Source organism: Argiope bruennichi, chromosome 10 (genome assembly GCF_947563725.1).
Source record: "Argiope bruennichi chromosome 10, qqArgBrue1.1, whole genome shotgun sequence".
Lineage (NCBI taxonomy): Eukaryota > Metazoa > Arthropoda > Arachnida > Araneae > Araneidae > Argiope > Argiope bruennichi.
Genome location: NC_079160.1, coordinates 108,529,477 through 108,652,013, shown reverse-complemented (window position 1 = coordinate 108,652,013; position 122,537 = coordinate 108,529,477). Strand labels below are relative to the sequence as shown.

The 122,537-nt window shown below is 27.4% G+C and overlaps 6 protein-coding genes across 9 annotated transcripts in view; 3 read left to right on the top strand and 3 right to left on the bottom strand.

The window, feature by feature from the left end:
- Nucleotides 1–8,179: 8,179 nt before the first annotated feature.
- On the bottom strand, nt 8,180–16,459 carry LOC129989233 (oocyte zinc finger protein XlCOF19-like). Its single transcript, XM_056097620.1, has 3 exons — nt 16,295–16,459; nt 15,451–15,560; nt 8,180–9,647 (listed from the first exon to the last, which is right to left on the bottom strand). Exon 3 carries the CDS (start codon nt 9,476–9,478, stop codon nt 8,525–8,527), a length of 954 nt encoding a protein of 317 aa, XP_055953595.1. The 5' UTR covers nt 9,479–9,647; nt 15,451–15,560; nt 16,295–16,459; the 3' UTR covers nt 8,180–8,524.
- An 8,335-nt stretch (nt 16,460–24,794) lies between these two features.
- LOC129989232 (gastrula zinc finger protein xLCGF3.1-like) lies at nt 24,795–29,908 on the bottom strand. 2 transcript variants are annotated; one of them, XM_056097619.1, is made up of 2 exons: nt 28,628–29,908; nt 24,795–25,440 (listed from the first exon to the last, which is right to left on the bottom strand). In XM_056097619.1, exon 1 carries the CDS (start codon nt 29,743–29,745, stop codon nt 28,789–28,791), a length of 957 nt encoding a protein of 318 aa, XP_055953594.1. In that variant the 5' UTR covers nt 29,746–29,908; the 3' UTR covers nt 24,795–25,440; nt 28,628–28,788. The 2 variants fall into 2 exon arrangements, with proteins under 2 accessions (XP_055953594.1, XP_055953593.1); XM_056097618.1 differs by lacking the exon at nt 24,795–25,440 and adding an exon at nt 26,388–27,052.
- Nucleotides 29,909–36,751: 6,843 nt separating this feature from the next.
- Nucleotides 36,752–82,913, top strand: LOC129989231 (serine/threonine-protein kinase 3-like). Of its 2 annotated transcripts, XM_056097615.1 has the most exons (12): nt 36,752–36,893; nt 45,359–45,397; nt 56,357–56,440; nt 71,254–71,334; nt 71,486–71,666; nt 73,658–73,720; nt 74,691–74,855; nt 75,704–75,870; nt 76,408–76,663; nt 77,582–77,786; nt 79,226–79,548; nt 81,084–82,913. In XM_056097615.1, the coding sequence occupies exons 3-12, from the start codon at nt 56,436–56,438 to the stop codon at nt 81,240–81,242; spliced, it is 1,605 nt and encodes a 534-aa protein (XP_055953590.1). In that variant the 5' UTR covers nt 36,752–36,893; nt 45,359–45,397; nt 56,357–56,435; the 3' UTR covers nt 81,243–82,913. The 2 variants fall into 2 exon arrangements, with proteins under 2 accessions (XP_055953590.1, XP_055953589.1); XM_056097614.1 differs by lacking the exons at nt 36,752–36,893; nt 45,359–45,397; nt 56,357–56,440 and adding an exon at nt 68,856–69,133.
- Nucleotides 82,914–85,330: 2,417 nt separating this feature from the next.
- Nucleotides 85,331–92,413, bottom strand: LOC129989230 (gastrula zinc finger protein XlCGF7.1-like). Its single transcript, XM_056097613.1, has 2 exons — nt 92,138–92,413; nt 85,331–87,761 (listed from the first exon to the last, which is right to left on the bottom strand). Exon 2 carries the CDS (start codon nt 87,623–87,625, stop codon nt 86,654–86,656), a length of 972 nt encoding a protein of 323 aa, XP_055953588.1. The 5' UTR covers nt 87,626–87,761; nt 92,138–92,413; the 3' UTR covers nt 85,331–86,653.
- A 12,394-nt stretch (nt 92,414–104,807) lies between these two features.
- LOC129987965 (gastrula zinc finger protein XlCGF7.1-like) lies at nt 104,808–116,950 on the top strand. 2 transcript variants are annotated; one of them, XM_056095990.1, is made up of 2 exons: nt 104,808–104,868; nt 115,799–116,950. In XM_056095990.1, exon 2 carries the CDS (start codon nt 115,961–115,963, stop codon nt 116,651–116,653), a length of 693 nt encoding a protein of 230 aa, XP_055951965.1. In that variant the 5' UTR covers nt 104,808–104,868; nt 115,799–115,960; the 3' UTR covers nt 116,654–116,950. The 2 variants fall into 2 exon arrangements, with proteins under 2 accessions (XP_055951965.1, XP_055951964.1); XM_056095989.1 differs by having other exon boundaries at nt 104,824–104,987.
- A 5,142-nt stretch (nt 116,951–122,092) lies between these two features.
- LOC129987964 (zinc finger protein OZF-like) overlaps nt 122,093–122,537 on the top strand; it is an 8,636-nt gene continuing 8,191 nt past the window's right edge. Inside the window, exon 1 of the mRNA XM_056095988.1 lies at nt 122,093–122,250. The gene's annotated coding sequence lies outside the window, so the exon portion shown is untranslated. The remainder of the gene's footprint in view (nt 122,251–122,537) is intronic.

Here is a 122,537-nt window from a genome sequence, read left to right as displayed (position 1 = left end):
TCAAAGAATGGAAAACTATTTTCGCAACAAAAATATTGAAAATTCAAACTTGTTTTTATTTCATTATTATTAATAAAATAATTTAAATTTATTTATTTATTAAAGTAAAATTGACCATGCTTTTATTTGATTTCCAACTTAACAATAATATTTTTACAAACTTTGTAAATATAGTGCAATATTAAATAAGGGATTGGTGGCTCGAAAAACTGAAAGGAATCTAATGAAAAGGTTAAAAAAAGATGTATCGTATTTTTTAGATACCGCATTATTTAAAAAATATAAAATAAAATTATAAAATTTAAAATATCTTTAATAACCAAATATCAGCAGTAATATAAAAAGCAGTTTCTTAAAATTTCCTCTTCCTTTCTGCATTGTATATTTAATTTCCTGGAAAACTTATTCAGTAAAAATGATTGTGCGAGTATCTTAATACAATTCTGTCTTCTTTTGCTTGTTCGAAAAAAGAAAAAAAAAAAAAAAAAAGAAAGAAAGAAAATGTATTTTCATATTAGTAATTCAAGTACATAATTAGAGAGAGGGTGGAGAGTGCTCTGGCGATATTTCACAGAAAAAAATTATCGCTCTCCATTTCTCAAATGATTATTTTATTTACTCTCATAAAAAAATTCTACTACAGAATCTTATAGAATTTTTACAGCAATTCAAACTAGTCACCAAATTAAAATTAACATTCTCTATTTAATTTTATAATTAAAACATAATAAATTTTATTCCAAACAGCAAGATTTTTGTATTTGTATAAAACTGAGTTTTTGACAAATAAGGTAATAAATATGTTAAGGTTATTTGTACGTTTCTCACGCACATAAACACTTATTAATTGGTTCATCATCTTTCATTTATTTTCACAGAAGAACCTTCAAAATTGAAACTGAATGCATCAAACTTTACTTTTTTTGTAAATTTTATACAGCAATTTGCTTTAATTAGCAGTCATCATATTTTTCTAAAATGTATTAATTGTAAAAATGTGAGGAAAGAAACAGTAAGTGACGACATTTCTATTTTATATCTAATTCGGGTTTTTTGGTAATGCTATAAATTTCGAAAAATCGATTTGTAATTAAATAAAGTATCAGAAAAAAAAAACCCATTAGAAAACAGATTTCGAAAAAATATTTGAATAATCAGTGTCAATAAAAATAAGTAAAGAGGAAGGCAATAAATTTTTTAATTGGTAAACATATTAAAAAATCTTAATATGCATAAAAAAAACTGAGAAACTTATGGCAATCGTAATAAAAAGTTTTAAAAAATCCAATCATTGAATTTAGTTCTTTTTAACTGAAAAATAATGTTTCATCCCCTTAGTTACTATCGGACGTGTTCTTTTCTTCCGCAGGCATAGCATACTTGAAAAACCGCTCATCAATCAACGTCAAGGTTAGCGGACCCCCATAGTGAGCATATGGTGCGCTCGTCTCGAAATACATTTGACCCCTTAAATTCACGAATCCGCCTCAAATCGGCTGAGGCAGACACCCTGTTGGATGGGTCAATCTCGGGTGGGTTAGGGGGTCATGAGATTAAACAGAGATATGAATTTTAAGCATAATAATTATTTTTATTATTTCGTAATGTTCATAAAGAAATACAAAATGAATCTGAAATGAAGAAAAAAATTAAATTTCTTTTATACAACAATGCACGGAAAAAAGATCGCATTAGGTTTTGCATAGTAATTAATAAGCAATTTGAGAGATTAAAAACAAAACAATGACTTTGAAATTCCTTTATGATAAGATAGATTCATAAGATATTTGGAAATTATTTTGTGCAAATGGAATGCTTTGAAATGTTATATTCTAAACTTATAGCTGATAAAAATGTCTTAAAAATATTTCATAACGAAAATAAAATGTATAATGTAATGATTTAAAAAAAAAAAAAAACTGTATACCTGAAACATAATTACTGAGCCAAATATTAAATTTTCTGATTTAAATATGACAGGCCTTTTGTTTGTGCACGCATGTATGTGTGTGTAATTCTTAGTTTTCTTATGTGTACAAACATCTCCACATTAAATTATTGTTTGCACAGGAAATTGTTTTGGAGAAGAACTGAAATTAATTTTTAAATTAAATGAATTTCATTTTTGGAGAATTGATGCCTTCTTAAATAATATGGGGAAAAAAAAAAAAACTTTTTTAAATCAATTTTCTTCAAAACATGCCAATTTTTCTATAAAAATTCAGATTTAAAACGTGAAACCATTAGAAAAGTATTATTTCAAGTGAAATTTCCAACAGATACTTTCCTCACTGTTTTCCGAAGTGTGTTAAATTCGAAACAACGCGTTCAAAATGCTTACTGATTGAAATCGGCGCGTGGTTAAAAGGCTTGCGGATCATCATCAGATGTTTTGTACTTGGGAGGCCCGTCCTTTATTCACCCTTTTCCTGAGTTTACTCTGCCTTTTACCAACTTTTATGACTTGCGTTCTGGAAAGAAACACTATGTGAAAATGAGGATTAATATCTTAGATAGGCAATTTCTAAACACGTGTGGAGACTTGAATATGTTTTTTCTTCGCCACTCTTTCTGATATTTGCAGTTTTATTTTGTTTTCGGCTTTTTACATCTTTTTAAGTTTTTGTTTTTAATAAAAAAAAATTAATCAGAAAAAATTTATTTTATTATTCCCCAGTTTTTAAATTGATAATTATTTAAGAATCTCTTTCGAAAACTGCTGGCGAACATATTTGATTCACTAATCTTGATTGTGATTATTGTAGATTTAAATTTAAAATGTTTTTAAAATATAATTTAGCTGACTTAATGTAAAAAAAAATAAAATAAAGATGGAATGCAAGATCGCTGGAGATTATACAAATTTATTAAAAAAAAAAGTTAATAAACCATTCTTTAAAAAAAAAAATAAAATGTGCTTAAATGACATTTGGATGGACACAAGTGATTTTTTTATTTGCTTGAAAATTTCATTCCAAGGAGTAATATAAATAATATTATTAAATTTGTTGCCTATTGTATGATACCATTTGTTATAATTTGAATTTTAATGCAGTTGCACATCATATAAGATTCTTAGTTATTATTTAGTTTACTTATTATTATTTAGTTTTAAGAAAACAAAAAGCCTATAAAAGGAATATAAAATTAGTTATGCTTAGAATAATCCATTCATCTAATGATTCTTTCTAATTGTATAGAAGAAATGAATGGTTTCTTTTACAAGGATCTATGAAATCACATCCACAAAAGTATGTATTTTGTACGAGAAATATTTACACGATATCATTTTTTAACTTATTTCCAAAATGTATTTAACAAAAGACCTCTTTGTCGTGATAAATAATCAACTTAAAAAAAATTCTTTTCATTTTAATATTATAAAATTGATCATTCTCTGGTTAATGTACCATAAAACCTCATGATAAGCACTAGACAATGCTCCGTTATCAAAAACAGCAGAAATGTGATAGAAATATCAAAAACTGCAATTTAAAGTAAAATGAATCCCTAGTTTCCTCATTATTGATATTTTTAGTTCGGGCAATTTTTGAAAAATAAAAATATTCTATGCATAATGCTTAAAATTTAATATACGATCGATCATTCTTATGGGAATGTACCAAAAAGACATCGAAGGAATCAGTCGATTTCAATTTTATGTGCAATCTTAAAGTCTGCAATAGGCAAATATGTTGTAAGTGGAAAAGGAATAAAAAGAGTCGTGGACTTCCTTCAACTTAAAACCGCAAAGGAACAACTATACTCTGTTTCACCCTAACTTGGCAGTAGTGTATATTCTAGGCTAGCCGAATCGCAGTCGTTGTCAGGGGAACTGGGTTACTTTAAAGTACAAAGTTACTAGAAATGCAGATCGCTGGCGAAACTTTATCTCGCAAATTTTTCGCCAAAAAGTAAACATTTGTTTACTTTATTATATTATCACTTTTTCGGAGAATTAATTGTTTCCTTATTTTCTCAATATTATTGATACATTATTTTAATAAACCATTAATGTTATTTCATTTCGTTTCATCGTTTCTCAAAAAAAAAAAAAAAAAAAAAACCTAAATCTTTTAATATTCTGTAAAGCGCAGTTCGGCTAATGCTTTTCGAAAAGATATCTGTATCATCGTTCACATCTTTTAAAACTTTACCTAATGTTAGGATCTCATTTCTACGAAAAAATGCATGGATTTTTCGTCAAATATAGGATAATGTAAAATCATCATATTTTACAAGACCTGAATGTTTACCTACTGAGCCAGGTCGCTTCTTTCCAAGGGTACTTAAAGGACTGGATGCCTTTATTTATTTATTTTTTTCAAAAAGAAAACTGTTCATTGCGAAACAACTGTAAGGTGCGAAACTTTATCGACGATTTGATTGATAGAATCTTGAGGGTTTTCTCGGAGTCGAGAATAAACATTTAATATGTTTCTGCATGCTTCACTTTTTGTTGGTTTCACTCGCCTTGAAGGTGTGCACAGCTTAGTCGGTGATAACACTTTCTATTTTTCAGATATTTTAGAAGTGAATAAAAATGACGAATCGAATAAATATTCAACAATCAAAACTAATAACTACTAATGTGATTAATAGTATCAAAAATATCAGCTGGTAAAAAAGCGAGAATAAAGAAGTACGAAAGATAACGGTTGCGAACTGAATGAAGCTGAGTTGGCGGAAACGTAAAAGAAAAGCGCGCCAAATATTTGACCTTGAAGACCGGTTCCAGCCAAAGTGGAATTCTTTATGTCAATCTTTTAATTTTATTCGTTCGCTTTATTTACAAAATACTTAACAGATAAACACTTCTAACTTGAGAATAATTTGAAATACATACTGATAAAAAAAAAAGGATTTCTGTAATTTATGATATTATTTGATAAATTTCTGAGCATTTTAACCATTTTAAAGTCGGAATTGATGGGGAACTCTTTCCCTACGCGGAGCGTCACATTTTCTACCTTTTACAATACTGCCAAGTTAGGGTGAAACAGAGTATACCCATATTGACATTACGCGGCGTCAGCTGACACCTCTAGAAGAAAAGAAGGGGTCTTGGCTGATCCTCGCCCTCCCGGGGGAGGAGAGGAAACACCAGAAACACAAAGCATTCTTCTTTTGTATCCTCAGGAAATGGCTCATCCCCTTAACTAAAGTCCTAAAGAGAAAAGCAAAAATCTGTGAATGGGTTGAAAAGTGAACGGACCGGTTATTCTTAGAATTATTGTATCATTCAATCGCATATCACTGAACGTGGAGCTATCAGAGGAAAATGTTCATAATTGTGAAGTCACCGCTCCGCTTAATGATAACAGCCCCGTTTGACTTTCCGATATTCACATTTGACAATGCGTTATCCCATGAAGATCATTTCTAATTAATTGCCTGTGACATGACTCTCTAATGGCATACATTCTGTTCACTCTGCAGGCGCCATCTACTGGCAGAATATAGAACTAAAGTGAACATTTTAAAGAAATTATTTCTTTTTTAAATTCAACGTCAGAAAATGGTTTACTCCAATAAATAAATTAAATTAATAGTTTTGAAAGATATTAAAATTAAAAATTAAGCTGAAATAGATAAATTAATTCAATCACACGTTACTTAAAATAGTAAACTAAGTATTAATTACAATAAATTTTATATTTAGTAATAATTAATAATATGATTGAAATAACTTATTTGGAACGAATATTTAAAAATAACAATAGCAAAATTATTTGTTATTAAAAAAAAATCGTGGATTATGCATCTCTAGACATCGTCAACTCTTTTCAACCTGCTTGAAAGTGTTGACGATAGTGACGGAAAGATCATTTGCAAACGAAATTCAACCAATCGTGTATGGCTTTGATAGTGACGTAGTTGCCAAGAATGGTGTGATTGACGACAAAATGAAACTAATTTGTAAACATATATCCGCATCACTCCTTCTCTGTAAAAAGACAGCAAAAAAAGTTGTATGGTCGTGTGATAAAATAATCAGTTTTGATTGACTATATTCATGAAAAACTGGCTTTTTGGAATGCACTGAATATTCATTATTAAAAAAAATGTTATATGAAGAAATTTGTACAAAAATTATCAGAAGATGAAGAGATACTAACACCAGTCAGTAGTCATCAAAACCACGAAAAATTATTTTCCGAATTAAAAATTTATTAATGTTTATGTTAACTGTCTTTTTTTTTGTGAAATATATTTGATCAGATTGAATCTTTAATTTTTAAAAATAATAATAGAAGTTTTGATTATATACCATAAATTTCTAAAATATGTAATTAACATCTTCCATACAATTAAAAAAATATTTAACTACTATGCTGATGTGAAAGTTAGTGAGGATCAGTTCATTTTCTAACCATTGAATTGAAATAGAATTCAGTAAATTATATAGTCACATTTGAGGGAATTGTAAAATTTGAATGATTCTGCTGCTATTTAATGCTTTGATGAAAAAAATAATAGGGAAGCTTTTATTTTTGAAGTTAATTGCTCACCTATCCACAAAATCTCTTTTTTAGCGTATTTCTGTGTTAAATTCGATATTCACAATTTAATCTATAAAATACCGACATATTATGCAGTTATTAGATTTTTTTTTTTATGTAAACCTGTCATTATTACTGAAAAATGAACAAAATTGATGGGACAACAATATATCCCAGGATTAATAACAAAAACAAAACTGTTACTAAAAATAAGTACAGAAAGTGAAAAAAAATAGCATTAAAAATCCATTATAAACAGAAATATACGGATTGTATAACTGGAATCCCTTTAACGAAATGAGTAAACTACAGATATTCACAAAACAAGAAGAGCGATAAATTAACCGTAAAGTACATTTACGTTTTTGGATTTACCGTACAGCAAATGCCCACGTGATGTCACTACTCACATTTTTCCGAGCGCGTTTGTCCACGAAAGTAAAGACAGTATTTACCCGTCTGATAAGGCCTTCAGGAAGGCGTTCTACTGTGGTCGGTGATGGTCCTCAGGACTCAAATAGAACTCAAGGATATTTGGGGATGAAACTTGAAACGTAGTCAGATGACAGGATAGTACCTTGTGAACTGGATACATTGAATAAAGATAACAAAAGGTATACCAAAATATAATGATCTGAAATTTCACAAATAAGTGTAAAATATTTTTTTGCAAAGCATAAGAAAAGATGTCTCGGTAGATTCTCTCTAATCTAACTTTCCCACTAGTCCAGCTCCCCTATTGGGACATGGTGAAGGGTAATGGGCCCTTCTTTTAAGTTAAAACTCAAAATTTTACTCTTTCAACGCATGATTTATCTGTTTAATGTGTTCTATTCAACTTAACATAACTACTTATCATATTTTTCTCTTTATGTTGTTAGTTTCTTCCCTACATGTAAAAAGGTATCATTGTGTAATTCAGTGATATGTATATGATACTCTATAGACCCAATATTCTCTATAATCTGACAGCTGCCCCATATGTGTCAGATTAATGAGAATCTATTGCATTATTATTTTGTGGTTAATCAGAGAATTTTTTTTAAAAGTCTGCATTTCTGTGTATTTCCTTTTTACCTTTGGCTCATAAAATATTTATAAATTATGAAAATCGAAAAGGTTTACTTTAACTATTACAATGGTAAAATTTTAATCAGGGTGAAAAAATTTGTATGCTTGACATTAGAAAAGAAATCTATTTTATAAATAAATACATTTTATCTCTCCAAGAAAAAGTGCACATGATAGTATATTTCAAATTTTCAAGTAGGCAAAAAAAAAAAAATTAATTTAAAAATTAAATAAAATTTTAATTCAAATTACTATATTACTTTTATATAAAAAGAGAAATCGAAGAATATTTTTTCAATGTTTTAGGCTCTGTAAGTTATCTGGTTAAGACAGATATCTTTATACACAAAACTCGAATTTTTTAACATCAGAAACAATTCTTAAAGTTTTTTTTTCAAAATAAATGACAAAATATTCTTAAGGTAATATAAAAGATACATTACCCAGACATAAAAAAATTTATTGATTGCATTGATAAAATATAAGTTTTTACAAGCCATATAATAAATTGTAGAAAAATAAAATACATCTTTGAAATGTTTACATTTCATTATACAACAATGGTAAATACAGTGAATTGCTATAAATTCTTTGACCATTTTTTTAATGAACAAATTATGACAGTAAATCTGTTAACTATATGTTTTATTATGAGATTATGATAATAATTCAAGCATGTAACTTGCTTCAAAACTCATTTGCCATCCAACATTTTATTATTTATATTTACATTGCAATGCATATTCAGATTACTTTTTAAAGGAAAGTTTTAAAAACAGATATTTCAATAAAAAAAACTTTTATTTAAATAGAAGCTAATTCATTTGAAAGGCCATTATAAGAAAAAAATAACAAGAAATTATTACCTCATAACATGCAGTTCTTCCCCCCCCCCATAAATGCAATAATACAAAATTAAATAATGCTCCAAAGAGAATTCCTCACAAGAATTACGATTTCTCATTTGTATGAATACGAACATGTTTATTTAAATAATTTTTTTGAGAAAATTGCTTACTGCATATATCACAAGAGTAAATTTTTTCATTTTTATGAATAAGATAATGTGCTTTTAAATAACGCTTTCGAGAAAATTGTTTATTACATATATCACAAACATGAGATTTTTCATTTGAATGAGTTCGATAATGTTCAGTTAAAGTATATTTATAAGAAAATCCTCTGCTGCAAATGTCACAAGAATAGGGTTTTTCATTTGTATGAGTACGATAATGTGTATTTAAATAACGTTTTTGAGAAAATCTTTTTGAACATACATCACAAGAATAAGGTTTCTCATTTGTATGAGAACGGAAATGTTGATTTAATTGGGTTTTTCGAGAATACTTTTTGCTGCAAACATCACAAGAATAAGGTTTTTCATTGGTGTGAGTCAAAAAATGTTTATTTAAGTAATCTTTCTTAAAAAATTCTTTACCACATATATCACAAGAATAAGGTTTTCCATTTGTATGGATGCGCTTATGTTGACTTAAACTGCTTTTCCAATAAAATTTCTTACCACAAACATTACAAGAATGGGGTTTTTCCTTTGGAAGAGAACACACATGTTCGTCTAAATGAGATTTTTGTGAAAATGACTTACTACAGATTTCACATGGGAAAGGTCTTTCATTAGAATGAGTAATTAAATGGTGTTTTAAATAGCCTTTCTGAGAAAATGCCTTGCCACAGATATCACATACAAAAGGTTTCTCTTTTTCATGAATAAGAAGATGATTCTTTAAAGTCACTTTATGAGAAAATGTCTCGCCACAGACAGTGCATATGTGATATTCCTTATCCCAGTTTGGCTGATTTCGAACATTTATGTCAGTATCAGTTGCTTCAATACACAAATCATTAATCAATTTTACTTCATTTGCCTTGATAGTAGCATCCATCCTTTACATTCTAAGTTCACTTTTTTCTCAAAAAAAAAAAAGTTGAGGTAACGTAGTTTTAGTACTATTTTTCAATTAAAAAATATTTTTCATGGATTAATGTAATATTTTGTTTCAATTGGAAGAAAAAATTTTATGCACAGTTGTCCATCCATAGAAATCAAATCATCTAAGAAAGGAGAAAAAAAAAAAAAAAAAAATGCATTTTTAGAATTATTTTCAATTTTCATATGCATTTTCATTTTTATGAAATGCTTACAATTTTTCATTTAATATTTAGAGATCATCAACAATATAATACAATTTTTTTAACATTTGTATAAAGAATTTGTAAAACTAATGCATTTTTAAATGAAGAAGCTATAAAAATATCGTATTTCTATATTGATCAATTAAATCTGGAATATTGCATAGTTACTTAAGATCTATAGTATACTAATGTGGAAAAAAGAACAACAAAGTAATTTTTCATCAAACAGTAAACAGTTAAGCAAGAAAGTAATTTTTTCACCAGACAGTAACGGAATTGAAGAAAGGGGCTGTTTGTGAAAATTACAAAGAAAAATTAACTCAACATAAAAGTAAAGGAATATGCAAATATCCAGACCATAATGTTACAGGTGATGCAAGAACACGCAAAGTCAGCATGCACCATAAAGGACAACTTAAGAAGATGGAAAATTTTCCCTTTTCCAGATATTCATTGCATAGATATGTGATATTGTATGTCTTAAAAGGTTACCAGCAACTATGAGGATGTCCCTTTACATGAAATAAATTGACCAAGAAAAAGGAGAACATAGTTTGATGAGTGTTGTCAAAGATATTGGAATTGACAAGAATGTAGTTTCACATGCTTGGAAAACGTTCCAAAGTACTATAAGAAAAGTTTTGGAAGGACAGCCAAGAAAAACAACAATAACAAATTATTGATACATCATTATGTTAGTAAAAAAATTAAAATCAGACAGCAGGCAACATTTGTAACCAGTCAACAAATGCTCTGATTTAATGTGGTTAGGCGACTGCATAAAATTGGTCTACTACTGACAACAGGCTAACAGTGGAACTATTTACAAAGGCATAACAGTTACAAAAACTGAAAACTTCTTCAATGAAGTCATGTCCACTGTATGCATGAAAAATTGTTTCAGTCTCACAAACAATACTCATTGTCCTTAGATATGGTGAAAAATAAGGACACAATTTCATTTCCTTAGCATCAAGGAAAGAGACTGCTGAGATGGTCCTATTGTTTGAGAAAAAAAGGCATATTGATGAACAGACCTCCACATTTTCAATAGAGGTTCAGTGATCAATAGATCAGCACTATGATGAAGTTATTTTCTAACACACATGCTTAATGGTTCCAAGATACCATTTGTCAATGGATGATGCACATTGAATGGGACTACACAGGCCCCAAATAATTAAGGAGATTTTAGAAAGTGAAGGTAACCATCAAATGATTGGCCAGCACTTCTCCTGATTTAAATCTCGTTGAACATGTTTTGAATGCTTTGGGGAGATATTTGGTGACACGACCATAACCTCCAGAGATCAACAAAAAACCGACATAGATGCTCATGCTTCAACAGTTGGAGATAATATTACATAGAATATATAGACATTGCTATGTAACCATTGCAATTAATAGAAATCATATCTCTTATTAAGAATTATCTGTTAGTTGTCCTTCTCATTCAGACTTTTTTGTACTATCACAATTCTGTCAGTTAAGCATTTTTCAACTTTCATACTTAATGTAAGCACCCTATTCCTTTTCCTATTAATGTTTATTTGTCCTGTAACTACATTGTGTCTCTGTAGGATACAATGTTGAAATATAATAATGCCATCCCGCTTAACTTTTGCAGAATTACAGCAAAACCAGAAAAGTTCCTTTACACATTACTATATAAATATAGTTACAGAAATCTTGTGCATATGTAAAATAAATTCTTGTATTGCTTGTTTTACAAGATTACTCACATTTTTTTCTCAGCATATATTTTTTTACTTAAATGTGTAAAAACCACTCATATAGATCCCAAAACCTAAAGAAACATTCACTGTATGCTATTAATCTATAAAATTATTAATAATATGATTGATAGCCAGGAAATAAATTGTATTCATATTGCCATGTAGGTTAAAACTTTGAATGACAATATTTATTTCTTTATTACAAATGCCCAGAAGATTGGCTGCAACACCATTTGAATGACAATTTAAGAATATCTTTATTAAATTAAATGAGATTAAAAAATTTTCAGCATAAAAATTTTATAAATTTTTTTATAAATATTCTCAAGATCTTAGGGTTTTCCATATATCTTTTAATGTTTTTACAGGTTAAAAGGTTTTCAGTGTATTAAACTAATGAACATTTTTACTGTTTTTCTTTTAAATTTGATATATTTATTTGATGTTTGACTGGTAGTTCTTTTTACTTCCTCATAAACAAAGAGAATGTATTATAATTATCAAAAGTTAAGATTCAAGATTCTGACAAATTTTCACATTTCAGAGTCCTTTAGTCTGGAAAAACATATTTTTCAAATTGTGTCTGGCTGGTTATCACTCTGTCTAAAAGCAAACACAATACCTCAAAACTTTGAGCACTTTGAGCTAGATGGATGACATCGGGTATTTGAACATTACACCAAATTTGTAGGTTTCAAACAAATTTTGAACGGAATTCCTTCCAAGAAAGTCTGTCTGAACTACAAATGATTATGATAATTACATAGCATTAAGAATAAGACAGATAAAATTTGGTACTCAGATTTAGTATCTAAAATTTAGATTTGCATCAAGTTTTGAAAAAAATTTCTCAAATTCTTGATTGTCTGTCAATTGGCATTTCTGCATACATGTAAATGCAATAATTCAAATATAAAATGGTTTATTTAAATGAATTTATACAATTTAGCATAAAAAGTATAGATTCTTACCAAATTTTGAATCAAATCTGTCAAAGAGCTGATTATCTATAGATTTTTACATTTGCATTCAGGTAAATAGTAAAATGAAAAAATACCATGATTTATATAAATGAAATTTGATATGGCACTTTGAGATTACAATTGTAGTTTCATGTCAAATTTTGGTTTCAATTGGTCAGGGGGAAAAAAAAAAGATGTCCAAATACACATATAATTTTTTTGGTACTTGCACATAAAGTTCATAATAGCAATTAATCACTGAAAAAAAAAAGAAGAAGAAAGGAGAGTGCACTAGGTTCATACCAAAGATCATACTTCTTAACAGCTGTTCATCAATGTTATACAATTAATATATGTGTACCAGGTTTTGTTGCTATATTACTAAGCACACAATTCTTATGTGTAGGATTCCGAAAATAAAAATCAACACACTCTAAGTATTCATAGCTTGCTCGACAAAGATTCACGATTTTATGTGGGAATAGAAAATTGTACAGATAGTAGTTCTCTTGGTTATTTAAATGCTTTGAATTATGTTCCTTTATTTTAGATACTATCATGAGAAAAATAATTTAGTTTTTATGCATTTTATTTTCTGAGATTCAATCTGCATTATTCTTTTACTGATAAATATTCTATATTTTACTACTTATAAATATTATCTGTTATGTGGTACAATAACTGAATTTTTTCTATAATGCATATTCTCAAACAAATAAATATTTTGGAGACAGAAAAACTAAAGAGGAATTGAATTCAGTTCTGTTATGTGAAATGAAATTAATTTAGGTATGATAATTCAAATTCCTTTACACAATTTTTGTTTTGTCATAATTGATCCTTTCAAAAAGTAGAAAATATAAAATCCCAATTGGTTTTTTTTCTTTGATTTTTTTATTTTAAATAAAAGACACGTCACAAAATTCCTATGTAAAAAGTTTCTGGAAATCTTGTTTTAGCTAACTCATGTACAACTTATGTATTAAAAACTTGATATTAAGATTATCTATCATATATAATAATGCTCAGATATTATAGAGAAATAAAGAGAAGCAGGAAAATTTGTTAATTTAAAAAAACAGTGAGTAACATTTCACAATGCTTCACTATTATTGAAAATGTAATAACCTGGTAAAATTGGTATAATTAGAAAAAAATATCAGATATTCTTTTCAAACATTTTAATAAGTAACATTTCTTGAGATTAAGTTTGAAGTAAAAAGAAAGTAACAGAGAGAATTACTTCAATTTTTGAAAAAAAAAAGAAAAAAAAAAAAATCAGAAATAATTTTGAATAAGAATCAATATTTATGTTGCTTTCAGTAACATTATGTTATCTTTAGAAAAGCAATTCTCTTTAAACAAAATGTATAATATTTTCTATGAATACAATTTTTTTTCGCATTATTAAAGATGATCTAAAATCACGTCCAATAAATTTATTTCTATTAAATACACACACACAAAAAAGAAATCCGTTATTTTTTATGTGCAACAAAGGTAAGGATTCTACAGCTGGGATTACTTGCACTTAAAAATGCACACAAATTCATTACTGCAAATTAAATTACACGTTCAAATTCATTTCAAAACTATATAAAGTAAAATTAAAGAATTTATGTGTTTTCAATCACCTGTCACAATGTATAAAAGGCAACTTCTATTTAACATGCAAGTGTTATTTATTATTTAGCATATCTGTGGCCCTATTTAAACAGCAAAAGTATCAATTGAAATGCACTTTAAAAAATGTAACACAAACTTACTATTCACTTAACTTAATATTAAACAATATATTTTCATAATTCAAAATAAATTTGCTCTTTATCGTTACATGATGCATCATATTTAATTTAAATTACATAAGCATGTTGAAATAGTAAAATATGAGAAAAAATTTATTCATTACAAAATTAATAAGCTCATGCCATAAATATATGGACTGCATCTATTCTGGGTTTTACGTATACTGCTATATAATAATCTTGTAAAATATTAAATAGGTTAGAAAAATATCTCCAAAACAAAAATGTTATTCCTATTTCTTTTTTTTAAGGCTCTGTAATTAGAAACATACACAAAATAGAGTTGATCATAAACTTGTCTTTACTAGTATGGTCGAAATAGCATCGATTAATTCGTATTACACTGAATTCTGTGCATTTTCATTCTGTCTTTTATTATATATGGGCTTTTATAATTCAGTAGATATAATAAAGAAGAGAATTTAATTAATTTTTAGCTGCCATATCTCAAACATGCGATTTGGACATTATCTAATTAGATTCCCCATTTTTGTTATATCTTAAAAGGTGTAGAAGAGGAATATAATTAGAAAGTAAGTAAGAATTATAGGTAATTCATGTGTTAAATATTATAAGCTACAAGAAAAATTTCACTTAAAAACAGTAAGATGTTATTTTTTAACTAATCAAACATATTAAGGGAACAAAAGTAAAAACATAATTAATGGCATCAATTTTTGAAATATATTTTTAACAGCTCTCAGAAGATCTTAGAATTTACTTATGCTAGTAAGAAATTTTCAATCAGATAATTTAAAACAAGGTTGCTATAAAGTAAGCTGTGATATAAAATAAAAATAGTGAAAAAAGAAGAAAAATAAAGTATATCTAGATTTCCATGACAACTGTTATTAAAACAACACCAAGAATAATGGCCAGCTACAATTACTCACATTTAGTTTGTGAAACCTAAAGTGAAAGTGTGCATGATTGTTCCTAATTTGGCCACTTTTAGCTTTTTTTTTTTTTTTTTTTTTTTTGACATTTACATTGGCAATTTACTCGAGGCAATCAAGTTGTACCAAAAACTAAAGAAGCCATTTCTACTTGTAGATATCATAGATTATTTATTAACAATAATTATTGGATTTGTTATAATTTCCTAAATACATGAATATTTTTTCAAAATATGAAAAAATTAATTAATGGTTGTATCAAAAGGAAACATCAGTTTGATGAATAAAATCAAAAGAAATGAATGTATTTGAGAATATGTTACCTTCTAAGAATTCCAACATTTTCTTTAATAATACTGAAGATTTTCAGAATAGTGAACCATTTTTTCTCTCTGTACTGAAGATTAAAAGATTATAACAGATCTCTGTTTTTCTACAAAGAAAATTTTAATAATACATTGCTAGAAAATCAGTTTTATAAACTACATTATTTTGATAACTAACAGTAAAGGAATATTTAATATTATTGAATATAAAGTAATTTTACTCAAAGAAAAATAACTAATAGATAAAAATATAATCAAAAACTTATTAAAAGAATGGAATCAATGATTCATGGATCATATCTGACAAGTAATTCACATCAATGCAAGTAATGCAGAGCCATCTTAGAGTTTGTCACAAGGTAATTTATTGTAATATTGCATCAAATTCTTTTTGTACACTATGAACGAATATTGTATCTACATGTTGAAAGATCTTATTTACCTAGAAAAATTATTAAAACGATTTTTTTTTAGCTTTAAAGCTCGATTAAACCAGCCATGAAAACATTATTTCCCAAATAATTTATATAGAGAATGTTTCTGAAATAGCATTCTCTGGGAAATTAAAAGCGATACACTTTCTCACTCATGATATTTCAACATAAAAACAAAAGATAAGACGAATTACCTATCTCGTTAAAACATCAGTATTTTTTTGGTGTAAAATGGGAAAACTATTTTTACTTCCACATAATTGATTCCATAATTGACTCTCTATTAATAATTTTGTAATTATTTTATCGCATTCTGTGCCATTCCATATTTTTCTTAACTTTATAGCAGCACTCATAAGTTTTCTGGTAATGAGCCTGCATGCATACAGCTGAAATAAGTTGCTTACTTGGAAGGAAAACGAAAAATATATTCAAATCCGGGAAATGAATGATTAATATAGATAAATATCATTTGGTCCAGCGATCCAATATGAGGATCTAAATTATTTGATTAGAGACATATGTATAATAAAATAATTATATATTTAACCAAGTTTGTATTCGCAAGGCAAAAATGAACGAAGAGCGAGGGAATCGAGAATGCATTCATGAACTGTAAAGTGTCAGTCGGTAACATAGCATCTCAATCAACTTTGGAGCATGCGCAGTTTTGCCTTTAGCAAATTATTACGCCAGAGAGCCATGCGAAGATTATCTGTAAGCAAGTTTGTAAACAAATTGACAGTATCTAGGAATTCGGATAATTCTTCATAATATTTGAAATATACTTTAAATAGATGTAAGTTTAAAATGGGAATTCATACCTTGATTTAATTTGTACGAAAGTAATTTATAAATATGAAAATGTTTTATTCTATTATTAGTAATTCTGTTAGCAGTCTGTTTATAAATTTTTATTGAATGCAAATGCACTTATAAATTGTGATGCTTTTAACTTCTTTAAATTCAAACTTATCATGTTTGGAAAAATTGTTTATTTTTCTGCCTTTCCAAAAAGTGTATTAAAAACTGTTGCTGCATTCAACTTTTTTGTTCATCTTGTATGATAATAAAAAATTACCGTTATTTAATTTGCCTCATTGACTAAATAATGATGATTGACTCATAATTCCCTTAGCACATAAGTAAAATGTTCACCATGCCTGATTCTGCTATTCATTGACAATAAAAGATTTCCCAGATGAATCTAGCATGTTCCACACAATGCAACACAGTTACCATCAATTCCAAAAATATTAAATATGCTTTTTTAGACAAAGGCTGTCTGAAGTTGCTTGAATTATAAAATATAGTCTTTCTTAAAATTAAAATCACGTAACCTTTTTCCCTTTGTTACTAATGGTTTATTTTCCCCACCCATCTATCTTGTAATTTTTCTGTAATCTAAGCTCAAGCAAAATTTGAGATATTGTGTCCTAATTTTAGAAATACTTTTTCAGTGCACAGTTTTAGGTTATAACTGATCACATTCTTAAACTGCTATACAGTACAAATAATATCTTACTGAAATTTACTTTTTTACTGTACCATCCTCAGAAGATGTTTGAATTATTCTTTTTAATCTCAAAAATTTATTTTGGCTATTTTTTAAAAGTAGTTTTCACTTCATTCAGAAGTTTAATAACTATTTTTTCCTCTTATTTGTTGTTTCCTTCTGGCTTGATATTTTTAATTTAGTAGTTAATGAATATGCATCTGCTAATGGGAATTTTTAATGATGCATACCTTCTGAAAACTTTATATATATATATTTTATCTGTTATAAATTGATTTGAAAAATTAATATCTTTGCTCAAAATTACTTGAAAATTTTTATTTTAAATCATCAATTATTTTTTTGATCTAATTTTTATGTTCTCCAATACATTGTATAGAGAAAGTATAGTAATCATCAAGAAATTCCAATTCGAGATTTTGATGAATCTCCACATTTTAAACCTCCCCGAGTTCAAAAAATATATTTTTGGAAAATGTTTCGTCTGTCTCTCTGTGACAAAAGTAACCCAAAAACAGTTTGAGATGGTTGAAATTTAATATATGCCTTTTACACCAAATTGAGAAAAAAACCCAGTGGGTTGAAGTTCTGTTGGTCTGTACATTGAGAAACATGTTAGTGGGATAATTCAAATACACATTGATTTAAATATATTCAATTGGGTATGGGATTTTGTAACTAGAAGTGCAGTTTTGTGTCAAATCTTTGTTTTAACTGATTGAAAAAAAGTTGTTTAACTTATCACTTAGGATGGCATGATAGATTAAGTAAAAATGCTAAATTCATGTTAAAAGTTAATATATCATAACAATTGTATGCCAATGCCATGCAAGGCATTCTCTGGCATGTCAAGTTTATTAGAATGTATGCGAGAAAGTTTTGGGGAGATTACTTCCTCTGGTTAGATTTTTACTTTCATTGAATTAGGTAAAACAATAGGAATGGTGGTGGAGATGTGTTATATTCTTTACTTCAGAATGGCTCAAATTTTAACTTTAATAAGCTCAATATTTGTGTAGAAACTTGTCTGAGATCTATGTTTGATGCAATTTATAGAGAATAAAGGTGTAAAAAATTACCTGTCATCAAACAGCTTAATTAAACTGATAACATAATTAGTACTAAAAGACTTAAAAGTGTGTATGACAACTAATAGCGCATTAAGTTCTGGAATCATTGATAATGTTCATTTATTTACGAATTCAGTGAAATATTAGACCATTTAAATTTCTAAAAACTTCTATTTTTCCTCTCTTGTCTCAATTAAGACATAGTAGATACTAAATTTTAAAAAATAGATTTCATAAATTCTTTGTTAGCAGAGAAATTATTTCTTTTTGAAGGGAATAAATTCTAATGAAGTTACAAAATAATATATATAAATATTTGTTACATTCAGCCATATTATTCGTTAATGAACCTAAAAATATTATTAGTAATCTTTTATAATTATTTTGTTATATATATTAAAATAAAAACTTATGTAAATCCATCATGGGAAATCAAATCACCATGTTCAAATATTATAAACAAGCCTATTTATATTTTAAGAAGCTTTTAGAATACTTGTATTGCAATAATGAATAACGTTGAAGGGGGGGGCAATAAAAACTGATGTAAATAATGCAGAAATTTACCATATGAAATATTAATTGATATTTGTTGTTTACATTGTAAGGCAATTGGCAGTTTCTAAGCAATGGTCAACTTCATTCAGCAATATTTTATGATTTGAATTTGTCAGAGACAGAATGTTCCACCAGTTTATTTACTTACTAGGCTTATTGTGCAGTATAAAACCAATGAATATAATTTTGTATGAGTCCAAGCATTTAAAAAAATGAATAAATAATACATTCATGGAATTTTTGAAAATAAGTTCTAATTTTGCATAGAGGGAATAATTGGAAAACATATACTGTCATTGAAATTTTTTTGTGTGCCTTCAACTTTTCTTTTCATTAATGTTACCAGTTTCATTAGCATTCATTCCAGTTTTGTTTAGGTTCCCCCTCCCCTGAAAAATATTTAGGCTCTTTAATTTTAAGGCCATTTTACAACTTTCGATTGCTGTGAAATATTTTGATAAGTGATTTATTGCAGTTTCCAATGCCACAGCTGATAGTAGTCCTGTGTCTATGAAAAAATCAGAGCAGTCTGCAATAATTAAATTCAAGAAATTTAATTAACCTTAACATTTTGGTGTTATATTATATATTTAAAAAATTTGAAACTGAGAAATATGCCTTTAAAGTTTTTTTCAATAATAATCTATATTCATTAATAGCCTATATAAAGTTTAGTAAAAAAAATTATTTAATGACAAATATTTATAAAAATTTCTGAGTATATGTTGTATTTATGTATAAGTTTTAGTTCCATTGTTAAAATTTCACAACAGCAAAAAAATTAATGTATGGAAAGATAAAATTATATTTATATTTTTAAAGTATTTTTACATGCACTAAATTTTGGCAACTTTTCTTAATAAAGGCAAGATAGAGGCATCTTTTTTGATTAAATCTAACATATTGAAAAGTTTAAAAAAAAGTTTCTTTATATTTGAAAGATGATTAGCTGTGTGCTAGTTTTTTATTTGTTTATCTAAGATGCTCTTAGACTTCAAAAGCTCTTGGGAGATTCTGTATGAATTCAGTTTTCTGAGTATAATATTTAATATCCTAGAAATCACTGATATCTAATATCACAAATATTACCTTAGGTTTAATTTATTAATTTCACTTTAGAGTGCCATGTTAAAGGTACTATATACTGTTTAAAGGAGTTTGTAAATTGCTGTATGATTATTTTAAATACAGTAATACTATTTGTAAGTGAATATAACTTTCAGAATTATTTTGATGCAGCTCAGTTAAATTGATATCAATGAATCATTTGTATAAAAGTTAATTTGATTTTGATTGAAATATTTAAAATATATAAAAAATAAGTGGGAGGAGGTGTGGTGGAAAAGAAAGGTAAAACAGAAATTGTTGAAGGCAAAATTTTATAATTGTATATCTAGGTTTAAAAAGTTTTTTTTTTCCCTTAATAAAATATTTAATTTAAGTGTTTGTTAAATAATGTGTTGATGTAGATTCAAGAGGAGATAGTCCTGATTTTTTTCAATTTCTTGCATAGATATATCATGTTTGACTTGTACTTTAAATTAACAGCATTTATTATTTTTAAATCTTATGTAATTAAAGTAGCAATTAATTTAAAAGATAAAAATGGCTTGGATATGTTTAAAAACATCGATTGTCTTTTTTGTCTTTACCTGAATGGAATTAAAAATGATCTAATTAAATTGTGACATCTAATTAGGAGTGTCAATGAATTTTCATTTCTTGTAGTTAATTGATAACCATTCACATATTAAATGCTTTAAATAACTAAAATGGCATTCTTTTTACTAGGTAACTGCTGATGAAGAAAAGATGTGGAAAGAGATATGTTCTTTTGATAGAGCAAAACAGTAAACTGATTTTGTGTCTAGTAGACAGTTATATTTAATAAATTTCAGTTTATTTTTGAAGAGGGGGAGAAAAAATGGGTGCACAACATGTTGGATAAAGATACCTGAAAGGCATTTGATTAGAAATCTTACTGTGAATGCAAATACAAATGTCAAAATGGAAATTTCTATGACTGATAAATCCACAGATCATATCTACAGTGAAAAAATTTCTGAAACAGGCCAGTTAAAACAAAATTCCGAGATTTATATGCAAGAAAAATCGCATCCTTGTAACATATGTGGTAAAAAATATGCTGATAAAAGAAATTTAAGTCAACATTATCAAAGTCATACAAATGAAAAACCTTATTCTTGTGGCATATGTGGGAAAGTGTTTTCCCTGAAAGTTAATTTATTTCAGCATTGTCGCTTTCATACTAAAGAAAAACTTTTCTCTTGTGAAATGTGTGACAAACAGTTTTCCATGCGAAGCCATTTAAATCAACATTATCGAATTCATACTAGGGAAAAACCCTATTCTTGTGATATTTGCAATAAAAAATTTGCCAAGAAATCAACTTTAGATAATCATTATCGAACCCATACAAATGAAAAACCATTTTCATGTGATGTATGTGGCAAAAGATTTTCTCAGAAGGGCAATTTAGCTACACATTATCGCATTCATAACTGTGAAAAATTATATTCATGTGATGTATGTTATAAAGAATTTTCTCTGAAAAGTTATTTAGATTTGCATTATCGGACACATTCAAATGAAAAACCTTACGCCTGTGATGTGTGTGGTAAAGAGTTTTCTCAGAAACGTTATTTGAAAAATCACCGAGAAACTCATACAAATGAAAAACTTTATTCTTGTGATGTGTGTGGTAAAGAATTTTCTCAAAAACGTTATTTAAATCAACATTTTCGTGTTCATACCAATAAAGAAATTTAATTTAGTTATGTGTGCTAAAGGTATATTATGATAAAGATTGCTTAAATGAGCATTTTCATATTCATAGAAAATGAAAAATGTAATTATAAAGATGTTATATTTGTAAAAACTATAAATATATTTTTCTCATGATTTATGCTGACTTTTTTTGAATAAAACGATTACACATGCGGGTTCCCCGCCCCTCCCCCTACGACCTCATTGTTTTTTAAATTTCCTCTGCGTATTAGATATCTATGTGCACCGAATTCGCCAATATAAGCCATAAGTATAATGATGTGTTAATACATTATAAATTATGCTTATTATGATATAAGTATATTACATACAATTTCAAAAAAGTATCCAGAGACTTCTTGTTATTCTGAAAAGAATTATTGCATAATAAATCTGTAAATGTATGTCGCTGTTGAAACATGTTTTCTATAAGTGTATGAAATATTTTTTCAAACATGGATTTATCTACATACTTAGACTTACATAAACTCAATTTTTTTTTCTTTCAAATTGCAAAATTTGATTTCGAACACACATAAAAAATCACAACTAAAATAATTTGAATATATATAACATTTTGTAAATTTGAATGAACAGTTGATAAGTTACAAACAATCGAAATTTTGAAACCCTAATGTTCAACAAAAATTTCCTTTTTTTTTTTTTTTTTTTTTCAATTTATATATTTCAAGACATAATGAATCTTTCATTGTAACGTTCTATAAACAAGACAAAAATTGTGCATTTTAAAAAATATGGAAGTATATTTTAAATTATTTACTAAGTTTTATAAAAGAAAAAATTTCAAATCAATCGAAGGCCAGTCTTGTTATGGTTATTCACAGTACCTACGTGACTTGTAAAATTCTATATATATTTTTTTTTAATTTAAATATTATACTTCTCTTCAGTTGCGCTGTTTGAAATAAAGGAGTTATAAATTATACTTGTTTTTAAATCATAATCTACGAATCGAATGATTAGTTGCAAACTAACTCTGATTTAAGCTTAGTTAACTAGGGTTAAAAAAAAATTCTATCATCAATTCAGTAATAGCATTCGAACAATTTGACGATTATGTCCATCGAATCTGAAATCAGCCGGAATTTAGAATTAGATAAAATGATAAAAAATTTTGCAATGAAAAAAAGAGCAAGAAAAATTGTTTCCTAATAATAAAAGATAATGATGATCAGTTTATGTTATGACCTTTAAATTTTATATTATTTTTATAAGCTTAAAAATTATTTATTTCTTACAATATTTTTATAGTTCAGTTTATTGTTTGAAAAAAAAAACACACACACACACAATTTTCTAAAATTTTTGTTAAATTTCTGAAATAAATAATATATATATATATACTTTGTAATGATCATATAACATTTTATTTTTATTTGTAGATAGACTTGCTAATGTGCAATGATATATTAAAATTTCAAAGCGTATTTTTGGCTACTTAATCAGTTTGAAAAATACATTTCGATTATTTTCCAATCTAATGCTGAGTTATTTATATCCGTGACACACGTTTTTTTTTTAATTTGATTTATTTCAGGTTTGTAAAAATAAAATTTTGTAATGGAATGTTCTTTTACTTCCTCTACGATAGTTTTGAAACTGTACAGATTATGGCACTTGACATGGACAAGCCCCGCTGATCGAAGTCAGCGATTTTAAGTCGAAAGAGAGCGTCTCTTGTTTTTTAGTAGCGCCAACTAGGGCTAAGTACGATTTTGCTACTTACGTATCGCATTCGCTTGCACAGCCCTTTCTACAGGGGGGCACATTCACACATCTCACAGATAAAACAGATGAAGAGCAACCATACCCGAACCCAGGACGCCCGGATAACGGGAAAGACGCGCTACCCCTATGCCAGGACGCCGGCTCGTTTGTATTTTCTATTACTATATAGAATTTTAATTTTCTTTTCAGAATTTACTTATGAATTGATGCATCAATTTATTTAAATTTGAACTCTATTTAAGTGGTACAACCAGGTAATGAATTTGAGAAAAAATATATAATAATAATTGTCTAAAAAAATCAAATGAAATAAAAAAGTTGTATTTTTAATTCACTAATAAACTTGCTTTTTAAAATGTGTTTTTTATTAAATTTATATTACATTCTTCGAAAAAGTTGGCTGGGGAACAAGTACTGCCAAAAATTGTTTCAAATTGGGTCCCGCGTTTCCCAAGACGTGCCTTGCTTATCTGGGAAGTTACTTCAGCAAGATTTAAATGTTATAACGCCTGAATATCAGTTAGTGAAAATAGATAAAAAGAATGCTTTTCGAGAATATTTCCTGACAATATTTCGACGAAATATTGTCAGGACATTAATTCAATTCAGAACTAATTTCATTCTACTTTGACTGTCGAAAAAATGGAAAATACGTAAAGAAATTGTAAGTGGTCAGTACAGCTAAACAAGAACACATATTGTTGATTAAAGAACAAGATTCAATACATTTTGAACATGTAACTCCAGAAAACGACTCTAGAATTATGTAATATCATCAATGCTAAAATTTAAGGAAGAAAATTGTACTAATGAGAAAAATATTACAGCTCTTTGCTTCACAGTACTGTAGTAAATACTGGAACCGGTAATAAATCACTTTCATTAGTCGAAAATGATTTAAAAGTCTCAAATAAAAAAAATAGAAGTTCGTTTCCTTCATTAAAACGAATTTCTTCTACGGAATGTTATGAAGTCCTTGATGTTCTAATTTCTGGATTTACTTCTTTAAGTGGTGTAATAAAATGTTATAAAAACTTATCAAGATTTTTAGTTTTTAAGTATAATAAAATAGATCGTATCACAGTAACAAATAAATGACACAGACCAAAAAAAAAATCTCACTATGTTACATAATACTAAAAGACGAATGCCCTACGAGTTGATAAGCAACATCTCCCATGCAAGATGGCTGACAATGGCAAACTAACTTTATGCTTAAACATTGCACGGCCAATGCCATGTAAGGCGTTCTCTGGCACGACAAGTTTATTAGAGAGAATGCGAAAAAGTTTTGGGTAGACCACACACGCTGGTTTATTTGAACATTTACAATCACCATTAGCACAAAATGCTTAACAGAATTATTGCGATATCTTCCCGATCAAAATGTCGAACAACATCGAGAAGATGCAAAATATATTATGCTAATAGGGATGTCTCAAATACTTAGAAAATGAACTTAGGGCTATTATTCAATCAATTGGACAGAGAAAAGTTTTTATCGTTCATGCAAAACTATTAATTATCTGGAAAGCAAAAGGACAATACATTCAACTAATAGTAAAGATGGCCTGCCAACCATTAGATAATTTTGATGTAAAGAACTACATGGATTTTAATAATTGGCAGTTTACAACAGTAAGAAAACAATCTCTCATAAATAACTAAAGTAAACAAGAGCTAGAACTAATCATTAAAAGAATTATTAGCAATAGGAAAATTCTTTCAAAAGAAGTAGGAATAATTGTAAAATAGATTTAAAAAAGCGTCCATGTACATTTCTGATTTCAAATAACGGGATGGATTTTTAGATCAAGATTGCTGGTAAAACATATCCATCCAAAGATTGAAATGAAACGTCATTGTTTCAAATCTGCCAAAAAAAGAAAAAAAAAAAAATCAGACTAGGAATTAGCATGAAAACATTTTATTTTCTACGAAAATACAAAATAACAACCGTAATATTTTTTTTAGTAAAATTATTTTTAATTTTATTTTGTTTCTTTTATTTTGAAACTAGTCCTAATTTCATAAAATAAATTAAAAAATAAATAAATAAGATGTCTATAATAAATACATTTAAACTGTGAAATATTTTTATTTGTATGGTTTTATTTCTTTTACATTGAAAATAGGCTCAATTTCGTCGTAAAATAAGATGAAAGTAGAGAACGCACTTCACTTTTGAAATAGTATTTATTTGTATTGTTACAAAAAATTTGTAGAAAAATAAGTAGACTAGATACAAATATAACTGTCCACAATAATTTTCTTCCATTAATTAACATGCTAAACTTTACAATTTTGTTCTTGAAAATTTGCTTTTTATTAGCAATTTTTAAAACATTTTCGATTTAAAAAAAATCGAAAATTTAAGCTTTAGACAAAACAAATAAATGAAAAGATTTATTCCAGGCAATCTACATACTTTTGGATTTGGATACATTTTTTTTTTTTTTTTTGTAAATAACAGATTTATGTGATCACAGTAAAACCTTTTATCAAATAAAATTTTAAATGTAAAATGTTTTTGTTTTTTTTGTGATTCTACCTAGTGAAATTAAGAATCAAGTGTAATGAAAAAGGAAGAAAATTTCATAATAATAATAAAACTTCACTAAAAATTTTTAAAAATAAAGACTTTAAAGAAAATTCTTATCACCTTTATGAAATTAAGCATTCTTGAGTTTGGAAAGATATCCCAAAAATAAAAATGATATATAAAATCTAATTGGTTTAGATAAACAAAAGCCAACTATCTTTATTGGTGTTAATAAAAACTAAACACCTCATTATAGCTATTCAAACAATTGTGCTAACTGATATAGTAATTTCAAATTTTCATTAAAAATTGATTTAAACAGCAAAGAATTTTTCTGACTTTTGAAGAGAGTGTATTCAGAATATTGTAGAGAAAAAACTTATTGGTCCATTAGATAATATACTTTTATACAAAGTATTAACCTATAATTTTAAATATAAAAGAAAATAAATGAATAAAAACTTTTTCAAAACTGAGTTGTATGACAAGGCAGGTAGATAATTTACAATATAAGCAAATTTCAGCAACAATTATTGTAAGCAAGTAGTTACAATAAATCACAGCATGTAGAAAATATGAGTTATCTTGTGTCCAGAATAGATGGTGTGCAAAATATGAGTAAATTTAAAATCGATTCACTCTTCATTAATACAGAATAGTTAATAACATCACAGGAATTTCAAATTAAATAATGCACATAAGCTAAAAAGAGTCTTAAGGCTTTTATCAAAAGTTGTTTTTCTTTTTAACACATTGTTTTCTTCTTATGTATTGCTTATTTTCTTCTTTTGCATTTATGTTTATCATAGATCATTTTCTTCATCTGTATTATTTTGTAATCCATTTTTATCAAGATTTGATATTCTCATTATCAATGATTTTTTAATCTACAATGCTTTTAAAAGGGAGATTTTAATTTTATTCACTGTGCATATAATCTAAGCTGAAAAGAAATTGTATTAAAAATAAATATTTATTTTGAAAACAAATGACAAAATAAAACTGAGCAAATAAATAAATAAAATATAAAAAATAAACACTATTTTTCTTTAATAACAAGTTGCTTTTAGATGTCAAAGATTAAATGTGTTTTCATTTAGTAGATGATAATCAATTAAAATATTAGATAATAAATAGAATGTAGGAAGTTTTTGTTAAAAATTATATGCAGCAAAAAGAAAACCCAATAAGGATATTTTTTTTAAAAAAGGAAGACACAATAAGCAATTTTTGTTTTGTTTTAAAGTAGTTAAAAATTAAATTATTTAATTAATAAGTAATTAAAGTTAAATTATGTGCTTATACTTATTTGGCAAAACGCAAATGTAACACAATTATTTCATTAAAAGAATATAACTTTTACAATAATAAAATTTTTATTTAAAATTGACATTTTAAAAAAATCAGATTAAGTATTTTTAGGAAAAAAAAAAGAAAAAAAAAAAAAAAAGTAACAATCAAGTCTATGACCATTTGGGAATGATAAGGGCAATCAAATTAGTTGTGCATTTTTTCGTCAATTTTGATAACTTCTTAAATATATTTTTGTATAATTTCCAGCAATTTACATTGAAGGAATAAAATTCAAATATTTAATTACATGATTTTCTTCCATAATTGAAAGGCAAAGCTTTTAATTATATGAGGAATAAAAATTGAAATTACAAAATTTTTTAAAGTAATGCAAAATTAGTAGATTACCTAGAAAATTAAGTTTTAATGGCACTATGAAGTTACAGGATTTGATTCCAATAGGAAGTTTCAGACACACATAATAAACAGAGAAAGTGTAAACTATTAAATTAAAATGGCTTTATTGTCTTTGACAATTGATTGCATTAAAGAAATCGTAAACTTCAATTATGATCATTTCAATGAATAGCTATTTTACTAGAAATACTGATTTTTATTAAAATTAAACACAACAAATATTCCTGGCAAACTACTCATCAAATGTGGCTGATAATAAATTATTATGAACAGAAAACTTTCATTGAAATCTGAAGAATTGCTTTGAAGTTTCATTTACAGCAATAAATTAATTTAGAGGGATAGGTCATACATAAAACTCCTACTATAATAAAAACTTCTTTTTGATCAATATCTTTAATATCAAATTATACAGATTTTTAATTTCATGAATACAATTGTGTGTGTGTGTGTGTTTTTAAGCAGCCCTATATGAAAATGCATCCCCACATACACTGCACTTGAATGGTTTCTCCTTTGTATGAATATGATAATGTGTATAAAAATTATTTTTTCTAATGAATGCTTTTGCACACATATCACACTCCAAAGGATTTATATGAATATGAAGGTGGCAATGAAATACTTTTTTCTAGCAAGTGCCTTTCTATATATATCACACTTGAAAAGTTTGTTTTTTATATGGGTTAGCAAATGTTCTTTTAAATGCCCTTGTAAAAAAATACTCGATCACATTAGATATACAGTTTTTCAATTATGTGAGTAAGATGATCATTACATAAGTAATTCTAAAAATAAAATTTTTTACCACAAATTTTACAGATGAAAGGTTTTCCCACTAGTACGAAGATGAATATGCTCAGTTAACTTTTCTTTTTGAGATGTTTTATGACAGTTATCACAGGTATAAGGCCTCTCCCCTATATGAATAAGACAGTGTTTTATCAAGATGTATTTTTGAGAAAATGTTTATCCACATTCACCAAGTTTCTCCTTCACATGAGTATGGTGATGTTTTTTTAAACTTGATTTCCAAGAAAATGACTTATCACACTCATCACAAGAGAAAGGCTTTTCTTTTGTATGTATACGATAATGCATGATTAAATTGCTGTTTGTAGAAAATGTCTTGCTACAAATATCACAAGCAAATGGCTTTTCTCCTGTATGAACACGTTGATGTCGATCAAGAGTTCTTTGAGCAGAAAATGACTTCCCACACACATCACACCCAAAACGTTTCTCATCTGAATGCATATGGAGATGGAAATTTAAATTTGATTTCCGAGAGAATGCCTTCTTGCAAACAATACAAGTGAAAGGTTGTTCTTTTGTGTGAGTACGATAATGTAAAATTAAATAGCTGTTTCTAGAAAATGTCTTGCTACAAATATCACATTCAAAAGGCTTTTCTCCTGTATGAATGCGATAGTGCTCTGTTAAGGTATTTTTTCCAGCAAATACTTTATTACAAACCTCACAGACAAAAGTTCTTCCATTAGAGTGCTTGCGATAATGCTGATTTAAATGGCTTTTCAGCAAATATGCCTTGCCACAGATATCACAGACATAACTTTTTTCATTTGTATGGATAAGACAATGTGCATTCAAGTGATGTTTTTCAACAAATTTCTTATTGCAGATATCACAAGTAAATTTTGGTTTTCCATGGATGCGAGAATGTTTCTTGAAATTCCTCCTATTAGAAAACATTTTTTTGCACACATCACATACAAAGATGGTTCCACTAGAGTGGTTAGAATAATGTTGATTAAATTCATCTTCATTGGAAAATGCTTCTTCACATATATCACACAAGAAAGATTTCTGATTTATAACAGTAGATCCAAGTTCACTTGAATGATTTTCTGGGGGAAATGATTCAAGTTTCAAATGTGTTTCATTTGAGTTAAAAAGATTCGTCATTTTAAAAAAAACTTCATCTTAAAAAAAATCTCAGATCAAGAAGTTGACGATGATTTAGACAAAGTAATTGTTTGTAGTATAGAATTCACAGAAAAGTCAATCTTTTGATCTTGTGAAGAAATACATTTTTTTTAAATATGAAATAACCTCATTAAAAAGCCATATGGATATCTGAAAGAAAAAAAAATTCTTAGTGAACATCTTTTTACAACATTTATTTTCTAAAGTAAAATAACTGAATTACCAATGAATATAAAAAAGATATACTAATATAAAAAATAAAATACCAAGAAAAAAACTAAAATTGAGAGCACAAAAATTTTATATAAAGTAATCAATAGGGTTATTTTGATATATATATATATATGCATAAAAGGTAGAAGAGGCCTTTACACTTAGGCTCACACTTCCCATCATAAAATCTCATTAAAGTAGAAAGTTGTACTAAAGCACTTTGGCTGATTTAAGGAGGTTGATAATAAAAAGTTTAAAAAAATTAAATTTTTATGCATTCACCATAGAGTAAAAGTGGCATTAAATAAAATGATTATCTTACATTCATTTATGCTCACATACTTTGTAACTACAAAACTTGCAGAAATATGCTTGTTTTTATATTTTATGAGACTAATAAATTTTGATAGACAAATTCATTCGATGCAGAAAAACTGTCATTTGCAAATATTTGTGCAAAATTATATAATCTAATTATCATGACCTGAAAGATATTAGCTAATTAAGCAGAAAGTTGTTCATTTCAATTGATTTCAGTTGCAACTTTGCCTTTAAATTAAGATATGCCAGAAAAATACTGAGCTGCTAAAAAAGAAAAAAATATTTGCTAACAATTGTTTAAAACAATAAAATATATTAGCAATAAAGAATGTTTGGAAATGCTAATGATCTATGCTGTATATAATTGTAATATTGGCCCAATTATAGAAGAATACAAATGTAGCTTTTTGAATTCTAAGCATCCTTTTCAGAAATTTGTTTACAATATAGTTAAGCATTAAAAAAACTATATGATCCTTACTAGGCCCTAGGAGGAATGAATAAGTTGAGGTGTTACATAAATGGTATGGAAATTGAGATTTTGGCTTATTTTTAAAGTTATCTTCAAGCTAAGGTACGAATAGTCAATTCAGAATAGAGCATCTCAAAAATGGCAGTGTATATAATATTTCAATAACTGGTGTCCAAAAAGCATTTATGGTATTATATTATAGATTGTTATAATCATTACATGGAAAATTATAAAATCAACATCAAGAATTGTCCAATTGGGCCTTACTTCCGGCAAAATCAAATTCTTCTTTTCTCATAAATGTAATTTGGACAAATGAATGTTTCTTTAAAGCAGAGAGAAGTATTAATCCTCAAAATGATCACTTTTAAAATGTTAAAACTGTATTCTTCATACAAGTAATTCATAAGTGACAATTTTCTATAAATGCGTGATGTTGAATTTTTATTGTTTAGTTCATTTTATAGAAAAGTATATTGAATGGCTACCGATATATTCAATAAACTTTGATTGATATTATATTTCAGTTAAGGGAATGAATTGTCTTTGGTAGTACACATTCATTCTATAAATTAAATAAAGCCTGCCTTTATGCCAAAAATGAGGAACTGGATTAGATAAAAAAAAAAAAAAAAATGTTAAAATATTGTTACTTTGAATAAATGTCAAAAAATACACTATTATTTCCTGATTTTTCTTTTTTAATAATCTTTTGTTAAATGTACATATTATCCCTGAAAATTTAATCGAAAAATTTCTTCAACACTAGTCGGAGATATATGAAAAAATGGTCTAAATCAACAAATTTGCCATTAAATGTCTTAAAAAATTTTAAAGACAGAAATATTAACCTTTCCTTCCTTACAGATCAGTACAAGAAAAACATTGACATATACTATAAATACAAATGTTGTATAAAAAAAAAATCTCTTAAAAGGAATTACAAGTAATATGAAATGCAGTATAATTAATTAGTGTCAAAATGAATAATAAACTGAAAGATGAAATAAAAAAACTGATAATCACTGCCACTGAGTACCAACTCATAACAATTAAGGCATAGCCTAAAATAAATTCATGTGTGTATTCCAGGAAACATATGTATAAAGACAAAGGGGGAAAAAAATTGTCAAGATCATTAGCAGTCATGATATTTTTTTTATTTCAATTATAATTAATTACCTCACTATTTAGTTACATTTACATATAATTTTTTTTAAGAATTGAAAATAAATATTTTTCTATTTTTTTAAAGCATAATGGTACTAAATATAATTAGATACTAATGTGAATTAAAAAATATTTACCACAATTATTTTGGATATATTATTGAAATTTCACCAAAGACATGCAATCTATTAAATATAATTGAACAAATTGCAACCAACTGAATAACTAATTACTTGCAATGCAATAATTAATTTCAGAAATTATTCTTAATGTTTTGCCAAAGTAGCTACTTTTTAAAACTTAATATTGGTTCATTATTGCAGTCACATCTAACAAGTAAATACTTGCTATAAATCAAATTTAAATTAAGAAGAAAGCAGATCTAAATGGCAATTTTTTCCATTTAGAAAGAAAAATAATAAAATTTAATATCTTAGTGTGTTAAGTCATTCTATTAAAATTAATTTTAAAAAATTGGAATTTTATTCAAGAAGTGAAAAAAAGAAGTATTTCTATTCCCTCACCTCTAATATTTTTCACGAAAAACTGCTTATGAAGATGAAAATGAAACAAGGATAAGAAATTAAATAAGCATATAAAAATTATTGCTTCATTACATATACTTACAGATGCTATGTAAATAGCATACAATTTACTGTCAAGGAAAACATCTAAACCAATTGTTTTATGATTTTTACTTCTTTGAGTGCATCCATTAAAACTATACTATACATACTAATGTTTCACCAATATATTGAATCTTTATTGGAATATGGTTACTTGATCAGTTTCCCTATATTTAGCATTTATATATATGATATGTTATTTTACAAGATTACACAAAACCAATAAAATTTTTATTCCCCATAATTGAAACAAAAATCTTCAAATTAAGTCAAATATTTTTGCACACATAAATAATACACATCATTATGAAATTACATGATACATAAGTTCAGCAGACTTCTATATAAAATTTTTAAAAAATGAATAAAGATAAAATAATTATATTATAAAGATAATTATATTTTAATATAAATCTATTTGTCAAAAAACAGTCTTGTACATTTAAAGATAATTCTCTTAAAAAATCCTAAAAATAAGTTCCCATGTCCTTAGTAATGAATGTAAAACATGAATTATAAAGCATTAATGACATCTAATTAAAGAAAACATTGCAGAGAAAAGAGACACAGCTTTGAAAATAATGATCTTCATCACTAGTTGTTTGTTTTTTTTAAATGTTTTGATATAATAATGAAATAAAAAATTTCCATATGAAATTTAGCATTCTTAACCTTGAAAAGGTTTGCCAAAATAGCAATAAGATGTAAAATATAAACTATTTTGGGTAAATACAGACTAATTTGATTCATAGGTTCCTATTAAAAATATAAAAAGCTCTGTTAATAGCTTTTCAAACAATAATGCTAGTTAATTTTTATATTTTGTATTTTTATTGATAGTCAATTTAAACAACAAAGAATTTTTCTAACTTCTAAAATTTGAAAATAATAATTAAAAAAAAATTCACATTAACTTCTATATCACTACTCAACTAGATCTACTACCATATCGAAATCTATTTTGAGAAATTAAGGCTGGACTCACTTTAATCAATATTCTTTATTGAATAACATAAAAAAGGTACATATATTAAGATATAAATTTGAATGTCTTAATTTTTAAACATTGATGAGATTTAGAATGCTATTAATTTAAACTTCAAAAACAGTAAACAATGCTTTATAAGAGTCTTGAAAATATTGAGTGTGTTCATAATCATAAAAGTTAAATATCAGGATTTTAAAATTAAACAGTGCATATTTTAAGCACTGTAGAGGGAAAATTATTGATCACATGATACCATTATATCATACAGTTTAAAATATCATACAATATTAAACTATATAATTCAGTGATATACATTTTACATAAGGAGAAATGAATGGCATTAAAAAGTTTTAAAAATTGAAATGTAGAAGATAGGTAAGTAATTTATAATATAAACAAAATTCAACAACAATTATTGTAACAAAGTAGTTACTATAAATATAATACTGTAACCAAGTAGTTACAATAAATCAAAGCATGCAGAAAACATGAACAACAAACCACTTGTAACAGATGGTGTACAAAATATAATCAATTACATTGCATTAATATTAATAATTGTCCAACCTCAAAGTCAAATTAAATAATACATATATGATAAAGAGTTTTATGAGATTTTTTTAAATACATATTTTTGCATGTTAGTAATTTAGTGTCAAGATTTGGGGACAGTTCTAGGGACGGGTACCATTTGGCGATTTGCCGCCAAATTTTTCTCGCCAAAGCCAGCGGACGCAGTAATCTTCAGAATTGTGTTTCTCAATATTATGACTATTTTCAAGAGATTTTTTTCTGAAGATTACAGCGTCCATGGGGTTATGGCAGAAGAAAAATTTGGCATGAAGTATACAAAAAGAACTATTTATAAAAATTAAAAATAATTAGTATAAAAAGTATAATAAAAATTAAAAATAAAAGTTTCTCAATACTATTTACAAAAATTAAAAATAATTAAAAATTGCACAATTTGAACAGTGTTAAATTTTAAAAAATGCACGAAAATAAAAATACAATTTTTTTCAACTCACCCATTGTAACCATGTGATTACAACGTTGTCATTACCAATAATTTCTTTTAAATTTACAATATTCATAAAAGAAGTTACTTTAATTTTAATTATCATGCATAAAAGATAATTTTTTTAATTAATTAATTTCTCATGATTGTTTTACAAATAAATATTTTGAAAAAAAAATTTAAATGTAAAACCGACAAAGAAACAGAACCTTTGTTTCAAGTTATTAAATGATTGATTATATCGAAATATTTTGTCTATATCTATTTGACTGTGTTTATGTATATGTTTTGTAATTATCAGAATCATTTCTTTAAAATAATGTAGTTATTACCCAATAAATTTTTATTTTAAAACTTGATGGGGTATATATAAATATATATAATATTGTAAAATCTAATTTAAACTTTATTAATTTTCTAATTTTTAACTTAATTTAGTCCTATTAAATTCATTCTAAAATATTCTCTTTTTTCCTGATCTAATTTCATCCTCTTTATTTAATTAATTCAACAGAACCACTGCAAAAATGCTTAAATCAGCAGTTCACACGCTTCGAGCGAATTCTCTTTAAAAGATCTCTACAATTTCCTTACCAAAATTGACAAATCCCTATCAAAATCTCATAGTATATAGACACTGGCAAAAATACTTTCTGCCCCTTTTAAGCTTTTTCTGTTTTCGCTCTTGTGTCGTTCTGGGACATGATGTGCCTTGTAACTCCTGCTTGTACATAAATGCCTTTTGGGATGGAATAAAAGTGAACTTTAAAGTGTCTTTTCTCTCTTTAGCCTCTGCTTGAAAAATTGGTTTAAAATGTTTTGTAAATTCAGCCCATGGCTATTTTGGAATATTAATTCCAATACTTATTATATCATTAGTGAATGTAAAATCACAAAAAGAATGCATAGAACAAATTATTTAAATAATTAAATTACTAATTTGTTTAAAATTTCCCTAAATTTAATTATATCAAAGGAAAGGAATATAAAACACCATACTTTTCAATAAAAAGCAGCAAAGAATATGGGTTTACACAATAATTATATAATTAAATTGAATTGTTTGATTGAATTATTTACAGAATAATTATATAATTATTATACACTGAAATGTTCTACGAAATATTAAAAAATACAATATTATAATAGCCCCAATAATGAATTCAATTTTGAATACAATTAGAAAACAAAAACCATTTTATGATTACCGAAAATATTTCACTTGTGAAAAAAATATTTCTGTTACAGAAAAAAAAAAAAAGTTTAGTAGGATGTTTAGAAGGATGCTGAAGAAAGATTTCTTATATATTTATATATTTTCTATAATAGCACATTAAAGAGTAGTCAAGAGAATAACAAGATATTTGCAAAATTTAAAATAAACATGTCCATTATTATTAATATGGATAAATTGGGATTTTTAGCCGCAACGAATGTCATCCTCTAATACCTAACATGTACATAAAATGCACTATTAGCATCACAAGAGATTACTTATGCGCCCAAGAAATACGATCCACGATTAGAGAGCAAAGGATTTAAACCATGTCGTTTGATTTATTGTTTTTTTTTCCCCCCTATAAATATTTTTGTTTTCGATTTCCAGCGACAAGTTCAACTTTGTTTTGCCTCTTAGCATTGAATATTTTATCCTTTTCATTACAGTTCTTTATGTTATGTTAATTTGTTTAAAAGATAAAAACAACAACAACAATGATAACCGATTAGATTCGGTATTAAAGAAGTATACTAAATAACACTTAGTTCATGTTAATACGGGATTAGTTATAACAATTTTGATGAGCATGCACAAAACAGCAAAGTTATGACGTATTTGAATAAATATTTACGGTTATAACAATGAAAATGTCAAATTTTGTAAGTAGAGAAAAGACTTGCCTAATAATGTTTCAAACTAGAATGCGTCCTTCTTAAGTTAACAGGAAGTTCATATGACAATCCGAATATTTGTGTATACAATAGTTTATTCTATACTTGTTATTAAATTATTGCTTTATTGTTAATAACTTTAAAAATGTTAGAATAAAAATTTTAAAAGTTTGATAACAGGTCATCCATTAGATTTTCGACTCCAAATCTGATCTAGTAAAGAGCTGGATTCGTTTCATTTAATTGTGAATACTACATTGGATTATCTTGATTGCGTAACTCTTCTGATCTCTTATTGGATAAGAGATTGTACTGCCTTTAATGTTAGCTCTGTTTTTAAATAAACTGTCAATAAAAGCGTCCGGTGTGCCAAAGGTGAATATAGTCGTTTTGAACTAATATGTTAAAAGGCTATATTTGTATTGATATGTAAGTTTTTCACTTTCTCTATGTTTATTTTTATGAATTTAAGCTGCTGATTTAATTTATAGTAGAGCGCTGTAGTTGAATAAATACTGTTTCTTTATCTACATTTTCAGGTATCTAAGGGTTTCATTGAACTTGTAAACTTTGAAATATATAATATTATGATAGATATTTAATCTTATGCTTATTAAATACTGTGTGGGAACACGTCAATTTCATTATTAAACTTGTTGATGTTTTGTTTCGAACTTTCTTGTTTAGGAATCCAACACCAAGACATTAAGTTTGAATTTTCTTTCACGCTCTTATTTAAATCTCTTCAAAACGAAATCTATTTTTATAAAAGAGGTAAAAAAAAAAAAAATAATTTTAAAAAGTCAAGTTTAGTCGCATGGAAAGGTGTGTGATTTTTTGGAAAAGAAGGAAATAGATTTAGATTAGAAATCTTCTCAAAATCAATGATGTATGAGCACATTATGTATAAAGTAACACACATAGTTTTTTACTGCACTAATTTTTCAGATATTAATGATTTTTTTTCATAAATCTGGATAATTAATTCAAATATATTGTCACTTTTGAAATGAGGAATAAAAAATAAACAATACATTGATTACTGACTTTATTTAAATTTATTCTGTGCTATCTCTATTTCCTGAATTATACTTTATGGTGAAATAATAGTCATTTGAAAATGTGTATCATTAAATGGAATCAGACAGATTGAAGTATAAAGGATAGAGTTGGATTTATATTTATTGCTTTATGCATTCTACTATCAAAATAAATATGAGCTCATGAAATGTATTTTAATGGCTAAAGTATTTTGTCTTTCAGTTTTAAAAACAGATTTTAATATTATATTCATATAGTATGATATTTAAGGAATTTATATGATATTTAAAATTGAATTAATATTATGTAGATAAAAATAAAATAATATTATTCAAAATTTTCTGGGAAATGATTCGTGGAATCTCTTGTATTTTTTCAATTTCAAAAAGTGACTCTTCTATGAAAAATTGCTACTCTTGCTTAATTATGCAAAATTAAATTTTTTCATGTTACTAAAGAGCTATGTTATTAAAAGGAGTCATAAGGTAAGAAGTTAATACTTATTAAAGTTGTAACTTCTTATTACTTTGATTTAAATAGAAAAATAAAAATTACTTTTTTTTTTCAATCAAAGTTATGTTTTGTCCCCCTCAACAAAATCTTCTAAAGGCACTCTCAATATGAAATTTTAATTTTAAAAGAAGATTTATATTTTGTTTAGTTTTCACAGTCATTTCATGGTTTAATTTTTTTAATGTTTGCCTTGAACTCTTTAGCAAGAAAGATAGTGCTCGAATATTTTTCAGTAGAGAGTTGAGCTGGAATCGAAAGATTTTTTTTTCTTTTTGAAGAATTTTAATTTTAATAAATTTTGCACATCATATTTAGATGAAGGTAAATGCTTTTCATGATAAATTTTCAATCTGAATCACATTAAAAATTGTTTTGATGAAGAATCTTATTCTACCAAGTAATTTTTCTTTTTTAATTTCTAAATATATTTAATTGTCTCTTTTATTTGTAAAATTAATATGCTCATATTATATACATATACTATAATGTTTAAAAATATTTTGTCATTATTTGTCAGTTCATGGGGCATTTCATTTGAAGATACTAAAAATTACTTTATAATGCAAAAAAAGGATTTAAAATTAAGTGATATTAGCATCATAAAAAAAATTGATAGTTTAAAATAATGATGAGAAAATTATATAACATGCTTCGTATTTTTATTAAAACTTTTAATATAATGGAAAATGTTTGCTTTCCTCATAATTATTAATATTTTGAGAATATTTTCAATTGTACATCTTGTTAAAGAAATTTGAGATAGGTGAGATTAAAATGAAATTCTAAAGTTCTTGTTATGATCAGATTCCATTATATTCGTATTTTGATTTTCATTATGCTGATTATCCAATATATCTCTTTACAATTTCTAAATTTTATTTAGAAAACCAATAAATAGATGAATATGTGATAATTTATACAAAATAAAAATCAACGGAAAGAAAATTAAATGGCATTTTGTCTTATTTAATAACAGCTGCCTTTGGCAGGGAGTTGATTTATCAGCTTTAGTAATTACAGGAGTGACCTCTGATTACTGTGTTAATGATGCTTCAGAATTAGAGTTGCTAAAATGTTCATTTAATAATATAAAAATAGTTTATATAATTTTCTCTTATGGCTTCCTCATTGAAGTATTTTTTAATTCTGAATAATGATAGCCATGTAATTTACTGTCTTTTTGAAGTCTTGCATCATTTTTCTACATATCTTCCTGATTTTCTTTATCTCCTTTTAAATTGAAGCATAAAGGATTAAACTTCAACTAATACAATAACTTTCTTGTTTATACTAAACATAATTATTAAAAATATAAGAATATTTGGGTAAAATAATTTAGTATAGAAATTTTGTGTTTACTACAGAATATGTTCCATGTTTAGTATTGTATCCCCAAGGATTATTTAATGGAAATTTCTCTGATTTAACAAAAATTCACTGTATTACTTTAAAAAGTTTTTAATAAGCTATAAAAATGGTAATATTATCTTATACATCCAATTATATTACAGGCAAGAGTAACAGTGTTTAGCAATGGCCACACTTTAAAAAAATCTTTCATCATTGTTTAATTGTAAAGTTAAATCTGTATTATAAGTACAATAAAAATTTTTAAAAAGTTATAAAAAAGCATACCTTATGCTGAAACCTACACAGCTTAGAAAAAAAATACTATTTCTATTTTAATAAATACTTAAGTGACATATTTTAAACTTTTATGATGAATAATGGAAGAGAATCCAGGATGTAATATTTAAAATAAAAATGAAAATAATTTACGTTTTACGGCATCAATAAAATATATTATTGTAAAATATTTTTAAAAATTAATTAAACATAGACAAGAAATTGTATGGTACCAAATTGGTATAATTGAAAATAATTTTAATGATTTTTATTAGATTTAAGATGACGTAACATTCATGTTTGTGCTGTAATATTTCTGTCCACTAAGTTAGGAAAACATCAAAATTTTCTTAATTTTTAATTAAAATTTTAACAAAAAATATTACTTTGAAGGGAACATTTCCACATTCCAATTTATGTTTATCACAAATTTTGCAATTCTGGCTTTAGTGATCTGTCCTGTAGAACATAAAAGCAGAGATATACATTTTCTTTTATTGTTTATAGATAACCGTTTTATAGGCACCATTAATTATTCTACAATTATGGATCAGTTCTCGATTTCGGGCCATCTCTGTTGCAAAGCATCATTAATGATGATATTGATAATTATGGCTTCAAGGCATTAACACATAAAGCGTAATAGCAAGAAGATCTGGGTAAAAATATAGTGGTTTAATCGTGACAATATAGGGCATTAATGGATGCCTCACATTAAATTTTCTCAGATAACAATATAACTTCACTAGGTGCCTATTTACAGTGTCAAATAGATAATGTCTTCCTGCCTATTTTACAATTCTGTGGTATATTTTTTTCATTGGAAGGGCCGCCTTCATTTAATCTAAGTTCCAATTCATCAGATAATTAAAATCATTAAACTCTCTTGCAATATGATTCTCATAAAAATCAATTTTTATAACATTTTTTGTAATTGTATTTGTTTACATTAGTTGTCCACTTTAATAAACTCCGAACTATGTGTTTTGTCCCAGTGTCTTTATAAGCCTAAACTTAGAGCTTCAGTTTTGTTCGAGGTGTTTGTTATATCAGGGAAAGGTGCGGAATGATGCAAGACACCCAATCGTGCCCCAGTTTGAGTGTATATTTTGATGTTTATAATATATCATTGAATATATAATATGTCATGTATGGTGTATTATCCTTTATTTTACTGAACCAAATTGTATATAAAGGTAGTTCAGCATTAATATGATGTCTTACAATTTAATTAATATATATAATACAGGGTGTTTCTGAATTCATGGGTCAAACTTTAAGGTAGGTAAAATAAGTATAAAGAAGCATTTTTTAAATAGCAATGTGGTATCGGAAATGAAAAGTTTTGATGGGGAAAAAAACAAAAATGCTGAGAAAAAAAAAGCTCTATATTTACTTGACCCCATATTGCTACACAAAAAAATACTTCTTTATGTATTTTACCTACCCTTAAAGTTTGGCACATGAATTCAAGAATATCCTGTATATACACCTTAAATATTATATACACTATTTAATTTTAATGTCATTGTAGAAGAAAATCTTGAAAAAATGTCAATTTTTTGAAAAAAATTTATTTATTATCCATGTTTGGTGTTTTAATACACTGTATCACTACTGAAACATAATATCAATAATTTAACAAATTATAACTTCTATGAAAAGTTCATCCTACTTTCACAATATACATTATGCTTTTTCTTGAATATTTTTAGTCTATTATGTATAATTTAGAGCTTTATTCAATATCAAGTTCTTAATCAATGTTTGCACTTGAGATACACATTGCTATATGATCATAAATTATGAGAATTACTGAGTAGATAGGTAAAATTTGATCTATATATATCTTAAATTACTTCATTTGCAATTTAATGAAACTATATCGAGATTTTATGGTCACTTTGCATATTAGTATGAAATATTCACATTCTTTTTTTATATTATTCATATTAAACCTTTTTTAATAACTTTTTTTTTTTATTTCACAATATTCATGTTAATAATTCTTGCTAGAATATATGAAACTTTTCTATGATCTATTATATAAAATAATTTTAGTTTCGTATATAATTTGTTTGATTGAATTTTTTTGTTGTTGTTATATTACAAATATAAGCAGTAAATAGTTTATATAATAATAGTTATTCTATTAACATTTATTTTTTTATGTATATAATTTTTTTTATCTGCTATACTTAGCCATCATCAGGGCCATTGCAAGGGTTTTCAAGACTCCTGGGGGGGGGGGGAATTCAAGCACCCATTATTAGCTTGGTACTTGCATATTGAAATGCATAATACATTATAAAATTTGATTTTCTCAGTAGAAAAACAATATACAATTTAGATTAAATAGGTATGGGGAAGGAAGAGGTTAATGTAAATTTTTTTCAATAATTTACATTTCAAACAGCAATGAATTATTAAGAAACATAATAATACATTTAATGTTTAGTATTTATTGCTATAACTTAATTTTATGAGGAATTATCATTCTTTTGCTTCAGTAAATGTTTAAATATATTGATATCAATACAGTTGTAATTTCTTTGGCAATTGATGTTATTGTCAGACCATTCAATCTATTCTGAGACACAACTGATCGAATATAAACTTAAAATTTTTAAAAATTCTTTTAATTTTGGCCACTGATTCCGGTAATATTGCAAATATGTGTAAACATAATAAATAAATTTGTAAAGGTGTGTCTAAAATATATAGAAAGAAAGTTCCATTGAGCAATTAAAGAACACAAAATGTAATGGGATAAAGCATTTTTTTATCAATGAAATACATGTCTTGTACTATAATATACTATAAACATAATTGTCATCAATGTTGTGATATTTTCCACAACATGGTTCCATCTTTTGTTTTTCTATATCAAAGAATGTTAAGGTATGTGATAATAATGAGATGGTGACAACTCATTTCACAGTATTATCTTTTTGAGACCTCTTTTCAGGAAGGAAGGACTTAAAATTGCAACAACATATGAGAATTGTAGGGAGTGAAATGTGGACTTCAAGGAAGGATAATTTGCTGATGTTATTAATTATTATGTAGAAATGTAGTAAAATAATCTTTCTCTCAAGTATGATGTGGATCATACATTCAGAGATTTTTTTTAATTATGAGTTAATTCAGTTATTGTGCCAGTAAACTATTAGAATTTTACTTCCTTGTTGAATATACACTACATGCAACTAGCTTATTATTATATTCAATTGTCCTATAAAATCATCCTTTGTGTGATGAATAGATCGAATAAAAATAGTAATTCCATAATTGTTTAAAAAAGCTACACATCTTCTCTTCCAATTATTTAAGAAGAAAAGAAAATATTCGTCTGTTTCTTAATCAAAATTAGCATTTTTTTTTTTAATTCTAGCTTATTTAGCCAGATTATTTCTTTTATTCTTTTTTTTTTAATCTCGTCAAACTTTTAATATTGAATGCATTCCTTTCAGAATTTCTGCTACTTATATGATTAGATTAGATAAGAAATGTGAATTTAATTGAATCAGGCTACTACAAATTACTAAATGTTCAAATAAAAATAATAATAATAAAAAAAAGTGCAGTCTATGAAATAAAAGTAGAAGTGAAAATCCTACTTTAGAGTCAATATACAAGCAAAGCAATTTCTTTAAAAATTTAATTGTAACATTGGCAAAAACGCATATTTAAATGAACTTGAATTTCTTAATTGTAAAAACATTAGTACAGATAGTATACCAAATTAAATTTTAAAAAATTCATAAAAATAAAGGAAGATTATATAAAAATTAAATTGATATCATTAAAATGGAAATTTATTAAGTTTTAAAATAATGCAAAATAATTTTGTGCGATAATAGTTAGAACAACAATTTCAGAAGCAAGTCAGCGACGGTTAAGCCTATTTTCGCTTTCTATTAAACTGTTTGACGTCTCTTTGTATCATCATTTTTTAAAACATTTTCTTTCCTCTGACTGAACGAAAGTTTCGATGACATAGTGAATCTTCCTTTTAGCATTTCTAATTTGCATGTCAGTTAGCTAAACGAAACGGTAAATTCATGATAGCTGTAAAAACATTTAATGAAGCAATAGGAAACGTTCATACGGTGTGTGTGTGTGTCTGTTTGTTTGTGTTTGTCTGTCTGTCTGTTTGTTTGTTAATAATCAAATGACATAAAATTAAGAGTTTCGTTTTTATAAACATATATATATATTATTAGGAACTCATTCACCGCATTTCATTATGTTCATTACATTTCCATTTTTTTTTTTTTTTTTTTTTTTTGTGAGTTACCCTTAGAAAAAAATTAAGTTATTTTCGCATAATTTTGAAATTGAAGTTTCCTAACTGAAAATATCCGTATAAAAATGTGCTGTGGAAAAAAAATATTTATATGTCATTTTAATGACACAATATAAACAAGATAATTAATAGATTTTATAGTTTAATTTTGTGTCTTCATGGACAATTCTTTTCTTATTTAAAAAGTTATTCAAGCGTATATTGATAACATAATTGACGGGAGACAGGTTGAAGGTGCTTGTCATTAGTTATTTATTGCTATTAAAATTGCTGCACGACTAATTTAAATTATACCTACTCTTCTAATATAAGTACCTACATTCTTTATGGTTATTTAACGTTACTGCTATTTCGATGCTAACTTATGATTAATCGATTTCATCTCCGAGATTAAACCATTTAGAAATGCTAGCATATTTTATTTATACAGAAGTTATACCTGAATAATTTTTGTCTTTAAAATACTTTATAATGTACTTTTTTTTTTTTTTTGGAAAGTTGCAAGAGTTTATTTAAAAAAGCCCATAGCATTAATTTGAAAAAGCAGAGCCCAAGCATTAGCTTGGAACAAATATGGAACGAATTTTTTTCTCCTCATAGTGTCAGTAAGTAGCGCTGATTGATCTAGTGTATATTATTAAAGTTCAGGTGAGTAATAGGAATTGGAATGTCGAAAAGCGTTGAAAATTGATTCTTCGTTGAAATACAAAGCTAAGAATGTTTTTGATTATCATATCCATTCGCCGTCAAATTGTTGAAACTTATAGTGAACGTGCAATGAGTAGAAATTTCGCGAAATTGTGTCATCCTTTTGAATTGCAAGAAGAGGCAGTGGTGTCAAGTTTCATACCAAATATCAAACTCTGGATTCCAAATGAACTTCAAGTAGAAAGTATGAGAATGTATGAAAATGAATTTTTATAGAAGCATTAGTTTTTACATTATTTAAAAGTGAAATCAAGTCATCATTCGGGTCTTCTTACAGACTTATTTATAGATGACAGCATTACTATAATGGTCATTTTTGGCAAATCCGTCTGAAACCTTTTTTTGATAAGATTGTTATACTTTGTCTGAGAAATCAGTGCGATTGCAAGTATTTTTTATCACTCTGAATAAAATATAATTTTAAAAACTTAATTGTGTGCGAGCGTAATTTTAAAAGCCTTTTCCTTCTATGATAATATATTTTGAGCTTTGAGAATATTACAAAGTTTTTTTTAGATATTTTATTGCATAATTTAAATCATTATTATGCACTTTCGTGTAAATCCTTTCACTGAGTAAAATAATCTTTTAAGCTGCTATTTTGTGAAATTTGACAAATACATTTGTCCAAAAATTTTACATTGATTCCTTTTTTCTTTTTCAAGTGTTCTTAATTTGTTTTTTTGTTTTTTTTCAGGTAGGATTTTAATGTTCCTAGACATCTGAAAATGAGCTTGTAAGTATTGAAAATTTTCTATATTTTAAAATTGTAGTAATATCATCTGCTTCATAGTTGTTGAAATATAAATAAGCTGTGTTTGCGAGAGTCATCTATAGCGTAGTTTTGATCAGCTGGCGGTTGACCTTCGACCTCAAACAGACGAGTGCATTTGGCGAGAAGGAGAAAAATGGGATGTATTCAGCTCGTTCTCGGATTCGAAAACCTTCCACGCTTTTGCGCATGCGTCAGGATGCGTTTATTTAATCAAACTAGGGGTGAGAGGAAAGATGAAAGGAGGAGATGGACTTATCCGTATGGTGAAATTGGATTATACGAGAATAAAGGAGGCTTTAAAATTGCGAATAACTCGTAATATTGTCGGAAAAGGATTCTGATTCGCAATAAAATACTTTAGAGCATTTTTTATTCACATTAAGGGGCATAAATATTAAATTATGATGAATAAACGGAGTTAATAAACTGTTGAAAGGTGAATAAACTGTTCTTAAAATTTGATAATACATTTTTTTTCAATATATATATATATTTATTTAATGTTAGAGCATTTTTATTGGATTATTTTAAATAACGTTTTAAGATTAACAACGGAAGATAATTTCGATCACATTTAATGATATTATGTAAAATTTCTTTTTTGCCCCTTCAACTAGCCATATGAGAAATCAGTATGCAAGTTTGAGTTAAAATAAAATAGTACGATCAGATACGATACGCACATACATGGGGGGGGGGGTATGATCTGAAAAGTATCTTATAGGGCAGAAATCAAAGTCAAAGAATGATGAAGAATTCCGGAAATATGCCCTTTCCATCGCATCTCACTCCTTAGCGAAGTAGAATCACCGAAAAATGGTAGTCTCGTGGTACTGAAACGGATTGTGGAGTATTTCGCGAAGAAGTAGCAGGGTTGTAGTAAATATCTTATACTAGACTCATTTTTGATATATCTTAAATCGCTTGCCATGAAAGAATGTAAAGCATATTTTATATAATCATATTCACTAATAGGCAAACATAATTCCAAAATTATGTTTTTCGAACTGGGTATAAAAGCTAAAGATTCGAAAAAATCTCAGTTACGAATTTTTTAGTGATTACAATATTTTTTTTATACAGTACACACCCGAGTAACCGCTTTGCGACTATCTGGCTTTCGTACTATCCGGCCTAGTTTTCTTTTATCGTAATTAAATGAAGGTGGCAAGATGTTGCATTGTAACATTGCCAGGACATTGGAAGTGGACGTCTGTTACGATCCTCCTACGTACCATGTGCAAAATACAAGGTATAACAAGAAAAGAGCAGCGTTCTGCTCGTTGTTCGTTGTTTCATCAGTGTGTATCGGGAATTAATTGTTGCCGCTGTTCCTGATTATAACTGTACAGTATTCGTAAATTGTTCTTGGAATATGCTTGCATTTTTTTTTTTAATTAAATGTACCACAGTGAAGATTTCAAAATAGGTGATAAACGAAAAAAAAGTTGTTGTAACCATGGAGGTGAGAAATTACTCGGTATACAGCGACTAGACTGGTGTAGCAGCAAAATATATTGCTTTGGAGTTAGGAATTGGGAAAAGTACAGTTGGGGACTGGGAAAAAAAATCGAGCAAAAATTGAAAAGAGATTTGCTGCACAAGCTACCGGAAGTGGAATAAAAGTAAGAAAAACCATGTTGAAAGGTAAGCATAAAGAAATTGAGGAATCTTTCTTTTTGTGGCATAAGCACCTAAGAGGAAGTGAGAAAATACTTATTATATTGAGTTTTCGTATAAAAACCTTGTCTTCTGGTATTGGTGGGCAAAGGAATGAAGTTCATAGAACTCCGGCCTACCGACTTTTTTGTTATCCGGCCAGTCCTTTCGCCACATTAGGCCGGATACTCGGGTGTGTACTGTACTTCGTATACGAGAAATTAAAAGTACGTTTGCGCACCCTTTGGAGGGCGGAGCAAATGAAGGAGAGAAGTTATAAAGCAACCTCATTTTTATTTATTTATTTATTTTCAGATAAGAATAAATCCGAATTGGGTACTCCTGCGCTCTTTTTGTTTGTTTTCTTTTTGTGAGCAAACGCTGGTGCGGAAGCTTCTGTCTGTGTAACTACTAGAGCGAATGCAGCAGCATCCGCACTTGTGGGGAAGACGCGATAAGAGTTAGAATTGATATTAATAACTTGCAATTCTTTAGTAGAACAAATGAATAGGGATACGCAGCGATCTGTAGAAGTTTGCGCTTTGGATTCATTTTTTTAACTTATACGAAGTATAGAGAAAAATGCTACGGAGTCCAAGCGTAGCTCGGCTTTTTTTTTTTTTTTTTTTTGGAGAAAATATTTAGATACGAATCACATACTGATTACATATGAATTTCTTTCAGTCTTATCTACATATGAATTGGTCGTTTAAACAATTAGAAAAACCATGAATGCGCTTATTTTAATATGTTATTCGAAACAATCTGCTATATACAGTATTCATTTTAAAGTTTATCTATCATTACATATATTCTTGAACTTACACTCAGTTTTACCATGGTTAAGTCGGGTCCAAGATGGCCCTATATGGGTATTGTCAGCACGAGAACAGATTGGAAAAGGCTCTAATAGTTAGTTAGTAAAAGAAATGTCTTTTTTGTCTTAGTTATTAAAGAAATGTATTTTTTTGTGTATAAAATCACGTTTTTTCAAGACGCTTATATAGATAAACTTAAAAAACAAAACTCTTAAATATAAATACATAATTGAAAAATATAGCAAAAAGCGCGACTCGAACCGGGAATGCAACACACGCATCAGCCATGTTGCTCTGTTCTAACCACTTCGAAGCGGGAGTTGAATGAACTTATCTAAAAGTTAGTTATTAATTGTGTGCGTGCGTTTGTGCGAAATCGTTAGAGCCGTTTCCGAGATACAGGAAATAAACATATACATATATAAGAATTGCTTGTTTAAAGATATAAGATATTGCAGCCATAAAAAAAAAAAAAAAAAAAAAAAAAAAATGTGAATTTGAGATTTTGGTCTAATCTTCACATTTTAGACCTCCTGAGTGCTATAAATAACTTTTTGGAAAATATCTTTCCATTTGTCCGTGACAAATATTATTTCAAAACGCTTTGAAATTGGATAAAATTTGGCATATGGGCTTTACATCAAATTTGTACACTACTATCAAATTTTGAGCGAAATCTGTTCGAATGTAAGTTAACGCGATAATTACAAAACGAAGAGAGCTAGATAGATAAAATTCGGCACACAGATTTAATATCTGTAGTGTCGACACCTTACAAATTTTGGGAACACGTAATTTGTACTTTTCGAAACATGTAAACGCGAAAACGTAGTAATTCAAAATTCGAAACGTAGTAATTCATGTAATTCAAAAACGTAGTGACTTAAATATATGGTATTGGATTTTGTGACTGAAAGTGCAGTTTTGTGTAAAATGTTTGTTCCAATCGGTTGAGAAAAACGCGTCTAAAGCACAAATTTAATTTTGGTTACTATTAACACATGCTAGAGATTCATCACCAAACTACTCGCCAAGGATGACATGACAGATTCAGTAAAAATACTAAATTCGCGCTGAAAGTTAATACTTCGTAACTATTGTATCTCAGTGCCATGTAAGGCGTTTTTTGTCGTGGCAAGTTTATTGGGCAGTGTGTGGGAAAGGTTTAGGAAGACTACTCCCGCTGGTTTTGTTAAAAATTGTACATCATTCTTCTACAGCTTATGGGAACTGCAATTTTGAGCGAAAACCATTTATAGATAAGTCTATTCAGCTGTCTGAATATAAATTAATATAATAACTACGAAGCGAATAAGGCTATTTAGATAATATTGGTACACTGATTCAACATTTATTGTGTAGACATTTATCAAATTTTGAAGCAAATCTAACAAGGAGTTGGCCGTTTGTCGGTCTATCCTTTCAGAAAAATATAAACGCGATAATTCAAAAGCGCAATATATAAAATATGGTAAGGAATTTCGAGACTATAAGTACAATTTTGTGTTTTAATCGGTTAGGAAAGCACAAATTCGATTTTCGGAGATTATTATGCCAGGGATAAATCGCCAAGAATCGCACGATAGATTCGATGTAAATTCTGAATTCATAAAAACGGTTAACATTTCGTAGCTATAGTACACCAATGCCATGTAAAGTGTTCTTTTGGTCAACACTTTTATTAGTAAGCATGGGAGAAAGTTTTAGGAAGACCACTCTCGCTGGTTTTTCTAGATTCTAAAAATATAGTTGTTACGATTAATGGGATTAATCGGTTGTTTGTATCTCTACTACTACTTACTCTACTTTGTATCTCTACTAATAAAGATGAATGTATGTATACGTGTGTTGCGTTGCTCTACAAGCCAAACCATTTGACCTAAAGCTACCAAACTTGGCACACATACATATTTTGGAAGGTGAGATCATGCACTTCAGAATGATTTTTTAAATTTTTTTTATTAAACTATTAATTAAAAATTAAGCTGAATTTTGAGGTTTTTCCACGATAACTTCCGCAAATACTGTTACGCAAAAATAATTTTTACGCCGCCACAAAAATTTTAAAATAAAATTAATATTACGTTAATAATTGTGCAAAATTTTATTGAATTTTGTCATTTTCTTTAAAGTTTTTTTAGCCTAATTTCATTCAGAATGCAATTTCGAGCTGAAATTGAAACGGTTTCCATTCTTTCATGAAATATTTAATCGAAGGATTATCTCTCATTGTTGGAAATTAAAAAAAAAAAAAAAAATCTTTTTCGTGTCATCATAGTTTACCAGACGTTTTAAAAAGTAGAGTTACGATATCACGAAAATTAGATGTACGATAGATGAACCGCACATTTACGTTTTTAATGGTGCATCCTTCAAAACTATTTATGTATACAACATTGAACAAAACACATATCAATGTCTGGCAATTTGACGGTATAATGAATATGAAGTTAGAAACAATTTAACTGATATAAATATAACCGATTTTCCGTGCTAAAAAGCTGGCGATTAGTTAATAATAACCGTTAAAAATGATTAATCACTAAATATTAGATACGAGACGTTGAGTGTCAACTTCTTTACCAAAATTAATAATTTTTGTTCAGTTTCATTTGAATATTTTATGCACAGTTTGATATTTATTATTTCCTTAATAAAATAAATGAATTGTTAGATATTTTTACAGCGTATTTTTTAAGTAACCTAACACCTTTTATTTGATACAGGGTCATCGCTAATGGGGACAGAATAACATTAAAATGTCCGTACACATTTTTTTTAACAACGTGCTAGTTTAATTAAAACATGCCAATTAAAAGAATTTTTTTAAAAAGAACATAATACTTACTGGATATATTTTCTAATATATCCGATATTATTCTCACTATCTTAGAGGAACTTTGTTTATGGGTTTATAGAAAAACTGCAAGAAATAAAAACAGAGATTGTTTCTATGGCGTCAAAATTTTCAGCAACTAATTCTAAGTTCACTCATGTCATTCTAAATCTGTGCCGTGGTTCAGTGGTTTTAATTATTTATGATCTAGCATCTAAAATCTATTTTCTAATTCTCCGTAATCAAATATATCATTAAGCACAGAATAGCATTTATCGACGCACATAAAAGCACACACGAACACAGATATTTGCTGTTAGGCATTACAAAATCTGAATAGTTAATTTAGCCCATAGTAAGTTCATTCTAAAACATTCTCTTATTTCTTGATCCAATTCCACTGTCTCTACTTAATTAATTCAAGAGAAGCTATGTAAAATTGCTGAATCGGCTAAAAGCCTAATTTTCCCACACTGTGCGTGAAGAGACAAAATACCGCTGATGAGACAAATTCTTTTTTAAAATCTCCCTGTGGTTCCCCTACCTCACCGACGCGTGTAGCAAAAATCCCTATTGAAATCTTAATAATATATTAGCACTGTAAAGAAATATTTTCCCTATCAATTTTTCTGGTTGTATAAGCCCAGGGATAAAATGTTCAATTGTTTTTTCCATCAGTCCTCTCTGTGTCTTTCTGTGTGCTCATCGCTTATACATATGCCTGCTTCTTCAAAATGAAATAAAACGACGTCACGAAATCAAAAGTATCTTCACTGTCTTCAAAACTGCATCCTGCTTCTAATAAAATAATGCTTACATATATATATATATAATATATAAAACCATGCGCATGCTCCGGTTTCCGTAGCGACCACAGGTTGAAAGGGATAAAAAGCGTCCCTGAGACTGTACAAAAATATTAAATGCATTTGGAATATAATCCTAGTTTTCACGATTAATTTTATTAAATATTTGTATTAAACAATGAAAACGGTTGAAATTTCAACAACGAAGCGTATTGTTGTAAATTATGCTTGAAAATATACTGATAAGGGTGAATGGCAATTGAATTAATTAATGAACTAATAAATTAATTTAATAAAGCGATCAAATTTTAAGTTTTTAAAAGTTGCAAAAGATTTCTGTATGATAATTTCTCAGGAAATTATAATAAAAAGCACATTTTTGCTTATTTTTTTAATTTAAAATTCTAATAAAAATTTCAGAAACAACAATTTTAAAAAAGCCACATCATTTTTAGGTGCAAATTCTACTTTCCGCTGTATATTTGTATGAAATTTTGTAACGATAGTTCTAAATGTCTGTAATATAAATTGCTAATGGACACACAGACGCTTAATTATTAATAGAGATTTCCTTAAGGACCAGTATTCTTGTTATTTCTGCTCAATTTATTACTCTATACTATTACTATTATTCTCTACTCTATATTGAAAAAATTGTATAAATAATCGCATTTTATTTGCTGGAGAAATATGAAACCATTTTAATTCGATGCTGAAATATAAGAGTTTTAGTAGAATTCAAAGAAGCCTGTTATAAAATCAGTGAAATATCTTATAATTGCCACTTTTGGCGACCAGCTTATTTACTGAGATTGATGGTTGCTACAATTTTCAACGAAATGTTTTGTATTTTTATTTTTAATTATTTGTATGATTATATTATTAGTAATTTGCTCTTAATGGCTCTTTAACAAAGTATTAAATTTAACAGCTACGAAAATCAATATATTAGGCGAATAAGTTAAGCATCTGAAGCTACTACTTGAATATATGAAATAAACTGAATAACAGTGTGCTAATTAATTATAAAAACTAATATTCTGCAAAGTTAACAGTTAAAAATTAAAAAAAAAAACGAGAATTATATAATAAAATATATGGTTTTAATAAAGCCGTTTTTGCATAATAATTAATAAGTGCTGGAAAATAATTAATATGTAAAAAATGAAATACGCCTTGGTTTGCAGATTCGTTGAAGGACGTATGTAAACAATTACATTTACCTTCTTCTGTGAATTGCAGATCCCTTTGTAGTTCCTGATAAACCGACAGGATTTGGATAGCTGTCGACTATTCGTCCGGCTCTAGAAACTTTATTTTGCATACGGTTCAGCTCACAAGCTTATTATCGCCTTTAAATCAAAGTACGGGATTTTTTTTAGCTGTGCTTGTTTTGCTGTATGTATGGAAAATTATATCTTAAAACACAACGGTCAAAATAGATGATGGCTTTTGCACCAAAATTATTCATCTGTATCTAAATTTTTATATGATTCTTGGACGGAAAGAATTTTCCTATTATTTTATTACACAAGATATCCATTACTGGTGATTAAACTTTATTTTATTGCAGTGGCGTAGCTTGGGCCAGTAATACCTGGGGCACAATATTTTTTCGGCCATCATTGATTCTTTCTCTTATTTTTCTTTAAAAAATAACGTTAAAGCTTTATCCCTTTGGCGCTCCTTAAGGTATCTAATTAAGTTCGAGATGACTTTTTTAAAAAAGCGTTAGAAAATGGTTATATATATATATTTTTTAATATTTGTATTAAAAAGATTAAAAAAACATCTATGAAGCTAAACTATACCAGTTAAGGTGGTAAAAGTTTTTTTTTTTTAATTGAAAAATAAAAAAACCCTTTTTTGGCTAAAAATAGATTTTAAAAAAATATTCTAGTTTAAAGGTATATCATATGATTTGCTTAAAATTTTGCAGAACTTAACAAATATATCATCTAGTTCTTGAACTGTATTTCTATTCATTCTTTAAATATTCGGGTTCTACGGATAAATGACATGATTTTTTTTTTTTTCCTCCACATTGTGAGCCTCTAAAACAACTAAAAAATATTTCTAAATGAATAGATTACTTATTCTCTACTTCAAGAATTGTAGAACATATTGAGAAATTATTACACCAAATCTGAACTAATATATATATATATATATATATATATATATATATATATATATATATATATATATATATATATATATATATATATATATATATATATATATATATATATATATATATATATATATATATATATATATACATACACACACATTGGATTTTAATTTACGAGTTTTTTTTTTTTTTTTTTTTTTTTTTTTTTAAGAATTCTATCAAAGATTAGAATTCAAGAAAATTGCATCTAAACATGTAAAATAGCATTAAAAGACATATAAATGCTAATATAAAAATCAGTGCTACTTCCCAATAAATAGACTTAGAAATAAAATTCTAACGATGTTTTTTAAAAAGAAACTTGTTCAAACATTAAGAGTATTAAATAAAAAAAAAAAATATTATAATTTCGCTTTTAAAAAAATCAACTTTTCAACGTAGTCATCTATCTACCTTAAGGCCGGCATTTGGGGCATCTAAATCTCCTTTACTTTCCCATCATTCTTTTATTGAAATACATCAGTTATTTTAAATGTTTTTAAAAATAACTTATTTGATTTGAATGTTCGCTAAAAATATGGATAAAAAAATCCCATTGTAAGGAAACAAAGCTTCTATTATTACATATTTACATCTACAATGTATTGTAAATAATATATACAAATATTTTAATTTCTTGAGCACTTTGCCAACATTCATGAGAATTTCTTCTCCAACAATCGTTAATAAATATGTGGCAGTCGTATCTAAGGTATTGTAAACAAGATAAAAACCCCGTCAAACGGGTATATCTTCTAGTAATTTTAGAAAGATTATTTCTTCTTCTAGATTATTTCTTTCCTTCGAACGAGAGACGGATTTTGAAATAGAAGATTCATGTAATAAATTATTTTCAGTTTTCTTTAATGATTTTATTATTTGATTGAGATCATTCATAACACCATATTGTAATCAAATAGAAATAATGATTGAGTTAGTTTAAATGAAATAGAAATAATTGATTACACTGCGTAAAAAAAGTAGAAGGACAGTGTCTTTTTGCAGATTAATATCTCTTATTTTCTCCTAACTATCAGATATTTATGCAGATTTAATTTAATGACCCTTGTTTCCATTTTAGGCAAAAATTAAACATCTACCACTAATATTATTAAGAAAATTAGTATATATAATTTCCGATGCGTAAAAAAAGTAGAAGGACACTTGCTAATATATTTAATTTAGTGAGTTGTTCTTTATTTAAATAGTGATTTTGTACTTTGTTTATCCTTTTCTGTCAAAAAAATCTAATTTGTTTAAAAGTTACGTTGTTTCTCCGTTCTCAGAAATGCCTAAAGGAATACCTTTGAACAATTTGCAAAAAGGGCAAATTTCCGCATATCAAAATGATGGTAAAGGTGTCAGAGAGATTGCTCGATTATTGCAGGTGAGCCCCCGGAGCTTCCATTCACACTGCGACTGGAGTCAAAAATTGGTTGCTAACAAATAATGTGGATGTTTTACCATGGCCAGCCAAAAGTCCTGACCTTAATATAGTGGAAAACATCTGGGCAATGCTAGTTCGTCGAGTTTATGCTGATGGAAGGCAATTTGATTCGCAAACTCAGCTTCGAGAAGCATTGAATGACTCGTAGGACAATTTTTGTCAAACTGAAATTCAAACTCTATACAATTCACTTCCAAACAGAATATTTGAAGTTATAAAGGCCAATGGGAAGACCATTTCTTATTAAAGTCACTATTTTTTCATTCATTATAATGCTGTCCTTCTACTTTTTTTTACAAAGTTTCAAAAAAGAGAAACTATTTTTGTTGCCATTAATATTTTATGTTTGAACATCATAATTCTGATGTTAAAATTGTATTTTTGAAATATTTTGTCAAATGTTTCTAATAAAAAATTTTAGTAAAAATAAAATATTTTTCGGTTATTGTTACAAAATCAAGTGTCCTTCTACTTTTTTTACGCTGTGTATATACATAAACGAGGCATCAGTTCCAATTTTGGTTCTGTAGCTAATTCCTAAATCATTAAAAATAGGCAACAAAAAAAAAGCATGCCTAAATTTTTATGCAGTACTCGATCTTATTAATCATATTAATAAAATATTCTTGATGCACTGAAGTTTTAAACAATAAAAAAGCCCCTTTGTTCAATCGACCCAAATAATTGAATTATGATGCTTAGAATATCAATATTTTAGATGACTTAATCATCTTTCTCTAAAAACATTCGCCAATCAAATGCGATGTTTCTTCGAGGTAGCTGTTGATTGACTTAAAATAATGAAGTTACTAATCAAGAAATTATAATACTTATATAATTGTATTACTATACTTATTTAGATAATAGTTATAGTATAGCATAGGATAGATCCGTTTTTTCTAATTTTGAAATAGATTATGGGATTAAAAATAAAATCACATAATCAGGTTATGAGTTGTAGTCTTGAGATAATAACAGTACATTTGAATAGGAAATTTGCATGAACGTATAATGATGATGTATAATAACTATTTTGATAAATAACTTCATAACCAAATCCATAAAAGCTAGTATAACTGTATAGTCAAATTCTTATAAACTGATATTATTGCTTGAGATATTTTTTTTAAATTTTTACTGTGTTTGTGTTAATGTGAACATTTTTTCCCTTTCTTTTTCAGGAGAGCAACATCGTCGATTATTTATCCTATTAGACTTCAGCACCCAGAATGCAAGATTGTCTTCTTACACTAGTTCAGAATGGGGTATGCAGTTTTGTTATTTAATTTCATTCATTTATTTTTGGCATAGACAACATGCAACAACAAACATTGCATAACAAATAACAGTATCTGTGTAAAATCTTATTTAAACAAACAAAAATTTACTTTATCCTTGCTTTAAGAATTGTGCTTTTATTTATGTTTTAAGCAGATTTTCTAACTTTTATTTGAATACCGCGATAAAGCAGGAGTGAATTTCGTTTCAAGAGCAAAAAAAAAAAAAAAAAAAAATATGGATCTTTAAATATTTGTATTAAGAATGTGTTGCCAGTTTAGAAGTCAAATTAACAAGATTGAAAGTTTTTGTATTTCCTCCCCAAATTTGGTATCAAATCCAGGGTATTAGATTTTGGAATCATAGCAGTTGGGAAGTTACTTTATCTCTAAAAGTTCATAGAAAGAGTTCATACAAAAGTTCATTCAAACATACCCTTTGTACATTTGTTATAAACCGATTGTAATCTGAGAAGCCGGAAGCTGAGGATTTCTGTAATAATACTTTATTTATTGAAAATTTTGTGAATATTTATTCTATTTTATTACGATTATTATTGCGATTATTCTTTGCAATTTGTAAATATTTTTTACTTTCTCGTTTACGTAGCATAGAGAAAGTGCAATAATCGTCAAAAGAAAGCTTGAAATTTTGACGAATCCCTAGGTTTTAGATCTCTCTGAGCTTGAAAAACACATTTTTAGCATTGTATGTATTCCTCTGTCTATCTGTGACAAAGGTACTCAAAGGTGCTTTGAGTTAGTCGGATGAAATTTGGTATACAGTCTTTACAACAAATTTGCAGATTTATATCAAATTTTGAGCGAAATTCTGTCAATCTATCAAATTCTGTCCGGCTGTTCGAATGTAAGTTAACACGATAATTACAAAACGAAGAGAGCTAGATAGATAAATTTCGGCGCACAGATTCAACATCTGTAATGTAGACTCTTTTCAAATTTTGGGCCAAATCCAGTTATGGGTTGGCTATCTCTCTGTCTTTACTTTTAGAAAAATGTAAACACGATAATTCAAAAACGCAATGACTTAGTATATAAAATTTGGTATGGAATTTTGCGACAAATGCGATTTTGTATCAAATTTTTGTTTTAATCGGTTGATAAAAACGTGTCTAAAACACAAATGCCATTTTTGGGTACTTTTAACGCTTGCTAGGGATTAATCGCCGAACAACTCGCCAAGGATGGCGCGATACATTTAATAAATATGCTAAATTCACGCCAAAATTTATATTGTCATTGCTATTGTAAAGCAAAGCCATAGCTATTGTACCTCCAGTGCCTTCCTTGTAAGGCGTTCTCTCGTATGACTGTATGCAAGAAAATTTTGGCAGATCACTCCCGCTGGTTTCATTAAAAGTTGTTCATCATCTTCTGCAGCTTGTGGAAGCTTTGATTTTTTTTTTTCTTTTAGTATAATGTTTCCCGTTTTATTTGACTTTCTGTTTTGGTTTATTATGTAATTCTATAGGTCTCTCAGTTAAATTTCAGAACAATTATTCCATTTTTTAAAAAAATGAATAGAAATTCCTGTATGGAAAAGAGAAAGCGGTGTTTAAAATTTATCAGATTCACTTTCTAGTTTGCAGCTAGTTATATACATTAACAGTGCTGAATCAAGTAATGAAGATAACATTTAGACTATGCACTGTGTCCAAGATTTTTGTACCTCATGAATGCTCAGCCATTTGATTCACGGTTGCAAATTTAACAAACGATAGTAGAAATTTTAAATAGTTAAAAAATTTCGTTCAATCAGCGGGAGTGGGCTCAACAAAACTTTCTCCCATGCTCCCTAATAAAGGTGTTGTCCCAGAGAGTAGTTATGAAATATTAATCTTTTGCTTGAATTTAGCATTCTTATTGAATCTGCCGTGTCATCTTTGGCGATTTTAACGCTGCCATGCGGTTAATAGGATCCGGAAACCATATGTGTTTAGACGCCGTTTTCCTAACCGATTGAAACAGAATTTTGATTCAAATTTACACTTGTAGTCACAAAATCCCATATTAAACTCGATGTATTTAATCACTGCGCTTTTGAATTACCGCTTTTGTATGTTTCTGAAAGTACACACAGACGGACAACCCTTTGTCGGATTTGGTTAAAATCTGATTGGCATCTATTCTATAGATTTTAAATATGTGCGCTCCGAATTTTATCTAACTCTCTTCGTTTTGTAGTTATCGTAATAACTTATATTCGTGCAGCCGGGTAGACAGACAACCTTTGAATGAATTTTGCTGAAAATTTGATTTAAAAAAATCTATACATTTGGTGTAAAGACCGTACATGAAATTTCATCTGCGTAGTTCAACGCTTTTTTGAATTATCTTTGTCCCAGGCTGACAAACAGTTTCCAAAAAGATATTTTTCAAACTTAGGTAAGTCTGTAACGTCGAGATTCGTCAAAATCTCGAGTTCGATTTTTTTTTGTCGATTATACGTATACGAGGAAGTAAAAACAAAGTTAACGCGAAACTCTTATTTCCGTAATTGTGCAATACTTGTAATTAATGAACTTCAGTTTCAGGCCCTTTAGATTAGTGAGATTTAAAAAAAAGCGGATTGGCGTCTGAAATATATTGATGAATTTAATTTTGATAGAATGCGAAAGACTTAATTCAAAAAACAGAAATAAATTTTTAAAAAAAACATACTTAATATTTTTAAGGAATATTTGAAACCGTGGTCCGAAACAGAATTGCATGATAATGTTCAACAGAGCTGATACGTCTTTCTTTATATAATTTTTAAAAATTCATTCTTTATTACAGTGAGATAGCATGTCCATAAAATGTATTTAATATCGCCGTACCGCATGTATACCGTACCGAACGAAGTAGGTAAAACAATGAAAATAATATAAAATCTAAGTTCAGCAAGAATTTTCTTTCAGACACTCTAGAGGAAGACAAATAACATTTTCCCGCTTTTATGAGTGTTATTTTCTAATATTTATTTACTTAAAATTGCAGCCGTGTTTTTTTTTTTTTTTTTTTTAAGAGTGAAATTCTAACCTTTCCAAATGTTATTATTCATTCACTAAATCGTTCGTGTGCAACCCAAGTTGCAAAGTTATATATTTCTAGGATCTGTAGAATGAAACAATATGAGTCAAATTCAGTTTTCATTTTTGGCCCTATTACTGATAGGCAAGAAATGCTCTCAATGGCTCATTACAATTTTTATTGTGGATAAGTGGATAGATTTTATTGCAACAAAAGCCTATAATTTTCATGGAAGTGATATTAAATCTAGGAATGCGGCAGCACTACGTCAGTAATGCTCGTTACTTCAAGTCAATTAACAACTGATATTTTTAAAGAATTTATACTATTTCACATATTACTTTACACCACTCAGAGTAAGTGGCGCCCGGATTATAATATATTTTTTGCTCCATGGTGTCATTAGTTGTATAATTTGTGTGAATGACATCTAGACTTCATATTAGTTTTCTACTTTTTTTTTATTACATTTGACTTTCAAAGGCTGTAATATTTTATCTTCATGGAGGCTACTGAGACGGATGCTTGGCACATCCCTCTCTTGCCCCCCCCTTTGGCTATGCCATTATCTTTGATGAATGGAATTTTATCAACAACGGTTTAATGCTGTTTGTCTTCAAGATGGTAGAAAACACGGAAACTGATAGCATGGAATAATTCATGATAATTTTCAGTAAGAAATGGACGTTGCAGAGATGGTGGAAATAACTTCAGGATCATCATTCGTAGTTGCTTTTTCAACAAATATACTTATTTCGTTTGATTGTGTTGAAGGTTCCAGAACGTAGACTAGTCTGAGGGATTAGTTGAGTTGTTGGTGACTGACAGGTTTTAGAAGCACTAGTTTGACTAAATCAAAATTTCTTTTGGTAATTAAGGGTAACTTGCGATTTCCGAGAATTATATAAAACGCATACTATCAAATTCTATCATTTAAGTTTTTAGATATTGCCAGAATGCGCAAATGTCAGAGAAAAATGAATTATTGGAAGTGTCTATTCTACTACCAAATTGAATACTAATCCTTAGTATAAAGTAAGTAGTAAGAAAAGTCTTTTAGATATTTTCTTCTCGTTTTCCCTTTTCATTGTCCTTATAATTGACACTTTTATTCCATGAAATAAAATGTTTCGATTGAAGAACGGTAAAAAAGCAGTACTTTGCAGTTGTTGGAAAATAAATAAATTAATGGAAAATATTAATGCCAGTAAAATAAATTCTGAAGCATTTAGCTTTATTTCAAATATATATACCGTCGTACCAAATATATATTCAAATAATAAGTCCGTTACTGCGATCAGAAATTAAAATAGGTATTCCCCAATTATTTCATAGTCTCCGGTTTTGGGAAACTTACCTGAGTAATTACGCTGCAATTGAGACTGATTAATTTATAAATAATTCAGTAAATATATATATATATATATATATATATATATATATATATATATATATATATATATATATATATATATATATATATATATATATAATATATATATATATATTGTTTAGCTAGTCATTCAGAAAATGATATGCACTCACATGTATTATAGGCCTATTTTCCAACTTACAGGATGGTTTTAAATTGGAAGAAATGGCAAGTATGGAAAATTCTTTCCCAATTACCACAACTGACCCTACATAAAAATTAAAGAGTAAAGAAATAAAAAAATAAAGAAAAATTGTTCGGGGATAAAATTAAAGTAACTGAAAAAAACATTTTTTTTTTTTTTGGGGGGGGGGGTTAATTGGTATAAAAATGAAGTATATTTTCCTATTATATAATTTGATATAGATAATATGATTCGAAGTTATTGAGAAAAAAACATTAACATTTAAATTATCAGTTACAAATATAATTAAAATTTAACGAAAAGAACATTTCTTAATGATCATCTATTACATATGAAGTAACTAGTTGCGAAATTTGATAGCTCATGGTCTAAAGATCTGCTTTGTAAAATGTTTTAAATTATTCTTTTCTTATGCATCTATAATCAGTTTTCTTATAATCTATAATCAGTTCAATCTATAATCGCCATTTTTAACAAAACAATGTTAGTTTAATTCATCCGATTATGTGGCGAAAATTTAAAGCATTAAGAGGTCTCCATCAGCATAGTTATGCTTTTCTAGTAGAGATAGGGTTGCCGTGCCACCGGAAAACCTTAAAACCTTGGAAAACACAGGAAATTTAAAAATCGATTTAAAAAAAAGGGAAAATGCAGGGAAATTTGAAAAATTTCTTAGAAACTGGAAAATACGGGGAATTTTAAGTTTCTTTATTATTTTTTCCCCATCTAAAAACTGCCGATCTGTAAAGATTGCAAGAATGAAAGATCTCAGGCATCGTTTCCAAAGACGAAATAATACCATTAACGATTGTGATATGTGGAAACGTAGATCTTTTCTACTGTCTTCCCCTTTTTTCTGTATAAATCGGTCCAGTTTCGAATTGTGAGACAATTGTTCGTTCCCATAAGATTCCCGAATTCCAACTAATAAGCATACGCGAGACTTCTGTAACTGTGTGAAAGATTAGAATGCATTTATCTGTCGGAATAGAAGCATTCAATGTGCGAGCGCATCACGCTCGTATTTAGTCATTCACACGTGAGTTTATTGAAAGATTTGTTTATCAATTGAGTAATTGTGAGCTTTTTCAGAGTAGATTGGATTTTTAAACATTGATTTTTTTAAAACATTGAGCTGCTCAAAATTCGTATTTAATACGAATATGACGGACAAAAAGAAATCAATCCTTATTTTGCTGAAAGGGTTCGAGGAGTCTCTCAAAATCCATTTTTTTGTACACTGCTCGCTTTGTAAGAAAAGATACCTAAGTAATTATTAATCATGCCAAAAGAGGGAAAAGAAATTCCGTGTCAGTTCAAAGAAGTTATAATTAATGTTAGACTTTGTATCTAAGGGAATGATGGAGAAGGTGATATGTCAAGTCCGAAAATAATTTATTTGTTAAGGATTACCTCCATGAAACTGATAGCTAAAAAAATCTGGAGAAATTGATGCCCAAATTCAGAAATTGGCAAAAATGAATGAATAAAAAAAAGTAGTTTTGCTTTGTAATGTTTTTTTTTTTTTTTTTTTTGTTAAGTAATTATTAAGTGATTTGTATCAGATAACTAAAATGTTTTGTCTTATTTTACCTGAGGCCTTAATTTCATGTGGCTTGCAATTCAAGAGCATGAGAGGTAAGATATCCACCCCTCCCTCTTAAGATATAAACTTTGTCTTGCTAAATTCTAGATAATAAATAAAGAGAAATTGTTTTTTTTTTATGTAAATAAAAAATTTTAATAAGCTATTATTTTAAATAATGCTAAATTCTTGCTTCCTTTCCACGTCTTGAATTCATGTTGCATTATAACTAACACATGAGTGCTATTTTTGCATTTCCTCGTACTTGAATATACATACATACTTGAATATTTTTTTTTCCTCCAGATTTGTGTGGCACCCTGTAAAGAATAACTCTATTTTTCATTAAATAGTTGATGAAATAATTTTTTTAAACAACCTTTGGCGCCCACATACTGTAATAATATAGCAGATTTGTACCCTTTCTTATTTAAAACTCTGACTTCCATTACAAGAGTGATTTGCTATCTACCAATAATATACTATGTTGAAATTTCTTTTAAAAAATTGCTTATTATTTTGGTTGAAAACTACATAAAACAGCGTCGTCAAATGTCAGATTAATTTTAAGACTAATAATCGCATAATTGTTTGTTAGCGTCTGATTAGGCAATAATATTACCTCAAATTTGTTTTGAAATAGCTGATGAATTTACAAAATTTAACTGATTTTTATATTTCTAATTTCGCTTCCTGAATTTCTACAAATCTTTAGTGCGTTCTGACGTCACTGCATCCTTCCTAGATATGACCTAATTATTGCAACAAGCTTGTATTTCATTTTTTAAAAGTGAAATATATCATCAGAAATTTGTACGCAATTTCGTTCAGTTAGTTTGTGCATTTTTCCACACTTTACTGGTATAAGATTTGTCAAATAGAAATGGGTTGTTCTAATTAAGATTCACTGTAGCCTAGTGCCACACAGTCTTGCTGTTAAGATTTGATGCCATCAAAATTCTGCTTTGTATGTTTGTCTAGTGCTTGGCAAACCCATAGAACTAAAGTCAATCTCTAAAAAACAAACAAACAAACAAATAAATAAAAATTGTAATCTGCTACTGCAAATTTCAAGTTAACATGTGAGAACATTGTTATTTAAGTCATTGCTGGTCTTTATTAATATAAGTCATTAATCAGTTTAACCCAATCACGTGACTATCGGATTACGCATACGTCAATATTAAAAAAAAAAAAAAAAAAAAAAAACACCTCGTTTTTTTTTTTTTTTTTTTTTTTTTTAAATCTCAAAATCGGTTGAGCTCCAAAAATTTTTCCTAGAGACCAGATCTTTTTTTACTTCTTGAAAATCCGATGTAAACTTATTTAGAATGATCACATGACTGTAGCATTGCGCAATCGTTGAAAAAAAACACGATGTTTTTTTTTTGGCAGCTAGAAAAATTGAAAATGAAAGTTAAAAAAATTATATTATAATGATTATATATATATATATAATTTCGATATTTCACTACGCTTTACTGGCCAGACAGGAGGATCGGGTACATGGCGGACAAGCCACGAGGGTGTAACTTTTTGTTGGCGATAAGTCACCAAATGTGTTGTTCTTTATCATTTTCTAATAAACCTAAAAGCAAAAATTGATGCCTTAAAAGCAATAAATCGACAGTTTTCTGCCCGTGCATTTTGCGACTTCAGGAATCTCAAACCAAAACATCATATTCTCACAAAATAAAGAAATGATAAAAAAGATCAGGATTTGAAGTAATGTTGATTTGCGGGGCTTTGAAGCAAACTTTGTACACAAAATAAATCATTGCATTTTGCTTTCTGTTTAATTGAACATGTTGGTGTAATAGAAGAACGTGTTGCGAACCACGAGATTAAATTTACGATATATGACTATTGTTTCATTTTTTAAAATCTTTTATAGCAAATTCTTTAATAACATCATCTTACGATATATATAATTTTTGTCGAATTCGGAACTAATACTAAATTTTAAATATTTTTTTATTATTATTATTATCTTCTACATTCTTTTCATTATCTTCTGTTGAGGCAGATCTTGCGGCAGATATGATGATAATTGATAAAACTAATAGAATTTTCATAAAGAAAAACGAGATATATTTCTAATAAATCAGTTTAAAATGAATTTGAACATATTGTGACCCTGGAAATCAAAATTCGAAGACAAGTTTTGATTTCATTTGATAAATAGATGTAATTAATACTGCCACGCAAATTCGCAATTAAGTTTGCAACATGTGAAAAGATTTGTTTCATTCACTTTGTATTTATATATTTATATATATAAGACTTATGATGTCTTATATATGAAATAAATTTCAAAACTTTTCCTTTAAGAAATAATAGGATTTTTGATTAAGGCCATTATCAAGCAGAAGAACAAGATTGAGAGAACCAATTCACCCAAATTTGATTTGTTGAATGCGAAATATCCACAAATCGCATGATATTATTCAAATCTATGTGCTGTTCATTCTCGGATTCGAAACGCCTCTTTTGTGCATGCGTCAGGATGTGTTTATTTACTCAAAATAGGGGTGAGAGGAAAGATAAAAGGAGATGTTTGCATTTAAGATCATCCGCGGATTTGGATGCGGATAACGTGTAATATTATCGGAATAAGCTGCGGATAACTTACAATACTCCCGGAAAAAATATGAATGCACAATAAAATACTTTAGAACAATTTTTATTTACTGAAAGGGACATAAACATAAAATTATGTTGAATAAAGGGAATATTTTTGTTCTTAAAATTTGGCAATTCGTCTTTTTTTTTTTAAACAAAATAATAATATTTTTATGTTAAAACGCATTTTTTTGTTTTGTTATTGAAGTTTTTGATTGCATTTTATGATTAACGATAGCAGTTAATAATGGAAACAAATTTCATGATATTATATAAAATATTTTTGGGGCCATTCCTGAAAGCTTTTTTCCCACATGAATTGGCCAAGTAAGCAATTAATAAAAATTTAGAGTTGAAGCAAAATAGTGCAAGAAACGACAGGACATTCACATACATGTGGTAGTGGGGGTGGGGGTAGGGGGTAACTGAACGAAAAAAAAAATCTAATGGAGCAGAAATCAAGGTCGTGGAATTTCTGAAATTGCTCATTCTTTCACATCCTATCCCTTAGTGAGATGGAATCGTCGAAAAATGGTTGTCTTGGCGTATTGAATCGAATAGTTTATTCAAATTTTTAAGGATATTTTCCTTTTAGAAAAATGGTCAGTTTCGCGGGGCTCTCAGAAATAGGAGGTTACGTTATGTATTCCTCGGACCAGCCTTGCGTAGTGTTCAAACATCATTTCTGTCAAATACAATTATTCAAATTATTTTTGTAAATCTAAGTAAGCTAGGCCTCTGATATTTATGTTGCACTTTTACATGGAACCAAAATTAACTCATATATATTAGTTTTTAAAAAACAATTCTATCGTCTTTTGTAATAAACAAATGTTTTGAATGAAAACTCGACTTAATATTTTGGATTTCGGTAATGTTTAAGTTTTTAATATTTGAAAACTATTTTTGGTCGTTTTATATGCTTGTGTTTTTCGGTCTATGATATATTGGTAGTGTATTGAATTATTAAAAAAAAAAAAAATTATGGAACATTTTGTTGATCTCCAGGTAGCTTTAAAATCATTTGCGAAAATTTGGCTTATTTATCGTTCAACAAATTGATAGATGAAATGTATTTTCTTTTAATTATATGTCATTTATCATTTAAGAATACAGTTGATATCTGCTTTTTTCTGAGTTTTCATATAATTCATATACCGATCTCAAACACAAAGGGGAGCCACTACTAAAGGCTCTTTGTCGATTAATTAAATTAAGCAAGCGGATTCATCAGACATAATGTGTAATGCAGAATGAATAAGATAAAAATTTGGGATAGCACAACAAGATAGATTCGAAGCGTACACGTCTTCAGACAATAAGTTCTTTTAACACTAGCTTTAAACTCTTAATCGTTTTGCTTTTCCCATTATGTACTTATATAACATCTTCCGTTTCAAGAATGTACTGTCTTACTAAATCAATTATATTTTTGTTTATTATGTATATTATAATTTTTGTATCGAATTATATCTTTTTTAAATGATGAAATTTCATTTTATAAATTTGAAAATCGATAAATCGATGCCCGTATGACATAAGAGCACGACTTTTAAGGAGTTGAAGTTGCAATTAAGAGATTGTTGTTTACACTGCATAGGTTTGCTGTTTACACTGCATATGATTGCTGTGTATATTTTTAATGTTGTTATTTATGTAAGTTTATTTGTTATACGGTTCTGAATATATATAACTAAACTCATTTCTAATGCATCCGCTTCTTCACTTAATTTACTAGTAAAAAGCAGCTTATAACAGTCTTCTTTTTACAGTTCCATGTTCCAATTAAAAAAAAAAAATACTGTTATCTGTGTGTTTGTCTTATCCTTAAAGTTTCTTCCATGATTTTAGAATCATGTTTTGTATTTGAAAAAAAAAAAAAAAAAAAGAACATGTTCGCCTCATTAGATGTTATAATGGAAAGATTAAAATGAGCAACTATTGCTATAGACGATTCTAGAAAGAATTTGTGTCGAGCCATCTTGGCAGCAATAAGGCAGAAAATGTTGGAATCAACAGAATTTATCTTGACCCGTTTTGTTTTTGTTTATTTTAAAAGCCGCGGGAAAGATAACAATAGAACCGAACATGATTTACCACTATGTTTAATGAAAGGATTTATCTCATATGCATATTTTTCAAAGAATGTTGATTTCAAAAGCAGTTGGCGGATTTCCTGCGAATTAAAAAAAATGATCAGATCTTTTTCAAAGAAGATTCGCAAATATTATTAATAATTTAAAAATAAGTTATTGGTAAAATTTATCGGATAAATTATTAATCATTATTAATTTACCGGATAAATATATTTATCCGTTTTTTAATTTTTATTCTTTAGATTTTTTTTATCGGAAGTATACGAAGAGTAAGTTTTTATTATAAACATCTAAAATTTTCACCTTGAGATTTTTATGAGTCTGTGTGTTTTAAACTGCTCATCTGGAACAGGAGAAGGGCACTTCAGATTTAAAGAGAAGTTTCCAATATTATGCTTGATTCCCGCTTCTTGGATGATTGCATTAAGGCTGTGGAATCGAGTTACTTCCACTTTCATGGAACGCATCTCTTATGGGAGAAGGTGTATCATAGTTTATGGTAGACATTGGGATTTAAACTTTTGTTCTTGCCTCTGTACTGTTGCGACAAGCGTTATTCCGATTACCTGGGATGCTTAGACAGGGCGGGGGTAATTCCTGTGTGCTTATATTGTCTTTCAGTTTTTAAACAAAATATACAGATGGAATTTGGCATATAGTTTTATTCCAAAATCGTAGATGTCTATCAAATTCTAGATTAAATCCGTCAGAGGGTTAACTTGTATACTTATTATTGGCGATCGGTATACTTATTCGCGTACATGCACGCGATAGTCCCCCCCCCAAAAAAAAACTTATTAAGTTTTAATTTATGATTTTTATTTAAATCAGTATTTAATTTTGAGCTAAGTTCGTCAACAGGTGGATTACGTATTTATTTGTGAATATGTAGATATTCTATTTCAAAATCTTTGCCTATTGAACTTAGATAGTTTTTTCGAGTGTCAGTGCGTATGCACTTCTATTCAATCAGAATTATTATGGAACCTTAATGGAAAACCTTTGAAGAAATGCATTTCAAGGTTTGACCTCACTTTTGGTCAAACGATTGCAAGCGTTGGAAAAAGAAATGGAATGAGAATTAAGGCTGGAGGATCAAAATTAAAAAGCAGATGAACAAAAGGTAATTTTAGTTAGAGGAAACATTATGGTGGCTTCAGAAGAAATTACAATCTTGATTAATGAAATTTGATATGTGGTCTGAACACAAATTTGCCAATTTATATAAAGTTTTGGACTTCGAAAAAAAGTGTTTTATGCTAACTTTTCTTCATCGAATTACAAAACCGTTGACGAAACTCGCCATATTGTATATGTACACAAGAAAAGTCGGAGAACCCTCTCGCTTCTTTATTTTCATTGGACAGTTTTTGGGGTCTGTCATCGTTATATAGTATGCAAGTTGTGTTTCTGTTTTCAGATATCTTTACATGCATCCGTTTCTTCGTGTCGTATTTCCGCTTGGAAATCTAAAGCTGTTACGCAGTCACTAACTTCCTCTCAGAGGTGGTTAAGATATGGGAGCTTGAATTGTAAACAACGTAAATAAATAAAACCTAATCACTTATATACCGTTCATCTTTTTATGAAGAATTTAAATACTGATAAGATGTTTATAATATTTAAAATGCTGAGAAATAAATACGAATCTGAATGAACTGTCGATATATGACTTAATTTAAGTTGAAGCTTGTTCGTTTATTTATTGTTACTTTTTCGTTTTGCTATAATTTTCTTTAAAAGTTGAACTGATGTTTGTTACCGAATGGTAAGTTATGTGATTTGTTTATTTCTGGGATTTTTGATAGCTTTTTGAACTAAAAATAAAATCTGAATGTTAAATATTCTCTATATAATTTTTTTTTTTTGTATGTCATTTTATACATATCTGCAGTTTTTTCCGTTCTTGATGAAATGTGGCACACATGCTCTTCAAGGCTATATGAAGTTCACTGTAAACTTTTCAAAGTCCAGAATTAATTAAAATATAAATTAATTAATATTTAAGCACGTTTTTAATGTTTTTCAGCAATGTCTTTTGAAATTATTATTTCGCAAAAATGATTTTAGCTCTATTTTAAAACTCATTTATCATTTAAAGGATATTTATTTAATTTTCATATATATTTTTATCTACTTTCAATAATTTTTTTTTTTTCAAAATTTGATTTGATAAATTTGCAATAATGTTTTATTGTTATTATGAAATTCAAACTAATTTCTTTGTCCATCAAATATTTAATCTATAATTTTATCGTTTGTGAAATTAAAATAAAAATTTGGACATTGATTCTGAAGCAGATTGCTACTTCCGCTTTTATTGCGTGGCATATACACAATTTAAATAATTAAAATTACGCAGTGAATTGTTCATTCCCTTTAAATCCATATTTTTCTGTCTTATAAAATAGCAAAGGGGAATTTTAAATATAAGCATTCCATTTTAATTTCAATTAGGAGGGCCAATATTCCGGACTAGCCAACTAGTTCCCAAAGGCGGCTATTCGATTAATCATTTTTTAGCCTACAACTTCACTTTCCATGGATATAATATTATGGCTTCAAATATTGCTTAGAGTTAACCCTATACGTTAGATTCTTTTAATCACTTTCGATGCAATAATTCTAAATAAAGCCAGTTTTTTTTAAAGAATTTAATTGTTATTCATATGCAACCCTAAAGTACTAGATTGAAGCAAAAATAAAATATTTTTCACAAAATAAATAGTTTTACAGCTAGCTTTTTAAATAATTTTTGCCCGTTGGAGGATTTGCTTCATTTGATGTTGATTGCCTGATGCTAATTCTTAATATTGTTAAGAATTGCATATTATTTAATTAAATATATATTTATATTTTATTAATTTTAACATTTAATCAGATAAAAAGAATTTTCAATATAATTTTTTTCACAAAAAAATTGCAGACGATTACAAAAAGAAATGTGGAATTTATGATGATGACGATTAATAAACCTATATTTCCGAGATTATTTACCGAATTTCTTTCTTCTGATTTTTCTCTATAAAGTGACCAAATGATTGTTACGATCGATTCGGATCGTTATATTTCAGCTCATGAGATTATAGTCCAGTTGTATAATCTTGTGAATTGTATTTTGACATAGAAAAAAATACATAACAGTAATTACTTTGCTTAAACTTATTTCTTTAGCTATCCAAAATAAACCTTTAAGTTTGTAATGATTGGAAAGTTCAGACATTGGATTTTCTGAGTCTAAATAAAAAGCTATTAATCTGAGAGGAAAATTGTAAATCTTGAGATTTTGAAACGGAGTTCTCAAACGTTTTGATACCTCTATAAAACTATAAGTAAATTTTAAAAAGTGCAAATTTAGAAAAATATTTTTGAGCAAAAGTTTTGAAATTGCACTTAAGTACGTATTTCATAGAAAGAAATAAATTACAAAAATTTTAGATCGATATCTACATTAACTTTTTAAAAATTCGACTTTAACGAGATAAAAAAAAAAAAATCGTTCGTTGAAAAATCTCTCTATAATCTCTCTTGGCTAGAATTCTCAGATTGAAATGATAAAAATAAAATACTACTCTAAAAGTTTTCAGTGGCTTACGTTTCCAAATAATATAATGCACGATTTTCAAGAAATAGAGGGAGAGGGGGGGGGGGTTAAAATTGAAAAGTCTTAGTTTTACGATTGGTTCTCGAATAAATTATAGTTTTCACAAGTGTAACGATCATCAGAATTGATTGATCAGAATTGATTTAGGTAAAATCTTTCAAATTTAATTTTTACTATTAATCATTAATAGAACAGTCATATTTCTTGCATTTTTGTTTCAGTCTCGAAGAATTGTAGACCATTGACATTTATATATACATATAAACAAATATTTTTTTTTTCAGTGAACTTAAAAAATTGAGTGAAGACAGCTTAACTAGGCAGCCAGAAGAAGTATTTGATATCATCTGTAAATTAGGAGAAGGGTAAGTCTTTTTATTTTTATTGACTTGTTTTGTGATTCTGTATGTGTATGTAGCTAAGCCTATTGAATCCATATATACAAATGCAGTGATATGAATTATGTCCCTGGTCTTATTATTGCATCAATTGATTGTGATCCTTTTTCCATAATAGGAGTTATGGAAGTGTATACAAAGCATTACACAAGGAATCTGGTCAGATTTTGGCCATTAAACAGGTTCCAGTGGATACAGACTTACAAGAGATAATAAATGAGATCTCTATTATGCAACAATGTGACAGTCCATTTGTTGTGAAGTACTATGGAAGCTACTTCAAGGGCACGGATCTCTGGGTATGCCTGAAATCCTTTATGGATCTTCTTTCCTTACTTTAATGTATTTAATTGAAATTTCATTTACTAATCTTCCTATTGTGATTCATATTAGTGTCAATATCATTTATTTATTAACAGTTAAATAAATAATTACTAAAATAAATACTTACTTATTACATTTTTGAGAAGAGTTATTTTTTTGTAACGGAACTTTAATTTTTGAGAATTATTTTGTCTAGATTCTTTGCTTTTTCATATAAATTTACACATCTTTTGTTGAAAAATGAAAATTTTGCAGTTAAGTTGTAGATCCCAACTCCATTTGGGTTGCCTACATGTGAAACAATATGACTATTATTGTTTCTGTTATATTTTTAATTATTATTACTCAATTTTCAATTTAATTTTGGATTTATTTTTTGTTAAAATTTTTGAAGTAAATATTTATTTATTTTTTCCAACAATAATTCCTGCTTTATTCCTTCTCTTTTCTATTCCTGAGTATATTTCTGATATGAAAATAAATTCGAATATCTCTTCTTAAAACTGGTTGAAAATGCACCTACACTGTGTTATTTTGAAATTGTGTGAACAATTTGTTGAAACTTTTTCTGCTGCTTGCATAGAAAAAAGAAGGCTTGTATAGGAATATATATATATATATAATAGACAACATTTATAAACATTACCATATATACTGTAGTTTTTTTCCCTTAAAATTGATAAATTTTTAATAAATTTCTAAAAATTATTTAAATTTTAGAAATATTTCGTTTGGAGTCATCTCTAAAGTGTATAGTTGCATAATTTTTTTTCATTGCATTATTTAGTCTGATCTTTTATTTAATATATATATATAATATATATATATATTATTACATCTTTTCACCCTGGATTGTATGGCGACAGAATCCATCCTTATAGAAAATTTATTAAAACTGTCATTAAAATTGGCCATTAATATATTTCTGTAGCTTACTTTTTTTGTGTGACCTTTTTCTACTGCAAATGTTCTTCTTTAATAGGTACTTTCAATTAAAAGATCAAAAATTGGTTTAAATGTCTTAGAAATTAATTTTAAAAAATTAGTTTTTGTAACTCAGTAATAAATGAGAAACAAATTAAAACTTTTTACAATCATGTGTATTTTTGTTCTATTCAAATAATTATGAACAAAGTCTATACTATCTCACTGTATTGAAAAAATTATTCTTCCAATTCTTGAAAATTTTCATATGCTTCACATTGATATGAAGAAATTAAAATAATTAAACTATTGCATTTTATTTTCACTTGATTTAATGTTATACAAAAGCTTTTACACAATATATGAAGAAAAACTTATTGTAAGAGGAACATTGAATAATTGAACTTAATACTTAGAAGAAGAATGAAAAGAAGAAATTATCAAAGAATTTAACAATTCCCATGGGGTTTTTCTTAAAATTAATTCAATAAGATTCAAAGATTAGAAAAATGTAAAAAAATCAATAATTTGCAAACAAAAAGTGGCAATTAAAACAATTCCATTTGTAAAAAAAAAGGTGGAAATGAGCTTTTTTAAAAAAATTTAATCAGAATTTATTAATAATATAGCTTAGAATTTAATCTGCAAAATTTGTAGTTGCCCTGCTCATGTGCTCTATAGATTAAGAGATTGGCCAAAGAAAAAAAAAAAGAAAAAAGAAAATTGCAAATGTTCGATATATCGCCTTCCATTCAGAAACAGAACTGTTAGACAACAATGGCTGTTATTACAATATTTATTTTTGATTTTAAAAAAATCTTGCTACAGAAGTATATTTCACTTGTTTTACCAAAACTCATTTTATTTAATGCAGATGTCTTATTTATATTTTTCATTTAACCTGCAGATGATATTAAATATTTTGAATGTTACTCTTTTAAACACTGAATATTATAACTACTTGAAATGTTAATTCTAGCAAGGTTTTTCAAAAATTACAATCTGAGATCCATTTTAAAATTGGCTCCTTTCTTTCTTTCAGATTGTAATGGAGTATTGTGGTGGTGGTTCTGTGTCTGATATTATGAGACTAAGGAAAAAAACTGTAAGCATATTTTTTTATATTTATTTATTTATTTTTACTTTGAAATATAGACTTCATATCATTTGTTTGTAGCTTGCCTTTTGTTAAATATATTGATATGAAATTACTGTCTTTAATATTTAAGAAAAGTAAAATAAAATAAAGATAAAGATTTTGTAGTAAAATTTTGATTATCCAAATTTCTTTCAATTAGGATCTCTTATAACCCAGCAGTGCCAAAGTTTATTTTCATTTTTTTTTTTTTTAATGCAGTGAAAAATATTTTCAGAAAGATACGTCAGAGTTAGCATTGGAATCAATTTTCATAATGCTAAAGTTAGTGGGGGTGGGGAACTTATTGGGAAGTGATCTTTTATAATTAAAGAAATTATTTAGCAAAAGAAATAAAAACATAGTTTCTATTTTATGCACTTTATTTGTAATGTGGGCAAATTTCAAGCATTTTCATGAAATTAAAATTGGCACTCTAAATATGTATAAAAGTTTTATATTATATTATATAGAAGTGCAAAATATTTGAGAGCTTTCTTCAAGAATCAATGAAAAATTCAAAGAAAATGGCAAAAAATAATAGTATTGATCTGATTAGTAATTGCTCTTTGGGTATTTCTTACTAGTGAGGAATCTGGTTACTCACTTTCTAATATGCCATGTGTATTTTCTTTTTATATGGTAACCATAAAAGAGCATTGTTTGAACAGTGCATCATTTAATACGTGATGCTACTCATAGATTAGTTTTTGTATTTTCAGATAAACAATTCTGGAAAACTTTTTCAAAAGAAAAGAAACACGATTTGAAATAGAGTTTCTATTAATCGAGTTTTCAATTATCCCAGGTGATTATGGTCCCAATTGGTTTAGATAATTGATAATTGGTTGAGATAATTAAATTAATTAATAACTGAATTTCAATTCAAGTGTTCAGAAAAGAGTTCTTCACACAAAAATAATATGAAATTTTATTTTAGCTTACTGAAGAAGAAATTGCAACTATTCTGAATGATGTTTTGAAAGGTCTTGAATATCTACATTACCGCCGAAAAATTCACAGAGATATTAAGGCTGGAAACATATTGCTGAATTATGAAGGGCATGCAAAACTAGCTGATTTTGGAGTTGCTGGACAACTGACTGTGAGTTTATTTTGAATCTGATTAAATACTTTTTCATTCCAATATTTTTCTTGGTCGATGTGAATCATCATCATTTTTTAAATTTCTATTAAAATGCATATAAAGTTTTAACTTCTGATTGTTATCTGACCCTCACATAATGAAAAAGAAATTAAAATTATATACTAATTTATTCTGAGTAATAATGAAAATTTAAAATCTTAAGACAGTAAGTGTCTTCAACATTTAATTGAGCAATCTTTTATTTATCCTGAATATATATTTAAGGATTTGGCAGCATTATTATCATCTAATACAATATAATAATTTCTGATGGATGCTGCATTGCTATAGTAGTGTTATGTTTCTTTTATTATTATTATTATTTTAAATGCATTGTGTGGGAAAATATAAAAACTATTTGTTTGGTAAAGCTTTGATTATCATCATTTGATAAGATATTCAATAAAATGAAACTATTTATATAATATTCTTAAAAGTTGAATCTGCTTAACTTTTTAAAAATAATATCAATTTAAAAGATATAAATTTTTTGAAATTTTATTTTTCATTGAAATAAAGTAAAGCATTTTCTTTAGAGGACTTTAAAGGATATGTTGTTAAAAAGATATTTTCATGTATTTATTAGATTTTTAAAAACATCAATAAAAAGAGAAAAAATTGTACAATAGACAATCTAGTTTGTGGAATTCACAAAACAAAATTTATTTAAGGTATAATTAATAATTAATTAATGTATCTACAATTCTACAGTTTTATCTAAAGCAATATTGATTACTTCATCATACAAACATCCTTTGACTAAATATCTACATTTCTTGAATATTTTAATTTCTTTTAATTTATAGGATTCAATGGCTAAAAGAAATACAGTAATTGGGACACCATACTGGATGGCTCCAGAAGTGATACAAGAAGTAGGTTATGACTGTGTAGCTGATATTTGGAGTCTTGGAATTACAGCTTTGGAAATAGCAGAAGGAAAACCTCCTTATGCAGATATCCATCCAATGAGGTGATGAAATTTTATTAAATAATTGCTAGTTTTCATTTATAAAGTAAAAATGCTATTTTAGTTTGTTTAATTTCTTCTATATTAGTCTTTTTTGGCAACTACACACATTATCAAAAGTTAGTAATAGTTAGTAAATAAGAGATATAATAAACATCAGTTAAGCTTCTAAGACATCAGTTGGTAGTCATAAATAAATTTTACTTCCTTAGTAATGTTGATTCCCAATATTACTTTATTTATTTAGTGTCTATTTTGAATTATTGATATATTTATTTTTAATTTGACCATTAATGCATGTATCATATTTACCCGAAAATTCACAACAGCATTTATTTTCTCCACATTAGTCATTCTAAAATCAAATAATTAAGAAACGTAAATCATTGTACTTGTGTAGACAAAAATAATTTAATTTTATGTATACTTAACGTAAGTAATAAACATGTACATACATTAATTGTAATTATAATTAACAAATAATTTTAACAACAAAAAAACTTTTGAAAAGTAAATTTTTTCATAAAATGTGTTCTTTAGGGCAATATTCATGATTCCTACTAAACCACCTCCATCTTTCCGTGAGCTTGATAATTGGTCTCCCGAATTTATTGATTTTGTATCAAGATGTCTTGTCAAAAACCCTGTAGAAAGAGCAACAGCAACTGAATTACTTCAACATGAGTTTATCAAAAGTGCCAAACCTGTTGCAATTCTTCAACAAATGATAGCTGAGGCAAAAGAAATCCGAGAAAATGTGTCCTGCCCAAATGAAAGATTACAAAATTTAAATTTTGTAAGTAATATTTTGTATTCAGAAATTTTATTTTATGCACAAGGATTTTATAGCTTATAAGAACCATTTTAATGTTATACACTTTTCTATTAACAAAAAAAAATTATTATTTATTGAAAAAAATCTTTTGAAATTTTTTCTACGTATTGTCTTTTAATATTAAGATACTTTTAATATCTCAAAATCAGCTTTTTTCTTCTTTTGAAAGAATGGCTCACTTATGAGTATAGCCAATATTGCTTAGTATTTTTCAAATTAATTTCAGTTATGGTAAATCAGAGTCAGAAAGAATAATTTGAAATTCAAAAGTAAATGGTTATTATTTGGCTCCAAATCTGAGTTATAAAATGGGTCGTTCAAGTAATCGCAGACAAACTGATTATTAGTCCAATTGAATCACTGAGAATGTGTTTTTTCAGTGTCATTTCCAAGGGAAAAGTGAGCATGTAAGCTTCTTCCCATGTTTTGTATTTCATACAGCAGTTTATCTTAGAGTATTTGTAATTCAAACGATTTTGATTTCAGCAAAAAATGAATAAATTGAATATCAGTGCCTCTTTCTCTCCATAGTCTCAAGTGATTTTGGGACTATGATCTTGAATTTCTATTATTTCAGAGAAACAGAATATCAATAATCACTACTTGGCCAAAAAAAAAAAAAAAAACTTTTGGCAAGGCAAAAAAAAAAAAAGCAAGGCTTTGAAGCAAGAATAGCTGATGCTATTGATGAAGATGCAGATTAAGTTGGGAAACTTAAAGTTTAAATAACTTAAGAAAAATAATTTAAGAAATTTTTAAAAAAATAAGAAACTTATTCTGTTAAAAGTTGTGCATATATTTTAATTTTAAAAAATGGCTATTACTTTTTTGATTATCTTGTGTTTTGTAATCAGAAGTTCATTTTCCCCCCTTTTAAAGGATGATGATGAAGTAGATTCACATACACTTCTAAATGGCTCAAGTACCTTAGTTCCAAACAACAATGACTCTGGGGAACAGAATACTTTGATTCCACAAACAGACTCGAACACATTAGTTGTATGTGCTAACAGTGATATTGAATCAGATCTTGGAACTTTAGTCATAAATAGTGATAGTGAAGATGATGATGCAACAATGAAAAGTAAGCATTATTATATATTTGTAAGCATTACAAAATATTTTTTTCACTTTGAAAAGAAGTTAAAATGGCTTAAATATTAATTATTTTTCCTGTGAGTATTATCAACACTTCATTCATTTTGCTTTTTATTATAAATAATAATATTTGATACAGATTTTTTTTCTTTTGTTGCTTGATTTCTAATGAAAAACATGACTTGGTAATGTTAAAAGTTTTAGAGCTTTTTGTAATAATTTGTACTTTATATGAAGCTATAAAACTTATGTGTGTTTGCCAGACAAAGAAATAAATCGAAATGTGATAAAGAAAATAATTTTATAAAAATGTAAAAAAAAGTATTATGCTTTAAAATGATTATATCAAAGTGATGTATGAATTTCAAGACCAAATTATAAAATAATTTAAATACAATATCCACATTTATGTGTATGAAAAATAGTCATTGTATTAAATGGGTTGACAATAACACATTTAGCATATAAGCCCATCTTCCCAAATATTTAAAAATAAAATAGGAATGGAAGAATAATATTTATCAATTATAGTTAAAGTCAGTAGTATATTAAGTACATTTGAGGAAGTATTAAACTTTGAGAGCAAAACTTAAATAATGACTATAGAAGTTAGGTCTAAAAGCAGATTTTCCTCCTGCTGATATATGGGTGTTAATAAGTACCATCCTTGTCATCTGACTATTCTACAAAATTGGTCTCAAAATAGCCCTGTTATAGATTTAAATGTGATTTTATTTAACTAATCTAAACTACAATCCCAAAAATATCAATGTCCAGAAATTGCGAACATTTCTCAATAGATCTGGCATATTTATATATAATAATAATAATAAAATGTCTCTATTTGTAAGTTGAAAATAATGCATTTACCAATTTCCTTTCTATTCTTGATCTTTACAATATGAATTTGTATATTTAAACTTTGTTACATATTACTTAGACATTTTATCAATTGTTCTCTTATTTCATTTCTTTATTAGATTTTAATAATTCTAATTATACTGTACCATGAATTTCTGTATGTTAGGGTTTTAATTTGTACTAATACTTGCCATGATTAAAAACCATCACCTTAATAATTTTATCTAAAATTAAAATTAACTTAAAAATTCCTTTACATTGATTAATAATTTATAACAATTATAAATTAAGTGTTTAAACTGGAATTCGTTATTATTTATTTATTTTGAAAATTGGTCTTTCACAATATATCTTTTCATTTACTTAAGAATTCATAGAACTTTGCAACTACCATCTAGATAGGGTTAAACAGTATAGTAATATTAGCAAAAACCTTAAACAATCTGACATTTTATGTTTTATAATTTTCCTGCAATGGTTATTTATCATTTCCAATTTTGTTGATACAATTGGTGCTCAGTAAATTAATATTGTGCTGAATGATATTATTTTCTTTCTGCTTAGGACATGATGCAAACACTAGTAACAAGAAAGAAAACTACCGTCCCTCATTTCTGGATCATTTTGATCAAAAAGAAAAAGAGCAACGAAATGAACTTCGTTTGAACAATGTCGCAACTCCTGTATCTCATTCAGATACTCCTCATCCTAATCATTTTGTTCAAAATGATAGTTATGTGAATAAAAACTCTCAAATTTCAGAAGATAAAAATTTTTCAAATCAAATACAAAGACAACTCAACCAAATAAGCAATATTGGACCATCAGCTGCTATGCATGAACCACCCAAATTTCACCGTCCTTTTGCAGATGGGAATTTTGACTTTGTAAGTATATGCTAATGTGCAAAACTGACTACATCAATAATAAATATTTTAAATTTGTTTTTAATGTTTATTTCTTAATTTTTACTTCTGCCAATTATGCTGAATCATACTTATTATTAAAAAAAATCGTGGAAATTAAATTATTTAAAATCAGTGCAATATGTGATTTATGAGTAAAATACACTGTCAATAGTCTACATATTTTTAAAGTAAATCATTAATTTATTCTGTTGCACACATTGCAAAATACTAATTTAAAAATATTAAGTTTATTGAATTAAACTATATGTCATCTTTGAATCTATTCGTCGCTTTATATCTTGGAATGAGCATCATCCTATATCTTCAAAAAAAAAAAAAAAAATTAAACAGGAAGTCAAATTCTTCCTACTATTCCAATAGATGGTCCTAATAGTTACAAGAGAAAGTTATGCATTTTATGGATTACTAATCAATTAGGAATCTAATTCATTTGATATTTTGGTATAAATATAACCAATTTTATAAAATAGTTTCTTATATTGTTAAAAAATTATCTTAAAACTAATTTTTTATGTTTCTGTAAATTACTTTTATTATTCATTTTCAAATGAATTTAAAGTGCAGTAGGATTTTTCCTGCATTGTTTTACATACATTTATATATTTTTTAAAGTTTTTAACTTGAAAATAAATATGCTTTCTTATGTAAAAATTATCTTTAAATTTAATGGTTTATAATAATATTGTTTCCTTTTAAGTATAAAAATAAAATCTAATTATCATGCAACACTTATGATAGAAGGGGAAAATTATATTTTGCATGTGCTCAGTATTATTAGCTGATTTTTACAAAGAGCAGCATTAAAATTTTGCTTACCATATTAATAAAATATAATAAATGTGAATATAAAAAATCTTGTAAGAAAAACTGAGTTGCATATATTAATGGCAGTAGATGAAAAAGGAAGATTATATTTTTATCAATAAAAAATCATAGATGAAAATACGATTTTCGCAACATAAAAGAAATTTATTTCTCCAATTCTTTATATTTCAATGTTGTAGAACTTTTTTCACTGTAAAGTTACAAAATTTCACTGCTTATGAATTTTTTTTTTTTTTAATTTCTAAATGAAAGTGCTTGCAAAAAGAATTGTTATTACCATATCTCTTCAAATTGGAATTTTATTTCACCCTTTTTTTAATTCATATCCTGTGACTTTGTCCTAAATAACTTTTTTATTTTACCATTAGTTGAAATATTGTTTAGTTTATTTGTGTTTTCATTTGTAATATTGATATAATTGTGCACTCTTTGAACATAAGTAATGATATTATTTTTTTAAAATATGTATGTAATTTAAATTATGCATGAAAACCCCCAGCCATGTTGCAAGCCTTATTATCTGTCAATGAAAGTATGAAGCAAATCACACATGGTATCAAATTTGTATATTTCTATCAGTTATTTTTATTAATTATATTTTTTTAACTAAAAAAAATCTGTTTATATAGAAATTGTTTGTAAAAAGTGCCATTATTTCTTCTTTTTAGCTAAAAGGGCTTAGTTACGCTGAACTTAATCAACGAATGTTAAGTTTAGATTCTGAAATGGAAAGAGACATAGAAGAACTAAGGCGTCGGTATCAAGCCAAACGACAGCCTATCTTGGATGCAATGGGTGCCAAGAAAAAAAGACAGCAAAATTTTTAAGTCTTCTTTATGGACATATAAAAATTAAGAGAATAACTTGTGCCTTTCTTGTCTCTAAGGGAAGACTGTATGATTAAATATTCAGTCTTGCTTTGTGATGGAACTTGTGATATGAAATTAATCATTTATCTGTCAACAAGTGTTACATCTAAAAAAAATCTTATAAATATTTTATATTACATGTTCCTGTTAGATAATGAGTATTTTTTGCTAGGTAATTTACAAAATATAGTGTTTCTCAACCTCTGGATCTAATTTTCTATTGCAAATGTTTTTAATTGAAACATCCTGTAAAAAAAGTTATTTTAGATCATTGAAAATTCTCAATTAAATAGCAATAGAGGGAAAGATAATTTTAAAAATGAAATATTCTTGAATAATTAAGAATTATTCGAAATGAAAAATATTTTGCATAACAGAGAAAGTTTTATACATTAGGTGATTTAATACCATTTATCAATAAAATTCATGAATATTTAAATAAATTTCTATATAAAATTCTTAAAAGATAAAATAATTAAAAAGTAATTTATCCTTATATTTTTTTATTTTTCTGAGGTTGAGAATCACCAAAGCAATGTTCAAAATTTTTTGGACATATAGAAGTTGCTAAAGGCATTAAAAGTGCTATTCTTTTTTTAAAAAAAACTATTAAATATAATCCCAGGCAGATACCATAATTTTAAATGGCCTGTCTTTATTTTTTAGTTATACTTTTAAACAGATGCATTTAACTATCCTTTCTAGCAATTTTTTTTATTGCAGATAATAAGAACAGCTTCATTTTTTGAGAAATATTAAAGAATATTGTATAATGAAATTTTTAGTTAATTTAGCAAGTAGGATAATTTTTAGAAATTTTCTTTTTTTTCACATATTTCTTTCAAAAAATCATCTTTGCAATAAATTTTTAAGTTCTTTAGATAAACTTAAACATAATAAAAATGGTTATAGCAACATGAAAACAAATATTGTTGTAATTTTTCACAGTTTTAAATAATTTTTCTATTAATGTGAATTTATTAAGTTTGAACATGCATTTTTGCTTTTTAAAAAATCTATTCAGGTAAATAACCTTAAGGTACCATTTTTATCTGCAGTTAAAGTATTATTTTATGAAAACCTCAAAGGCAGCCAAATTGCCTTTGAGATAAGAGATCTGACACAATTACTTCTTTGAAGTCTTTAAGCTTTGTATTGTCTGTACAATAATCTCTTTGTTAGTTTTTATTGCTTTAGGATTTAAATAACTATTACACTGAAAATATTTGTCATTTGTAAAATTTAGTTACTATTAAAAGATTTTTCGTATTAATTATTAATGTTTCAATTTAAATTTTCTTTAAGAATTAGTCATTAGAAGATTTTATTTCTGTAATGGCATTCGACTTATAAGGTGAAATCTACTTCAAAAAGAAATTAAGAGGAAATTCCGGGATTTTATCCCATGATAATCCAACAAATCAGGTAAAAACTCATACTTAAGATTTTGTTAAACAAAGTGTCATTTATACATTTTTAACAAATTGTTTTTACAAATGTATCTTGCAAAATGTTTATTAAAAAAATAAAAGAAATCATTCTTATATATTGTGAAGTTAAAATGTAAATGTAAATTCTTCAAAATTTTACTGAAGTCAAATATTTATAAATTTTTTAAATAAAATTGTAGAAGTACAGAAATAGTATCTTTTCAAATATTTAACTGATTATAAATTATTAAAATTCTTTTATATTATGAAAGAAAAAATTATAAACCTTTTTCCTTCAAAATTATTCATTATTTAATATTATTTAATTATTCAATATCAAAGCCATTATTCCAAATGGTTTTATAATATTTCTTACTTTTTATTTTGTGGATAAAATTAAAAAAGTGTTTCATTTATTTGTCATTATATTATTATACTTACTATTAAGAATTTTTTTTTAATGAATATATATAAAATGAAACATTTGTAAAAATTAATATTGTAAAAATAATTTATGCTGTGTTTCCTTTTCTGTACTGATTTCTTTATTTGTATAAAAAGTGAGCAGTTCTATCAAAATAAAACATTTAAATTTAGTGTGGCTCTTCTTCAAGTAAAGATTTAAATAGATATTTAAGCATATGCAGAATTCATCAACACTGAACTCCAAAAATGTTCAGTTTTAGATCAAATGTTGTTTTTAAACTTCAACTTTTTTTTTAATTTATTTTTTAAGTATTTTCATTACACAATGAGAAAATAATGGATATGAATCAAAAAGTATAGATGTTTGCAATATAGAGGGTTATATCCTATTACAATGGAGGATGTTATTCAAAAGAATATAAAACAAAAATTTAGTTATAAATAAAAATAACAATTACTTCTTGAAACTAAATCATACAACCCATATTAAACAAAATTATATAGTGTAAAAAAATCTATTAATCACTTAATAAAAATTTTTACTTCTAATTTTAATTTTAAGAAACTGTTATTATTTTTATTTATATAAGAATATGTAACTTTGATTTTTCACTATTTGTAATGAATCTGACAGGGTTTTGGAGTGCTGACAATACAAAAAACAAATAACTTCTGATTGTTTTGCTTTTATTAAAATTAGATGAAAATAAAATATTTAAATTTTATTGGTTTTAAAACTGAAATTATGGTATGTTTTTCCAGTGTCTAATTACCTACGACTTTCTTGATATCTAATTGTAACTCTGATGAGATACAACTTTGGAAAAGGTGTGACAAAATGAAAATACTATATTAATAGTTTTGAAAGTGATCCATACACAGAAGTTCTCAATAGAACTTCAATCACTTTTAAATATATCAGCTTGAAATTAATAATTATTTAAAGCAGTTAAGTATAGTAAACTACCTCGTTGAATAGTTTATTCAAAGCAAAATAGAAAGAAAAAAAATTGTAACAATATATATATTGTATACAGTGTAATGAATGCTCATAAACAGCATGCACATACTTGAATAGTGACTATCTAGCATCTGCCTAAAATGAAGCTATTTCAATGATTTTTTACATTCCAGCCATTAATGGAGAGATTAACTGTGATAACTTTTTATGGTCCAGACAGTTGAAAAGTTTTAATAGCTGATAATTGTTTGAAAATAAAATTTCTGGTCAATATTTGATATGCATATTTCCTCTCCCCCCGCCTTTGTCTATTTTAGACAGATTATTTACCGTTATTTAATTGTATGTGTATTAAAAGAAAACAGAATCTTAATATTTTCTGAAGTGCAAAAGCTATATATGGCTATGCTTCATTGAAATCAATTATTATTAACTAAATTAATTTTAAAACTCTAAACTTTTTATATCTTAGATTGAAATTGTACAAATAGTTAGTTTTTTCGGAACTGCAGCAACAAATCCTTAGATTAAAAAGTAAAATGGAAGTTATCTTTATCAAGATTCCACACATTTTTTAAAAAATCTAGTAGAAGAACTTTAAAGAATGAAAACAATGCATTGGTTGATTACTGAAGTAAATATTTCGTTAGATTATATTGAATCTATATAGTGTGTGACAGACATTTATAAAGTGGGATTGGTTCTTCCAGTAATTCCAGATGTTTATGTTTGAATCGGGCACGTCTGCATCTGGTTGACTGGGGACATTGTTGGGCGAACTAGGCTAATAATCCAAACATGTTTTCTGAAATGAAATTTACTTTAGTATTTAAGGAATCTCAGATTTAATGAATGTGCCACTTGGAATGAATTTAGTATACTTGGAATTATTTTTAAAAGTGACAGTTTAAAATATTGGTAGCAGAACAGAAAAATCCTTGTCTTTAATTTGGAAGGGGGAAAAAATCTGAGCAGGATCTTTATAAACTAGATGAAAATATCTTTGGTATATATGATTTGCAACTATGAAATCATCATTGATTTTTTGAAGCACACCTATAGATAATGCAGTATTTGCTGGTCTATGAATTATCAAAATAAATCTCAATGCTTTATCATTCAGATGCACATTTGTCTGTCTGTTTTCTACTTCAAAACTACCAAAATCTTTCATTTCAAATTTACACCTTAAACAGTATTAGTAAAAAAGAAAAAAAAAACAAATACAGTGAAAATTTAATTTCATTTATTAAAATACAAATTACTGATGCCATTTATACATTTCCAGATAATATGTAATGCCACCATGAGAAAAATTTGTGCAAAAACATTTTTTTGATGAAATTCGATGAACTGCATTCTACAAAAATATTCAATGAAACAGGACATGTAAATAATAGTTTTGCTAATTTGAATATATTAAACTTATTTTCGTCTTCTTGTTTCTTAGTGTTGAGTATTTTACTGCACTCTATACTTCCTAACAATATTCATTAGTTGGCACCTCTATCAGCCATGGTGTGACACACGGCTTCTCCATCACAACATGCTTTCTAGATGCTGCATATCAAATGATTTTTACGAGAGCACTAAATGTCATATAAATTCCAAAGGATCTTCTCACATAGATTTTATTGGACGTGGTTTTATTGGATCTTTTATTTATCAAAATGGATCATCACTTCATTCATTCAAAAATAAATATGAAAAAAAATGAAATTCTTAATAGTTAAAATAAGGCCTTTATATTATAATACATCATTTATGATGCCAACAACCTAAAACCGAAGATTGTACATATGAACTGAGTGTCTCCAGCAATATTTGTATAACATTATTTCCATTCCATAACATTGTATCCATAAGACAAGCCTTATTATTTACTTCTGCTAATTTAATCATAAAAAATGCAAATAATCTTTATAAATAAAAAGTTCTTAAAAATATAACAAATAAATACTTTAAAAATAAAATTCATCACAATTTGGTAAGCTATGATCCATTAAAATGACATATTGTTTCCCACTACAATTGATGAATAGTTTTGAATTTTGAACAATAAAAAGTAAGAAATGAAAAATTACAAAAAGAAAGTTATTTTTTAAAATCAAGTTTCGAATAAAAGCTTTTTCTAAACTTTATTACACATATTAGAAGCCTCTTTCATTCTTCAATGAATAGTGCATATGAAAATTTCTGATGGCATACATCACGTAAATAACATTTTTCTATTTGATACATATGATAAAGTCAATTGTTAATATTAAGCTTAGAAAATGCCTTAATAAATATATTCCTTTGTCTGACTTTAATAAGACATTTAAATACCATTTCAAGAAATCCATATTTTTGCAATGTAAATTCCTTTCTTTTTCCATTATATGATGGAAAAAAATATACAATAAATATATATACAAATTTTAATATACAATTTTAAAAATATACAATAAATAAACTTTTGGAGACTATCTGTAATATATACATCAGAATAGTGAAATTTTGCATTATTTTCATTTGTATATTCATACAAATAACTTTTTTAAAAGACATTTTTAGGTTATAATACTAGTTTCAATTTTTTCATCTGTATGAATTTGATAATGTTCATTTAAATTATTTTTCCTAGAAAATTCTTTATTACATATATCACAAGAATAAGGTTTTGGATTTGTATGAGTTCGATGATGTATATTTAAATTACCTTTATGAGAAAATTCTTTACCACATATATCACAAGAATATGGCTTTATATCTGAATGAGTTCGGTAATGATAATTTAAACTATCTTTTCGAGAAAATTCTTTATTGCACACATCACAAGAATAAGGCTTTTCATTTGTATGAGAACGATAATGTTTATTTAAATCAAATTTGCGACAAAATCCTTTATTGCATACATCACAAGAAAAAGGTTTTTCATTTGTATGACATATATAATGCTGATATAAATTACATTTCAGAGAAAATTCTTTACCACATACATCACAAGAGTAAGGCTTTTCATTTGTATGAGAAGAACGAAAATGATCATTTAAAGTTGATTTTCGAGAAAATACTTTACCACACACATCACAAGAACACGCATTTTCATTTGTATGAGAACGGAAATGCTGATTTAAGTTACCACTCTGTGAAAATCTTTTATTGCATACATAACAAGAATAAGGCTTTTCATTTGTATGAGTTCGATAATGCCGATCAAAATAACTTTTCACAGAAAATTGTTTATTGCACACATCACAAGAAAAACGCTTTTCATTTGTATGAAAAGTCCTATAATGATTATTTAAATATTTTTTCAGAGAAAATTGTTTATTGCATACATTACAAATATGAGGCTTTTCCTTTGTATGTGTAAGAAGATGTTCACTTAAAAGAGATTCCTGTGAAAATTTCATACTACAAATATTACAAGTTAAAGGTTTGTTATTCACATTTATTTCACTTTTTGCCTTTGTATCATTTGTGTTCACACACAAATCACTAGCAAAATGTGTTTCATTCGTTTTGGTATCTATCTCCATTCTGAAAGTTCTGTACTGATTTTTTCTTAAAATATGAGATCACAAATTATATCATGAAGTACAGAGAATCAGTATAAAGTTCTGCTTTGTTGAAAAAGTAGATTCTTTTCACTGCATCTATCATCTTCAAGTTCATCTGATTAAAAAAAAGTGAAATTTTATATTTATTTATTAAAACCATTTTATATTTAAATAATTTTTGAAAAAATGAGCACTGCTATTAATTTGCTACAAATAAATGTTCCTGTAAAAAGTTTTGAAAAATAGCTTAAGTAATTAAAGCAATGATTATACCAAATACAAATTCATAAAATTATAATAAACTTAACTGATACTAAATTTACTTACCTTCACTTTCGTTGTAGATTTTTTAAAAATATGTTTAATCCCCGCTATGATTTAAATGTTCATATAAAAAAAATTTGCAAAAAAAAAAAAAAAATCATGATGTATTGCTTGGTAAAAATTTTTCTTTTCCATGAGAATGGAAATACTTATTTAAATAGTTAGTCGAGAAAATTTTTTTTCTAAATGCATAATAAGTTATTTATATGAATTAGATAACCACTTTTGAAATATTTTTTTTTTCAAAAAAAAAAATTATATATTACATACATTAAAAGAATAGAGTTTCTCATTTGTATGTGTTCAAAATTGCATTTGCATATTTAAATTACTTTTTAGAGAAAACTCTTTACTATATACAAAAAATATTTAGAAGCATTCTCTCCAAAAAAATTCTTTACTGAACACCTCAGAAGAAAGACTTTTCATTTGTATGACATTAATAAAGTTAATTTAAAGTTGAATTTTCAAGAATTTAAATATTTTCTTTGTGCATCAGCTCCATTAAAATAGATTATTTAACTACAAGAGTCCGCATCTATAAAAATAGTTAGACAGAATTTGATTTCACTTTTCAAATTAAATGAAGATATAAGAAGTAGGATGAATCTCGGCTTGTTATTCATAAAAAAGAAAAAAAATGAAGATGAATATAATGTGCAAACCAATTAATTGTAAAAAGAATGCTGAAAACCACATTCAGAAAGAAAAAGAAATTTTTTTTTAATATGCCTAGCATGTTTAAAGAATAAAAGCATTGATTTTAAAGAGAAACATATCAATGACAAATCTGAGAAATTTGAAAGCCTATTTTATAAATAAAAATATAAAAAATAAAAACAATACTAAGCCTCAGTATATAACTAATATTTTGAACAGGAATTGCAGAATTTTTATTTTTTAATTTGTATATCAATTATTTCTGGTAGTTATCAGAGAGGTCAATGTTTTTATTATTTATAAATCTGCAAACATGTAATTCATATTAAATCACATATTAATAAATCTTATCTTTTTGAAATTTTTGCATTTAGTTTCATTATTTTGTTGAATTTATCTTCATAACATGTTTATTGCAAAAAGTTTTTTTTTTTTTTTTTTGTTTCCCATAGTTAGCAAATTTTATTCTTTGTTGATTAAAGTGAAATCATCTTGAACAGTTGCATTAAAAGTAAATCAATTCAAAATTTTAGTAAAATTACGATAAAAAATTGCTAATTTAAGGTAATTGTATCAAAACACCACAAATATTTTATTAGCAAATAAAAAAAAATTGTTTTTAGAAGCTATTACCTAATTTCGCATTTTCATTTTGGTAAGGATGGAATTTTGTAATCACTTCTTCATGTACTAGATTTCTAAATTTATTATATCCCAATGATAATACAATATTTTACTAATTATAAAGTTCTTAATTATTAATTAATACATTCATTTTGCTAATCTTATTTTACAAACATATTGCCATCTAGAAATTTATAAGGGAAATATTAATTTTTAGATTCTATTATATTTTTAATCATAAATTTGGAAATACATAAGGACTAATAAGAAGGAAGTAATAAAAGTAAAAATAAATAAATAAAATAAAAATCATTTTACTAGTGAAGTAAAAAATAAGAAATAATATTTTTTTAAATTAAAATTCAAACAATATTATAAAGAAATTAAGATACACTGTAATCACAAGAAAGATACTCTTTTATACCTATTCAGTGAAAGCTTATGTATATAAATATTATAAATGTGGTTAAAATTCCATTAACTTATAATATTTGTATCAAATCTAACTATTAATTGCCTTTAAAAAGCTCTGTATTACAGTTCCTATTATTACAATGAATTTAACTGTAACAATCTAATTATGAAATTTGATGAATGTGATTTTTTTGGATAAATATAAAAAGTGAAAGAATTAAAATTTGAACTATTAAAAGTATTATACATGAAACGTGTTTTCATATTTCCACACCATTAAATGGTATACATTTTTCTCCCCAATTTTAAAGAAGAAAAAATTTGATGTTTTAAAATAAAATGTTCAATTATGAGATGGCGCAAAATTGACTTTCTGAACAAAATATCAGCAAAATTAGAAAAAAAAATTATTTTAAGATTAAAAAAATACTTTTATTAACAGAATTCGTACATTAGCCACCTTTGGCAATCAGCAGGTTGTATTATATTCAATAATAATTCAATGTCTTTTAAAAGTAATATAATTAGTTTTTACTACAATACAATATATATATATATATATATATATAGTATATATATATATTGTATTGTATACAATATATATATATATATATATATATATATATATATATATATATATATATATATTGTTAATACAAGTCATTTTTCTATTATGAATATTAATTCATAAATACTTATGATAATTTTATTTCTATTTCAGTTTACTTTTCTGCAAGATAAAAGGAAGATGGGAGAAATTTATTTTCTAAGCATACAAAGAACATAAACATATCAGCAAATGGAATTTCATTTATAGTTTAAAAATAATTTTTAAACATTTAAAAGATTTTTTAAAAAAACATGTCAAAATGGAAATGCATGTATTTAAAGCCTTTTATTTAGATCAATTTCATATGCACTTATTATAAAGTGCAAAGGATCACATATTTGTCATTAATTGGTGTATCAATTTTTACTTATCAAGAAATACAAATATATATTTTAATTCTTTTAATTAATTCCTTTCTTTTGTCAGTACTTTAATAAAATGCCCCCCCCCACACACACACAGTTTAAAATATATATATTGTAAAGATGTTCAAAACACTATTCCAACTGGAAGAGTTTAAACAAGGGCACAGCTACAGGAGTAGTGGAAAGGAATTTTAGATGCTTCAGGAACCACTTTTAACCAGTGTAGTTGTGATAAAATGTTATTCCATTTATTTCACTTTTTAAAATTGAATATAACTAAATTACAAAATAAAAAAAATAATGGTAGAAATCATCAAACAGAGTTTATGTTTACTTAGCCATCTGACAGCAACAAGAAGCTGAAAGGAATCTTTGCAATATATTAATGAATTTAAATATGTATATTCCTTTCATATTTCCTTACAAACTGGATACAATGAAAAAAAATTTGATAAAATACAGTACACATAATAAGGAACTATAAAAACTAATTATAATTATTTTCCCTTACTTATAACTGTATGAAGAGTAAAATATACCAATTTGAGATAATGCAACTATATAATGAACTCTGTACTCATAAAAGTTTATGAAGTCATACCAAAAAAATATTTGAACTCAATGGAATAAAATATAAAAGAAATTAACTGGTTTGGCTACTTGAATAGTAAATTTTCAGTACTGCAAACTCTATAAATAAATTAAAAGTTTTTAATTAAAAAAACTAATTATAATGCAATCAAAAAATTCATTAGAATAAGTTTAAAAAAACATCAACACATGATTGGCATTTTATCAATAAGAATCCAATAATCCATCCAATTTTAAGAATTGGTATTAACAAAAATAAATTTGCAACTTGCTAAAAACATATTAAATTTTAATGTAGTTTTTTAAAAATGTAAAACTTCTGAATAACGATAATTTTCAATAAGGTTAGATAGTTGTACTCAACAAGACTACTAAAAATACTAAACAAATAAATTAATGGTGCCAAGAAAACTTTGATAAAAAACATGTATTGATATTAGAAATGCACATATGTATTAAAAGAAAATAACAGAAAAATTATAACACAATCAAAAAACATAGTAGATTAATCTAAAGAACATAAATGAATACAGTGTAAGATTATATAAACAACTTGAGAAATCTTATATCTTACATCAATATTTAAAATGCATGTGCTTGCATTTGATTAATGCATAATAAAAGTATAATTTGTAAAATCATTCATTTTATAATAAAAACAATCTTATCCTACCAAAACAGGATAAATATTAAAAAATAAAATTAAATGTTCTTTATTTCAGATAAGACATTGGAAAAGAATTAAAAATTATCCATTCTTTTATATATTTCTAATTTATATTTAGAAAAGATGTAGAAAAAAGTTAATAAAATAATGTTAAGTAAATAAAACGATGCAAGAAAATAAGACAATAGTAAACAAGAAATAATCAAAACAAATAAAAGCAAAATGCAGTGATTTACCTTTCTTGTATGCAATTTGGGCAGTTAAATACAATAACAATTATTCAAAGAATTTAAAATGCTTCAATTTAGTGCATAACATAAATTTTATGGCGATCATTTCATAGGGTATTACAATGATGATGTAACGTTACTCTAGAAAGGTAAACACATTCGGATCCGCAAGTGTATGAAAACTCGTTCTTTTGCGATGGACGGTTAGAAAGTTTCTCTCTAAAGCGACAAAAATAAATTCGTTATCAATTTATGAACTTCTCTGGAGTGACGGATTACAATATCAAATGTTTTCATAAACATTAATTTAAATCTTTGATTAACAATTTTTTTGACAATTAGAAAATGTGACAAACAAAAACAATTGGCAAACATTAAAAGAATAAAATAATTATCATCGAAAATCCTGAAATCAAAGGAAAAATCGTGAAAGCGTGAGAAAAAAATAATTGAAGCATTAATTTTCTATAATATATAAAGGAACAATTTTTAAAATATTAAACATTTACAAACATGAAGGAAATTAAATAAAATTATGTAAAATCTGTATCTATCTAAAATATATTATGTATCCCGTTAAATAAAATTATGTTAATAAAAATCAGCAAATCACTAAGTTTTATATCTGCATTACAAATACGGCCAAGGGGAAAAAACGAAATATATGTTGCGGGTAAAGTATGAAACGCTGGCATTCTATAGAATAATGCCTTGGCATTGTATATAGCGCCGGAAGTTTTTCGGCAAAGTATGAAATATAATAATTATACCTATTTGTTCCAATATGATAGGTTTGAATGACATTTTGAATTAAATTTCATTACATTTTTCACACAAAGGCATTTAATATTTTGGCACTTTGTTTTACACATACATTTGGCGAATCTTTGGCCGCTTCCACTGGATCGAGCAATTGCAATTGAGACCGCAGTGGAGTTTCGTGATCAGGAATATCTTCAATTCTAAGCAAGTTCCAAGGGCATAAAGTAAATTGTGATCTCGCATATACTTGCTTTAAAAACTCCTTCAGAAGTTCCATGTCAGTAAAAACCGTCGTCTGTCACATTCATTACAACTGCCAATATATTGCGCGAATCACCTCGCTCTTTGTCGACATTGTGGTGAAAAGCTTAAAAGCTAGTTAACAGCTACGCTACCCGATAAATTGCTTTTGTATCGTGGTCATGTTACTGGGCTGCAAACCACAAGGTCCCAGGTTCTATTCTAGCGCATCCCACTCCGCCACAAGATCAGGAAAAGGAAGGAACTCGCATAGTAATTCACAAAGAAGCAGAAAGAAGTTTTTTTTTTTTTTTCTAAATTCATTTTCATTTTTTGTCTTGTATTTCCAGATTGCTTTTTGAATTTATTTTACCTTCGATAGCATTAATGTTAAGAGTCACGCGCCTTGCCACGTGATATTCGAAACAAATCGGTAATACATTTCATACCTTGCCAGTTTCTCATTTGGCATTCTGTAGAATGCCTAGGAAAGGGGTGAAATACAAATTGTTTCATACATTATCGGCTAGTTTTAGGTCTTGTATACAATCCCCAGGCATTCTATAGAATGCTGGATTTCATAGTTTGCTGGTTATACACACACATGTACAGGGTTTGAAGAAAAATAGGCGACATTCTGCCGACAGGATACTTTTATTCGCTTTTCTCTTTTTGAATACAAGCAGGCAAATGAATGCTTTTTCCAAATTTTATTACATTACTTTTTAGGTTGCTATAATTTTTAATGTGCTTTTAATTAATAAAGTTGCTCCGAAAAAGAAAGTATATTAACTTTATTCTGTTGAAGTTTTGAAAAAATATTTCTATATATATAATTACAAAATATTAAATTTTAGCACGTACCAGTATATATATATATATCGTTTAGATAAAAATTAAAAAGTCCTAAACTTGGACACTGATTTTGAGATGCTGTAAATTTAGTTTTGAGTTATTATTATAAATAATAAGGTCTGTTATATAGATTTCTAATTCCTACAATAAATTTACTCATAATTTGATAGTTGTCTTATAACAAGCAATAATTAATTGGAAAGCTCTAATAAGCTGCAATAATCCTTTAAAAGTTTTTTTATAGACTTGGTATTTCATATCTACCAAAATATCAACTTCTGTGATTCATTTTGAATGAGTAATTTATTAGTTGAAGCCATTTGTTTAGTTAAACTTTTATAAGTAAAAATTATACGAAACAAAATTAGTACAAAAAGACGAAATGTTAATTATAATTTATATTAAAATTGTAGATTATTGCATTGTAGTAGATATTTACTTGTAATTTGCCTTTGGTATTTACCACATAATTTTATTTATGAAGTCATAGTAACAAACAATTATGCAAAAATGGATATTTACTTTAATGATACATTTTTATTTTCTAAGCAAAATGAACTTAATTTTCTAAATCATATTCTTCGCTTAGCTGGATTAAGATTCTTAAAGCTCTCTATATCTGACAAAGATTTGTACCAAAAATGAAGGTATTATTTCTTTGTTACTTCAATGATTTAGGTCATTATACTTCGTTTCTGAGACTGAAAAGGCAGAAGTATATATTCTTAAATAATTCCTTGAATGATCATATCAAAAAAATTTCTATCGGAAATGTTTACTCTCGAAGTAAGAGCATTTTATTTTCAGACCAGCTAACTGAATTTCGGTATCGATGTGTTCTTTTGTATAACAGTAATGAGAATATTTAAAGAAAAATCAATTAAATTAAATTCTTATCCATTATATATGAAAATATTTTTATTTCAATTCCTAGCAAAGTGAACTACCTCACAAATGTCTGTTCCGTTATGCATAATGTAGAGTGATGTTTTTTTTAAGTGTGTTTGTGTGTGCGATTCAATAGTACTATATGTACATTATTGAAACTCCAGATTCTTTTGCTGAATAGTTTCAATGAAAGTTATTTAAAGTAAATAAAATTTTTATAGCTCAAATTCGGCTCTCATTGCCATCATCTTGGTTCCAGTCAAAGAATATTTCATAGAGTAACATTCGCCTCGTCAGACTTTTTGGTCTTGAAGGAATTTTGAATATTAACGTTTAGTCATCAATTTTTGTCTGCAAAAATATCGAACTTTCCCGAAATTTCACTCCCATCTGTTTGCATTAAAAATCCAACCACTTCCAGTTATTTTATAATCGGTGTAGTTCTTTTTGGAGGGATTCCGAGAGCAATTATCAAGGAATAGTGGATGCGCTCAATTGCGTTTGCTCTAACGCATTAACTAATGCTCAAGCATTAGGCACATTAACTATCAGCTCATTGCAACCATTCTAATCGATACAATTTCTCACACTGACATAGTGCAACATCTGATTTTTAATTCATGACAGTGTGAAAATGACATTCCATCCTCTTACAACGAAATGCTGCATTCCTAATTATTGCCTTAATTATTGTTATTTTAAAATGAGCGAATATTTTTCAACAATTAAATAAGTGAATTCAATATACTAAGTAGCAAATAAATAGAAACTAAGTAGAAAACTTTCTCTGATCTTATACTTTTTCGACTTAACAATTTTCGCACAAATATGCTCTAATATATATTTAAACTATTCAAACTATCAGCCCCCAGGAGATTATTTGCACTATTTAAATCTATAAACAATAGATTAAGAACTGCAAAATAAATCGTTCCTTTGAAGTTTCAAATCAAAATTTGGCAGAACATTTTTGTATAATAGACAAATATTCCATTATGGTAAATACAGAATTTATTCATAGAATAATGAAACACAAATGAGTTCACAGGATAGAAAATAACATCAAATAAATCTAATAAAGAAACTAAATATTATATTCTATTAAAAAATACTTTTCTTTTCTTTCTATACAGTTACACTGAAATTCAGTGAAACTTCAGATTAACAATATTTAATAGCCAATTTTAACATTTCCATGGAATATAAACTCCACTTCCCATTTTTCTTCAGATACGGATAAAATATAAAAGAAAATTTCATTTGCCTTCATATGCATTTACACAACAGAGACTTTCAAAATCAAAGCCATTCGTACATATAACAAATGCTTGAAATGCATTCGCTTATATACAGAAAAAGTGAATACCAGCATCACTTGTAATAAGGTGATCAACATTTTATGTTACAAAAGAAGACAACTTCATGGAAAATCAGAGGTATATACATCACAGTTCAATTAATGTTAACTAATTAGGAGGCAAGAAGTCTGTTAATACAGATAATCATCAAGATATTTAACGTCACATAACAGGAAATGATAGCAACACACGCCACTTATTTTTCATAACTTTCATCCATTCAAAATACTGAAATCAAATTTATCGTCACTCATATGCAAAAGAAAATGCCACTATCTATAAAATTTCTTTAACGTTGTCCTGTAAAGATAAGAACATTCTTTAGGCAATCATCCAAAGACGTTCCAATAGGAAAATAATTTTTATAATTTAATGGAAAGAGGATTTATCACTGATGGAAAATGTCTAATAATCAACGCATGATCTATATTTCATGAAAATAATCAACAAATTAAAACTATACATTTTCTTACAAAATTAAATTTATGGAAAAATGGCCTTCACTTAATGACGTCATAAATGCGCTGCCCAACTTGTTTCTTTTAGATGTAGATGTTGTTTAAAATCTCTTTTATCAAAACTGAAAAAAATTAAGAAAAAGTCTTTCGATTTCCGATTTAAATGTCATGAAACTGTAAAATACAAGAATCTGCGCAAATTTAATCCCAAGACAATTAGAACAAAGCATTTGGAATAGATGACAAATGAAATGCGTAACTATAAATAGAAATCGATTTTTGACTGTAATATTTACAGAGCAACTGGTATTTATACGTGTAACATAAACTTTAAATTATATTCTAATTATACTGAATATTTAGACTAAGAAAAAAAATACAACACAATCTATATAAATACATTTTCACATATAGAGATTTAAAAAACAATTTAATTATTATTTTCCACTGCAATGATTGAATTATTTTGAATTTTAGACAATGGAAAGTAATTTTTTAAATAACAATAGTAATTTTTTTGAATAACAATAATAGTAACAAAAGTAAGGACAACTTTTCTAAATTTTAGAAGTAATACAAAGACTTTATCCGATCAGAAACAATAATATATAATGATTTTCACCAGTAAGTTTCTTAATACATACACATATAAATAACATTGTTACCTTTGACTAAATATGATAATGTCTATTCTCATCATTATATTGTTTTGAACAATCTTTACCAAAAAATATCTCAACAAAACATTCTTCTTTCAGATTAGAAAACTGCTGATTTAAAAGGCATTTAAAATTATTTACTGATTAATCAGTAGAAATGGATTTTTATTTCTAAAATTTTGAGATGAAATGAACTTTTTTAGATCAGATTATTTTTTTTTATTTGTGTGTAAACAGATATGGTAATGAGAAAATTCTTTTTCTTTCTTTTTTTTTTAATATATGACAAAAGTAAAATACTTAATATGTTTGAATTTGATAATGCATCGCTAAATTAACTTTATGAGAAAACTTATAATCACATATATTACAAGAAACAGTTTTTCATCAATATGAACACGGTAGTGCATAGTCAAATTGATTTACTAGATAAAATCTTTACAACATACATCCCAAGAATACGGTTTTTCATTCGTTTGAGTTAGATAATGATCACTTAAATGTGATTTCCGAGAAGATTGTTTACTGCAGACATCACAAGAATAGGTTTTTCACTCGAGTGAGAATGATAATATCGCTTTAAAGATGACTTTTGAGAAAACTTTTTATCACATACATCACAAGAAAAAGGCTTCTCATTTGAGTGAGTTAGATAATGTTTATTACAATCAGCCTTACGATAAAATTTTTTATTGCACAGATCACAAGAATGGGGCTTTTCATTTGTATGAATTCTACAATGCTCATTCAAGCGACTTCTATGAAAAAATTTTTTATTGCATACATCACAGGAATAAGGTCTCTCGTTTGTATGAGTTATGCAATGCTCAGTTAAATGACTTTTCTGAAAAAATGTTTTATTACATACATTACAAGAGTAAGGCTTTTCCTTTGCATGAAAACGACAATGTTGAAATAAATTACTTTTCTGCGTAAACCGTTTACCGCATAAATCACAGGAATAAGGTTTTTCATTTGTATGAGTACGGTAATGATTAATTAAATTACTTCTTCTAGAAAATTCTTTGTTGCATATATTACAAATATGATGTTTTCTTTTCGCATGCTTACGAAAATGTTGACCTAAATGACCTTTATGGGAAAATTCCATCGAACAAATAATGCATGTGTAAAGCTTCTTGTTTGCAGGAGTTTCGCTTTTGATATTAGTGTCAACATCTGTTGTTTTAACACATACATCATTAACCAATTGACTTTCATTCCTATTGTTATTTGGTTCCATCTTGTTTCTGAAATATCTCTGAAGATATCAGCATAAGTCACATCAAGGATAATAGTCCACTAAGCGCTGCTCCACATCTGTAGAAAATCAGGGAAATGTCTTACTTTAATTGAAGAAATATTTTCTATCGTAATATCATGTCGCCCTCACAAGCCATCTGGTAAAGAAAATGCAATTTTAGTACAATATAAATTATTAAAGGCATTTTTTTGCGTGAATGAGAATAAATAGAATGAAATAGAATAAAATAAAAATATTCGCGGATTAACTCAAGACACTTTACACACAATTTTTTTCAATAAAATACTTCAGAACAACATATTTACGACAAATAATAATACAATTACAAATGCAATAAACTCTCTCGTAAATATTAGCAGGGTTAAATCCCTAATTTTCTGTTAATTTCCCTATTTATCACTATTATCCTAGTGTACAAAAATTTTTGTAACAGTAAATTCTGTTCAAGTTATATTTTGTTTTGAAAATATTCAATGTTTTTGAAAAGCAATATCATTATAAAATGATAAATAAAATCATTTATATATATATATATATATATATATATATATATATATATATATATATATATATATATATATATATATATATATATATATATATATATATATATATATATATATATATATAAGGTTATTTTGATTGAAGCAGAATGCAGGTTGGACAAGCAGTGAAGAGACTTTGTATTTTTAATTTCGTTTTATTCTCTCTTGGGAGGCAGGCATGATTATTTACAAGAAGGCGGGCACGAAAGCAGAAGTAAGAAAAAAAAAGGGGCGAAACAAATGATCACTAGTCTTATATAACATGGGACTTCCGGCCACGTGCCGATTGAATACATGTGTTGATCTTTGACAAGGGCAACAAAGGGATTACTTTTATTTGATACTTAAAAGTGTCTGCGCAGTAATTTTTACACAGCTTCAGTTGAATTAATTAAACAGAAAGTGGAATTGTATCAGGAAATAAGACAATGATATTACTATGGGCTAAATTAAGATAAAGCTTTGGAAATTAATTTGTTTTAAATTAAGAGTTAAAAATATCATTACTTTATATATATAATGCTATTTTAACTTTTTAATTTCAATTTAATTAATTTCCAAAATTTTATTTTAATTTAGCCCATAGTAACTTCATTCTAAAAATATTCTCTTATTTCGTGATCCAATTACACTTTCTCTACTTAATTAATTCAAGAGAAGCTTCATAAAACTGCTGAATCCGCTAAAGCTAACTTTCCCACACTGCACGTGAAGAGATAAAATACCGCTGATCAGGCAAATTCTTTTTTAAAATCTCCCTGTGTTTCCCCTGCCTTGTAAACGCGTGTAACGAAAATCCCTATTGAAATCTCATAATACATTAGCACTGTAAAGAAATATTTTCCTTATCAAAATCATAGGTTATATAAGACCACGGAAAAAATGTCCAAGAGCTTTTTCCTCATTCCTTTTCTGTGTCGTTCTGTGTGCTCATCGCTTGTACATATGCCTGCTTCTTCAAAATGAAATAAAACGACGTCACGAAATTAAAAGTATCTTCACTGTCTTCAAACTGCATTCTGCTTTACAACAAATAATGCTACATATTAAAAAGTCGACAGGATTCGAATTTGTTACATATATATAAGATTGAGAAAGTAACAGATCATTAATATAACCTCTAAATTACATATTTTTGAATGGTATTTCATTATAATATACTTAATAATAATATACATTATAATATACAAACCAAACCAAATATATAATGCTTCAAATATGACAATTCTATTCCGTTCAATTTACAGATAAATTTTTAATTTGTTCACTTGTTGTAAAGAAACGAAGCACAGAATATACACTTTCTTGCTACACGCAATTTTGTTTCATACATATAGAATGAAATCAAACTATCAGGAGTATCAAATATATTTTTAGCGCCTGGTGCTGTACGTAATGTTCCAAAATCCGCAAATGGGGATCGTGGCAACTAATGGGTTAAGTGTTATAAAACTAAGTCTATACAAAATAAAGGGTTAATATACAAAATCGTACTGCAAAAAGAAAAAAAACGAGTGTCTTTTTTTAAATTTTATTGTACAATGAAGAAAATTAAGTATAGTATAATTATACTTAAGAAACGCGTTATTTCAAAGCTTGCACTCGCGAATTTATCTGTATTTTCAGAGTCCGAATTGAAGAACAAAATCTTATTCGCATGTATGGCATCTGCGGATAAGTCATTATTTGACAGTCGAATTTTACTGATAACATACTGCGTCCGCGATTGATTGTTCTACATGTTTGTAAGCAGTGGCGTAACTACGATGGGGAATGCAGGACAATTGACAAGAGGGTTGTAAAATTGAGAGATCAGTTTGTTGCAGTTAGAAAAAAAAAAAAAAAAAAAAAAAAAAAAAAAAAACTTTTTTTTTTTTCTTTTACTATTGTTCCTCAGATTCTTAAAAATTAAAGTGATGAAGAATATAAAGATTGTAATGCTATTCACAGCTTGAGCTTGGAGCCGTGTTTTTCAAAATAAAATAATAACCAGGGCGAGTGATCTTCCCAAAACTTTCTCGCATACTCTCGAATAAAAGTATTATCCCAGGTAACGCCTTGCATTTCATTGGCGTACAATGATTACGAAATATTAACCCTTGGCGCGAATTTAGTAATTTTACTAAATTTATTGCGTGATCCTTGGCGAGTAATTCAGTGATTAATCCCTGTCATGCTCTTGATAGTATCCGAAAAATAGAATTTGTATTTTAAATGCGTTTTTCCTAACTGACTGAAACCAAAATCTGACACAAAACTACAACTGCAGTCACAAAATCCTATACGAAATTTAATATACTTAAGTCATTCTGTTTTTGAATTATTACGTTTACATGTTTCTGAAATTACAGATCGACAGACGGCCAATACCTTGATGGATCTGGTTTAAAATTTGACAGTTGTCTACACTATAGATGTTCAATCTGTATACCGAATTTTATCTGTCTAGCTCTCATTGTTTTGTAGTTATAGTGTTGATTTATGTTCGAACAGCCAGACTTCCTTTGAACAGATTTTGCTCAAATTTGATAGAAATCTACAAATTTTGGTGTAAATATTGTACGCCAAATTTCATCCGTCTAGTTCAAAGCGGTTTTGGGTTATCTTTATCACAGACAAGCATATTCCAAAAACGTATTTTTCTAATTCAGGGAGGAAAAGCTGAAAATTTGGACCTCTCTGGGGGGGGGGGGGAGGATGTATACTTGATCATTCTAAGATTTTTTTTAGAAAAGAGAACATAGTACTTTATCATACTTCACAGGACTTCATGTGAAGTATGATCCACAGGACTTCACGTGAAGTATAATCGCATGAAGTCCTGAAGTACTTTATAGGTTTCCTCAAGGTATATATGTCGATAAAGTGTAAAAGGTCGTCTTAATAACTTCGAGCGCCTTGAAAAATGATAGTTTTGACCAGAAATAATTTGGTCTGAATCGCAGCTAGAAATGTGAATACCTCACGCACAGCCAAATTTATTGACAAAGTCAAAATAAAATTTGTAATAGAAATTGTGATTTTTGTGATTTCCTGAAATTATTTTGGTTAATTGACTAGTCCAATTACAAACATAATGCCATATCACAGTTGACGACGAAAATTGGAACTTCTTGAACAAAAATCAAAATGAAATTTTCCTTTTCGTACAAAATTCAAAATTTCAAGCCCAAAATAATATGTAGACCAAATATAATTAAAACTGCCAAAACACGCTCTTAATTAAATTCAAAATAACTCAAATTATTTTATGGCCAATCTATATTTAATATTATATTTTACTCCAGTTTTATAAATAAGTAAAGAATAAATATGAATAAAAATAAATATGCATACTGAATATGATGAATTTGCCATGCTGAATTAGGAAACAATGCAGTTAGATATACTGTTAAAAAAAATGAATGCTTACCTTTCTAAAATTTCTTAGTTTAGTGAAAAAAAGGAAATTGGAAAAATGAATTTAGACTAATGGAATATTATTTGTATATTTCATGCTATACAGTACTAACTTATTATCCTGAAATTATATACAAAATATTTTGCATTTAAATATTCAAACATCAAGGGAATTTAGTTCATTCTAATTTGATATAATTATTGATTGCATCAATTTCATTTGACAAGGTGACTGAGCATTGTCTAGATTGTCAATTTCTAGCGAGATTCAACAATGATGGATTGATTCATTTTGCTGCCTTAGGCAGTATAACAGCTTCTCTTTTAAAAACTGTTAAATTTAGTTTCAAATTTCAAAACCTAATAAACATACAAATTATTTATTTTAATTCAATTTTTTTATTTTAGCAACTTTCTGAAAATGTAAATGGCTTTATTAAAATAGAATTCAATAAGTATACCATGCAAAAAAATTATTAAAATAATAATATACTTGAAAAATGAACCATAATTATTAGTTCATGATTTCTTTACTTGCAAGTAAAAGTATGTAATAAGTATAAGAAGATACAGGGAAATTATAAACTCCAAACAAATATAAGACAATTGAAATAGTAAATGTTATATATTAAATGAGGAACTAATTATACTTTTTATTTAATAATGATTTTAATAATTCACAGAATTTGTATTTTTCATGTTCATTTAATTGGAAACTAGGCTTATAAAATTTTTAACCAGTTTTCCTTTAGCTTTTCCTAGAAGCCACAGGCACCTGCTTAATTTGCTTTGTTTGAAATCTGCCACTGAGATTAGGTATGGAACACATGAAATTGAAACTTTGAAATTCTCCTTTTTGAGCAAAAGTTAATGCTACTGAAGAGTTTCTAAAAAATAAAAGTTATTACATCTATATTCCACTTGTTTATTATTGAACTATTATCACGGTAACAGCTATAGAATCTTATTATAAAATCTAAAACACTTGCTTCATTTTTATTTCGTATTGGGAGATTCTTAAAAAAGTCTTCAAATTATATAATGATTATTAATATTACCCATTGGACAAATAAAACAAAGAAATAATTGATTAACTTTTATTTTCATTTCATTTGAATATTCTTTTATAATTATAAAATAAAAATTATGACTTCAAACAGCACAAAATATAAAAAGCATCTAATATGCTAAAAATCAAATTTTAAAATAAAATCATGATTATTTCAGCAGAATTTGCAAGTCTTATTTTGCTCTATTATTAATATTAATAACAACAAATATATATGTCATTAATTAACATAACAAAATAATTATAAAAGAGATACAAATATTTCTAAATAATTTTAATACATTGGTTTATTTTTCAAAGACGATCAATCTGCATTATTTCATGATTCAACAGTGCAAAAGCATAACAATTTATGATTATAGAACAAATTTACTTTTAATAAATAATAATATTAAGTTAAGAGAACACAAACTTTGTAAAAAGAACTGAGGGGGAAAAAAAATACTCTTTACATATTTTTGACTAGCTTTCGTCCTAAATTAAATGAATGTTTTAACTCGAAATTTAAATGTACTTAAAACACCTGCCAAATGTTTCGCATCTTCCGTCTGTCTTGACTTGAATGGAAAGAGATGGGAATATATAACAACAGCTGGTGTCCTCTTGTTTATATTGTCTAGATATAGCCATGTTTACAATTTGTAATTACGAACTTCTTTACTGCTACGCGTCGCAGGGCTCTCTCTCGAACAAATTTTGCAGAAATCGTTCAGCACTAAGATTCATTGATAATATGTCGTTCACTACCTGTTTGGCCAACAAATGATCTATTCTCGTCTCTTATTCGGAAGTTCACCTATATATTAATAATTAGTTTTTTTCGCTTTGTCATATACGTAGTATTTCGGTTTGGTAAACTGGTTTCCTATTGGTTTGATGAAAGCACACATGGTTTTAATATATTTTCCTTAAGTTAGAAATGGCTCATCAAAGCAAGAAATGTCGATAATTTTCTGATATAGAATTCGTAAATTTTAGGATTTTTTAAAAAATTCCATTCTCTAAAAGGAGAAGTGTTTGCATCACTTTTCGTTTTCGAATTGAAGAGCTGCCACATTAAAATCTAAATTCTTAGATATGAATAATTTATCAAAAAGGATAAATTTTTCTTATTCATCATGCGTTCATTTTCTGTATTATGAATCGTTTCAATGAGTGGAACCATTTCCACTTTAGAGCCGCGCTCTGAGTATCAGTTCAAAGATACCCAACGGTAAAAGTAAATGGCGTCCGTGATAAAGTAAGACAAAATTATCCCAAAACTATTAATATAGATTCAGTTGTTGTAGAATTTGTTATTAATTGTCTAAATATTAGTGTGTGTATTAAACTCCAAAAAAATTCGGATAATTTTACTAGGTAGGTAAATTATATTTTTATTTCCTAATGAAACTTCACATGTATTGTGTTGCGCATTTAATGATAATTTTTTTTGACACGCCTTCCAAAATACATTCTGCATATAAATTAACTCTCTGAAAGACATTATGTTCCCATGTCAATTCAGTAACATAAATATAAATATTTTATGTTGTGTAGAATTTTTTTTAAATTATAGTAATAAGATTTAAATTACATTCTCTGATTCACAAATCAGCTATGGAGGTACACATTCTTTACTCATTAGTGTCTAAATTTATTTGAAGAATGAATGTCTTTCGAATTCTGTTAAAAGCATTACACTTACAACTGGAAAAAAAAATTATCCCTCTCCAAAATATTGAACTAAAGGTAAAAAAATGATGCAAAAAAAAAAAAACTTTTTATCAATAAATGTGTATTAAAAATTGTTTTGCATGTCAAAAAAAAAAAAGAGATGTTACTGTAGAATTTCTTCCATTATCTCAAAAATAAACTGAAGCAAAAGTTTAGAAATTTTGAAATAATTATACTTTTGGCCTTGAAATCTGGGTAATAAGTGGTAATGCCATTTGACCACTTTTTACTTAATAAAAAAAACAGAAAAAAATTCTGTGATTGATTTTAACCACAGAAATGAAAAGCTTATTGTCCTAAAGAGAACACTTGGTATTAATGGCTTAAAACAGTTATGCAGGATATGTATTATGCATTCAATAAATAGATAACTGTCTAGGAGCCCTAATGTCCCCCCCCCTTTTTTTTTGGCCGTACATTCAGAAAAATTTAAATTACAATTATTGTGAACTTAATTTTATTCATGTGAAATCAAGTATCATTTAAATTTGGGAACATTATTTTAGCAACATTCCTAATTATTTTTTGCGATTTTTCCGCCACATTGTTTTATAATTTGTAACATTTTTTTCCCCCATAAGCTACTGAAATCAATTCAAAAGTAGCCCAGAATTAAGTTTTTTTTAAATTTTAATTTATCAAAAATTGCTATTAAAATAAATTTAAAAAAATTTAAATCAATTTTTAAAAATGATTGGTTTTAGAAGTTGAGGAGGGCAAATGGCTCCACAACTTACATTTCCTGAAGACCCCTTGAAAGCTTAATTTGACACCCTCTATATAAAAGAAACCTTATCCAGTGATAAAATTGCATATCAATCCCATTTATTACCTTTTGTTAGCTCTATAAAATTTCTTGACTGTTTAAGATTAACATCATTTTCTTTTTTTATATATTAGAAATATCCATTTATTAATTTATGAGATTGCTGTACATTGATATTCTTATCTATACTTTGATATCCACTTCTATTAGAGATGATGGCATTTTTGTCTAGCATATATGCTGGACAATTATTATTATTAATTTTTTTGAAAGAACTAATTTTTATATCAAATTCATTTACTTAAAACAAATGTTCAATTCATACAAGATAATGAGAAGTAAGAAAACTTTCCAGGATTTTAATTTTGCCATTGTAACTTTTTATTTTGAATGTAATATTCTGTTTTGTTTCCTATGTATTGCTGAATATTTGATGAATCTCCAAAATTCCATTTAATTCTTAACATGTTATGCCAACTACATAGCATGATTCATAAATATAATCTTAAAATTTGCTTATTGCCAGCAAGTGAAAAATGAAAATATATTAATATTTTGAAGGAAAAAATCATTTAGTAAATATATTTTGTTTTATTTCTTTATCCTTCAATCTCAAATTAAATTTGTGTGTGTGTTTTCATTTTAGTATTGTTTATTACCAAATGCCCTCAATGGTTTAATCATATTGTTTCTTTGTTGAACATTCTGTTTCTGAAATAGTCTAATTTAACATCTAACTTTATTCTATCTTTCATTAGGAATTGTGATAAAAATATACACATTTAAATTCCATGTTTAAGTTATTTTTATAAATACTGAACTTAATCTTTCTTTAGAAAGGCAGTCGTTCAAAAAAATAAAAGAATGAAAGAAACCATTTAGAGCAGGTAGATTTGAAAAGAAAAAAAGAAATTGAATGATTCCAAACATTATTGTGTGATAATGTTTTGGGTTTACTATGCTGATTTTATGTTTGACCGCTTCAAGTTGTTACGTTCTGTTAATAAAAATTTTTACATAAGATAATGCCAGCTTATAAACATTTTCATGTTAAAAAACTAAAATCACTGTTTTGTAATATGCAAGACAATAATTAGTAATCAATTAAAAAATTTACTTTTTTTTTTTTTTTTGTATGAGAGCCATATAATATTCACAGCCCTAATGATTATTCACAATTTTTCTGTTTTGTAACACTCAGTTACATAAAATGAAAGCATTGTCTCAAAATTGAGTTTAGAATTAATTTTGAAATAATTATTAAAGTTGAAAAAAATTGCTCAGAAATAAAATTTGCCTTTCTGAAAAGCTGATTTTTTTAAAAAAAAAAAAAATGATGTAGGGGATAATAAATTCTGAAGTTAGCAGGATAATATCAAAATTTCTAATAATTAAAAGATCCAAATGAAATTTGAAGAAAGCCTTTCTTTATAAACACCTTTTATCCATGATATGATTACATTCAAATAACATGCATGTAATAACTTTAAATCTAGTGCCATGTTGAATGTTTCTAATAATTTTTTCTTAACTCAGTTTACAAATAGTATCCAACAGAAATATAAATGTAAAGAATCTATTATCAAGTTAGATATATAAATCTAAACAATCTGTTATCTAGTTAGAAATATAAATCTAAAGAAAAAAATTCTGTCTGTTGCATCAGTATTTTACATTAAAAATAAGAAAATAAAGCTGCCATGAAAAAAAAAAAAAAGTCTGATTAGAAGATTGAATACTTGGATAGTTAAATTATTTTAGCTCTATGATATCGTAAGACTCAATTTCATCCTTTAGGTTCATGTATACAATAAATAAAATAGGTGTAAGGCCATTAAAGTAACATAAATACTTTGTTGGAAAAATCATAATTTTCAAATTATGCATGAAATGAAATACAACCTTTGTCCTGATGAAATAGTTTGTTGCTAAAGCTGGACGATACTAAATAAGATGTCATTCAGATTTTATAAGATTCATGGGTAGAATAAAATAGATTTTTCTGAGCACATAAACTGAATGATATCCTTTTGTGTTAGTTTTCTAGGCTCTAAAAATTGCTGAAGCCTTTGTCCTTGTACTTAACCAAATTATTAATTCGTGATTTTTTTTTTATTTTTTATCCCCACTCTTAAGCGCTTATACTGCACAGTTTGTCTAAATCTGAATTTTATGTCGTAAAATTCCTGCAATCAAATTTCTAATTTTAGTATGATTTTTTTTTAATTATTTTGCTTTTTCTCCATACTTTTTTATACTTGTATTCAATTTAAAAAGTGATTTTCGTTTTGAAATACTATATCCTTTTGATATGTATTTCAAAACCGTGTGACTGATTCATTATGCTAATGAATACTTTTTTTGTAGTATTTTACTGTTCTTCTATCAACAAAATGCGTATAGAACAGTTTATTATATTCAGGAAACTATTCAGGGAAATGCTGTGAAATTGAATATAAAATAATGTTGTCAAACCTGTTTCTCAGCTATACTTTTTTTTTTTTTTAGTTATATCATGAATTAATGCATTGTTTAAAAGAAATAATGCAGAAGTTTCCTTCTTTACATTTCTGTCTTCTTTTTGTGGTATATTCAGAAGATGAGGTTTTCGTTGCTGAAATATTTTACTTCATTTACTTCGCAGATTAATCCCATTCACCATATCTTAATTTTTGCCTTTGCTCGTTAATTTTGAATTATTTTGTAAGTAATCAATAAAATATTTTTATTTTTTAATTGATTCAGATAAAATTAACAGATAAATTTACTTAGGAATGATATCTTTAAAATTTATTTTTATTAAAATAATAATATTTAAAATTAAAGTTTAAGATTTTTTTTTTTTTTTTTTTTTTGTATTATTCTATACTCTCGTTTATAAAATTTTATTCAACTATGGTTGAAAACAACAACAACAAAAAAGCCATGAAACCTTATGGTAAAAATAAATATACTTGTAAATATGCAGAATTATAAATGTACTTGAAAGTTTAGAATTATACTTGAAGATAAATATTTATTTTTGTACAAATTTAAAAATACAATTTTTTAAATTAATTTTTGATCTATTTCAAGTCGTCTTTGACATCTAGCTGAGTTCAGATTCCCTAAAAAAGAAGTATTTTAAAGCATAAAATTGTGACAGACAATAAAGCCGCATTATTTTATTGGTCTTACACTTATTATTATTATTTTATATACTCTTCTAATGAATTCAAATCCTGTGATTTCCATTAAAATGTAACTGTGCAAATCTGTCTTTTAATTGTAAGGACCTGTTTTAATCATCTTTCGTAATGATGTAAGTTCACTCTCTACTTCTCCTTGTGCAGATAAACAGAATCTTTTTTTTTTTTTTAAGTTTTCAACAAGGACTGGCCTTATGAGGCTCAGTATTCCTCTGAAAACGGGATAAAACAGGGTTCACACGAGGCCAACGATTGCATGCAACTGAAGATCATGACTACTTCAGAATGATCGCGTGACCACAATGACAAATGATTGTCCCGATGAAACAACCATTGTTCATTGGGGTCATGTGATGTTCCTTTCATTGTGAACAATAGTTGGCCTCCTGTAAACGCTGCTTTAGTTAGCCGATTTAATTTTCAATTAATTTACATCGATATTTTTCCTTTTAATTGTGAATGATAGAAAGAAGGGGGGGGGGACAGCCATCGTCCTGAAAAAGAAAAAAAAATACGCGAATTGAAAATTTATTTTGACATATTTAGTCATATATTTTTAGAAAATGAATCTGATCTTTTTTATTGTTATATTTTGTGTCGATTTAGAATTTTGACTTCTCTTAATCGTGAGATAGTAAATTTGAATTGAAATAAAAAAGAAAGATATCCCAAAAGCTTGCTTATCAGGCAGTAAAAAAGAATTATATAAAATATTAATTTCTCCCAAATTTATGTAAAATTATCTTTTTTAAAAAAGGATACTAAGAACTTTAAACTAAGGAAAAAAATAGTTTTTTTTTTTTTTTTTTTTAAATTTAAACAGTTTTAAACCCTCTTTTAACGGTGCACATATCACGTAAGACGCGCATGCGTAGAAACTGTACTTGTCCGAGGCCGTGCGCGAAAAAGATAAACAGAAGTAGCTATGCAGGAGGCCGAAAGGTTGAATTCGTGACGTCACAGTCGAAAGCCTTTGCTTAGCTCTGTTGGTGATGTAGGAAACCCTATTCCTATGCAGAAACTAACTATTTCGTCTTTTGATAGTAATTTTTCCATCTTTTTTTACGGATTCAAACTAACCTCGGAATGAATAGCCGATAAAAACTAAGAATTCATAAAACCTCTTTAACTAAACATTTATTTTCTTGTTGATTAAGAAGACCTTTGAAATGAATAGGGGATTTGTATCTTTAAATCCATAAGTTTCCTTTCAAATTACAGAAACACAACAGAAGTACTAAGGTTTTGGCAGTTACTTATTACTGAAAGAATTTTTAACATCGACGATCAATTAAAATAAATATTTGAAAGAATAGTACAAGTAAAATAAAACACTTTTAAAAAGGCTTTGACACAAATTTCAATTGCAAGAAAGGAATTTTGATAGTAGATTACCCATTGTTTAGAGAAAAAGTACCAGAAACCAAAAAACATTTTTTTTTTTTCATATTCATAGAATAGCATATGCAAAAAACTGATATTTCATTAAAAAATCAATTTTAAAAAGATTAGTTCAAAGCAGGAAATTTTGATGATGGATAATCCAGTGTTTTGAGAAAAAATACACAAAAACGATAAATTATTTAATTTTATTTACATAAATTTCTAATTAAATTGTTAGAAACAGCTTTCCACATCACCCTGGGGGTACTGTTTCCAGATGCACTACCCCTTTTCAGAAATATTAAGCGAAGGCGGGTTCCCCAGTAGGTCTATTTCCTTCGTTTGCTAAAGTTTATCCTACTAAAAAAAAGTTGACAGTTTTCTTTTCAAAAAAAATGTAAGATTAAAGCTAACTAAAATTAAAAAAAGCTAAATTAGCATTAAGTTCAAGGATCTCGACAAATTTAAATTATTACCTGTAATAAAAATAATATAGGAAATATTTCATTAAATTATTTCAAATTAAAATTCTTCATTCTGTATGTTTAAAAAATAACTGTGTTTCTGAACAATTTTCTAGCGATTTCCTCCAAAAACCTATAATTTTCTTTAGTCCACAATTGAATTTTAAAAATTATGTATACTTTACATAAAGAGAAAAAGTCCGTTAATTTTCAGCCGAACAATTTCGTTTTGCTCGGCCCGCACAAGCGAGTTGATTTTGTCCGTACTTTAGGCTTAGCCGATCTCGGAGAGTAACACTAATTTCTAACCATTATGAAATGCTTACATTTAAAAGAAGCTATTGAAATTTTTAAGCTTTAGAAGAACCTAAGAAATGCTTAAATTACATAATGAAATAAACGATAATGTAGAGATAATATAATCAACAATTAAAGCATCAAATTAGACTTGTCACCACGTGATTAAATACAAAAACAACTTTATATCTAAAAATATTGCAATCAAAGTTAACTCTAAAATATAACTAGATTATATTTTTGTATGCAACTAACATAAATTTAAAAAACTTACTTTAGAATGAGTTAATCCAAGAATACACCGGAATTTCGGTATGCATTTCCTTAAATCACGCGCGCATTCCAATCGCAAGCACTCAAATGGAGGCTTTACGCTGTGACGTCACAGCAGCTAAATTTCTCATGTTATTGGCCTCCTCTAGGTAGCGCTCTTGTCTTTTTCGCGCACGGCCTCGGTCTTACTGAATGGTTTGTGGCTGGATGAGTGTAAATCCAACTTTACTCTGACCGATTGGGAATAATCTCACTAATTGGCTCATGCATTCAAGAATAGGAAAAATTCATGCGATTAAATATCCAAAGAAACAATAAAAAAATATTTTAAATTTTATTGCAACAATAAAATATATTATTGAAAATTATACAATTTTTTTAAAAAAAATCAGGAGAAAATGCATTACAAATAAATTGAGATCATTAAAAAGATGATTTATTTGAATTTTAAAACGGTATAAAATTAATTTTAAAGAAATTTTTAGAAATTAACGTGGGAAAATATCAATATCATGCTTAATTTTAAATTAATTAAAATTTTAAGGAGCAGCTCCCGTATACGGCCTATTGGCGCCATTTTTTTCGCCAAGAAGTCGCCAATAATGCGTGTTTGTTTAGGATGTTGTGATTCTCACCCGGAAGTTTTGAAGCCACGTTAGGCTTATTTCCAACACTGATAAAATACAGTCAGGGGGTGGCGCTGCCCCCCTGACCCCCCCCCCCCCTTTTTAACGAAATTATTTTTTGCTCCGATTTTTTAAAGTGATTTCTTAATTTTATGCTGAATATGTTCTCATGAAAAGATTCATATTTTTTCAATTTTAAAAGCATAGTTTATAAAAGTTAATAGCTGTATATGTGAGCTGCTCCTTATAAAAATACATATTGACCTCCCTTGTTACTTATCAGAGATTTTAATGGAGTATTCCTCCCAAGGAATGTCTCTGATAATTTCCAAGAATTTATTGAAAACATGCACCTTTTTATCTCGACAAGATCTTTCAAAAAGAAACATAGCCAAATAAAATTTGAAATCACCTTGCCGATTATATATTGGCAAGGTATTTTTGACAATATTCCACAGGCTTTCAACAGTGTTTGTGTGGACAGCCGGAATTCCATTCGCTAAATCTGCCGGCTGAACAAAATGTAAACTGTGGTTCACCTTTAAATGTTCGTATCCTTCCTCACCTAAACTGTCATAAGCCTTCCAATAATCACTATATATAATCGTACCCGGCTCAATCCACTGTTTTATGCAAGAGACTAACGTTTCAGCTTTCCTATCGTGGACAGCTACAAGAAACGTACGTCCCGATCCTCTCTCCACACCACCAAAAACCCATTGTCCCTCAACTCGATGACCTCTATTATATTTCCTCTTCCCGAATTTCGATTCATCCACTTCCACAATTTTTCCAACACCTCCAATTTTTTCTGAATTCTCCTCCACATACTCTAAAATTCGTTCGTTAATGAACTGCCTCCAATCTGATAAGGTACTGTTGCCGAAAAAGTATTGCTCTTTTATTTCCCCTGTCCTTGTGCCTATAACAATCTCAAAAGTGAGCAAAAATATTTCCTCTATGGTCAACCTACTGCTGTTGAACCAAGAACCATACCTCAAACTTACCTGCTTCCCACACATTTTCCTTGACTCACCCCTAATTATACTGTTCCGACAAACAAAGCTATAACCATCCGAAACATCATTTCTAGTTCGTACCTGCAGTAAAACATTGCAAATAGGGCAATTTGGGGTTTTAATCAAACCCGATTCCTTCAAAAAAGCAAAAAAAATTATCCCTATCCCGCATCAACTCTGTGACAAAATACCTGGTCGCAACTCCAGGATTTCCAAAAATAGGCCTCGCTTTATTGTCTGACATCTTAGAAACCCTAAATCCAAGCCCGTTTTTCTGCAAAACATTTTGAAATTTTTCAACAACATCCTGAATTTGTACATTAGCAGATGCCATGAGTAAAAATAGAAAAATAAAAATGCAAAAACAAAATAAAATGGAAAAATACAACCTGGCCACGTGGGAAATGATGGGAGCTAACAGCCGTCGACTGATACAAGTGGATAGTACAGTGTGAAATGAATGAAATTTAAAATTAGAGGTTAAGGTGAAAGGTTAAGAGATAAGGTTTAAGGTTACCATAAAGAAGAAAACGTACGCCGATAACGGCAGCCAGAAATGACCGTTTATCGCCAAATTTCTCGCCAATTTGGCGGAGGCCGTATACTGGAGCTGAGCCAATTTTAATCAAAATTTGCAAAAAAGAAACCCACTTTTAGGTGCACATTTCTATTTTCCAAACCATATTTCTACTAAATTTAATTATGGTCTCTTTAGATGAAACTAGCCTGTAGAATGCCAACTCACATATATCCTCCTTTATTATTTGTGAATATCTGTTATGCTTCGGGGTTATTTTATTCATCTTCAAATTTCTTAAATTTTTTTATTTGGCTGCAATTTTCAAAAATTTTCTGCAGCTGAAAATCATTTAAAATCTCGCGTCCAACATCTTTAGAAGGGAAGAAGGCTTTGCTTTTGAGAAGCACCTTTTGTTCTTTACAATGACGAAAGAACTTGCAGACGATTGTCACTGCGCATGTGCACCAACAACAATTGGTACTGCTTAGAATCGTAAAATTGTAGTATTCATTTGTTTCTACCAAAAGAGGTTTGTAGTTTTTCGCTGCGCTTCCCCTGTATATTCCAAACCATAAATATATTTTTTTTATACGGATGTTCCTAGAAGGTGCGTCGCGTTTCATATAATATGATGGATCGCAGTAAGATCTTGAATTGGTCAAAATATGATGTGAGTTTAAAATCTTCACCAAACCACATAGTAGAAAGGCTCAATATGCTTTCAAGCGTCTCGTGTCAGCTTGGTCCTCGACCACTTAATCAGAAACTCCGTTTTGTTAAAAGCATTCAAATAAGTTTGCATAAACATTATTTTTGTTTAATGCATAACTTTAATTTTGATTTTTAATTTGAACATAAATAACTGCTGGTTATCATTTATGTGTTGTCATCATTTTTTTTCTGTGCAAAATTACTCTTTGGCTCATAAACACTGTTTTCAAAAAGAGCGTAAGTGGTTCGTCGAAAAAAAAAGCGGTTTGCAATATTTAAAAGTTTGAAAATTTGGGCCGGGATAGCCTAGTTGGTAGGGCGTTGGATTCGCATCCCTTGGGTTGTGAGTTTGAACGCCGCCGACCGGAGACTCTCCGTGTACATGGTGGCTGGTGCGCGTATAAATCTGTCGTAGCCACAAAGTCCACCAAGTTGAGATAATACCACTGGATGGGGCACTGGATCAAAGGCGATCGTTCTCTGATTTAGGTCTAAATTACTATTTGTGCACGAGTGAATGAAAAATGTATGAATGAAGTCCACCCCGTGAAAAAGACTGTGACGCATGAGTAGCTAAGACGTACTCTTGGCCTTAGATGGCGCTACTGAAAACAAGAGACGCTAAAACTCGGCTTAAAATCGCTGACTTCGTCAGCGGGCTTATCTATGACTAGTGCCATAAGCAACAACAACAAAAGCTTGGAAAACCTTGTTCTGTAATATTGTTGATGGATTTACATATTGCATACAAAATTTATTGAAGTAATGATTATATTTATAGACAGGACAAATATTTAGGGGTTCCGTGGTATCCATTCACGAGATGCCCGTGTGTAAAAAAGTCTTTCATATTGCTCGAATCAGAAAAATGTCTTGAGAAAATGAATACTTCATCTGATCAGTACTATTAAGAAGTTTATGGCAATTATTCAATGTCCTTTAATGAATTCATTATTTTTATTTTTCATAAATTTACAACAACATTATATCTGGGAGTATAAATCCAAAAAAACTAAAGAGAGACGGCAAATGTGTGTAGACGATGTAGTCTCCCAACAGAAACTGCATTATGGTATGAATTTTCCACTGTCTTTAAAGAAATAGATTTTTTTGAAGAATAAACATTTATGCTATACATTTTCCATATGATCAAATAATGATTAAATATATGTAGAGATAAAATAATAAGACGCATTTTCTTTTCCAGATGACTTTTGGAGGTGAGCGGATGCAATGAAAAGACAATACTTTTTAAAATAAACTAGAACATGATGACATACAGATGAAAAGCGACATCTAAAGAAAAATTATCATTGATATAAATTCATTCATTTTTAGTGAAAAAAAAAATCAATTCTGTGAGTGGAGGATGGAGGACTCTCTCATGGGAAACAAGAATTTTTGGACTGGTGATGATGTTAGTAAAGTATTTGGTACAAATGTTCAAAATCAAACTTTGTTAAGTACCAAACAGTACAAGTGTAATATTTGTGATAAGATATATACTAAAGCATGGATGTTGGCAGAACATTGTCGTGTTCACACACGTGAAAAAACTTTTTCATGTGATATATGTACTAAAGAATTTTCTCAAGAAACTACTTTACAGGACCATTATCGAATTCATACAGAAAAACGATACACTTGCGATGTCTGCAATGAACAATTTTCTCGGAAATTTACTTTAACTGTGCATTGTCGAACACATACAATAGAAAAGCTCTATTCTTGCGCTATATGCTGTATAAAATTTCGTCGAAAAAGGAATTTGCATTGGCATTATCTAACGCATGTAAATGAAAAACCCTATTCTTGTGATATATGCTGTAGAGACTTTTGTAGTGAAAGGAATTTGAATGAGCATTATCTAACGCATGCAAATGAAAAACCCTATTCTTGTGATATATGCCGTAGAGAATTTTCTCAGAAACGTGATTTAGATGATCATTGTCGAATTCATAGAACTGTAAAACTCTATTCCTGTGATGTATGCAGCAAAGAATTTGTTTGGAAATATAAGTTGAATAAGCATTATCGAACTCATACAAAAGAAAAACCTTAAACTTGTACTGTATGTTATAAAAATTTTCTCACTAATATTATTTAAATAAACATTATCGAATTCATACAAAAGAAAATTCCTTTATCTGTGATGTGTGTAGTAAGGAGTTTTCTGAGAAATTTAATTTAAATGCACATTGTCCTTACTTCACATGCGAATAAAAATCCTTGATATTTAGATGTATATAGAAAAAATATTCTTTCATAAAGATTGTTTAAATGTGATTTATCAAATTCATACAAATGAAAATATCCAGAGTTTGCCTTTATATCTTGGAAAATATTTGGTGACCAGTGTAATTAAAGTTAATATTTTCTTTATATATATATTTGTGTGTCTATGAAAAAGAGAGATTTTGATTGGCATTTCTTTACACGTGTTGATTTATGTAAGGGAATTATAGGAATCTTTTAAAAAGAATTCGCTTAGGTTGACAATTTTTTATCCCTTCACTCGGAGTTTGGGAACTTGTCGACTTCAACAATTTTAGAACTCGCGTTGTAATAAAAAAGATGGAAATGGATCAGGAAATAAGAAAAAATTTTAGAAGGAAATAATATGGGTTAAATTAAGCTAAAAATTAGGAAATTAATTAAGTACATATATATAATAATATATATATAAATGACCACAATACTAAAATTATATTAATGAATTAATAAGTGTAAAGATACATTCAAAAATCGTAGGCTCATCAAAATATAGAGATTGAAAAAAGCTACCAATTGAGTTTTTCTTTTCTAATAAATGCTAAATTCGGGGAAATTAATTAATAGTAGCTCAAAAATATTAATAAATATTCTCTAAACAAATTATTTTGATTTATTTAGTGCAATTTAAAGTAAATGGTAGTAATTATACTGTTTTCACTTAGATATATTTTAATTGAAAGTAAATAATATCAATTAATTTTAAATTAAACCAAAATATATTTTTAGAAACATCTTTCTATTATATGAGAACATTTTATGTAAATGTTGCGTTTTATTCACTTTGTGATTTGTAGATAGCGAGACACTTGACATTTGATGTTTGTTTTGCCAATATTGTTTGAAATATTTGATGAAAATTACTATTAAGCAAGCAATACCCCAAGCTCGCCAATGGCCATGTGGGAAACTTGAGGGGCCGCCGAAGAGCAACCCCACATAGCACGAAGGAATAAACGACACTTGATGATGTACACTTGCAAACAACTAAGAACTCTCTAGAGAAAACGCTTATTGGTACAGAAAAAAGAAAGCAACATCGCATATTAAATTATGAAACATTAAAAATTTATAAAATACATTAAATGTACATTAACTTTTTATATTAGGAGAGAACTAAAGACAAGAGCTTTGACCAAATGTCCATAATAGAAGATTTAACCGGAATTTTTATGAGTTCGACGTCAAGATACATCCAATTTCTTGACCATCTGAGTACGTGTTCTCGCTAAATTAAAATGTTGATTTGATGAATATGATTATTTCATTCACATGAAGCACAATCGCATTTTTTTCTGTCTATCAGACATAATTTCATAGCTTTCGCAAATGCAACAAATATTTCTTTTTTTTTTTTTTAATTAAATTATTTCAACAAAATGTTAGAATATATTGCAAAAGTATCGACACGAAATAAAATATCACCATTTTTTTCTACATTCCGTTCTGTATGTTGACAGAATTTATGTTGAAACGTACAGAAACGTGACATACAAGGTAAAATTTCATGTTTGATGGCACCTTCAGTTATTGCCGACATTGAAAAGAATTTGGATGAAAGGAAAATTTTGTATCATATTCCTCAACTCTCTTCCGCTACGCTCCTGCATAATGGGAAAAAAAAATCAGAGTGAATGAAAGAAACAGAGATGAATTTGAAAAGCTCTGGTATATAATCATTTTCATCTAGAAATTATATTTAATGATGATAATGGAAGTGATAATAATTTTGTTCAAAAATGGGTAACATGATAATATATCTCAAAATCCCCCTTCCCCGCGCTCGATTTTTTTTTTTTTTTTTTTTTTTGTATTGGATTGTAACGTCAGATGTGGGTAAAATTTTATTTATTAATGGAATTGCGGGTAAAATGATTTACTATTGTGTCCATGATGCAAATTAAAAAATAATATTTTACTTATTGTCTCCTATGCATGCTTGGAAAGGCTGAATGAGCATTTAATTGCTAATTTAAATTTTTAATGGCAAAAAATGTTAAATACATTTCAAAACAATCAGTTTTTATTGCTCACAATAGCAGTTTAAAAACATCACACTTCAGAACATAATAAATTAATTTTAATGAAAAGTTATTTTAAGTCAACTTATTATTGCAATCAGCATTATTTTATGTAGAGATGAAAAAAAAAAAAATATTAACATATTTAAGAATTGTTTTTGCACACATAAAACCAATTTATAAATTTCGTTTTCTAAATTACGTTTATTAAAGTTAATTCTAAGACTTCCAATTTTTTAAAATATTATCTGATCGTCTAAATATAGTCAATTTGTTTACATTTTGTATTTACAAATCCTCTTATTGTCATATTTTTTTTGTTAATCCGGGCATACAAGTTTGAGATCCAAAATATAGTTTTGATAAAACATTCTCCAAGTTTTTCTTCCATCCCTATTAGCACAAAATGCCGATCAACATTGTTATATCTTCCCTATATTCGCCAGCATTCAGACAGAGGCGGCGGTAGCAGGGTGGCAATTGCTCCCCTAAATTAACAATTTAAAAACCGCTTTAAAGTCAATATACTGTAAACTGTCGAAATATTCAAGTGATGGTTAAAGTATTTTGACTATATTTGGCAAAATAATCAGTAGGGTGGTAGGTCAATAATATGCCATATTTTGCGGACAATTTTTGATAGACCGGCTAAGAACTGAATGCAATGGATGTCGAAAACGTTAAGTTCGCAGATTTTCAGACACCTGATTCAAATGTCGTTCATTAAACTTACAGTTTGTACTAGTTTTTACAATATAACCGACAAAGTAACAAGTGAATAAGATATCGACAAGATGGTAGTCTGATTTTGCAGACAATTTTCGCTCGGCCGACCATGAACTCGATGCGGTGAGTGTCGAAGACGTTAAATCTGCATATTTTCAGACAGTTCAGAATGAAATGTCGTTCATTTAACTTATAATTTTCATTAAATTTGTCAATATAAACGGCAATTGAATATGATATCGCATTCTGCCGACAATTTGTGGGCTGCCGACTATGAACGGAATGTGATGAATATCAAAGACTATATTCACAGATTTTCAGATATTTGATTCAAATATCGTTTATGAAGCTTTTAATTTTTTCTGCTTTTGGCAATATAACCGACAAGGCGACATGTCAGTAAGACATCAGACATGCCACATTTTGTCAAAAAATGTTGGTCCATTGACTAAGAATTCAGTGCGATGAGTGTCGACGACTTTAAGTCCAAATTCTCAGTCATCTAATTAAAATGTTATAATGTTCATTCAGCATATAATTTATACTATACTTAGCAGAAAAATCAATAAGTTGGCAAGTGAATAAAGACCTTATCACACAGCCATATTCCGTCTACACTTTCATGGACAAACGCGTACGGAAAAATGTGTGCAGTGACGTCACGTGCGGATTTGCTGTTTGGTAAGCCTAAAATACAGGTTTACTTTATGGCAAATTTATCGCTATTTATTCGCTTTTTCTGTTTGGTGACTATCTGTAGTTTACTCATTTCGTTAGTGGGATTCCTGTTCATACATTCCGTACATTATATCTTCGGATATATTGCTGTTCCATCAATTTTGTTAAATTTTCGGTAATAATAACAGGTTTACGTACAAAAAAAAAAAAAAAAAATCTAATAATTGCCTAATGTATCTGTATTGGTATTTTATAGAAAAAATTGTGAAAATCAAATTTAACACAGAAATATGCTAAAAAAGCGATTTTGTGAGTTGGATGTGCAATTAATTTTAAAAATAAAAACTTCACTATTATTTATTAATTAAAACATTTAACAATAACAGAATCATTCATATTCTGCAATTCCCTTAAATGTACTATATAATGTGCTGAACAATATTTCAGTGGTAAAAAATGAATTGATGCTTATTAATTTTCACAACAACATAGGAATTAAATAATTTTTTAACTGTATGAAAGATGTTAATTACATATTTTAGAAATTCAAAAATTCTATTATTATTTAAAAAAATTAAAGATTTAATCAGATTAAATACACTTCGCAAAAAGAAGACATTTCACATAAACATTAATAATTTTTTTAAATTCTGAAAAAAAATTTTCTTGGATTTGATGACTATCTATGGGTGTCAATATCTCTTCATCTTCTGATAATTACTGTACACATTTCTTCGTGTAACATTTTTTCTTTAATAATGAGTATTCAGTAGATTCCAAATAGCTGGCTTTTCATGAATAAAGTCGATCAAAACCCATTTTTTATCACACGACAATATAACATTTTTTTCCCCCGTCTTTCAAGGAGTGATTCGGAAATGTGTTTACAAATTAGTTTCATATTGGCGTCAATCGCGCCATTCTTGGCAACTACGTCACTACCAAAGCCATGCGCAATTGGTTGAATTTCGTTTCCAAACAATCTTTCTGTCTACACTTTCAAGCCGGTTGAAAACAGTCCACGATGACGAAAATCCTGCTTGACCGGTTGCCTGCGGGTATAAACGGAAAATTATCAACAAAAGTGTATACGGTATTTGCGTGTATGATAAGGCCTATGCTAAAAATAGACCACCAAAACAAGATATTCCAATAACGTTACAATATCTTCATGATATTGACTATTAATCAGAATATCGAGCAATATCTTGGAAATATCTTACAATATCTTGTGCCAACAAACCATATTTGTTCATTTTTTTTGCAACACATTCAGGTTTTGCAGATTCAATCAATATTTTAGATTTTTTTAAAATTGTATTTGCACGATAAATTTTTTAGAAACTCTACTATTTTCTGAACTTAAAGAATCACCCTGTCCAGCAAAGAAAGGGAGTTTTCAAATTTCCTTTGTCATTCTGAACACAATATATTTATTTCACTCCCATTTGTCTTTTACAGTTTAGCAAAAGTTAATGCCACTTGGACCATGCAATTATTTTTTAATTCCTCATTGTATTTTATATTAAATAATGCTATGTGACAATGATACTAATGTTTTTCATTATGCGACCGCTTACTGTTGCTTGGACTATCTATACTCTGTTTTCTTCCGAACACTCTTCGAATTCGTATTCTTTCTGTGTCGTCTCTCTCTCTCTAATGGTATCCGGATCACTAGACTAAATAGGATAGTAATAGGTGTCCAGTCTGTTTATATCGTTCATAATGGATTCGATTTGCTAACCGTACTCTAAAGATAATTTTCGGTTAAGAGCCGTGCGCTATTTATCAGAAAGCAGGAGTACGACAAAAATGTAAACATTCTGTGATCGGCATGTACGAAGAATTCAATATTATTATAAAATTATTTATAGAGATGAAATTGAAATAGAATCTTTTATCTGGGTATAGAAATTGTTTATGTATTTAATTCCAAGGTAGCACTGATTTTAAGAGACAGGTAAATGATATTTTTATTGCAATATGAAACTTTATTTATTTGAGATGCATTGTATTGTTTACTTATTGATATACATGTTTAATTTTTTTTATATCCTTTAAATGATAAATTTTGTATAAAAATACTTTGAAAATTATAAAGTCCCCATGATAATGAAACAATGCTGTTTAATTTCGATTTTATGATGTTTTTTGGAATTTGAATAAAAATAATGTAAACTTTGTAGTGATGTTCAAATCAACTATACAAATACATATTTTTTTTACCTATTATTACCAAATTTAATA

Coding starts and splice junctions, on each gene's coding strand:
- LOC129989233 (XM_056097620.1), bottom strand. CDS start 9,478: ATGGATGCTACTATCAAGGCAAATGAAGTAAAATTGATTAATGATTTG.
- LOC129989232 (XM_056097619.1), bottom strand. CDS start 29,745: ATGACGAATCTTTTTAACTCAAATGAAACACATTTGAAACTTGAATCA.
- LOC129989231 (XM_056097614.1), top strand. Junction 71,667..73,657: donor TCAAGGGCACGGATCTCTGG/GTATGCCTGAAA, acceptor TCTTTCTTTCAG/ATTGTAATGGAGTATTGTGG. Junction 74,856..75,703: donor GAGTTGCTGGACAACTGACT/GTGAGTTTATTT, acceptor TTTAATTTATAG/GATTCAATGGCTAAAAGAAA.
- LOC129989230 (XM_056097613.1), bottom strand. CDS start 87,625: ATGGAGATAGATACCAAAACGAATGAAACACATTTTGCTAGTGATTTG.
- LOC129987965 (XM_056095990.1), top strand. CDS start 115,961: ATGGAGGACTCTCTCATGGGAAACAAGAATTTTTGGACTGGTGATGAT.